The sequence below is a fragment of the Gouania willdenowi genome, chromosome 10 (genome assembly GCF_900634775.1).
Source record: "Gouania willdenowi chromosome 10, fGouWil2.1, whole genome shotgun sequence".
NCBI classification, from domain to species: Eukaryota; Metazoa; Chordata; class Actinopteri; order Blenniiformes; family Gobiesocidae; genus Gouania; species Gouania willdenowi.
The window spans coordinates 9,593,896-9,717,948 of NC_041053.1; the positions used below are offsets into that span (position 1 = coordinate 9,593,896).

The 124,053-nt window shown below is 39.2% G+C and overlaps 4 protein-coding genes across 5 annotated transcripts; 3 read left to right on the forward strand and 1 right to left on the reverse strand.

Moving 5' to 3' along the window:
- Positions 1-30,121: 30,121 nt before the first annotated feature.
- Positions 30,122-76,269, forward strand: dnd1 (DND microRNA-mediated repression inhibitor 1). Its single transcript, XM_028459765.1, has 5 exons — positions 30,122-30,244; positions 40,120-40,225; positions 45,836-46,161; positions 54,922-55,057; positions 75,763-76,269. Exons 1-5 carry the CDS (start codon positions 30,221-30,223, stop codon positions 76,248-76,250), a joined length of 1,080 nt encoding a protein of 359 aa, XP_028315566.1. The 5' UTR covers positions 30,122-30,220; the 3' UTR covers positions 76,251-76,269.
- A 3,627-nt stretch (positions 76,270-79,896) lies between these two features.
- hars (histidyl-tRNA synthetase) lies at positions 79,897-88,624 on the reverse strand. 2 transcript variants are annotated; one of them, XM_028460371.1, is made up of 14 exons: positions 88,421-88,559; positions 87,155-87,385; positions 87,000-87,089; positions 84,121-84,240; positions 83,952-84,047; positions 82,810-82,935; positions 82,628-82,735; positions 82,448-82,546; positions 81,898-81,991; positions 81,463-81,590; positions 81,121-81,390; positions 80,593-80,709; positions 80,380-80,526; positions 79,897-80,292 (listed from the first exon to the last, which is right to left on the reverse strand). In XM_028460371.1, exons 2-14 carry the CDS (start codon positions 87,257-87,259, stop codon positions 80,227-80,229), a joined length of 1,566 nt encoding a protein of 521 aa, XP_028316172.1. In that variant the 5' UTR covers positions 87,260-87,385; positions 88,421-88,559; the 3' UTR covers positions 79,897-80,226. The 2 variants fall into 2 exon arrangements, with proteins under 2 accessions (XP_028316172.1, XP_028316173.1); XM_028460372.1 differs by lacking the exon at positions 87,155-87,385 and having other exon boundaries at positions 88,421-88,624.
- A 1,767-nt stretch (positions 88,625-90,391) lies between these two features.
- Positions 90,392-91,920, forward strand: LOC114470695 (zonadhesin-like). The gene is made up of 2 exons (XM_028459040.1): positions 90,392-90,687; positions 91,088-91,920. Exon 2 carries the CDS (start codon positions 91,171-91,173, stop codon positions 91,918-91,920), a length of 750 nt encoding a protein of 249 aa, XP_028314841.1. The 5' UTR covers positions 90,392-90,687; positions 91,088-91,170.
- A 3,540-nt stretch (positions 91,921-95,460) lies between these two features.
- LOC114471666 (mucin-12) lies at positions 95,461-121,358 on the forward strand. Its single transcript, XM_028460546.1, has 4 exons — positions 95,461-96,035; positions 112,873-113,068; positions 116,171-116,350; positions 118,843-121,358. Exons 1-4 carry the CDS (start codon positions 95,790-95,792, stop codon positions 121,269-121,271), a joined length of 3,051 nt encoding a protein of 1,016 aa, XP_028316347.1. The 5' UTR covers positions 95,461-95,789; the 3' UTR covers positions 121,272-121,358.
- Positions 121,359-124,053: the final 2,695 nt, after the last annotated feature.

A 124,053-nucleotide genomic window follows, 5' to 3' on the forward strand; every position in this document is an offset into this window, starting at 1 on the left:
TATTTTCAAATCCAAAACTTGACAGGTATGTGCCATATGTATGATACACTTGTAGCGTATCTTCTCTCAGTGCATGTTTACTGTGGAAGGGCTCACAGACACGGTGGAGCTACCGTGTTTTAACCTTTATTCATGGCAATGAAACATTTTCAATATTGAATCTTGATGGACGATTTAGTGAAACATTGACACAAATTGATTCATGTGAAAGGTTTTTATTGCATTGTAAGTGCAACAGCAAAGTTTAGTTTGACCTTAGAGCTCCTCAACTTAGTGTTGTACTCAAGACCACACTATCTGAGACCAAGACTTGCTCAAGATCAGAATGCATCGAGACCAAGACAAGACCAAGACTTTTGGGAGTCGAGACTGAAACCATAAAAAACATTTTAAAAACCATGACCAGGTTGAACAGTTTAGTGTTGTGTTCAAGACCACACTATCTGAGAGCAAGACTTGCCCGAGACCAGAATGCACCGACAAGACAAGACCAAGACTTCCAGGAGCCGAGACCGAGTCATTTTTTTTTTAATTTAAAAAATATATAAATAAATAAACTTATGACAAGGTTTGACAGTTAAATAACATTCTCTCTTTAATTTTAGTTTCTTTTAAATACATTTGACGGAGAAAAAAGGTGCCTGCAAAAAATTTACTAAAATATTAAAACTACTACTGCTACTGATAAATTCACAATTATTCTACATATTTGAAAACAAGATTTTTATGTCAGCTGAATGTACAGCAAGTGTTTAAAAGTATTTCTGCCAAGAAATAACATGGTGAAACTAAATAAAACAAACTCAAACCCTGGAACAGTCATGTGACAAATCAATCAACAGTTCTTGTTGAGAAAGATTATTATATTCTGGATACAATTATAGTACAATTATAAAATAGTTATATTGTGAACCTATTTATGTTGTAGGGAAATTATTTGTAGGGAATACAAATATGTAATTGGAGTCTAAAGCCACAAAAAACACCACTTTAAAAAGAAAATAGACCAATATAAGACCTCTTTACAATTATTTGAGTCATTCTGCGCTTGCGCAACTTGCGGCGATGACGCGTTGGTTACGACATAATTCAAGAGGGAGGTGGGCCGGACTACAGCAGAAGAGTGGATGGACAGAGGCATAAACATGCAGACTTTCACACGGACACACATGTACTTCTTAAACACACACGGACGTCAGTAAACAGAACAGGCTTCACCGGGCGGCTGGCACTAGGACCCAGAGGCAGAGTAAGTGTGTCCCTGTACTGCATTCACAGGCTGTAATATCATCAGTTTATCATTTTACCAGTTGTTAGAGCTACTGTCTTTACCAGGGAGAAAATATTTATTTATGGTAATTGTTTTCTGGAGTTTTACTGGGATTTTTACCTGTGATTAGTTCATATCTCTCTTCTGCTCCGCGGTCCAAACTGAAACCGTAGCCACACACACACACACACACACACACATTAGGGAAGGTTGAGGTCATTATATGGGGTGGATTAAAGAATGAATGAAGGATTGTTTTATCCTGTTCTTCTCCTTGTTATTATCACAATGTTTAAAAACAGCAGGAATTAATGCTGGTCTCGAACGGTCTTGAGGGAAAATCCAGAATCCGGGAAGCCCGAGTCCGAGAGTCAAAATGCTTCCGAGACAAGACCGAGATCTTTAAAATTTGGTCTCGAGACCAAGACCGGTCTCGACTACTACAACACTAGAACAGTTTAAGAGAATTCTTTCCTGATTGTAGTTTTCTTTTTAATACATTTGACCAACAAAAACAAGGAGTCTGCAACATTTTCAAAGCACAACATAAAAAATATCAAACCCTTACAATTTTTTGCACTAAATTATGACAAATAAATACATCATTGTATGTATTTAAAAGTCATTGATAAGTCCAGAATTGTTTTAAATATCTGAAAATCTTATGTTTATTTGTCAAGTGAAGGAGGCCTAAAGTAAATTTTCTAAGGGATTTGTGAATAGAAAAAATAATAATTGCAAGTTTCTGACACATAAGACACGAGACCAATGACTACATGAATTATTCAGGAACAGTTTCAAGTGCTTTTCCTTATGATCACATTCATGAAGCGGAAGAACAGCAGATCAGAGATCAGTGTTAGTCTCGACTGGTCGCGATGGAAAATTCTGAGTCCAGCCAGGGACTGGGACCAAGACTCTTCAAATCTTACCTATTAGATATAGAAGTTGTATTGACTACTCCATGATTAAATTCTTAGACATCCGTAAAGACTGCTTAGTTTGATGTTAGTCTATCCTTTAACTGATGATTGAATGAATGAATATTACTTAGTGAGATACTCAGAACAGAGATTTATCTCAGTCTGCTGTCAGGGCAGCTCAATGACCCGACAGCAGTTTTCCCGTAAGCCAATGTAACGTCATCACCTGCTGGTATTTCCTCCTTCTTCACTATTTTTCCAACCCTGACATTCCCAATCCTAATTTCTTTATTCCTGATCTCATCTCTTACTGCATTGAATCAGCACCACCCCATGCTGTCCCCCCAGAACAGTCCTTGTTAACATGAGCTATTAAAAGAGATGATAGATGAACGACACATCACGACATAAAAAAAGAAGTGAACACACCACTGTATTGGCTGCATTCCAATAATTTTTCAATTCTTGAAGATAGGCCACACCCTATTGGCTCATAAGGGTGCCCTTCAAACGACTCGACCAGTCAGAACGGGCAGGTAGGCGGGCTGCTACACAGCAAATCCAGCATGCCCAAATTAACACTGTCAGATTTGATTTCAGCACTTTTAAAGTGTCTATATGGGTCCACACCAGAGAGTGTTAATTTAACTCTTTTTGGAGAGTTGGTACCTTAACTCTAATTAAGTGTCAAATACTAAATCTGTCTGGAGTTAATAATTTAACACTCAGTAACACTAACTCAGTGTTAGAGTCTAAATATTAACTCTCCAAGAGTTTTTTTCTTTTAACTACATGAGTTATTTGTAAATAATACTAAAAAAGGTATACATTTAGTTTTTAACTTTTAGAAATTCCTTGGGAAATAAACATTTAAAGGAGACATATCATGCATTTAAGTCCTTCCTTTTCACATATAAATCATACAGTTGTGGTCTATATAAAGTGGAACTGCAATGCTTGGGTCTGAATTCCTCATTATTATAGCTCCACCCCTTTTCTACCCCTTTTCTGATGTGCTTCTGAGAGCAACTCGTTTTGGTGCGGTCTCTTTAAATGCAAATGAGACACTTCATACCCCGCCCCCTCTCCAGGTTGCAGAGGTGACACTCGGTTCAACTCCACCTTGTTCTGCAATTTTTGTAGTTTGATAGAAGAGATACGATTATTTAGCGGCGTAGAAAATGTTTATTCACACGTTATTTACAAAATGTCAACAACAGAAGACTTGTCCATCCAGCCTTACATGTTCGAGCCAGAGTCTGACCCGGCAGAGCGAGATGAAAATGAAGATGATGAACCTGCAGATGTAAACGCCCTGAAAAAGGGGTATTTGAGTCATAAAGTATCAGACACGATGTGTTCCTCAGTTCAGTCTGTGTATTGACTGGTCACAACACATTAACACATATAAGTGACTACAGGCTGATAAACAAATACAAAACCCACAGCAAAGATGTACACTCCAACACCGCACCACGCACAACTGTGCACCTGCAATGTGCTGGCAAAGCTATTAGCTTACCTCGTGGTCGTACATTTAACTTTAAACTTCACAGAAAGATTATGTTTTCAGCTCTAACAACTTCTGAAACGACTATTCATCTTAATCTAACACCCAGGACAAGACACACAACACTCTTATTCCAGTTCATACCTGAAAAAGGGGTATTTGAGTCATAAAGAATCAGACACGATGCGTTCCTCAGTTCAGTCTGTGTATTTACTGAAGAGGAAGCGGAAGCGCCTTGTTGTGCATTACTCAGTTTGATTGCTCCCCCTGCTGGTGTCTCCTGCTTACTGCCTCAACGTCTTACAATAGTTTTCACATAAACTGCCTAAAAACACAACTTCACACGTCTGTAACTGACTGTAGATATTGTAACAGGTTAAATTTCTTAAACCATTTCTAACCATCACACAAAACCCTAACAAGTGAGCTAACACAAGCGGCGAGCTAATGCTAGCACCAAGCTAACGTCACCAAATGCATTTTAATACAGTCTTTTTGGAGACAAAAACGGCAAAATGAAATGACTAATGAAAACTTTAGACTTTAATTAAACCACGTAGGCCACATCATCAAGGATCTAAAACGAGCACACAGCGCTAACATATGAAAACGGTGCAACTGCTAATGCTAACAAAACAATGACAGGGACGTCTTATCATCACACTTTTTAGCGTTATTTACAGCTTACCGAAGTGCTCTGTTCATCGTCTCCAAAGATAGAAGGAATTGAACTCTCAATCAGACGAAGTCTTTTGGTAAATCCTTCTTTATACTGGCGGAGGTTGTTGAAGCAGACGTCCTTGAAGTGCTTCACACACACAAAAATGACCTTACCCACAGATGTGGGTACATCTGTGGGTAAGGAGTTTTATTTTCCGTGAAAAATAAAACTCAACCAGGCACTTTGAAAAGGTTCTGATGCTGGGAGACGGTGTCATGAAGCGTGTGGGTTACTACATCCAGCAACTGAACATTTTGACTTGTCCTCTCGTAACTTCGGCATCCTTGAGCTTGGACTACAAAATAAAAGCGAGAAATAAAAATGGCGGATTGCTCGAAGTGTTGGGCCTGGAGTCGATGTCCTAATTTGGCAGTTCCACTGCAAATACTGTGACGTTATTGTTCAAAAAACGTAACAGAGAATAGAAAAATCCAAACAGATTGAATATGACCAAATTTCATAAACTATTAAAACCACCAATTCAAGTTGTTCACTCATAGGTAATTAGTCTATACCAATTTAAATTGCACATAAATACAAACCCTCTTTAAGAAACAGGAGGAAATGGAAGCATTCATCACTTTGTTTAACTTTAATGTTTGTCTGCACTCGCCCATATTCCACCTTTGCATCTCCTGCGTGGAGATTAAAAAAGAGAATCATTATGAACCAGAAGTTGTGTAAGCCCAAGCATTTTACAAGAAGACAGTTGGAGATACTATTGTCCATCTTTAAAGACAATTTTATACTCAAAAGTAAGTAAGTAAATAACATTTATTTATATAGTGCTTTTTGCAGATAAAAATCACAAAGTGCTTTACAATAACAGAGAACAGAACTTGTATGTTAACATTGTGCTCTCTTAATCAACGCACACAGACAATAGTTAGTGCCGAAATAAATACAAAACCTCGACCTTTTTTATTTTGACCTAAACCGTGTGCACAAAGATCTGAAGAGATCTAAATGTTAACGTAGAACCCAATCAGAACATCTGTCTTCAAGTCGTGGCATAACTGTATGTCAACTTTTCACGATCTGAAAATTGCTTTAGGTGTACAGTAGTCCCTCGCTGTTTCACAGATTTTTTACAGTGCAATTTTGGATGCATTTTTTTACAGTGTATGAATGCGCATTGTGTTCTGCATCCTGATTGGCTAATGCTGCATTCACCCACCAGCAACACATCCAACTCGCTTCACTGTCTGCTGTAGTGAAGAGCTGTGCTCCTTTTTCTCCTCTCATAAACCACCAGTGAAAAAAGCCGGTGTGATTAGCGGCTAATGCTATGCTAGCTCAGTGCTACAGAGAGAACTTTTACCTGCTACTTCCACCTCCTCTCTGATTCTCCTCCACACCTAATCCTTCCATGTCCGGTCCTGGTTATAAAGGCCGTGTCACACAGCTCCATGTGGTCACACACAGCTTCTACTCCATGGTTGAATGGGTGAACAGACCAGTGTCCAACAAAGACTCTGAATTCAGCATCAATGTCTGATCACTAGCAGTGTGACTCTGAAGTGCCGTATGTTTGAAAACAGGTTTATGTTTTAAAATCTAGATGTTTTGAACTTTGAGAGTGTTTAACTAAGAGAGAAATGTGGTTTTACAGCCTTAAAACATGTATACAAATAGTAAAAAATAAAGCTGACTACTTCACGGATTTTGCCTGTTGCGTGTTATTTTAGAACGTAACCCCCGCGATAAACAAGACTACTGTATTTAAGTTAGCCAAATATTTGAATGTTCACCTGCACGGTTTTTTAAAACTATAGTTTTGCCCGCAAACAATGAACTTCAGCATGCTAAACCAGATTTATATGCCATAACACCGAGCAATGTGGCTAATGCCTATCACACAGGTTGGACTCAGCCCAAAATAAAAATGACAAATAAAAACATCTCAGATTAAAATGACTTACCAAGCGTGGAAAACACCTCAGTCATGTGGAAAGCAAATTGTTCTGAATGGTCGCTTTGGTGAGAGCCTGTGATGCAGGGGGCGGAGTCAGTGAATTCACTCTTTTAGTGTTATAGCCACTGTGGGAGTTTAGAGTTAATAAATCAAGAGTATTGTTTCCATTGTAACACCTCCAGATTTGATATAGAAACACTCGATTTTAACTACTAATATTATACACCCCATAGTTACATAAAAATAATGTGACTCTATGAGAGTACATTTAACTCTGCTTTTGTACAAAGTCTACCAACACCAAAAATTTAACACTTTTGAATTTGCTGTGTACTGTTATGAGAGGTTTCTGTGTATTTCCGTGTATTCTGATCAGTCTCAACAGATGAGTTTCCATCTCCACATGAAATTACACCCTCACTGCCCCGCCTCTATATCAGTCCATTTACAGTTTTTATGGTCACTTTTTACTGAAACCAGACTGATACAGTACTCCCTCTGCTCCCCGTGCACCATCGCCTCAGCAGCAATCACGTCGATCAGACTCTGAGTCAGAGCATGGACACGATCGCTTCTGAACAAACGTAACGTGGTTATTTGGCAACTTTTTGCTTTTTATCATTACCTGGCTGATTTTTACTTTATCCGGAGTGTTTGGGGGGGTAAATAGCTACTTAATAGCTATGAAGAGGTTTAGCACTCTTCTTCTCTACCGCAGAAAGGCTGCAGCAGTCACATATTTTTTCGGGTCAAAGACTTTAGCACAACACCGCCAGCCACTGGGACACGGGACATGCTATAGAAGCTAAGTACCCAGGAACACTGCTGCTTCGCCTACCGTGAGTCTACGGTAACTGTTAAGCCCCGAGGCTTTGTTTAGCTTGTTTTTACGATAGCTTTGGCTTCCTTCACCAAAGTGAAGTTGTGCCAAAATCTGTGACACGAAAAAATATGTGATCGCTGCAGTTTCTCGGGGGAGTAAATGTTCGCCAAGAAGCCACATTGGTTGGAATTGTCGCCACCTCCGGTCACAGATTTTTCAAATTAAAACAAGTTTAAATAAGACGCAGAATAGAAAATAACTGAGCTGGCGCATATTGTCACTTTGTGCACTAAACTCTGTATCTGTAACAGCAAAACACATATGATCAAAAAACTAATTTTAGAGAAAAAAAAATGTATCTGGGTTTGCCAGAAATTTGTGACATAAAAAAGGGGTCACGACCTGAAAAAGGTTGGGACCCTCTGGGATATGCACTTTATTATGTTGATTCTGTTTTTTATGCAGGCGATGTTTTTTTTTTATGAATGTATCCATGCCTCTCATTCAGGGAGTGATGGTTTGTTTTGGAAGTAATTAATTGCAATTGAAGTTACTCACTACTTGAGTAGTTTTTTTTTTTTTTTACCCTTACTCATGTACTTATTTTTACAAATACTTTTACTTCTACTTGAGTGGTTATATTATTAAGTAACAGTACTTTTACTTGAGTACCATTATTGTTTACTCTACCCACCACTGTTCAAGTCACATGATCATTCGTTACCAAGTCTTCTGTTATTGATGGAGTCACATGGAAATCTTTCCAAGCAGCGATTTCTACCTTGAATGTTAGTTATAGGTTAAACAGCTTTATTTATTCTATACCATAAAGAAGTATGCATACTTTTATAAGAATATACTTCAAATAAAGGATTATTATTGGTCACTTCATGATGAAACCTTGATGTTCTCCTGTTTCTGTCTTGGTCACAGCAGCAGTACTTTAAAATGTTCTTCAAAATCATTTCAAAGTTCTATGAAATCCACATTACAACCATAGGAGCAGACTATACCTGGTCAGGTAAAGAAGGTTTCACCAACTCAACTTTTACAAGGATGAAGCATTGAACATCTAAAGGTGATCCAGGAACCTGTATGCACGCCCGTGTGAAGACTGGACCGATCTCTGGGTTACAGGCAGCTGTTGACGAGCAGCCATGACTCTGGTTGTGTGTATCAGAGAGGAATGGGATTGAAAAGTGATGGAGAGTGACAGGAGACAGATTGAGCCACTCGCTGCTCGCCCCCAGGTGATGCCGGAGAAGATAGATCACCCCCGCTGATGTTAGGGTGGAGGAGGAGGACACAGCTGTGTGAGCGTGTACAAACATGTGTGTGTGTGTGTGTGTGTGTGTGTGTGTGTGTGTGTGTGTGTGTGTGTGTGTGTGTGTGTGTGTGTGTGTGTGTGTGTGTGTGTGTGTGTGTGTGTGTGTGTGTGTGTGAGCATGAGAAGGAGTGAACTGTACAAGCACACAAACTTTCTAGGTGTGTTCATGTTGCAGTGTGTATGTTTATGAAGAGTGTGTGTGTGTGTGTGTGTGTGTCAGGCGAGGCCCTGCGGCTCAGAATCTGCCATTTCTAAGCAGCTGACACTACTTAGCAACAGACTGACAGATTTTCACAAACTAATTTGACTCTGAAGAAGAAACGCTCATGAAACTTTTCCACAATCAGCCTTCATCCGCGTCTCCTTTTTCCTCAACCTGAATATTTTTTGTAAATGTGTCAAATCACACTCAGCAAGCGCTACAAGAAATGTTTGGTGCCAAATCAAACCAAACCACATCATGACATGGCTCCAGTCAATCAATCAAAAAAGTAGAAATTGAATGAATGTTTACCATGTTTTTCCTTCCTGAAACCGAGCAGACAGGTGGTCTCGTGACCTGACATATGCCCGAAAGAAAACACTGGGCAAATGACGCATAGAATTTCTACGCCCTGAGAGGCATATGTGTAGGACAGGGGTCCCCAACCCCAGTCCTCGAGGGCCAGATTCCTGAGACTTTTAGATGTGTCCCTGCTCCAACACACCTGAATCATGAATAATGAATGGCTCGTTATTATGCTTCTGCAGAGCTTGATGACAACACATTGGTTTCAACCAGGTTTGTTGGAGCAGGAACACATCTAAAAGTCTCAGGAGTCCGGCCCTCAAGGACTGGAGTTGGGGTCCCCTGGTGTAGGATGTCTATGCATTGCACAGTGGACAAGCGTCGTCATTCTATGATTTCGAGTGAGACTGGGTTGCTACATAGTATGTAATTAAGTATGTAGACATTGTCTTTTAGCAGCACTGAGGACATTGAGGCAGGAGAACAGACTGTTTTTCAGCCTGTTTGTCCTTGCTGTGATGATTGTGATGGCAGTGTATCAAACAGGCTGTAAGGACATGTTGCAACACATCCCTGAACGTGTTTTGAACCTTTCTGATGTAGCAAGATCTTTGCAGGTCTTTTATTGGCGACCCTCTGGAGGTCCTTGTTCTGCTTACTGAGCAGCTGCCGTTCACACACGGATGGAAAGTACGAGGACATCGATATCAACACATGAGGAAATGAGTGAGAGTACAAGGTGTTGAAATGTTTACTGCTTAATATTGAATGAAACAAGCTAATAACTCAACTTCGTAGTGTTATTGTTTCAATATCATTATTATTGTATTTTAACATTATACAAATATCAAATTATTTAAAAGTAATTGTAATAGTGTAAACATTTAAATCCTAGTTTACTTTCCCAAAATCAGAGAAAAAGCAATCCTTGAACATTTTGTTATTTTCCTCAATCATTACACCTTTATTGTAGATTAAACCAGTGGTTCTCAAACTTTTTAGCCTGTGACCCCCAAAATAAAAGTTCCAGAGACAAGGGACCCCCACTGTACCCGAAGGTGGTTGAACACAGACATGAACAATGACGAACAGTCATGTGGAGACAGACAATAAAGTGGTAAAAAGGGGTTCAAAGTGTCAATATTGGAACAATTAGTTTAAACTGGTAAACAATGGACATGAAAAATCGTGAATGTGGTTAAATTGGCAAAAATGAACATGAAATAATGTGAAAAGAAGTTAAAAGTGACAATAATGGGTGAACATATTGTTTTATATTATAGGTGGGAAAAGTGGTGGAAAGAGTTTATAAGTGCCGACAATGTCTGAAAAGTGGGAAAAAGGTGCAGAGAAGTGAAAGGAATGGGAGTGATGGAGCAAAAATGTGATAAAAGGAGCAAAAATATGTGAAGAAAAAGTGATAAAAATAGGTTAAAATATGGCAAGTTTGGTGTAGTTGCACAAAAAGGGTAAAATATGCAAAAATGGGCACAAATTGTTCAAAAAATATTCTTAGTTTCATGAAAATGTCTGGTGACCCCTCAGTGTCTCACAACTCCAAATGGGGTCCTGAGCCCAAGGTTGTGAACCAGTTCTATTAAATTCTAATTTAATAATATATAGAATGTTATAGGAATGTTATATGTTACATAATGTTTTATTAATACAAATGATTCAAAAACAGAGTTTGGGAATATCTGTGTATCATATCTACTCTTCCTTTCCTTTTAAAGATTAATTATTAATATTAAGCAAAAAACATTAATTAGTCCTCGTTTTACTGCTCACGTCTTTCATTTTTCTTTCTTTCTTTGTAGTTTTTGGTTGTGAAGCTCAGTTTCCTGTTTAATCTTTTAAAGATGTCGGAAAGGTTTCCAGAGACATTTTTATATTGAGACATGAGATAAACATCCTCAGAGGAGCTCCAAAGTAAAGCTGTTTGTTTCACTTTGCAATGATTTAGCAGAGTAGGTGTGTTGGCAAAAACCTGGGAATGTTCTGAGAAAAATACACCCCGCAGAGCCATAATCAGATCTTAGAAATGGTTTAACTGGGATTTTGTAAAATTGTCAAAGACAGAAAGAAATAAAAAGTAGAATCAAAACAAAAGCTCTGAAAACACAGACTCTTAAAAGTAGCTACAGTTTTGTCAGAAATAGTTAAACATGAGGAATGAGTGTTCGATCAGGACAAATACTGTACAATATAAACATGTTCATGTTACATAATTGATGATTTTCAAAGTAAAATAAAATGAACTCAATGACAGTCCTTGTAAAGCATTGTTTCTATAATTAATTTCAAAGGATGATGATGATGGATCAACATGCCCTGAAGGCTGCTTTCCTTGCACTGTTCAATAAACATATGCTGTATGTTAACTTATAGAGAACGGAGTCTCTGAATCAGACACTATTTCATGCCGTCCCCAAAAGTAATTACCAAAATACACCAAATGACTTCAAAAATCATACAAAACTCCAAATAAAAAAAAAACAAAATGAAAGTACAATTCATAAAAAGTAATTTGGGCTGGGACTTTATAGCATTAATTGCGAGTAATTAATTAAAGAAAAATAACGCACAAAAAAAGAAATCGCTGTAAACACTTTTTTTTTTGCACTCCAAACAGTGCGGAACCTTTCTCATTTCACGAGTTCCCGGTGTACCCATAATAGTGATGCACAGGCCACAACACAAGAAACAGGAGAACCAGAGGAGAAGTCATTGCTGTGCTTCAAGGGCGTACACTTTAGTTTAAATAAAAACACTGGATGGAAAACTAAAGCCCAGTTGCGTGGAAATTGTTTGAGAAAAAGTTTGCGGATCACCGGAACTCTTCTAGCCTCAGCTAGATCGCTCTCTCTGCTTATGCTTCTCCTTGTACTGTAGCTCATGGAAGAGCGAGGGGGAGCTCCCTTTGCCTCTGGCTTTACACGCAGCTGCTGGAATTGCAGAGAGGTCCCAGAACAGAAACTTACCGCCAAATCTAAACTGTACGCTAATAATGTGACCAAAGTGATCCTGACTGAAATTGAGCATTGCGTTAGTTTATGCAGGCACAGAACTCAAGCTAGCCAGCCCAATCAGGTGACAGTCGCCATCTGTTAATTCAGTTAATCCTCCAGCCGATCATGTTCCATGCTTCCTATTGGTTAGAGTTAGTCACGGCGCTTTATTTAAACCACAGCAGCACACCTACTTCTGCATGCTTTGTCTGCAAACACCTCGCAACCCTCCCTCACCCCAGCGCCTCCTCTTCTGTCTAATTAAACAGTGTCTTCTGTTGGCATCTAACATTTGTGCTGCTGTTACGGGGTCCTGCTGACCGCTCTCTCTGCTCATGCCTCTCCATGTAGCTCATGAAAGAGCGAGGGATAGTTCCCTTCACTTCCGGTCTCAGAATAGCAGAGACGTCCCAGAAGAGAGCCTTGTTGCCAAATCTAAACTGCATGCTAATAAACAATTTGACTTAAGTGATTCTTACTGTGAGGGCACGGTGTCTTAGTGGTTAGCATGTCTGCCTCACAGCTAGAAGGTTCAAGCCCTGGGGTGGACAATTAGATCCTTTCGGTGTGGAGTTTGCATGTTCTCCCTGTGCTGCGTGGGTTTTCTCCGGGTACTCTGGTTTCCTCTCACAATCCCAAAAACATGACTGTTAGGTTGGCAGGTTAAAGTGTGGTGTAGTTGCAGAAAAGGAATAAAAATTGCCTCAGTCTCTCCCTCCCAGTGTCTCGTGACCACAAATGGGGCCCTGAACCCAAAGTTTAGAACCTCTTATCTAAAGATATGCTGGTGAGAGTTCCTGCTTGTTCTCCCTACATGGAAAAGTTGGTGAAATGGGATTTTAAAAACCACAGAAATTGGTTAAAAGTTGCATATTAGAGTGGGCAAAAACAGACAAAATAAAAGGGATATAATAAAGTAAAAAGGAACCAAAAAGTCAATATTGGAACAATAGGGGCAAATAATGTGTATGACAAATCGTAAATGTGCATGGTTAAATTGGCAAAAACAAGCATGAAATAAGGTGAAAAGAAGTTAAAAGTGACACAAATGGGTCAACATATGTGACATTAGGTAAGAAGAATGGTGGAAAGGGTTTATAAATGAAAAAAATTTAAATAAAAATGTGCAGAAATCACATTGAATAATAATAATACATTTTATTTGTATTGCACTTTACATTAAATAAATCTCAAAGTGCTGCAAAGAAAGCTTAAGACCTACAATGAACATAACTAGTAAAACAGTTTAAAACCAAAAACAATGAGGCATAAAAAAAGGCTACGGAAAGGCCTTTGTAAAAAGGTGAGTCTTTAGGCTACGTTTAAAAGAATCCACAGTCTGTGGCGCTCTCAGATGGTCAGGGAAAGCATTCCACAGACTGGGAGCAGTCGAGCAGAAGGCTCGATCACCCATGCTGTGCAGCTTGGTTCTGGGGATCTTCAGAAGGAGAGCTTTGCCGGAACGGAAGGTGCGTGAGGAGGTCTGGGGGATAAGAAGTTCCTTTAGGTAGGTTGGGGCATTTTCGTGTACACACTGGTGGGTGAGGAGGAAGATCTTATATTCAATCCTTTGTTCCAGAGGCAGCCAGTGCTGTGATTTTGGATGGGGGCAATATGATCATATTTGCGCACCCCCATCAGGATCCTAGCAGCACTGTTCTGGATGTATTGGAGCTTGTGAATGATCTTGCTAGGAATCCCGATGAGGAGAGCATTACAATAGGCTAGCCTGGAGGAGACAAAGGCATGTACCAGTTTTTCAGCGTCGGGCAGAGAGAGTGTGGGGCGGAGTTTAGCGAGGTTCCTCAGGTGGTAGAAGTTTTTGCACATCTGCTTGATGTGTGTGTGTCAAACATCATGTGAGAATCCAATCTCACACCCAAGTTGGTGACTACTGCGGAGAGTGGAATTTCCTGACCAGCAAAGGTAATAGGTTATGGTGGATGTTTGAACCTGATGTGGAGTGCCGACCAGCATGGCTTTGGTTTTGGAACTATTGAGTTGTAGGAAGTTGAGATTGAGACAGGTTGTCAGTGTGGCTGGTGATGAAGATGATGAAAGAGCTGTAGGGGGTGACGGCTCCACCCTGATGTAGAGCTGCGTGTCATCGGCATAGCAATGGAAAGACACGCCATGCCTGCTGATTACAAGGCCAAGGGGGAGCATGTATAAGGTGAATAAAAGTGCGCCAAGGACAGATCCCTGGGGACACCACAGGTGGCCGGCTGGGTTGAGGATTTAGCACCACCAAGGGAGACACACTCCCGTCCGTCCAGCCAGATAGGACTGTAACCAACTCAGGGCCAAGTTGCGAAGACCAACGGTGGATTGCAGACGATCCAGTAGGATGGCATGATTCACTGTGTGAAACGCTGCTGATAGGTCAAGGAGGACAAGAAGGGATGAACATCCAACATCCGCTACTATCAGCAGGTCGTTGGTGACCCTTACTAGGGCTGTCTTGGTGCTGTGAGCTGTCCGAAACCCAGACTGAAACTTCTCCAAAATGTGAGTCCTGAAGCCAAGAGACGCCGCTCCAGGACACGACCGGCCAGCTTCATTTCCCTTGGCTCACTGGTGAACCAGGGGGCAGAGCGTGAAAACGTCACCGTCCTTGTCTTCACAGGGGCATTTACATCCAGGAGGCCGCTCAGAGCAAAAATATGGCAAGAAAAAGAGATGAAAATAGGTTAAAATTTGGCACGTTGGTGTAGTTGCAGAACAATTGTAAAAATAAGCAAAAATTAACTCCAATTGTTGAGAAAATAATCTTAGTTTCCTGAAAGCATCTGGTGACCCCATCAAGGTCCAGAACCCATGTAGTAGGAAACATGTTGGTGGTTTAAATGGACTTTAAGGGAAGAGATTAAAAGTTTCATCCTCAGGTGTGTTGTTAGTCATCAGGGCTGAGTAAAGGAAACACACTGATCTGAAGTCCAAACACAATGTTCCAAGGATGCACCATCCACTCATCAAGCAGCTAACACTCAGTCAGCCACAAGGTCAATGCGCACAATGGTCTTTGTGTATCTGTGTGTGTGCGTGTGTGTGTGTTTAGGGCAATAAAAAAGTGTTTATGTGAACCTGTGATGGAGTAACTTAGCAACAACCTGAAAAGAAACGGGTATATAAATCCCTGCATTAGCTCCACAGGGACCGTCACACGGTCAATAGAGTGGCCCGAGACCTTGATGCAGATCAGATTGTCCTGAAAGCAGCTCCAGTCGCTTATCTGCTGCTGTATGGAGATAGTAACAGTAATTCACTTAGAGAACAGATACCTCAGATAGACTCGTCTGCTGGGAACACCTGGACCAAGAAAAACTCTGTTTCCTACGTCGTGGCCTCGCTGCTTCCTGCCCTGTCCCTCTGCTCTATCGCTCCATCTGAGTCACACACACACACACACATCGCTGTAACTCTTTGATATACTCACAGTGAGCAAAGCAGATGCATTCTGCAGTCGAGGCTTTATCCTTAAAAAAAGAAAAAGAAAAAAAAAAAATCCATAAAGTCATCAGTGTTTTTGTTGTTTTTCATTTCTGAAGCTGCTGCTTCAGCGAGCCACACACACACACACACACACACACACACACACACACACACACCTTTGGTTCTACACTGGTAAATGTACTTTATTTTTCAGTAAATAAATGCACTTTGTTATAATACTTAAGCAGTTTTTTTTGATGATTTGTACTTTGCTTAAGTTTTTTTTCTTGAACCATATCAAGACACGCTCAGATAAATATGTAGTGGTGAAGTGTATGAGGGACTCAGTCATCATCACAGAGCTGCTTCAGACAGAGGCCAAAGTAATGGATTACAAGTACTCATGTTACTGTAACTGAGTTGCACTTTATTCTGCCTTTACTAGTGTGTGTGAACTAGCTTTACAGATAGCAAACAGTCTCCAATAAAGGACCAGGAAGCTGCTTGCTGTTTTGGCGTGTTTTACTGGAAAGACTGTAAAACTGTAACGTACAGAAACAAAGAGAATGCCTATTACAATCTTAATAGGCAAATATACATTGCAACATCAAATAAGTAGCTTAGAATGAACTAAAACCCTTGAAAAAAGATAGCAATAACAAGCGATTAGCACAATGCTATTGGTATTAGCGAGTATTTTCTTACAAAGTACGACTAACGTTGGTAGCTAATAGAAGCTAACATTACCATCATTCAAATACTTACAGATATTTTTGTAGAGCCAAAATAGGATGTTACAGGCTTTTTTTGCTTTAGTGACAACTCTAACATCTGAACATTGTTTCCTTGTATAAAACAACAACAAAAAAAACAAAAAAAAACACTGAGACTGGGCTTTTGAAGGCAAAATTATTATTATTTAGCTATCTGGGTCAGAGTTGAATGGATTTCTTATTTGTATTTTGGCGTTCCTCCAAGTTTCTCTCCCATCAGTCTGCACACAAGCAAATTCCTCTTTCTCCCGGACATGCAGAGTGTCATTGCGTTCCTCATTTTTTTTTTTATCATTTTATCTCACCATCGCCACACTATCCATGAGTTCCACACATGCTCTGGTTGAGTGTGCGCTGCTGTGCGCTGCTGGGAACGTCAACTCTTGTACATAGCACTAGTGTTGTGTTCAAGACCGCACTATCCGAGACCAAGACTTGCCCAAGACCAGAATGCACCGAGACCAAGACAAGACCAAGACTTTCGGGAGCCGAGACCGAGTCAAGACCAAGACTGAGACAAGCCGAGACCAAGACCAAGACCAAGACCATAAACATTTTTTTTTCAATTTAAAAAAATATATAAATAAATAAAATTATGGCAAGGTTCAACAGTTAAATAACATTCTCTCTTTAATTTTAGTTTATTTTAAATACATTTGACAGACAAAAAAGGTGCATGCAAAAAATTAACTAAAATATTAAAACTACTACTGCTACTGATAAATTCACAATTATTCTACATATTTGAAAACAAGATTTTTATGTCAGCTGAATGTACAGCAAGTGTTTAAAAGCATTTCTGCCAAGAAATAATGATTCTTGATTCTGATTCTTTCAGTTGTGCAGGTCAACAGGTCACAGAGTTCACAAGATAATTTTTTAGTTTGAAAAAACCTTTACACAGGTTATTTTTATTAATTCACTTAGTTGATATAGTTTAATTTGGTTACTGTAATATAACTAGGATATTCAATTAACAAAGGTTTCCAACTGTAACTGTAAAAGTGAAACTTTCTGAAATAAAACTACAAACAAGTTGTCATCAGTGTAAAAAACAAAGAGCTACAGGTAGATGTGAAACTAAATAAAACAAACTCAACCCCTGGAACAGTCATGTAACAAATTAATCAATAGTTCTTGTTGAGAATTATTATTATTATTCTGGAAACAGAAACTATAAAAATTAATTATATTGTGAACCTGTTTATATTGTGGGGAACATATTGTATACATACATGTAATTGGAGTCTAAAGACACAAAAAAAACACCACTTTAAAAGATAATAGACTAATATAAGACCTCTTTACAGTTATTTGACTCATTCTGTGATGCGCGGCGATGACGCGCTGGTGACGACATAATCCAAGATGGCGGCGGCCCGGACTACAGCCGATATTATGTAATAAAGCCTTAAAAGACATGGATATAATGAAAAGAGTGGATGGACAGATGCATAAACATGCAGACTTTCACACGGACACACACGGACTTATTAAACACACACGGAGTTATTAAACACACACGGACTTACTAAACACACACGGACTTATTAAACACACACAGACCTCAGTAAACACGGTAAACGGAACAGGCTTCACCGTCTGGCTGGCACTAGGACCCAGAAGCAGAGTAAGTACGTCCTCTATCCAGCATTCACAGGCTGTAATATCATCAGTTTATCATTTTACCAGTTATTAGAGCTACTGTCTTTACCAGGGAGATAATATTAATTACTGGTGATTGTTTTCTGGAGTTTTACTGGGATTTTTACCGGTGATTAGTTCATTTCTCCCTTGCGCTCCGCGGTCCAAACTGACACCGTAGCCACACATGTATGAGTGTCACACACGTCACTCAGTCACATTAAGGAAGGTTGTGGTCATTATACGGGGTGGATTAAATAATGAATAAAGGATTGTTTTATCCCGTTATTCTCCGTGTTATTATCACATTATAAAAAAGGTTAAAAATAGCAGGAATTAGTGCTGGTCTCGAACGGTCTTGACGGAAAATCCCGAGTCCGGGCAGCCCGAGTCCAAGACAAGACCGAGTCAAAATGCTTCAGAGACCGAGACAAGACCAAGACCTTTAAAATTTGGTCTCGAGACCGGTCTCGGTAGCGCTGCTACTTCCTAAACTTTAGTGCATGTGTTAACGTTAAAAATCTCAAAGAATTCTGTTTTCTGAAAATTGAATCACAGTACTTTTTTTAACCAGCAGAGGGCGCTATATATTTATCATTCTCTTGTTCAAATGCTGAGGCGGCGGGCGGAATCTACTACTACTTTTTTTCTGGCTGCCTTCTACTCTTAAACATATTCATAAATGATTCCTTACCCCTTTAGCACCGAAAGAATATCTGTAATATTACCTGAATATCTGTAAAAGTCACGTTTTTCTATTAGCTCTGTCTGCTAGCATAGCATATCTTCTTCACTGCTAGATTAGCTGCATGCCAACCGACCACTGGGTTACCAATGCCCTCTGCTGGTCCAAACAAATATCTGATGTAAATCAGTGCAATTACTGTTTTGTTTTTTTTTTAAGTCCAATTGTTAAGGCACAAAATACATTTTCAGTTGCACTTTTTAAAAGAAAAAGAACTATTATGCAGTTTTGCATTGTTTACTATAGAACCAGAATTTAAATTAATAGGCTTCTTCATTTGTATTTTTCCTTTATTTATTTCATTCAAGATTTATTTTTAGTTAAATTGCATTGTTTTGAATAGTTTATCAAGGCATTCTTTTGACAATGAAAATTAAAAGGAAAATAGTACAGTATTTTCTAGTTTTTTTCCCAAAAAAAAAATAGGAATATTTTTCAATCATCATTTGTCTACAGTCCCATTTTGTAAAATAAATCGTGAGAGAATTGTATCGTTGCAATAATTTGTAAATGTGTTGTGGTATTTGTAGACGTATTTTCCACTTCTCAGCCATCGTACTGATCAATTCTTCTACAGCCGTACCTTTACAGCACTTTTCATAAACAGCTCCACTTGTACTTATGGTTTCAATAATCAACTTATAGAGTTACTAAAGAATGAGTTCATTCAAAAAATTATTAGAATTTAAAAGGTTAATTCAAGGAGTATGACACTTTCATTGGCCCCAGTAAGTTGGGGAAGTGTACAGCATCTATAAAGACAGTGACAGCCGCTTGACGTTGCATCATTTAAATTGATTTTTAATGTAACGTAGTCGCCAGAGTCGTCTGGATGTCCAAAAAAGATGTGATAAAAAAGATGTCAGTCTAGATAGGAACCCATGTACCTATGCTCCCAAGTGCGCTTCCTGGACTCGCACTTCCTTAACATGCTGTATTCATTGACATCTCCCACTTTACATTTGGGATACTCAGAGTTTCCCTCATTAGAACCTGAACATACTCAGAGTTTGAACATAACCAGCTTTCTGGAATACCCCTCATGGCAACTTTTAATTTGTAATTCAGCAGTGGATCAAATACAAGTAGGGTTTTAATAGGGATGAAACGGTAGGAAAATTTCACACCACGGTTATAGTTAGGGTTGGGCATCTTTTGGATTTTGCCGATTCTGATTCCAATTCCGATTCTCAATTTCGATTCCTGTTCTAAACAATTCTCAATTCCAATTCTTTGAGTTGTGCAGGTCAACAGGTCACAGATTTCACAGGATATTTTTTTAATTTGAAAAAGCCTTTAAACAGGTAATTTTTTATTAATTCACTTAGTTGATATAGTTTATTTTGGTTGCTGTAATGTAACTAGGATATTCAATTACAAAGGTCCCCAACTGTAACTGTAAAAGTGAAACTTGCTGAAATAAAACTAGAAACAAGTTGTCAGCAGTGTAAAAAACAAAGAGCTACAGCCCAGGTAGATGTGAAACTAAATAAAACAACAGTCATGTGACAAATCAATCAACAGTTCTTGTTGAGAAAGATTATTATTATTTTGGATACAGTGGAAACAGAAACAATGCAAATAGTCTAAAGCCACAAAAAAAACACCACTTTAAAAAGAAAATAGACTAATATAAGACCTCTTTACAGTTATTTGGGTCATTCTGCGACTTGCGACGATGACGCGGTGGTGACGACATAATCCAACATGGCGGCGGCCCGGACTACAGCCGACACTCTTTAATAAGAGCCTTAAAAGACATGTATATAATGAAAAGAGTGGATGGACAGAAGCATAAACATGCAGACTTTTACACGGACACACACTGACTTATTAAACACACACGGACCTCAGTAAACGGAACAGGCTTCATCAACTGGCAGGCACTAGGACCCGAAGCCAGAGTAAATGCGTCCCCGTAGTTTATCATTTTACCTGTTGTTAGAGCTACTACCTTTACCAGGGAGCCAATTATTATTCATGGTGATTGTTTTCCAGAGTTTTACTGGGATTTTTACTGGTGATTAGTTCCTATCTCTCTTGTGCTCCGTGGTCCAAACTAAAGCTGTGTGTTATTGTTGAGCTGCTGATTCAAAACGACAATCAAAATAAAGGTGAAAACAGTTCTCATGTGTGGTCTTCTGTGTTATAGTCATAAACATGCAGACTTTCACACGGACACACACGGACTTATTAAACACTCACAGACCTGTAAACGGAACAGGCTGCATCGACTGGCAGGCACTAGGACCCGGAGGCAGAGTAAGTGCGTCCCCGTACTGCATTCACAGGCTGTAATATCACCAAGTTTATCATTTTACCTGTTGTTAGAGCTACTGTCTTTACCAGGGAGCAAATATTTATTCCTGGTGATTGTTCACCTTTTTAGAGGTGATTCGCTCCTATCTCCCTCACGGACCAAACTGAAATCGTAGCCTACACGCACACACCAGAGACACACACACGCACACACCAGAGACACACACACACACACACCAGAGACACACACACACACACCAGAGACACACACGCACACACCAGAGACACACGCACACGCCAGAGAGACACACAAGTCGCGTTCTGAACGCATTTTATACAAACCCCGTGGAAACAAACAGAGCAAGCAGCAGAAATAAACTAGTGTGGGCATTTAAGAATTGAAAAAAAGAATCAAAATGCAAACATTTTCGTAACGGTTCTGGAACCAGACATTAGGAACCGGTTCCTATTTGGAACCAGTTCTCGGTGCCCAACCCTAGTTATAGTGACCAAAATAATCACGGTTATCGGTATACCGTGGTATTGTTAAAATGTCTTCAAAATTTTGAAAAAACACTGATAAATTGAAATAATTTCACCAAAAAATCTTAACAATAACAACCTGAACAAAACACTGCAACTTTAACATTAAGATAAACATTAAATACAGTAAATAAAAAAGGCTTTATCAAAACTGTGCAACATTAATAGTCACAGCAAAAATGTATGTGAAGGTGTAATTTCACATTAAGTAAACTTGAATACGTTTATACCACTACTACATTTATTTTTTTATGAAATACAGCAAGAAAGTGTCACAGATACTCAGTGAAGTCGCTGACGGTAAGAAAAGAAAAGTGTCTGTGTGCGTGTGTGTGCGTGTGTGTGTGTGTGTGTGTAGGGGAGAAACACTGTGAGGACTTTCATTCAATCCTCTTTTGAAAGTGGAAAAATGCCTCCCTCTGCCATGTCTTCTTCACAACATAAGAAGCGCACGTTGCACGCTGCGCATGCGTAGGGAGACTGATAAACTATCTTACGAGTTTTCCACAACATGGTTATCGACCGCAGCGGTTACCATGGTAATTAAAACATAAACGGTAACCTTCACCCACGGAAATTTTACCGTGGTTTATCGTGATCCCGATAACCGTTACATCCCTAGGTTCTTATAATGTCATAGACTGGGGTTGAGAAGCTTTTTGCAGAATAAACATATTTCAGCTGCTTGTACTCGTGATCTTTTTGAGTTCTTTTAGTCATTGCTCAAATCTCACGATTAAAGGAGAGAACAGCAATATGCGTGTATATTTCAATTCCTAATAGGAATGAAAAAGCTTCCTGTACTGTACACACGTGGTGTATTAAACATTATAGTTCTGTGGCCATCTGGGGGCATTCAGTCAGTTTCCCTCTCCTGATGATGATCTTCTTGTCTACACACTTATTCATTAACCTCTGATCTTCCTCAGTAAACAGTTTAGAGTAGATGCTGATGAAACACACACACGCACGCACACACGCGCGCACGCACACACGCTCTACTCAGTCACACACACACACACACACACACACACACACACACACACAATCAGAATCAATCTACACATTCCCATCACTAACAGGAAGGAGCAGCGACAGGCCGCTCTCTAGTGCTCCCGTGGGCCATCCTGTCGCTCTATCTCCACTATCTCCTCCCTTTGCTTCAAGGCCACAGGATGATCTCCTCCTCCTCTTTAGAGCCACTCATTCCCTCACTCTGTGGGAAATATCTCCTGGAAGTGCCGATGGAAAACAGAAACGTGTAGAATCCAAACCACAGCGTATTCCACAGAGCGAGAGTGAATTTCATTGGATCCAACAAACGCGCTTTGGGTTTTCATGGGTTTGTGTTTCCTGTTGGAAAATGTTTCAACAGATGTTTGCCTTTCAGGGAAACGTTTTATGCCAGGCTGTTAAAATGTAATGTGAGGAAATATAGAATTCATTTGGTTTTGCTTTGCAGTGACTGACCTTGAACATTTGGTGACCTTGATTAAAGCTATGAGCTCATTGGCCAGAGGTGGTGACAATGATTCTTTAGGCATGTCTATATCAAGTAGAGGAAGTTTTGAAGACATGTATGAAAAAACGTGAAAAAGAGATCATCACTGCTTTCCCTACATGAAAGACATTTCAAAATAATACATTTTGAATAGAATAATATTACATTTTTAAGTCAACAACTGAAATTCAACAGCGTCACATTTCATTTTGTGCTTCCAGCCACTCAGCTCTCCTGCATTCTCCATATTTAACACTTAACATGCATAAAATCTTTGTTTAATACAGCGCTAGCAACCACATCTGTATGGAGGACCAACTCTGTCATAGTTGGAAATAAATAAATACCTCCAGATATATGGCATAAATAATAATAATAATAATAATAATAATAATAATAATAATAATAATAATAATAATAATAATAATAATAATAATAGAAAATAAATAAATTAATAATACAAATACCTACAGATATATGTAATGAATGAATAAATAAAGGATAAAATACCTACAGATATGTCATTAATTAAAAAAAAGATAAATACTTACATATATATGTCATTAATAAATAAATAAATAAATAAATAGATAAATATTTACATATATATGTCATTAATAAATAAATAGATAAATACTTACAGATATATGTCATTGATAAATAAATAAATAAATAAATAAATAAATAAATAAATAAATACAGATATATGTCATTAATAAATAAATAAATACCTATGGATATATGTCATTAATAAATACATAAATAAATAAATTGCACAATACCTAAATATATTTGCTCTAAATGTATTCATTAAATTTATAAGAGTAGTCTGGCCAAAGTGTCCAGGACGGTGGTAGGAAAATGACAGCAGAAATCTTTTGTTTACAGTGTTTTTTAAAAGCAACGCGTGTTTACAAAATCACATCCAAAGCACCATCGTCTTGGTAAATGTTTGTAGCAGCATGGTCTCCATGTCTCTCCTCTCTTCACCCAAACTCTCCTAACTTTTATGGTGTATGCTACAAATCTAGATTCTCTCTCAACGTGCTAACTTCCGGGATTTAATCATTGTGTACTGTCCATCGAAGCTTGCTAACATTTTACAGAGCTAAATCACCATGGTAACTTAGGCTGAATGACTAACCTGGTCGGGACCAGGTTTTGTTCTGACTAGAATCTTAGTGAGTGTTAAAGCCACACCTCCTTGTAGAATGACTTGCCCATTGTTAGAAGATCCTGGTAGGTGCAGATTTGACAGCTGCGTTTAAGAAAAAAAGATTATTAATGGATGAATGCAATCTTTTATTTACCGATACCACCCTTTAGGAAAGATATAGATTTATATCTGGACTGATCAACAGTCAGCTGATGAAGCCTGTGTCTCCATATTCGCGGACTTGTGAAATCATTTGTTTATTCAGTAATTAATTCATTAATTCATTCATACGCTATAGTGAGGCTGACAGCATCATCAGGAACATACTACAGTGAAACAATGTGCTCTCATCCCAGTGTGTGTGATAGAGGTCTACCTGAATAGAAACAAGTGTGTGCTGTGATAAAGTTTAACTGCAGAGCGCTGTCATAAATAATCTCACACTATTATGCATTAACATTGTCAGCAGATTCCTGTCTCGGTTCTTTCATTCCTGCCTTTTCTATAACAACAGTATTGTTTTTGTTTATGGATTTTTATTATTCATAATTTTAACCTTAAACAACACCTAACCTGGTCGGAACCAGGTTATGAAGTGGATCAGATCTGAGTGAGTAACTGATCCCTCCTGATGTGCGTTGCACTAAGGCAAGGCAAGGCAAGGCAAATTTATTTATATAGCGCATTTCATACTCAAGGCAACCCAATGTGCTTTACATGATAAAACATTCAATTGTTTAAAATCAATAAGAACATTTAAAATCATCATTAAAATCATCAGTAAAATCAATTAAAATCATCAGTAAAATCAATTAAAATCATCAGTAAAATCATCAACAAACACATGACATCAACATGACCAAAAATCTCTCTCTCAATCATATGCAGTAGAGAAAAAAAGTGCCTTTAACTTTGATTTAAAAATGTTCACATTGGATGCTGACTTCAGCTCTGCTGGCAGTTTGTTCCACTTCTTTGCAGCATAACAACTAAAAGCAGCATCACCATGTTTACTGTGAGCTCTGGGCTCACTATCTGACCTGTGTCCATAGATCTGAGAGACTAACACTGTTGCTCTTTGCTGTCATCATGGTTTTCATTTGATTATATTTGTTCAAGATCATAAGCTGTTCCTCCATTGTAAAAAAGGTCACTCTGCCAGGTTTCTTTATCGCAGTGATTGGTCAGGCGCTGCAATCTCCACCCCTTTTATGGGAGCACGCACGTAGCAGGCTGAAATTACTTGGATTAAATTAGCGTGTTGTTATCGGCCATCATAGGACAGCTTTTCTCCGACAGAGAATGTTTGGTTAGGTGAAGCCCATTAATGGAGATAGTCAAGACTAAATAAAGATGTTTTAATAAATTGTATGTTGCTTTAAATGACTATACTTTGATGTAAACTATAACTAAATGCTGAACCAAACCCGGGATAGTAAGTGTTTGCAATGTTATAAAAGCAAAAGCCATAGCTAAATTAATTAATATGCAAAACGATAGATGACAATAATAAGTGACGATGTGGTGAATCCACTAATCTACTTTAACACAAATTTCTTTATTTAAACATATTTAAGATTTGACACATTGCATTGTGGGATGTAGAGTCCTTTAGATGGATGCAAAGAAAAAGAAGAAGAAGCCACAGTTCAGTCAGTATCACTTTAATCAAATCTTTATTTAGCATGCATTTTACATTTGGCGGTAAGGCTTTGTCCTGGGACCTCTCTGCCTTTCCAGTAGCTGTGTGAAAAGCCCTGAAGCAAAGGGAGCTGCCATTCATTTTTCCATGAGCTACATGGACAGGCATAAGCAGAGAGAGCGGTCAGCAGGACCCCCTGGAACAGAAGCACAGATGTTTAAATGGAAACAAGACAGGGTATAATTAGACAGAAAAGGAGGACCTGGGGTGGGGGTGGGGGTGGGTTGCGAGGCATTTGCAGACAAAGCGTGCGGAGGTAGGATTGTTGCCGTGGTTTAAATGCAGCAATGAGACAACTCTAACCAATGGGAAGCATAGAACATGGTCAGCTGGATGAATAAGTGATTCGGGGATGGGTGCTGTCAGTTGTTAACAGCTACTGACAGATGAAGGGGCTGGACTAGCTTGACTTCCTGACTAACGCAACGCTCTATTTTTCAGTGAAATTTAACGTTTCTTTTTTGTGTTTTGAAAAACATTGAGATCAATAATTTGTAGACAATTCTTCCATTGTTGCTACCTGTTTGTTTCTTTCACACAAACATCGTCCATCGCCTTATGGCCCCGCTCTTTTATCAGATTTTACCACCGAACAGAGCCAATAGACAGTACAGAAAGGGAATGTACAGGTGTTTTCACACATTGTTTAGCTGCAATCAGGGTTGGGGTCAATCACATAATTGATAATTATTTACAATTATAGCATATTTATAATTGTATTTGCGATGGGAAAAAATCTGTTGCCATTGAAATTATAATTGAATTGTAATTGAATTCAGACAATCAACTTTGTAATTGTAATTGGTATGGAAATTCTATAAAAGCTGACAATTATAATTTAAATAAAAGTTAGTAAAATTGTAATTGAACATTTAGTAATTCAGAACATAATTGTAACTGACTTTTAGGGGGATAAAAATAATTGTAATTTATTTATAATTTAAAAAAAATGCAGGTCAACGTAATCCTAATTTAATAGTAATTGAAGATGGATAATTGAAAATGTAATTGTAATTGACCCCAACCCTGGTTGCGAAAGTAACTTTTGTTGATGAAAGGAGTTTATTCTGCTTTTAATAAGGTTGTGTTTACCTTGTTTTGCTGTGTTTGGTTCAGATTCCTCCTAAAGTTGAAAACAAATGTTAGGTTTTTTTAACATTAGCTGATAATTGTGCATCACAATGACCAGGTAACGTGTGTCCACCCCTAAACTTCATGTTTGTTTCTAAGTGTTCTTTGTTTCTCATGTCAACCATCATCTGAACATGTGATGAGGACGTTTCCTGGTTTTTGGAGCAGAATTGTGTCGACTGAGAGATTTCTGAGCTGATCCCACACTGACACCATGTGGTGTCATCTGTAAACTATACAGAACTTTAACTTCACTGCCTCCATAGAGCAACGTTGATATCACATTATCATCATGAAAGCAGGTGAAAGAGTGATTTTTGAAAGGGTTCAAGAATGAAAACAACCAAATATTCCCACATTTGAGAAATAGATGTGGATCATTTCTGTCTGTGGGTGTTTTAATATTGATTTGATCAGAATATAAAATCAAACCATTATAAGATGACTGAGGATTTCCTTAAAACAAGGTGACAGTGACCATGTATCCAATAATACCAACTATCGTGGTAGTTTCCAAACTTTACCCAAATGTGTCAAACTGAAGGCACAGGTGCCAAATCCAGCCCTTAGAGCATCCAATGTGGCCCCCAGGAGTAACAGTGCCTGAAAAAATAATCATTATTGTGGAAGTTTATAAAAATAATCCAGTTGTATTTATCTTGCCATCAAAAGTCACACATTTTTATGAAACTTCATAAGACTCACACCTTTATTACGCTCATGTCACATGACAGCAGTTATTTCTGACATCAGATTCATTTAAGAACTCTCAATATTTCTAAATTACAAAAAAAATTTTAAAAAATTGGTCACAAAATCATAATATATGTCATTAATTGCCTGTGTATTTGTCTTACATGCTTTACTATAATTTATACGGGGAAATGCAAACTAAGGCACATTCATGTTGGACATGCTCTACTTTCCTGCCTAAAATCTGCTGCCCTGCACTTCAGATGCAAAATGTGATGTTTTTTTTAGTGTTACTTGTGTTTTTGTTAAGTTTATGACGTAGTTTTTTGTCCTTTTGTGTATATTCTGGTCATCCTGTATGTTTTTGGGAGTAATTGTGTTTTGTTGTCATTTTTGTGTGGTTCTTGGAGTCATTTTCTGTATTTTTTCCATCATTTTGTACACATTTACTTTGGGGGCCACATACAATTAGACCAAATGTGGCTTCGGGGCCTTCAGTGTCCTATATGTTTGCTTTAACCATCTATATCCTAGGTTCCCAAAGGGGGTAAGGGTAACCCCAAGAGTACGCAAATTGTCATAGGGGTACGAGAATAAAAACAATGACAACATTGGAAACTAGAATATAAATAGAGCGGTTAATGCTAATGCTAGGCTAATGCTAATGCTAGGTTAATGCTTATGCTAGGCTAATGCTTTTGCTATGCTAATGCTTTTGCTATGCTAATGCTAGGTTAAATCTAATGCTCGGTTAAATCTAATACTAGGTTAAAGTGAATGCTAGGTTAAAGCTAATTCTAGGTCAGTGTTAATGCTAGGATAATGATAATGCTAAGCTAATTCTATTGCTATGTTAATGCTAGGTTAATGTTATTGCTTTTGCAAGGTTAATGCTTGATGAATGCTATTGCTATTGCTAGGCTAATGATAATGCTGTGTTAAAACTAATACTAGGTTAATATTAATGCTAGGCTAATAATAATGTTAGGTTATTGCTATGCTATGCTGTGCTATGCTATGCTATGCTATGCTATGCTATGCTATTGCTAGGTTATTGCTAGTGTTAGGCTAATGCTTGATAATGCTAATACAAATGATAAGCTAATGCAGGCAAGCACCTTCATCCTCACTTGCACTTTCTTCAGGAAATGCAAATATTGTAGTTATTATTATATTATTCCTCAACAGGATAGGTAAAATTCAGTTTATGGCTACATTGTATATGGCAATACATTATTATGTTATGTAAGTGTGCAGGAGTAGGGGCTACATGGCTTCAGGTTAAATGTCTGAAGGGGTACGAGACTGTAAAATGTTTGGGAACCACACTGCTCTACATGATATGTTGTTTAGGAGTCGGAATGATACTCGTGTAGGCCCTGTTTATGCTCTGTTGCCCTCAAATAATGACTTTTTTGGGTCCAGACATACAATAATAGTTTGAAATATACATCGATTAGCAAAATATTACCTGTAATAATTATATGATTTATTATGAACTAATGAGTCGACTTCTGGGTCACGACCCATTATTCTAATCCAAATAATCAAAGGAAAGAATAGTGCTTTTATTATCCATCGTGTGATATATAATCAGAGGGCATTTCACTGAACAAACATATTGTGTTCTTATTGTGAAGGTTTGCAAATTTCTGTTGAAGCACAATAAGTTACAGTATTTACTCATATGAATGAGTAAATACTTTTTCAATATAAAAAAATGCACAGATGCAAATAGATATTTGATTTATTGATGTCATCTTTTTTGTATTTGAACATATTATGGGTAGGATGTTTGTGTCTTTATTATTCAGTCCCTGAAAAATATAACAGCAATAGCAAAAAATAAAAAATATCAAATCAAAACAAACTTCACTTCAATAAAAATAATAATAATAATAAAAATAAACCGTATTATTTAGAAAAATAGTGTTCAAAGGCATTTTTTAAATATTGAAATACACATGAAGTATTTTTTATTTGATTGAAAATATGTTTGTTTTTTTTAAATTGATGTAATCTTTTTTTTTTGTATTTGGAATATATTATGGGAAGGATGTTTGTGTATTTATTATTAAATCCTCAAAAATATAAATGCAATAAAAAACGACTTTTTTCATCATCATCATCATCATCATCATCATCAAAAAAAAAAAACTTCACTCCATTAAATTTTAAAAAAATTAATAAATAAAAAAAAAATCTTTTCAATTAAATAATAACTTACTAAACTAAATAAATGAATAATTGAATTAACCGCTATAATTGGAGAAATAAAGTGTTCAAATGTTTTTATTGTGCTACTTTTTAATTTCGTTTTTATTGAATAATAGACGCAAAATACCTGCTTACATTACAACCACGGTCTCTCTTTGTGATTTTAAGTAAAAATAATAAAATTATATATTTAAATGTATTTTGTAAAGTTTCCCTGTGAGACATTCTAAATTACAGCCAGCATTTTTACTTGTGCTCTTTTTTTTTTAAAAAAAAAAAAAAAAAAAAAAAAAAAAAAGAGAGAGAAGAGAGCAGTGAAACTTTGTTCCGACGTGTGTGAGCGCACGTGCCCGTGCGGTAGTGGCAGAGGTGGCGCGCGCTGGGACGGACGCACCGACGGAGGAGGATTTCAGGCCCAGATGGAGAACAACAAGCAATGCTCGGTATTTACTGTTTGTTTGTTTTCTGTAATGTTATAGTTGTTGTTTGTAAGCTAACTGCGGTCCACGCGCGCTCCCTTGTGCGTGCACCGAGCCCACCTGACGCTCGTTAACTTCCAATCATCGTCCGTTTCTTCACTAAATGTGATTTTAAAACCGTGACAAGTCAGTGGAAGGAAAGGAAAACACTTTAGTAATGACCCTGGTGGAGTTAATACTTTAATAAATGAGAAAACCTGTGTGTGTGTGTGTGTGTGTGTGTGTGTGTGTGTGTGTGTGTGTGTTCTATAAGTTTTTTGTTGTTGCTTAATTTGGTCTAAAATCCATAATCACCATGGAGCATATTAGTTGGAGATTCTTACCAGGGGTGTGCAGAAGAAAACATAGAATTACTGATGAACTTTTTTCACCTCCAATACTGATATCTATGTTTGATGCACTGAAATAAGCCTTTTCACACTCTGGAACTGTGCAGGTGTGACCTGGGGGGGAGCAGCTCAGCAGCAGTAGGGTGCAAGGGCAGTCCTCTCGCTTCCACACAGGTGACCCCTGGTGAACGAAACACCGGGTCTCCAGCGGGCGAAATTCAGACTCTACCGATGCACATATTCGGAGGGGAATTGGGCCAGCTGTGGGGGGCGTTTTGGATGGACTACAAAACAGCCTTAGTGGGGGTTGCGGTACATTTTCACCAACCAATCAGAAAGGGTTCAGCATATAGGTCATGTAAAATATGACCCTAACCCAAACCCTATTGCAATCACTTTCAAAATGTAATACATTACATATTAGTAGTTACTGTCATTTAAAAGTAAATAGTTACATTACAATATTACTGTCTCTGAATTGTAATGCAATACACTACTTTTGAGTTACTTTCACCAAAATAACCACAGAAGTATGACTAGCATTCTAAAATGCTAAAATATAGTTTGTTGCAGCTGAATAAATATCCAGTGGAGAGTGATGTGGTATAGCATAATGACTAACAACTTATTATATTAGGCACAGTGAAAGCTCATGGCGCAATACAATAAGTAACAATGACCGTCAGAATCACAAAAGCAGACAAAGTTAAAGTCCGGTAAGTTATGATAAAGATATCGTAAATATTTAAAGTCTAGGGCAGGGGTCTGCAACCTGCGGCTCTGGAGCCTCATGTGGCTCTTTGAGTCCTTTGCCATGGCTCCATATAGCTTTAAAAAAATACTGAAATAAAGAGTTATTTTCTTACAGAGGCTATGAATGATTAATGACAAATAAAATCATGATATAACAATTTGTTAACTTAAAAATAAATCACGTTGTGCACCTTCCTACTTCATCTCCTGCAACATCTACAGACCATCAACTTTCCTGCACCTGTGGTTAACCTTAAGTTTTAAATCTCTGGTAAGATAACTAAACCAACAAAAACACTATTCTGGAAGAAAACAGAGATTTTAATTGTGTGAGAACAGATTCTTTTAACTACCAATGTGCCGGTTAAATATGCATGTTTTATGTGTGGCAAGAAATTAGCAATTAGCATGTGTTGACCTCATGATCATGCATTAATACATTAAATACATTAACATAAAAAATGTTATTTATATAAATTGTGTTCATGTAAACTGAAATGCGTAAGAATTTGAAGATGCAAGACACGGTTTTGTTATTTTTTTATGTCAATTCATTTTATTTTATTTTAAACTGCTTTTAAGTTGCCATTTACTTGATCAATATAAATCAAATCAAATTAAATAAAACATTATTCTATATAATTTTAACTGTATAGAATTTAATACACTGTAATTGTATACATTGAGGCGGTATTTTTCCGGCTCCAGGAGGACTTTATTCGGGGTGAGATGAGGTTAAATGGCTCCTTTGAGAAGAAAGGTTGCAGACCCCTGGTCTAGGCCTATTCATATGAAACACATAGAGCTAGAAACAACTGTAACGCAACCTTATAGCCATATGACATGACAAGAAGTACAATCTTTTTAGTCCGGCCGAAGTGTCCAGGACGTTGGTAGGAAAATAACAGCAGAAATCTTTTGTTTACAGTGTTTTTTAAAAGCAACACGTGTTTATAAAATCACATCCAAAGCACGATCATCTTGGTATATGGCAGGCATGTGTTTGTAGCAGCACGGCCTCCATGTCTCTCCTTTCTTCACCCAACCTCTCCTAGTTTTAGGGTGTATGCTATGAATCTAGATTCTCTCTCAACATGCTAACTTCCAGGATTTAATCATTGTGTACTGTCCTTCGACGCTTGCTAACATTTTACGGAGCAAAATCACCATGGTAACTTAGGCTGAATGACTAACCTGGTCGGGACCAGGATTTGTTCTGACTACGATCTTAGCGAGTGTTAAAGCCACACCTCCTGACCAATCAGTTCCCTTGTAAAATGACTTGCCCATTGTTAGAAGATCCTGGTTGGTGCAGATTTGACAGCTGCGTTTAGGAAAGAAAGATTATTAATGGATTAATGCAATTTTTTATTTACTGATGACATCCTTTAGGAAAGATATAGATTTATATCTGGACTGAACTACAGTCAGCTGATGAAGCCTGTGTCTCCGTATTCGCAGACTTGTGAAGTCATTTATTTTTTCAGTAATTCATTAATTATATAATTCATTCATTCATTCATACGTTATAGTCAGGCTGACAGCATCATCAGATACATACTACAGTGAAACAATGTGCTCTCATCCCAGTGTGTGTGATAGATAGAGGTCTACCTGAATAGAAACAAGTGTGTGCTGTGATAAAGTTTAACTGCAGAGCGCTGTCTGTTTATCATCCAATGGATTAATATCATAAACAATCTCACACTTTTACACATTAACAGTGTCAGCAGCTTCCTGTCTGGGTTCTTTCATTCCTATCTTTTCTATAACAACAGTTGTTTTTGGTCTGAATTACGGATTTTAATTGTTCATAATTTTAACCTTAAACAACACCTAACCTGGTCAGAACCAGGTTATAAAATGGATCAGATCTGAGTGAGTATAAAAGCGTCGCCTCCTAACTGATCCCTCCTGATGCGCGTTGCACTAACACTGTTGCTCTTTGCTGTCATCATGGTTTTGATTTGATTATATTTGTTCAAGATCATAATCTGTTCCTCCTAGGGATGTAACGATTCACTCAACTCCCGATACGATTCGATTCACGATACTGGGTTCACGATACGATTCTCTCACGATTTATTTTACAAAATGGGAATGTATATAAATGACTGAAAAATATTCCTTAATTTTTTTTGGGAAAACACTATACTATTTTTTATTGTCAAAAGAATCCCTTGATAAACTATTCAAAATAATGCAATTTAACTAAAAATAAATCTTGAATGAAATAAATAAAGGAATAATACAAATGAAGAAGAAGCTTTTTTATTTATTTATTATTTATTTATTTATTCAATTCATTTCCGATATGGTTGCAATCACAGAAATTCTTTTTTTGCATGCCGGAAAGGGCGACGGAAAAAAGCATTTTGCTTATCTAGATCCATCCCCTGATTTGAACACAGATAATTTTTACATCAATCGTTTCTTCCCTGGAAGCTTATTATTTAAATTCTGGTTCTATAGTAAACAATACAAAACTACATAATAGTTCTTTTCTTTTTAAAAGTGCAACTGAAAAGGTATTTTGTGCCTTAACAATTGGACTTAAAAAAAACAAAAAAAAAACAGTAATTTTACTGTATTTAGGTCAGATATTTGTTTGAACCAGCAGAGGGCGCTGGTAACCCAGTGGTCGGTTGGCATGCAGATATTTTGCAGTGAAGAAGAGATGCTATGCTAGCAGACAGAGCTAATAGAAAAACGTGACTTTTACAGATATTCTTTCGGTGCTAAAGGGGTAAGGAATCATTTATGAATATGTTTAAGAGTAGAAGATGGCCAGAAAGAAAGTATTAGCAGATTTCGCTCGCCGCCAAAACTTCTGGGTAGCGCCCTCTGCTGATTAAAAAAAGTACTGAGATTCAATTTTCACAGCATCGATGTGAATTGTTATACCGATGAATCGATTTTTATCTGCCTTACGATTAATCGTTACATCCCCAGTTCCTCTATTGTAAAAAAGGTCACTCTGCCAGGTTTCTTTAACGTAGTGATTGGTCAGACGCTGCAATCTCCACCCCTTTTATGGGAGCACGCACATAGCAGGCTGAAATGACTTGGATTAAATTAGCGTGCTGTTATCGGCCATCGTAGGACAGCTTCTCTCTGCTTTTTTTTCTCTTGCCGCGCCTTCATCTCTCTCTGTGAACTTGGTGTTAGCGTGGCACCTGTCCAGGTGTTTCTTCAAATTACTAGTGCGGTTTTTCACATCTCAGGTTAAAACGCATTGTAACACGCGTTACTGAGATTTGTAACGGGTATAATATTACCAAAATGTTATTAGTAATGCATGACATTACTGCCTTACAACAAAAAGTAATACATTACTGTAATTGCATTACTTTTGTAACGCGTTACTCCCAACACAGAATACAATGTTATTTTGAAATACCGATCAAGACCAGACGTTAAGTTACAATTCAGAAGCGAATAAGAATGAGGGGGTGTTTCTGCCTTTGAATGGGGTGTACCCGCTTACAAACCAAAACGCCCCTTTTTGCTGCTGGTCAGGTGATATTGCTTATCTCAGCAATTTTATAAAACAGATGTTAGAAACAGTATCAAAGTGACAGACCTCCTCTGCTTCCCCACTCCTTCTCCCAAGCTTTTAACTTATGATTGTTATGTATTTTTTGTATTTACCTTTTTTGTGGTTGATTTCTTTTTTTGACTTGTGCAGTTGTTTTTTAACAAATGTAAAATGTCTTTGAGTTTCTAAAAAGTGCTTATAAATAAGATGTATTATTATTATTGATGAGATGAGCAAGATTTCCGAGTGTGAAAAGGACAGTATCAGTTCTCACTTTGAAAAGGTAAATTTACGAGGAACACCATTCACTAACCAGGTCCATGATTATTTTTATTAAGCTATTATTTTAATTCAATTTACAAATTTGAAGGAAGTGCACAAGCGACCGTGGCTCAAGTGGTAGAGGGTCGTCTTCTGATCGAGAGGTTGGGGGTTCGATCCCAGTACCTGACTGTGTCGAAGTGTCCTTGGGCAAGACACTGAACCCTAAGTTGCTCCCAGTGGTCGACTAGCACCTTGCATGGCAGTCCTGTCCCACTGGTGTGTGAATGTGAGAGTGATTGGGTGAATGAGCTGATGTGTAAAGCGCTTTGAGACTGCTTCAGTGTGGTGATAAAGCGCTATATAAATCAAGTCCATTTACCATTTACAAGATGGACACTAAACAGGTCAATTAGTGAAACAGCGCTGATCAGCTGATTGGTCACTGTGAAAAGCAGGAAAAGCCTGAATTTTTAGCTTGTGTGCAGCGTTAGCTTTAGCAGCGTTAGCTTTAGCAGGGTTAGCTTTAGCAGCGTTAGCTTTAGCAGCTAACTTTGTCTGTCTGCCTTGGAGACTGATACAATTTTTCTGGAGCTGAAATTGAGGGAAAAAACAATAGCTTCACTAGCCTTGGAAAATAGTAAGCATACATCAGCTCTTTAAAATGGTTTAGTTTAATTTAAAATGTAAAATTGTATTTAAAAAAAGTGTAGCTGGTGCGTTGAGCTTTAGCATCACACTGTGTGGCACTAACGCTCATCCAGCCAGTGTTCTGTTAAACGTAAGAGTGACACGGAGGAAACAGATCTCTGTTGTGAAACTCAGAGCTTTGACATCTTTTATCTTCTCTAATCTGTGTGGAAAAATATTTTTGACTCACCATCTTGTAATTTTTTTTTACATTTAAAACTCACGTCAGCAGGAAGGCTGCTTGAGAATAAATGTACGGCTACATGCTATTGCAGTGACTCTACTTGCTTTTCTTGTTTTTCTGTATAATATCATGAATCGTGAATTTAAAAAAAATTTTAATTTAAAAAAAATATATATATATATATATATATATATAAATGGCCTGCATTTGAAATATTTTCATTGTAAAAAACAATGAATTAAATAATTAAATGCATTTTCAATGTGAACGGCAGATTAGATGTACATTTCCTCTTCTTTATTGTGTAGGTCGTGTATTTCAATGTGTTTCAAACAAAATCAATGTACGAGTGCGCCATCGAATGTGTAAAGCCATGGTTTTTATTGTATTGTTTCACAGTTATAATGTACATTCTTTCATTTTCACTGTGTTTTCTCTTAAACGGCCTCTTATATTTACACATGCCTTAACACACATACACACAAAATAATTTCTCAACCCCGTTCACACCACTCTTGTATGTGTATCCCAACACATGAAGACCATTTGTATGGTTTTCAGCTTTTTTATTGCAATGCATTTTACAAGGTAAGAATAAGTGTCCTCCATTGAAATGTAATAAAGCTCTGCTGACCCTGGTGTTTTGGGGGTCACCTAAAACCTGATTTCCCTGTATTTTAAAGGTAGATGCTTAGATTAATTAGCTATTTTTAGTTTTGTTTTTATGTCAGGATAACAGTATATCCAAAATTCGTGGTTATAATGGGAGTCAATTTTATACTTCCTGTTCTAATACATCTTGCAATAAAAGTGATCATGGAATTATGAACATGACAATAAAAGAAAACTCCTGTCCAAAGTTAATACTCTAGGCTTTAAACTGAATGAGATATTGAGAGTTTAAAACACTGAATAAGCAGAAAGTACACGTTCGGTACCTCATGGGTTTATGTTGTAAATTCATGATAAAATCAGGTCAGCTGCCGCTTTATTTTTGCTGCAGTACTATAAATTAACTGCTTTGCGCAGTTTCGCTTACCATTTAAATTGTTAAGTAGAATTGAGCAACAGAAGAAGACAACAGTCACATGACTCCAGCGCCCAAAAAATAACTTGTTTTAAAAAGAACAACAAATGAATTCATATATATTTTGTCCAGTCATTGTGTTTTATGGCACTTAAAATCTTTGTATATTATGTACATTATATTCAGAAAACTCTCCAATAACACAGGATAAAGTCCAGACATTTGTCACTAGTCTCTATTGAGAAAAGAGCCCACAGTTAAAAAAAAAAAAAAAAAAAAGTTCAACAGGTAAGGGACAATAGGTTTTGAAACAGGGAGGTGAGGTGGTTATTTCTATATAAGTCATGATTCTATATACTGCAGCTTTAACTCTCACTCACTGAATAGTAATAATAAATGATGTGGTTTTACCAGGGCGGCCCGTACCATAATTTTTGCTTATTTTTACCTTTTTTCTGCAGCTACACAACTTGCCATTTTTAACCTACTTTCATCACTTTCTCCTACTATATTTTTTGTTCCTTTTATTGCATTTTTGTTACAATACTAACTTTCACTTCACCATAATGAATTAAATGTGTTTTCTGCACATTTTTTCCACTTTTAAGACATTTTCAGCACTTATAAACCCTCTCCACCCATTTTCCACTTAATTTCACATTATGTTAACCCATTATTGTCACTCTTAACCTCTTTTCACCATATTTAATGCTGTTTTTTTGTTTTCTGACTAAACCATATTTACACTTAATGCCAATTATTTGCCACCTTAAACACATTTTTCCAATATTGACACTTGAAACTTTTTTTTACCACTTTTTCTGTCCACTTTTGGCCACTCTAATTTGCAAACTGTAACCAATTTTTGTGGTTTTTATAATCTCCATTTCACCAATTTTTCGACAATTTTTAGTCACTTTCAAGCCATTTTTACTTATTCAAACAAGATTTTCCATCTTTAAGATGACTATAATAATAGTAAACTTCCTGGATAACAGTGGATGTTATTCAAATGAATAAATAAATGTGGTTATCACTAGGGCTGTAGTCAACCAAGGAAATGGTTGGTCGACCAAGACCATGGCACAGGTAGTGATTAGTCGACCAAAAAAAAAAAAAGGTGCTGCAACTGTCAGTGCACTGTCCTCTGATCGGAGCAGAGGGACAGAATTAAGACACACTTCAACATTCACTGTTGTATTAATATTTTTTTCTTCACAAGAACGTGGATTATCCTTATATTTGATACGTAGATGGATTATGAAAATAGAGCCATCTCTGACGAGCACTTGTTTTCCTGTGCGCTGATATGATGATGACATTAACAGTTGTTTGTTAAGTGTTAATAAAAGCAGGCTTACCACTAAAACAAACAGAAATATGTCATTTGTATGAGGAAAAAATAGGTTTTTATTGTAGGTTTCGGGTAGGGCACGGATATAAATCCCTAATGTCTGTTAGACCCGACGGTTTCAGTTTCGAGTTCGGGCCAAAGCTTGAATAAGGTTCATACCATAAATGATCTGTGTTTGCACCAAAACCAAAACAAAATATTTGTCTCTCTTTTTCTTTTTCCTTGTCCTCCTCCACGTACTCATTCATTCTCCAGCTCTGCTGCACAAAAACTCTGAGACAAATGCGACAATGCCCACGTGGGTCAGATTGGAGCCACAAACCATTCACATTGGAGTCTGACATAGGTCACATGGTCATGTGAACGGATGAACAAAAAAAAAATCAGAAATGAGCATTAAGGCTGCTTTGGAGAAGATGCGCTCTGTGGACATGGATGGTAGGGATGCAGAGGAGTCGCTTCACAGCCCTAAGGAGCCTGGGGTATCTGCCCAGATTTAGTTTCCATTCACCAGTGGCCCTGTAGAGTCACACTTGCTTCGGTCTTGAATGTAATTCTTGATTTTGTCGAAACTGGATCCTCTTTGCACAGCAGGATGAGTATGATGAGAGTCAGGTTGATGCTGCCGTCTGCTAAACATGTGGACTGAGCACATGCAGCATTGCCTCATATACTTAATTGACAGTGGCGAGAGTTAACAGGAAAAAAGCCCGTCTACTTACAAAATATATTAGTAGACTACATTATTGAAATTGTACAAATGTCACCCATTGTAATTTTATTTTTTTGCAAATAATGAACAACATTCAATGCTGAAATTGAAAGTCAAAGTCCCTGCATATTTAATAAGTCTGGTCGACCAAAGAAAATCTTGGTTGACCATGAGGGCATCGACCAATTAGTCGACTAAACGACCAAAGTTGGCAGCCCTAGTTATCACAGATTCATAGAACAATAGAACATCATTTTACTGACTTTATAGATGGACCTCAAAAATCTCTCCCCTTAATTCCCCCTTATAGATGACCCTGTCTCCACATGACTATTCTTCAATGTTCATGTCTGTGTTCAACCACTTTCAGGTACAGTGGGGGTCCCTGGTCTCTGGCACCTTTATTTTGGGGGTCGTGGGCTGAAAACTAAGGTTGAGAACCACAGACCAAGATGACATTCACACCGCATGTTCTGCATATCGGGAGGGGCAGCACTGGGTTTTACTGTAGTTCAATCAATCAATCTTTAATTTGTATAGCGCCAAGTCATAACCAATGGTATCTCAAGACACTTTACAGTAGAGCAGTCTTAAGGACGGACTCTTCATTTTATGGATACACACATATGCATACATACGTATATACACATACATATGTATCCCACACCCAACATGAATTCATCATGGCGGCAAGGAAAACCTTCTGTTAAGCAGCAGGAACCTTGAGTGGATCCAATTCCTATGATGAACAGCCATCCACGTTATGCTGTGTTGGGTGTGTGCAGAGGAAAGGGTGGAGACAGAGTTGTTGAGACTCTGTAACTCCACACTGAGGATCCCACGGACCTGCAAGACAAAAGCCAGAAGGAGTACAGGAGCAAACACACAAGGGAAGAAGCAGACATAGAGGGAGTGTTAGAGAGAGGAGAGAGTTCCCATCATGTGTTTGTGATAATGACGATCTTTATGCTTCCTGTTGCCGTTCCTTTAGGGGCTGAACCTGGAGCGGGTGAGAGCATTGGAAACGTGGCTGGAACAAACCAACACAAGGCTGGTGCAGGTGAACGGACAGAGGAAGTATGGAGGTCCACCAGCAGGTAAACAACGCTCCACCACTCCTCCAACACGCTTCATATGCTGAAAACCAATGAATGATTAGTTAGAACAGATCAGAAAAACAAACCAAAGGAAACATTGAGTAAATGAGTCTGGACCTGAGTGGGATTAAAGACGTTTACCTATCACTGTGCTAATGTTAGCCATGGAATAGACTTGCTGGATTCCATTACATTTTTATGCACTTTGCAGTGAATAAAACACGGTCCTTCCCGGTTCTTATTAAATATAAAGATTTATTTAAAAAAACATGTCAACTAGAGCCCAAACCCTTCAGGATTTTTGGGGGCCGATATTGTGGAGTTGAAAAGGCTGATGAATAAATTGGCGCATGTATGAAAGAACAACATTTATATATACAGAGTATACTGTACATGAACGCAAATCCGTATAATATTCAAAAGATAATTGAAGACAAAGAAGCAGAACACCAGTAGATTTAAGTTAAGGAACTAGAATTAGTAACAGTCAAGTTTCCAACGTTAGATAGATCAGTATCAACAGCAAATAGGCTAAATATTTAGCAGTCCCTCAGTCACCTGCTTTACAGGAAGAATCTCATTGAAAATGTGTGACATGGACCCAAAACATTATTTGTGAAACCTTTAAGCACCTCCAACCTGTGACTAATGCTCACGATTTGTACGGAGATGCTTCTTCTATGATATGTCAGTAGCTAAACTGATCACCAGTTCAGCTGATACACCAACAGAGTACCAAAGCCTTTTCACATTTTAATGCAATCATAATAATCTGAACCAACACATTAAAAACACACTTCATATGAAGAAGCTCTGCATTCACTTTCAGTCACAGGATACTACCATCACTAGTCGATCCGTAACACGTCGCACAAGATTCCTGGTGGAATTGGACAAGATTTTCTTCTGTCTGTCAAACTTTCTAACATTCACTCTCGCGTAGGGATGTAAGGATTTATCCTAAATCGGCAAAAAATTTATGCAAATAAGAGGGGATTAAAAGGGATACAGCTCAATATGTGCTTCAATATAGAGCTGCAACAATCAATTCTTTTCTTAATAGATTAATCTAAGGCTGCGACTATTAGCCGACATAATTGATAACGTTGACTACAATTTTACAGCATCGACCAGTCGTTTAATCTTGTAAACAAGGATAAAAACCAGCACGCTGCCACTTCCTGGTGCAGGTCCTTACATGAACTGCGGGGGGCAGTATCTCTCCCACCTGACTGTTTAAATGCTGGAAATTCATTTCAGCGAAGATAAAACAGCGAAACAAGTGAGATGTAAACTATGTGAGGTACAACTGGCTATTCATGGTAGCACTACAGTGATGCACAGTAAGAAAACATTCAACTCTGACCCAGATAGCGAAAAAAATAATAATTTTGCCATCTAAAGCCTGTTCTCTGTGTTGTTTTTGTTGTTTCATTTAAAGGAACCAATGTTGAGGTGTCCCTAAAGCAGAAAAAAATTGCTTCAAAGTCACTGACAGGTTTTTTCTCAGCTTTTTGTCAGAAACTGGCCTTTTGTGTGAAACTTGCCTCTATTCAACAGCTGATTACGAAAGAACAAAACAAGATAGAAACAAAATATTCTGTTTGTCTTTAAAAAATCTGTCAAAATTCTCTAAAATGGCTGACAGTGAGGTCGGTAGTGTTCTGAAAATGGCTGGCAGTGAATGAGGTAAATGTGTCCTTGAGGGCAGAATGTGTGTTGAGGATGATCTCAGTCACCACAGCTTCTTAAACAAGAAGGAGCTGTCTTGTCTGTAACTAGTGCAAAACTCTGCAGCGAAATTCCTGACCCATACAGATAGGAGAACTCACATATCCCCTATTCTAAAAGAACTCCATTGGCTGCCAGTAGGGATGTAACGATTAATCGTAAGGTAGTTAAAAATTGATTCATAGGTATCACGGTTGATATCGATTTTCTGAAATATGAATCGCAGTACCTTTTTTAAACAGCAGATCCTTCTCTTGTCCAAATGCTGAGGCGGCGGGCGGAATCTGCTACTACTATTTTTGTGGCCGCCTTCTACTCTTAAATATGTTCATAAATGATTCCTTACCCCTTTAGCACCGAAAGAATATCTGTAATATTACGTGAATATCTGTAAAAGTCACGTTTTTCTATTAGCTCTATCTGCTAGCATAGCATCTCTTCTTCACTGCAATTGTTAAGGCACAAAATACATTTTCAGTTGCACTTTTAAAAAAAAAAAAAGAACTATTACGCAGTTTTGTATTGTTTATTATTGAACCAGAGTTTAAATGAATAGGCTTCTTCTTAATTTGTATTATTCCTTTATTTTATTGCGTTCAAGATTTATTTTTAGTTAAATTGCATTGTTTTTAATAGTTTATAAAGGGATTCTTTTGACAATGAAAAATAAAAGGAAAATAGTACAGCATTTTCTTGTTTTTTTCCCCCCAAAAAAAATAAAGGAATATTTTTCAATCATTTGTCTACAGTCCCATTTTGTATAATAAATCATGAGAGAATCGTATCGTGAACCCAGTATCATGAATCGAATCGTATCGGGAGTTGAGTGAATCGTTGCATCCCCAGCTGCCAGTGTCTTATAGGATCAATTTAAAAATTCTGGTTCTAGCTTTCAGAGCCTTGCAGGGTCAGGCTCCTTCCTACATCAGTGATCTGATCCAGCCTTACACCCCTGCTCAGGCTCTGAGGTTTGTGGATCAAAGTCTGCTGATGGTTCCTTGCACTCGTTTCCGGACCAGAGGAGATCCCAGGCTTTGGAACAATCTTAATTTCTCTCTGCGTTTGATTGTCTCTAGTTGGCTTTGACCCATTTATTTGTTCAAGCTTTTAACTAGCTATTTTTGGGCTGCTATGATTTCATGTTGTTTTGGCCTTTCATAATGTGTGTACCTTTTTTATTCTAACCTGTGTATTTGGTGTACTTTTTGATTTTAAGCTGTGTTGTGAAGCACTTTGGGGCTTTTTTGTCTGTGAAAGGTGTGAAATGTTACTACTTACTCTCTGTGGTTACATGTCTGTGTTATCATGAAGTACGGGTCTGCAATATGACAATCTGTAGTTCACATTTTAACCCTTGCGGTGCCGTGTCTGCGTCATATGTCTGTCGTCCATACACAGAACATCCAATGGTTTTTTCTCTGCCAAATCACACCATTTGCTAGTCAGCATGTCAGCATTACAGGCATTAATTAAGATTAGTTCAGCGCTTAAACAGGGCAGAAGTACGGACACAGAGTTAGCTGTGCTGCTTCCTCCGTGTTAGCGACTGTCTGTCAGAGGCTCAGTGCAGATGTCTGTCTGTCTGTCTGTTAAACTCTATCAGTTCTGAGTGTTGAAGCACTGAAATATGTTTGAGAAAACACTGCATGTGTTTCTCTTCTATAACTAACTCTCTGTCGCTGCGCTGTAGCAGAGATCTGCTGCTGAAGGTAACGGGGCTGTTTACACATTTTTAAAGAGACAGTGTCCTGAATGTGATTTACTTTAAAAACTACTTTCAACAACTCAGAGCTGCCCTGAAACAAGCAACACTACATAATTTAATCACATTTCAGCCTTAATGAAGGAAAAAGTCAAAAGTGACACAAAATGTTATTGTGCTGCTAGTGAATATTGGTCCATATCACTTAGACCTTTATGTAACCAAAGCAGTAGCGTTTTATCTTGTAGAGGATAAGATTGTCTAAACTCTGTGAAATTAGGCATTCAAACACTGCTTAAAGTAAGATTTTATTAATATGAGTGTGTTACCTCAATAACAAATACAAATCACGAGACTGATATGCTGCATTGTTATGTAGCAAGTGTTGCTAATGCTACACTACTTTAGTTAAACAAAGTAAAAAGACTGGGACTAAAATAACATGTCAGCCTTTTTGTTTGATGTTAATTGTACTTGGAACCAGTTTGATGAAGTGCTTACATACAATTTAAAAAAAAAAAAATTGATAATTACTTTGTCCTAAATGATAGTTTATTCCTTTTTTCTATTTGGGGCTATGATTTTAAGTAAGTGAATTGGTTTGTTGTTGTTTATTGGTAAATAACTTTAAAGTAGTCTAAATGATTTGAATGACAAAAATCGTGATAAAATTGTGATCGTGATTTCACAAAGAAAAAATCGTGATATATTTTTCCCCATATTGCCCACCCCTATCATGAAGCCTGTCATTGTTTGTTGTTTTCTAATGAAATGAGAAATATAGTACAGTATAGAATTAGTATGTGTTATAGCACAATTTATAACAACTCAATAATTAACTTGTTTATATACAGTATTAGGTTAAGGCAAGTTAGTAGCCCCAAGGAGCAAAACACACATACATTGACACATAAACTACAAGTACCTTAAAAATCAAACAAATTTGAGTCGATGTGATAAGTTAATTTAACCCCCGTCTAAATGCAATTAATCCAACCTCACTCTATTACAGACCAGGCTTTATCTTTAAACTATTGCCACCAGTGTGTACAATTTTTTTATGAAGCACATTTAAGTCCTGCTTAAGCTGTACACATAAATACACACAAACGCATGCACACATGCAAGTCACACACTTGTGTGCACACATAAACAAGCGCGCACACACACAAACACGTAGTCAAACATTCGTGTGTGTACACGCTTAGCATCAGGCTAGCTACCAGAGGGGCTAACGTTACGTTTCCTCTCTTCCAAACAGAACAAATGTAGGATGTTGTAGTGATTTACCTGCTGTTGAGCTCCGTTATTCTCAAACGTGTGGGACTAGCATGTTTGAGAACTTCCGCCAAACTTTCTCAGCTTCCGCTCTGCATCAAACTTGCTCTCTGTTGACTCGCTCGGCAGGGGAAAGGTTTTTTTAAAAAGGAAAACGTTATTGACAAAGCTCTACAGGTGAAGCAAACTGCTGCGCGTCACAGTCAGTGACACATAATCGCACGACGCAACGAATCAATGATGAAATTTGTTGCAAACACTTTTAATCATCAATTTTATCGATTTGTTGTTGCAGCCTTACTTCAATATTTAAACAATAGTGGGTGTTGACTGTTTTAGTGACGCTTGTTCAAACCTTAATCGGACCAAAAAAGAAGACCCAAGCCCGACTGAGCACGACTCGAACTTGTCTGACCCGAATGAAGCCGATGTCTCTTTAAGCCTGAATCCATTTCAACCAGACACTGTTCACATCCGTGCGCAAATCGAAACACATCACCTGATTTACTGCGCAACGTCCGAACCCGGCCCGAGCCCGTGGTGTAATCATCAAAAATAAGAACGAACCGTGCCTGGCCCGTTGAAACCCGACTGGCCAGGTCGGGTTCGGGCAAACTCTATTAGTTTGAAGTCAGGCTTTCTGAAGACTGAAAATGAAAAAGGTGAGGAGATAATAGTAAGGACAAAGGCTGTATGCAAATATTGCAAAAAAAAAATACAAAGACACGCACACACACAGACACACACACGTGCACAGTGATTCCTTAAGAAAAATAAGTAAAATCCAAGTCAGGAACATATAAATGCATTTACTGGATTTAGGATTTGAAAACTTTTGTTAATCTTTATTTTATATGATTTTTAAAAACATGCTTTTTTGGTGAACTTTTTGCTTACAGCATGGAAAGGCCCTGCCCCCGGGGCCCACTGTGAGGTGTTCATCAGTCAGATCCCTCGGGAAACTTACGAGGACGTCCTGATCCCTCTCTTCAGCTCTGTGGGTCCTCTGTGGGAGTTCAGGCTCATGATGAACTTCAGCGGGCAGAACCGCGGCTTCGCTTACGCTAAGTACGGCTCGGCCACCGTAGCAGGAGAAGCTATCCGCATGTTGCACGGCTACATGTTGGAGACCAGCAGCCCTCTGTGTGTGCGGCGCAGCACTGAGAAGAGACACCTCACCATCGGAAACCTGCCCACATCCACCACCTCAGACCAGCTGCTGCAGGTAGCACTGAACCTGTTTGTTAGCTATTAGCTATTAGCGCTAAATAATAAACCTGTTTGACTGTTAGCGCTAAATAATAAACCAGTTAGTGCTAAATAATAAACCTGTTTGACTGTTAGCGCTAAATAATAAACCAGTTAGTGCTAAATAATAAACCTGTTTGACTGTTAGCGCTAAATAATAAACCAGTTAGTGCTAAATAATAAACCTGTTTGACTGTAAGCGCTAAATAATAAACCTGTTTGACTGTTAGTGCTAAATAATAAACCAGTTAGTGCTAAATAATAAACCTGTTTGACTGTTTGCGCTAAATAATAAACCTGTTTGACTGTTAGTGCTAAATAATAAACCAGTTAGTGCTAAATAATAAACCTGTTTGACAGTTAGTGCTAAATAATTAACCTGTTTGACTGTTGGCGCTAAATAATCAACCTGTTACCGCTAAATATTAAACCTGATTGAGTGTTAGCTGTTAGCACTAAATAATGAACCTGTTAGCGCTAAATAATAAACCTGTTTGACTGTTAGTACTAAATAATAAACCTGTTTGACTGTTAGCGCTAAATAATAAACCAGTTAGCGCTAAATAATAAACCTGTTTGACTGTTAGTACTAAATAATAAACCTGTTTGACTGTTCGTGCTAAATAATAAACCTGTTACCCCTAAATATTAAACCTGATACCGCTAAATAATAAACCCGATTGAGTGTTAGCTGTTAGCACTAAATAATAAACCTGATTGAGTGTTAGCACTAAATAATAAACCTGATTGAGTGTTAGCTGTTAGCACTAAATAATAAACCTGATTGAGCGTTAGCTGTTAGCACTAAATAATAAACCTGTTTGAGTGTTAGCACTAAATAATAAACCTGATTGAGTGTTAGCTGTTAGCACTAAATAATAAACCTGTTAGCGCTAAATAATAAACCTGTTTGACTGTTAGTACTAAATAATAAACCTGTTTGACTGTTAGCGCTAACTGGCGCTATTTTTCAATCTGTTTAGATTTTTCGATTCTCTATTACGTTTTTTGAACATTAACGTCAGCGGAACTGCCAAATTAGGACATCGACTCCAGGCCCAACACTTCGAGCAATCCGCCATTTTTATTTCTCGCTTTTATTTTGTAGTCCAAGCTCCAGGATGCAGAAGTTACGAGAGGATAAGTCAAAATGTTGGGTTGTTGGATGTAGTAACCCACACGCTTCATTACACCGTCTCCCAGCATCAGAACCTTTTCAAAGTGCCTGGTTGAGTTTTATTTTTCACGCAAATGTACCCACATCTGTGGGTAAGGTCATTTTTGTGTGCGCGCAGCACTTCAAGGATGACTGCTTCAGCAACCTCCACCAGTATAAAGAAGGATTTACCGAAAGACTTTGTCTGATTGAGGGTTCAATTCCTTCTATCTTTGGAGACGACGAACAGAGCACTTCGGTAAGCTGTAAATAAGGCTAAAAAGTGTGATAAGACGTCCCTGTCATTGTTTTGTTAGCATTAGCAGTTGCACCGTCTTCATATGTTAGCGCTGTGTGCTCGTTTTAGATCCTTGATGATATGGCCTACGTGATTTAATTTAAGTCTAAAGTTTTCATTTGTCATTTAATTTTGCCGTTTTTGTCTCAAAAAAGACTGTATTAAAATGCATTTCGTGACGTTAGCTTGGCGCTAGCGTGAGCTCGGTGCTTGTGTTAGCTCACTTGTTAGGGTTCTGCAGGTTCATCATCTTCATTTTCATCTCGCTCCACTGGGTCAGACTCTGGCTCGAACATGTAAGGCTGGATGGACAAGTATTCCGTTGTTGACATTTTGTAAATAACCTCTGAATAAAAAGTTTATGCAGCTCTACATAGCCGTATCTCTTCTGTCAAACTACAAAAATGGCCGAGCAGGGTGGAGTTGAACCGACATTTGCATTTAAAGAGACCGCACCAAAACGAGTTGTTCTTAGAAGCACATCAGAAAAGGGGTAGAAAAGGGGTCTGGGGAGCTATAATAATGAGGAATTCAGACCCAAGCAGTGCAGTTCCGCTTTATATAGACCACAACTGTATGATTTATATCTAAAAAGGAAGGATTTAAAACCATGATATGTCCCTTTAAACCTGCTGCTTTTCTCACAGAGCACAGCAGCGCTACATGAGAAACGGACAGAGCTTCACAGACATGGTAAAGTTAAGCGGGCACTGGTCGGCTCCGATTTAGGAGTCAGGGATGATTTGCGTAGTTTTTGGCAGGTTAGACGGTGTTTACGTGGTGTTTGAAGTAGCCAGGATGAGAGGTGGAAGGACATTTCCGCAAAAGAAAAACGTCCTTTTCCTCACGGTGACTGCGTTAAACCTGATTCTGTCCATTTCCGCGTTCAACAGTAGATTCCGTTTTCATAGTTTGATTCCGAGATTCTCTTAACGTGGATTTTGTAGGGCCCTAGTGTAGTTGTTAGCGCACTCAAGAAACTCGCTGCTGCTCATACAAGCGTGTGTCCTGTAACCATCTCTGATTGGCCAGCAGCCCAGGAAGGCAATTGTGATTGGTGAACATACAGTGGTACGGAAAGTATTCAGACCCCTTTAAAATTTTTACTTTTTGTTTCATTGCCGCTATTTGCTCAAATCAAAAAACTTAATTTTATTTCTCATTAATTTACCAATTTTCAGTAATGACTTTTGAAACTGTAATGTATTGTTTCTGTTCTGAAGTCTCCTTCAGTGTTGGGCAAGTTACTTTAAATTAGTAACTTAGTCACAGTTACAAGTTAGTTCTTTCAAAAGTAACTCAGTTACTTTGTTACTCATTCAAGAAAACGAGTTACGAGTGAAAGTAACTATTTTTTTTTACTCTAAATTCTCTTAATAATGTGTTGGCTCCCTAACTGGATAACCAGGGAGGCTGGCAGTCCTCTGGCTTGCTTACATGCAAGTCTTATCCTACCACAAGCGCATTGCATCACCTAGCGACCTGAACGTGCAATGGCAGTGTAGTCGTGTTAGTGCAAGTGAATAATGAGACGAATTAAATTAAATTAAAAATGATAATGTATGTTTTCCTCTCATTTGTTTTATCCTACTGTTTTAATTTATTTCTATTGTTTCCAACCCTCTACAAATGCACACTCATTATTTTACTGTTGTGGCATAGTGCTCGATAAAACAACTGTAAAATTTTATCATTGTACCCAGTATAACTACGATGAAGCAGTGGATCAACAAAACACAACATGCAGTATGTTGAAACTTTTGATAGGCATATTTATTGTAGCCATTGAAACGGATAGAAAGTATACTTTTGGCAGTGCAAACATTAAAGTCTGCCTCAGACCATTTAGCTGTAGGAATCAATAATGCGCATCAGCGAAAAACCCAGAGCTACAGGACAAAGCAGCACATAAAAAGTGCTGCCGATCATAAGGTGTACTAACATGCAGCTGAAATCATACCTGCTCCGGTGATCAGCGAGCGACACAAGATAGGAAACCGGGAAGCTGACAGCACAATGAGGAAATGACACCCAATGTTCCCGTTTTATACTGCCCGCCCAACAAGCAGAGATGGCAAAAGTACCAGATTCCTTACTTGAGTAGAAGTAAAACACCTATGTAAAAAAACGACTTGAGTAAAAGTCAAAAGTACTAATCCAAATATCTACTCAAGTAAAAGCAAAAAGTACTCAAAAGTACTTTTGAAAGTAAAAAGTATTTCTGTTGCATGATTCACTGGCTACAAAGCTATTAAACACAGGATAATTGAAAAAAAAAAAGAAAAACCTACAGATAACATCTGACTTCATAAAATGAAAAAGAAAGAACCCCACAAGTTTTACTCTAACATTACTGCTGTTAACAGTACTGGTTACCCTTTTTAATCATTTTAACAGTAGCAGCACCTACCTAAAATAATTAACTCAGACAATGTTTGTATCCATAAGAACATGGACATGAATAGCAATAATGTCTGCGCTGTAAAATGTTAGGTACTCAAATGAGCACTAACACACTTGGATGTGGTGCTCATTTTAATATTTCCAGTGCTCATGAGCATTTCATGTCCTTCTCTGACGTCACCTGGCTTGTTACTAATAGTGCTGTGCAGCCCTAATAGCGTTATTTGTTTAGCTTAGTAGCGGTGTGCACCACTGAGAGATGTTTCATTAGATTACAATAATTTACGTATAAAGATGATACTTCTATTCTACTATTTTTTTCTTTTTACAGCAGCAGGTTGTAGTGATTGTACTTCCACGCTGTAAACACCAGTTTTAAATCAACAGACTGCTCCAGGCTCCACATTGTTGCTTCTTGTCCTCTCACTGTCAGCACAGGCTTAGTAACAACGTTCACTTACCTAAACTCTGTCACTGATTGGCTTATTATGGAATTTCACTCTACCTTTAGCCAATTATCATTACTTGTATGTCCATGTAAGCCCTCCCCCTTCCCTTATTTTCAGCTTCTGTCTTATCCTGGCTGAGTGAGCGGCTGGCTCAAAACAGTTGATGCGCATTGGTGCAATTTGTGCCAAAACATTAAAAGAAATTATAGGCTGATAGGCTGTATATACAAAGTAACACGTAAGGAGTAGAAATTACTAATATTTATGTTGAAAATGTAACTGATTAAAAGTAAAAAGTCAACAGAGAAATAAATGCTTCTGAAAGTACAAAGTACCTGAAAAATCTACTTAAGTAATGAAGTATTTGTGCTTCGTCACTTGCCATCTCTGCCAACAAGGAGACCAATCAGAGGGGATTGGCCTGCAGACACCGTAGTGCTGCTACACTGAGTTGTGCACGTGAAGAAATGATTAAAAAGCCTTTTCAAATCGCAGTAATGATAAACACGTTACTGATTTTGACAAAGTAATTAGTTACAGTACCGTTACCGCAAAAGTAACATAGTTACTGTAAAGCGTTAACGCGTTAGTTAAGAACGCGTTAGTTAAAAACATGTTACTTGAGAACGCGTTACTTAATAAAGCAGTAGTCCCAACACTGGTCTTCTTAACATCATCACCACACCAATGACAACGTCATAATCAGAGACGTGCTTCTCAACTTTAAAGAGGATAAAATATTTTCATAAGAATATTATGGCATAAGATGGCCTCAATGCTCTGGCTATGCTCTCAATAGAAAACTAAAAAAAAAACAGTCATTGAGAAATGATCCATTCAAAAAGACAGAGAGCAAATAACTAATGTCCATCTCTCCACTCACTCGTCATATTTGAAACACGAACATCACTCACTCACTCATTCACACTGATCACGTGTATAGATTCAGCTGATCATACCCTTTGAGTGCTGTTGATTATTGTATTTGATACCTTTCATTTCTAAAGCATGCATGGAGCATTATACAATTGAAAATGGTTTACATTGAGGCAAAAAAGTATCTCGTCAGCCACCAATTGTGCATGTACTCCCACTTAAAAAGATGAGAGGCCTGTAATTTTCATCATCAGTATACCTCAACTATGAGAGACAAAATGAGAAAAAAAAATCCAGATTGTAGGATTTTTAATGAATTAATTGGTAAATCTCTCAGTAAAATAAGTATTTGATCACCTACAAACAAGCAAGATTTCTGGCTCTCACGGACCTGTAACTTCTTTAAGAGGCTCCTCTGTCCTCCACTCGTTACCTGTATTAATGGCACTTGTTTGAACTCATTATCAGTATAAAAGTATAAAACCAAAGAGCTGTCAAAGGACACCAGAAACAAAATTGTAGACCTGCACCAGGCTGGGAAGACTGCTATAGGTAAGCAGCTTGGTGTGAAGAAATCAACTGTGGGAGCAATTATTAAAAAATGGAAGACATACAAGACCACTGATAATCTCCCTCAATCTGGGGCTCCACGCAAGATCTCACCCCGTGGGGTCAAAACGATAACAAGAACGGTGAGCAAAAATCCCAGAACCACTCAGGGGGACCTCGTGAATAACCTGCAGAGAGCTGGGACCAAAGTAACAAAAGGCTACCATCAGTAACACACTACACCACCAGGGACTCAAATCCTGCAGTGCTAAACGTATCCCCCTGCTTAAGCCAGTACATGTTCGGGCCCGTCTGAAATTTGCTAGAGAGCATTTGGATCCAGAAGAGGATTGGGCGAATGTCATGTGGGTAGATAAAACCAAAATAGAACTTTTTGGTAAAAACTCAACTCGACGTGTTTGGAGGAGAAAAAATGCTGAGTTGCATCCAAAGGACACCATACCTACTGTAAAGCATGGGGGTGGTAACATCATGCCTGGGGGCTGTTTCTCTGCAAAGGGACCAGGACGACTGATCCGTGTAAAGGAAAAAATGAATGGGGCCATGTGTCGTGATATTTTGAGTGAAAACCTTCTTCCATCAGCAAGGGCATTGAAGATGAAATGTGGCTGGGTCTTTCAGCATGACAATGATCCCAAACACCGCACAGGCAACGAAGGAGTGGCTTTGTAAGAAGCATTTCAAGGTCCTGGAGTGGCCGAGCCAGTCTCCAGATCTCAACCCCATAGAAAATCTTTGGAGGGAGTTGAAAGTCTGTGTTGTCCAGTGACAGCCCCAAAACATCACTGCTCTAGAGGAGATCTGTACGGTGGCTGGGAAGTGTCAGGTGAATGCATTTACAGAAACGAACACAAATGCAAACAGGTCACACTTCCGTTGTGGCCATTTTGCATTCGTGTTGTGACCTTTTTGCATTTGTGTTCATTTCTTTAAATGCATTCACCTGACACTTCCCGGCCACCGTAGATCTGCATGGAGGAATGGGCCAAAATACCAGCAACAATGTGTGGAAAACTTGTGAAGACTTACAGAAAACCTTTGACCTCTGTCATTGTGAACAAAGCTTACATTACAAAGTATTGAGATGAACTTTTGTTATTGACCAGATACTTATTTTCCACCATAATTTGCAAATAAATTCATTAAAAATTCTGCATTTTCTTTCTCATTTTGTCTCTCATAGTTGAGGTATACCTGTGATGAAAATTGCAGGCCTCTCATCTTTTTAAGTGGGAGTACTTGCACAATTGGTGGCTGACTAGATACTTTTTTGCCCCAATGTAAACCATTTTCAATTGTATAATGCTCCATGCATGCTTTAGAAATGAAAGGTATCAAATACAATAATCAACAACACTCAAAGGGTATGATCAGCTGAATCTATACACGTGATCAGTGTGAATGAGTGAGTGATGTTCGTGTTTCAAATATGACGAGTGAGTGGAGAGATGGACATTAGTTTTTAAGTGGAAGAACTTGCACAATTGGTGGCTGACTAAATATTTTTTTGCCCCACTGTACTTATCTGTGGAACTGGTGATTTTGAGAAGAAGGTTAAATCAATACTGTTAAATTATAGTTGACGTTTGACTGTTGATTTGAATTCTTATATTGGAGAAATGTATCGTCACATGATCAGCCCCAACTTTGGGTTATTTTATTACTCGCAAATACTGAAATTCCTTTACCTGAGGTCATTGTAGCTTGCCTCTGTGTCTTATAATAATTTGTTTATTACTAGGGATGTAACAATTCACTCAACTCCCGATACGATTCGATTCACGATACTGGATTCACGATACGATTCTCTCACGATTTATTTTACAAAATGGGACTGTAGTCAAATGATGACTGAAAAATATTGGGAAAAAACTAGAAAATACTGTATTATTTTCCTTTTATTTTTCATTGTCAAAAGAATTCCTTGATAAACTATTCAAAACAATGCAATTTAACTAAAAATAAATCTTGAATGAAATAAATCAAAGGAATAATACAAATGAAGAAGTATGTTAATTTCAATTCTGGTTCTATAGTAAACAATGAAAAACTGCATAATAGTTCTTTTTCTTTTTAAAAGTGCAACTGAAAATGTATTTTGTGCCTTAACAATTGGACTTAAAAAAAAAAAACAGTCATTACACTGATTTACGTCAGATATTTGTTTGGTAACCCAGTGGTCGGTTGGCATGTAGAAATTCTTGCAGTGAAGAAGAGATGCTATGCGCTAGCAGGCAGAGCTAATAGAAAAACGTGACTTTTACAGATATTCACGTAATATTACAGATATTCTTTCGGCGATATAGGGGTAAGGAATCATTTATGAATATGTTTAAGAGTAGGAGGTGGCCAGAAAGAAAGAAGTAGCAGATTCCGCCCGCCACGTACACTGCTGGACAAGAGAAGGGATAAATATATAGCCCTCTGCTGTTTAAAAAAAGTACTGCGCTTCAATTTCCAAAGTATCGATGTCAATCGTGATACCTATTAATCGATTTTTAACTGCCTTACGATTAATCGTTACATCCCTATTTATTAGTTTTACATTAGTAACATAAAAAATATATAAAAATCATTGCATCAGAAAAAAACATTTTGAAAACATATTAATCATGAACACATTTCTCATGTTCTACATTTTTTATTTTTTACCTTCAAAATACAATAATATATATCCATTGTCTTGTTGAAATGACATGGAATGACCCAGATATTCTAGTTGGCTGTTAAGTTGGTTACAAACCAGTGTGACTAATGATGTAAAACTCCTTGAAACCAAATATATTCTGACACAACTGACAAAATGCACAGCTAAACAATAATCGGGACGCATGGGTTGGTTCTTTTTTTAAATATTTAGTTCACAAACAAAAGTGTTGACAGTTTAAAGACCAAAGTAAAGATTTTGGACAGTAATCTCAGCAGGTGTTGTGTTTATCTTTTATACACAGTGAGGTGATGATCTTTGACCTTCCGTCTCCCCAGGTGTTGCACACTCTGGCGGAGGGAGTTGAGAGGGTGGTCTTTCGTCCTCCTGAGCCTGGAACAAAGGGCCTGTCTGCCATTGTGGCCTTTTCCTCCCACTACACTGCCTCCATGGCCAAGAAAGTTTTGGTGGAAGGTAGGAGAGCTTCTTCTGATCACTCTCAAGTCCAGGGACCTAAGTAGAACTTTTAAATCTGACTACACTGAGTTATCAAATAATGTCCAAATATTCATTATATGGACCAAAGTATTTACTTGTCTCTTCTCACACACAGAAACTTCACTACCTTTGCAGCTATGACATACGGAGCCCCAGACATGACTTGGTAAAAAAAAAAAAAAAAAAAAATTTGGGGCCACGAAATGCTAATTAATAATATTAATATTGTTCCCGATAGTTAGCGTTACTTGTTGCTGTAGCAACGGCAGATGCAGTCAAAGAGGAGCATTTGCTGAGCTGCCCTCGTTGATTCTGTGCTGCGAGTGTGTGTGTAGCTCTGTGTGTACAGATGTGTCACTTGTATAAAACACCAGACTTTTTGATGAAAAGTGAACTCACCACAGCTGTTGGAAACAGGAAGTTATGCGTTTTTGAATGTTCATTTGTACATTTGTTCGTATTTTATAATTTACAATCTGTTCTATAATTTCATAGAACAATGAACACGTGTACAATATGTCTCGTTTAAAAAAAAAAAAAGAAGAAATACTTTAAGTTGCCTCAACAGGGTACCGATCCTATGTGATTGAGAAAAAAATTAAGTAATAAGTTTATAGACCTTTAACACAACGTACATATTTTGGAAATACGCAATTGTTGTGGAAACCTACTTCCTGTTGCGGTCAGGGCAATGGGTAAACAAGCAACGAGCAAGTGTTCTTGTAGCGTACCGGGCTGTTCTTGTAATACCCAAAAGCAGCCTTATCTATCTTTCCACCCTTCCTTGTTAACGGTGAAGCTAGACGAAAATGGGTTCAGGCTATTTGGTGCTGGTGGCTGGTGACGTGCTGACGTGGTGACATATCGATCATTTCCTGTTTACGCTCTACCGCTGCTTGCAGCGCTCTACTATTGTGTTCTGCTAACTCTAATCAAACTTGTTGTCATTGATATTTTAGCCTTGAAAACACTTGTTTTAATTTTTTACCGTACAGTTAAACGTATGAAGGTTAAGTAAAAAGCAATCTTGCCTCTTATAGGCAGTGTAATCTCCTTTAAACTTCCTTTTGTCCTTAGCTTAGCTTAGCTTAAATTTAGCACCTATGGCTTCTCTCTCCTCCCCTCCGCTCTCCTGCCCGGTGTGTCAGATGTTTAGTTACTCCTCGTCCTCCTTTAGGGACAATGGTAGTTGCATAAAGTGTAGCGTACTGTAAGATATGGAGGCGAGGATCAACAATCTGGAGAAGCGGTTCCGCACCCCCGATACCAAAACCGAAGCTAGCAAGCAGGACCTAGCCGGTGCGGACCGTGCTAGCTCTAGCTTAGCCTCCCCCCCGGCCAGCAATGATTGGGTTACTGTCCGTGGTAAGCATAGTCGAAGGTCAAAAAGCCGCTCGGGACACCACCATGTTCACGTCTCAAACAGGTTCTCCCCCCTCCGTGAGGACAACACACTCACCGGGGAACAAACTCTGATAATTGGCGACTCCATAGTGAGAAACGTGAAGCTAGCGATGTCAGCGGGCATCGTGAGGTGCATCCCAGGGTCCAGAGCGGGCGACATAGAATCAAATCTAAAGTTGCTGGTAAAGAGTGTCGTGGTTTTCCCAGGTGGAGATGTGAACGATGAAAAAGATGTAGTGTGGAAAAAAGGGATCGTAGAAACTGGCTTGCATAATAACACAAAGTTTATTAACACAAGCAGAATCAAAAGAACAGGGCTGAGGCAGAAGCCCTGTGAGAGCAGTTGGGGTCAGATTTACTCTGAAGAATCTTAGCCAAGAAAGGCCTATATGACTTGAGACCAACGGGAGGAGTCTAAGGCTTTAGCCTTAGAACAAAGAAAGAAAGCCACAAACTTTCACACCTCAACAAATGGAGGAAGTACCAACCTGGGAACAAGAAACTTTCAGGGTTCACAAATTAATCAACATCCAACAGTCGAGTTACAGAGATAACGGCGGGGGTCACAAATAAAGCCATCTGTTGACATCTTATACTCAGCTTGAAGTGAAGAGGTATATTGCATAGAATGAATAACACTTGTAGTTGACAATGGGTGATATGAATGAGAACATTCTGTTGGTTCTTGAATTATCTGAAGAGTGGCATTGAACAAACTATATTTGCAATCTAGATTTCTGCAAGAACCATTCCAATAATCCTTCATTTGTGACTTTTCAAACAAATACATATTCTTTGATCTCATTTTGAGGGGGAAACAAACAGCTGGTATTCTTCCAACATCCTGAGTCACCTTTGGGGGTGATAAAATCCCCTGGGCTCCGCATGGGTTCGGAGCCCAGAGTTTGAAAACTTAGCAAGTAAACATTGATTGATTGTTTAATGTAACAAAGAGGTGAGAACAGGAACGAACCTGTTCTTTGATCCTACTGTTCCTTTGCTTGGCCAGGAAGGGGAAAGTGTCCCCCCTTGGTCCACATTTACACTTCACAGAGAGAGACAACCTTCTGTCTCCCATGCTGAGGCTAGTATAGTATTTCAGCCAAAGTTTAATTTAGATGATTTAATTTCCTACACATGTGAAACAGTCAATACACCTCATTCCCCCCTTTTCGAGGCACCAAGTCTCGAAAAAACAAAGATAACAAAGCATGTTATAAATAGTCTTAAAGGTTATGACAACCCCTTATCATGTTTAGCCTTAATCATACTGTAAAATTTCCAAATGTGAAAAGGATCCTTTCAAATATCATCTTCTGCCAATTTTAATAAATCTCTAACCAATCAAAAAATGAGAAAACTAGTATTATGTAATTAATGCCTTATTTTATCTTATATTTATCAGTCTTTAACTCCAAGTCTATAGACTTACTTAACTGTAATTTAGTTGATTTGTTTTTACTCGAAAAGAAAAACATAAATATCTAAATGTCTACGTGCATCTACATAAAGTACACACATTGAGAACCTCAGAAACAAACAAAAGGTTGCCCACTGTGAGGTCTGGTCGACCCATCGCACCTCACAGTAAGCCTTTCCTTGCCTAAGCCCCACTGGCCCTTCAAATAAAAACCGGAAAAAAAATCACAATACCTGAGGTCCCAACATAAGCACTTTAAACTATCTAGCTAAATCTAAAATGTGTATTCGTTAAAATACCTAGTCTAAAGTAGAAATCATTAATGAGGTAGAATACATTGTAATAAACATATTCCAATACAATAAACATCACAAACATGTAGGACACATATGAAAACATTGGACAATTGTTGTTGTTGATATTCCTTTGGCAGCATCAACTTATCGTTCAGTATCACAGTTCATGACGGCTTCTTTGGGGGAATTGCCATCCATGTCTTTGTCCTTCAGTGTCCATAACTGGAGTGTCCATGTTTGAGGTGTCCATGTTCATATAGGCAGGTAGAATCATCTAGCCCCATCACTCCCACACTTGTTCTGGAAGGTAAAAAACATCTGACCAGTATCTTGCACAAACATTAAACACCACATGATAGCTAAATTCTAATTTTTCTTTGTTGTTTTTATTTTTTATTTTTTCCCTATCTTTTGTGATTAATGTTTAACACTCAATGCCTAATTAATGCATTATTAATACGTGATTCCATTTTCCCTTTCCGTTCCCCCCTTTAACCAAGAAACCACTTGGTTAAAATATCGTTCAGGGAATGGTGTAATCAATCAAAATGGATAAGTCTCCACTATCTCATCAACCACTACTGTCACCTCCTCATCTGTATCATAGCTTTAGGAGAGGTCAGTACCAATGTACAACAACAGAAAATCACACAAAGTGATAAAATAGCAGCTCCCAGAACCTACAATATCTTCATAATATTCAAGAATATACAAAAACTGTCATTCCACTAGCGAAGAACAACTGTAGTGATGTGAACTTTTGCATGTGAACAGGCGATCAGCTATTTCCACCAAATTATCAGAATTGTGTTTGCTTTGTAAGAATCCACAGCCATGTCACCAATCGTGATTGGCAATATGCCAGCAAAGGTTCAGGTATTAATCGGAAATTGAATTCCACGTGCTTGGAGTTGGAATTTTCACTAAACCGGACCCTTTATCCCAGTAATTTCTCTAACGGAGTGAGTTATTTGCCAATACCACATATTTCTGCTTATCCATGTATCTAAAATTTGCAACACTGAGGCATCAAATCCCAGGTTTTCAACTTTTTCCGCTTTCTTATGGCGCGAAAATCCTGAGACATTTTTTTCTGGTGTCAAATCTCCGTCCGAATACTCATCTGGTGATGTATTCACAGTATCTGTCTCACCGCAGTCGTTATCAGTCTCCTCATCTAATGGTTCTTAAAAACTGTCCTCAATATTATTCAACCTAATGTTCAATCGTTCAATAGCCTGTTGAGTTGTATTTATAGACTATAATGAATTGGGATGTAATGTCTGGTATTGTTATTGTACCTTCAGGCTCTATAGGCACTGAAGAAGTTGCCATTGTTATTTGTTGTGGAACTCATTTCCACAGCTGCACTTGTATGATTATCAGAAATTATAGAATTAGCTGTTGTCATCACTGTTATTGTAACATTCTTATCTATCACTGTTGTATTTGTAGAAACTATATTTGATGCAATAATACCACTAGCTATAGTCCTAGCTAGAATAGTGGACATTTTTTCTGTTCTACCGTCATTATTGATCTAACTAATTGCTATTGACCTTTTTTCTTTGGAATTCACTTAAACGACATATCACTAATGCTAGTGGAAGTACCTCAACCCCATTAAAACCTGTGTGCTAACAGATTTCAACAATGCAGTTTTTTAGCACAACATTCATTTATTCACACCTTGGCTTTGTGGGTGATAGACAGCTCCTAAACGTTGTTTGATTCCTAATTTTCTTCCTAAAATTAACCTTACTGTTTTATCCACAAATTCTTTCCTGTTGTCTGAAGATATGCGATCGGGTAAACCCCATCTACTTCTAATTTCGCGACACAAAAACTTAGCAACAGACTGAGCATCTTTACGTTTGCTTGGACATGTTTCAGACCATTGTGAAAATCTATTCACAACTGGTTTTATCATGTCAACATAATCTATAACCAAAACCCCACACACTTTTGCAATTTTTCTCCTAACTTCTCCCTTTGCCACATGGGCTAACCCATGGGCTTCCTGAATCATTAGGCCCAGTAGGTCTGAAGGCACTACCATCAGTCCTTCCTGATTTCTTAACATGTCCTGTTTGTGAGCTGCACACTTAGCTATAGCTATTTCTTTTGGTTTTATCATTGCATGCAATAATTTCAATACCTGTGTATGATGTTGGATCTGAGAACCATCTGTTTTCTTAAACCCGCAATTTTCCACACAATCATGTGGTTCCCCATCTTCTGGAGTTGGCAAATTTTCAGCCGAATTTACCGTAGCGCATCTCACTAAGGTAATATCTTCCTGCTCTAAAAGTCTGTGATATCAATAAATGACATCATTTCCCTAACTGTTCTAGGTTTTAGTGCTGTATATAACTTTCAGAGATGTTTCTATGTACATGAGTTATCATCTGACCTAGACAAACTACTAATCGTTAATGTTTATCTTCATAGCTGCTCCTTGTGGTGACGAAGTCAGCTCAACATGTTTGGGTTGATTACTCAATCATTGTTCTGGATTTGCTTGGTCTGTGTTCTTGAAATATTTGAGTGTGCAATGATGTGGATACTCTGGTAGCTTTGCGTTAGGCATGTTTCCCACGATGGACTCTTCCCACATAGTAGCTGATTGTAGCGGTTCTGGATCTGGATCTCCAATCCAGTATACTGACGAGGTCTCTGATTTTTGTAGCAGAGCTTGATTGGGTTTTGTGAGAGGAATCAGCTGTTTCATGTCCTCATACCCCTATTGTCCTGCTAGTTGTCCAGACATGGGAAGCTGTATAGCGTCCTTTGGCCGAATACAGGTGAAAGCAGCTTCACAATCAGTCATAACTTCCAATGGTTGAGTGTTTATTTTTCACCTCTATTGTTGATTCTTGCTTCGGCCCTGACTCTACCAGCTGGCACCTTTAGAAACCAGGTACCGGGCCCCTGAATGGGTTTACCGGTCCCCTGATTTGCTGCTGTTGACCTCTGTAGCCTCCTCTGAAGCTATTCCTGAAACCTCCTCTGAAGTTTCCTCTGAAGCTTCCTCTTCCAAAGTTTGCTTGGCCTCTTCCTCTTCCCATTTGTGGTTGATCACACGATGGCTGTTGGAAAGAGGCAATGGGAACCTCAGGTGGCTGTTGCTGAAACTGTTGTTGTAGTTGTGGTTGCACTTGAGTCGGTTGTGGCTGACTCTGCATGACAAATGCTTGGTTCCCTTCTTTCTTCTTATCATCGATCAACTGTATTTGGGTGAGTTTTCGGAGAGTATCTTGATCTTGTTCCTTTTTCCGATACACTTCCACCTGATGTGCGATGTGATCTGTATATACGCCTTTGGTCAGGCTTCCAAGACCAAACACTTCAGCCAATTTGCTCCTCACTGTCAGGGGTAGTCCTTTCTGGATTTTGGCTCTTAAAATTGATTTCTCCATCTGGTTCAATTCGGGATCATTTCCTGTGACGTTTCTCCACATTTGATGAGCTCTCGACACATATGCTCTCGGGTTCTCTTGGTGGCTAAGTGGCTCAATGAAGATGTTGTCAGGATGCACATTTGTTGGAAAAAATCCTCTCAAGGTTCTCCACATCCGTCCTCGACTTGCAGCAAACCGTTCTTGATCATTGACAGACGTCTCCACATATCTCTTTAGGCCTGCTGTTTGCAGAATCTCTTTCATTGCTGGAACTCCAATAAGGCTGGCCAAAAGTCTCTTAATATCTCCCATCGCTGGCTGTGTTCCCACCAGAACCTCTTCCAGCTTTGAGATCCAGGGGTGTGCACCATCTTGAAGCGTCGGTAATTTTCCGAGTATGTCAGACATGTCAGTATTCTGCCAAGGCTTGTACTCCAGATTTTGTCCAGATTTTGTGATTAGTATCACAGGGCACATTTTGTTGTCTTTCTTTTCTGTTTTTGGACGTAGTGCATATTTCCAGGTGTCTGACTTTTGAGACTTTTTCTTCTCTTTGTTGCGTAAACTCCACTGGAGAAAATTTTCTCCTTCCACTTCCTCTTCACTTTCATCTTCTTCACTTTTGTCTTCACTTTCATGTCTTTCACTTTCATCTTCACTCTCATTTTCACTCGTGTTGTCTTTCTCTGACATTAATTGCTTTGTTGATTGATCTCCTCTTCTTTCTGCTTTTGCCAATATTCGTAAACGTACTTCTCTTTCATATGGTGGTGGCTTCTTTGCTGATGTTGCCTGAGAGAAAGATACGTTGGTTTTCTTTGTCAACTTGCTCGTGGTCTTCTCCTTTTTCTTAATGTCTTGTGTGCTTTGCATCTTTTTGTCATTTGCCAGTTTAGATAAACTTTGCCCTACGATCTCAAAGAGTTGCAGTATGCCTAATTCAATTTGTCTTTTTTCTTCACTTCGTTTCTTTCCCTTTTTTCCTCTGACTTGCTCTATAAGTAGACACTAGGACTTGTAAGGTGTTAACTACATCTGGATTAAAAGTACCCTCAACTGACCATGGCTGTGTAATGTAAGGACTCGTCATTATAAAGAACTTCTCTTAATTTTTCCTTTACTATAAATCTAATGTCGAACGAAAAATTGTGTGCTATACGAAATCTATGGTCACTGAACTTTGCCAACTGCAGAAGAAGTGATGTGAGAATAAATCCACCCGAATCGTAATGATATAATTGATCAAACCTTAAATCATCTCCAAAACTGGAATGATATCAATATCCCCAATCAAAGTAAAGTTAAGCACAGATACTGAAATTATTATTCACCATATTCACTTGATAGTTTAAACAGATTAGCTAACTTGCAGATAACTAATCAAATTAATAATACTAAATTGTCAAAGCCAATCAATCAATGAGTTATTGTTAATCAATGATGTTCAATAAAGTAAACAAATTCAATATTCAGTCCACTGCCAAGTCCTTTCATGTATCATAGATACCACTGTGAAGCCATATATAAGTGAATAAATTGTGTTATTATTGTTTGTGTGAGGTAATGTGTTGCTATAAATGTGTAAAAAATAAACCAAAACAAATGTTCTATTTGAGTAATATCATGAATAAACGCACCAGTTTCTCTCGACTGGAATTCAGGTATCGTGTCACCCACAAAGTCAAAACCACCAGGTGTGTTTCAGTATCTTAGGAGTTGTGATTCAGGCACTCATCTTCTCAACTCCTTATGTAAAAAATAAAAATAAATATTCAGTTTCATAACAAGTCATCACCATTTTTAAAGCTGTAAATCCAAAACTAAAAAATGAAACCTTTAAAAAATTCTGTAAATCTTACTCATATTTCAAGCTTATGGAACAATTATAATTATGATTAATTATAATGTATAAATATTAAAGAATAAACTGTATTTAAACGAATGAGTAATTTCTATATAAGTGTTAACTTCATGACACCAGCAGAAAGCAACAATGTTCCACTAAAGCATGCAGTTTCCCATATGTACCGCTAGAGGCAGTATTTAACTTTAAAGTAAAAATTGTGCAGTTCACCATCTCTTTAGCTAGATGGCGCCACAACTGATCATCCTCCCCCCTTTGGGCGGACCACAGTCCGTCCACTCCATGACGTAACTTGTAGCTCCGCCTCTCAAAAACAAACAAACGTCCAGTAGCAACGTTAACAACGAAGAGTTAACATCACGGGAACTCAAACAGACGCCAAAAACAACGGGGAAACAAATCGACACAACACATTCACTTTATACCGGAGTGAACTTACAACGAAATTACAACACTAACCAGGACAGCTCAACAAAAAGACACAGTTATTGTAAACATCCACGTCAGAACACGAATAACAAAGTCTCAATAACCAAAACTCACGAACCCGGCGTCCCAGGCCGTATATTTTAATGCATAGTGACACACAGCTAGCAGGCACAAAATACGAGACAGTTAAAACAAAAACAAAACAACATGACATGTTCACAATTATCTTACGTTAACAAATATTCTAATGGTCACATTCAAGCACTTAACCAAGATTCCTGCCCGCCGGAAAATACGGACCAGTTCTTATCACCAAATACACAGTTTACCACTTCGTTCACAACACCCGCAACTTTCTCAGCGGAACCAAATAAACCTAAACAGCTTACACATAAACACACATGACAAACAGAGGCACAAATCACAGAATCACAACAAACGCACAAAAAGAAAGACGCGATCGGTCCGAGACAGTTCACACCGGACGCTGCAGCGGAACGCCGTGAACAAGTCCGAAACCGTAAATACACGTCAGTGGAATAAGGAAATGACAGCGGATAAAACAGATCCATAAACACATAAAACACCCCTGAAAAATAACATAATTCAGCAAACAATGCCATCGAACGGCAAAGCAAATAATCGATCACATAATTGAGAAAAACCACACGTTAATCCAACCAGATTGCTATTTAATAATCAAAAGCAGCACCAAACATTATCATTATCATTGTTATTATTGTTATCATTATTATATTTAAATCAGGCTTTTGTCCGGAACGTATTTTACCATAACCAGATGAATACTGATATTGTATGTAATTTAATTCATCCTTATGAATCAATCCAGTAATATAATGCTGTAACACCAACAGCAACATTGAATTAAAGAATGCATGTAACGGCGGCTGATGCCGGCTTCATGTATCAGACAATGCTAAAAGTGTAAAATCTAAATTAAAACCCAGACGTCGGCATGCAGCACAACGCTATTTATTTATTAAGAACTTTAAACCAGAGCGTCAATCGTGGCAACAGTCAGAATCCAAACACACACACACAGCTCCGTCAAACACTAAATAGTAACTTCACCAATAAGTCACAAGTTATATTAAAATCAGTTATAACAGCTATTTCACTACCATTCATTCAACGCATGACAGGGAGAGAACACACACACACGCATTCCCACACACAGACACACCCCCCTGCAGCGTGCAGGAGGAACACAAGGGCAGCCACAGCGGACCGCAGATCAACATAGGGCAAGCGGCCCCAAACAAGGTCGACATCAAAACCAACCTTAAACAGAGCTAAATCATTATTTTTTAATTAAGATATGTTTAACATTATGTTGAAAATATATTCTAGATAATAATCGATCTCAAAAAGCACCAAAGTCTAACAAAAGTCCCCATAATTTATAGGGCTCATATTTCTTAACCAAATCTATCTTATGTAACATTAGGGCTTATATCCAATTACCCTCTTTTGCATTAAATCATATACAATTCAAAACACAACTTACATTTATAAACATGACATACAAATGAACATTAAATTCACACACAAACAGAAAACAGAAAAAACAAATACAATTGACCAGCAGTTATATTCGTTAATTCCTATTGACACACAAAACATCAAAACAGCGCTTTATTCCATAGTGGCTCATTCATTTTCCACCATATTGAGTAAATTCCTGAATCTTTACTCAAAAATAATCATCTTAACTCAACTCATGAATTCATACCATAGTCAAGTCATTTTCATTTTTCTCTCATTTCAACTCAACTCATGAATTCATTCCATAGTCAAGTCATTTTCATTTCCTTTATTTCAACTCAACTCAACTTCATGAATTCATCACATAGTCAAGTTATTCTCATTTCTCTCTCATTACCTTTATTTCAAAATTTAACTTTACCAAATTAAGTGTTAATCCCCTATAGCATATCTCATGATTAAGTGACAAAACCTGCGACAGAGACTTACAGAATGTAGGAAAAATGGGCCCTTATTCCCAATTCTTGCATGGATATTAAGTCCCAAAACCATAAAATAGCCATTACATCCCTACCATTCCAAACAAAACTATCCTAGCAATTTAGTTCTCTTTTTCTCTTGTTATTGTTGTCATTACCGATAATCCAAAGTCTGTCTCAAGTTAACAACATAATTTAGGCGAAACCCTTTCCACACCTCATCGTTACAAACATCACACAATGCACAAGTTCTTTTAAACTGTACAATATCCATGTTAACACAGTGACCCCAAACACCCATCTCATACTCACCAAGGATGTTGGATGAACTCAGGGACACCATGGCACGGAAGAACAATTGTAGCAGCCGCTGCCCGACAACGCCAAATTTGTCGTGGTTTTCCCAGGTGGAGATGTGAACGATGAAAAAGATGTAGTGTGGAAAAAAGGGATCGTAGAAACTGGCTTGCATAATAACACAAAGTTTATTAACACAAGCAGAATCAAAAGAACAGGGCTGAGGCAGAAGCCCTGTGAGAGCAGTTGGGGTCAGATTTACTCTGAAGAATCTTAGCCAAGAAAGGCCTATATGACTTGAGACCAACGGGAGGAGTCTAAGGCTTTAGCCTTAGAACAAAGAAAGAAAGCCACAAACTTTCACACCTCAACAAATGGAGGAAGTACCAACCTGGGAACAAGAAACTTTCAGGGTTCACAAATTAATCAACATCCAACAGTCGAGTTACAGAGATAACGGCGGGGGTCACAAATAAAGCCATCTGTTGACATCTTATACTCAGCTTGAAGTGAAGAGGTATATTGCATAGAATGAATAACACTTGTAGTTGACAATGGGTGATATGAATGAGAACATTCTGTTGGTTCTTGAATTATCTGAAGAGTGGCATTGAACAAACTATATTTGCAATCTAGATTTCTGCAAGAACCATTCCAATAATCCTTCATTTGTGACTTTTCAAACAAATACATATTCTTTGATCTCATTTTGAGGGGGAAACAAACAGCTGGTATTCTTCCAACATCCTGAGTCACCTTTGGGGGTGATAAAATCCCCTGGGCTCCGCATGGGTTCGGAGCCCAGAGTTTGAAAACTTAGCAAGTAAACATTGATTGATTGTTTAATGTAACAAAGAGGTGAGAACAGGAACGAACCTGTTCTTTGATCCTACTGTTCCTTTGCTTGGCCAGGAAGGGGAAAGTGTCCCCCCTTGGTCCACATTTACACTTCACAGAGAGAGACAACCTTCTGTCTCCCATGCTGAGGCTAGTATAGTATTTCAGCCAAAGTTTAATTTAGATGATTTAATTTCCTACACATGTGAAACAGTCAATACACCTCAAGAGTAACCGTAAGTTTGATAGGATAGTCTTCCATGTCAGCACTAATGACTCCCGACGTTGTCAGTCGGAAGCAACCAAAGTGAACATTGAATCAGTTTGTGCTTATGCTAAAACAATGTCGGACTCCGTGATTTTCTCTGGTCCCTAACCAAATCTGACCAGTGATGACATGTATAGCCGCATGTCATCATTTAACCGCTGGCTATTGAGGTGGTCTCGAGAAAACAAGGTGGGCTTCATTGATAATTGGAGATCCTTCTGGGGAAAACCGAACCTGATAGGAAGAGATGGAATCCACCCTACTTTGGAGGGAGCATCTCTACTATCAGAAAACATGGCACAGTCACTGTTATGACATCTCATGAATGAGACCATGTTACAGAGGTGGAGTCCTCCACGCCCCTCTGCGCTTGCCTTAGGACAGTTTCCCTCCCATTGCTATTATGATAGCTGTGTTCATCGCCATGACAACTGTTGTGATGGTGATGAATATTATTTTATGGAGACGGTGTCTGTCCCCCGACCCAAATTTCACAATGATTTTAACATAAAATCAAATAAAAGAGCTATCAATTATAAAAATCTGAAAAAAATTAAAATCTCAAATCTAGAAACACCAAAACATAAAACCATTAGATGTGCTCTATTAAATATTAGATCACTGAGATCCAAATCTCTACTAGTAAATGACCTTATCTCAGAAAATAACTTTGATTTATTCTGTTTAACTGAAACATGGCTATATCAAGATGAATATGTTAGTTTAAATGAAGCCACTCCTCCCAGTCATTTAAATACTCATATGCCACGAGAAATAGGCCGTGGAGGTGGTGTAGCAGCTATTTATCATTCCTCTCTCCTAATCTATCCTAAACCAAAGGCCAGTTACACTTCCTTTGAAAGCCTGGTTCTAAATTTATCTCATACCGAATCAAAAACCTGCCAGCCAGTCTTATTTGCGATAATTTACCATCCTCCAGGCCCTTATTCTGAATTTCTATCAGAATTCTCTGAGTTTATATCAAACTTAGTCCTCAGTTCTGATAAAATACTGATAGTAGGAGATTTTAATATCTATGTTGACAAAGATAGTGATAGCCTGAGCTCAGCCTTTATGTCCCTAATAGACTCAGTTGGCTTTTTTCAAACTATTAATGAAGCTACTCATCGTTTAAATCATACTCTTGATCTTGTTCTAACATATGGCCTTGATATTAATGAACTAAAAGTCTACCCTGAAAATCCTCTGCTATCAGATCACTTTTTAATATCTTTTAACATTATCCTAGAGGATCTCGCACTGTGCAATAAAATAGTTACGAGTAGAAATCTGTCCAATAGTGCTGTGGCTAAATTTAAATAGGCCATTCCTGCTGCCTTAAACTCAGTGCACCATCCAATAAATAACTATGATATTAATTATAACCCCTCTCAACTGGATCTGCTTGTCGATAGCTCTGCTAGTCTACTAAAATCCACCTTGGACTCAATTGCCCCATTGAGGGAAAAAACTATTAAATGTCAGAGGAAAGCTCCGTGGTTTAGCTCTGAAACTCGCACACTCAAACAAACAACCCGTAAATTAGAGAGAATGTGGCGCTCCAATAAAACAGAGGAGTCACGAATACTCTGGCAAGAAAGCCACAGTAAATACATGACAGCCTTACGACATAGTCGATCTACATACTATTCCTCACTAATTGAAGAAAATAAAAATAATCCGAGGTACCTTTTCAGCACTGTAGCCAGGCTAACACAAAGTCAGAGCTCTATTGAGCCCATAATTCCTCTATCCCTCAGCTGTGAGGACTTTATGACATTTTTTAACGATAAAATTCATAAGATTAGAGATAAAATTAGCCACATCCTGCCTTCACCTGGGCCTGCTGTACCATTAAATGTAAATAGCCCTAACCTAAACTGTTTCACACATATAGGACTTCAGGAACTTAACTCTATTATTTCATCCTCCAAACCATCGACCTGCCTTTCAGATCCGATCCCAACTAAGCTGTTTAAAGAAGTTGTTCCCCTGGTCTGCTCATCTTTGTTGGAGACAATAAATATATCCCTATCAATAGGCTACGTGCCACAGTCCTTTAAAGTAGCTGTAATCAAACCCCTTCTCAAAAAACCTACTCTTGATTCCAGCACTTCAGCAAACTACAGGCCTATATCTAATCTTCCTTTTATTTCAAAGATTCTTGAGAAAGTTGTGGCGGCTCAGCTCTGTGACTTCCTTTAAAACAACAGCCTGTTTGAGGACTTCCAGTCAGGTTTTAGAGCTCAACACAGCACAGAGACTGCTTTAGTTAAAGTAACTAATGATCTACTCTGGGCTTCAGATGAAGGACGACTCTCAGTGCTGGTTTTATTAGATCTTAGTGCAGCTTTTGACACTATAGATCACTATATTCTACTAGAGAGATTAGAGGAATTACTTGGAATCACAGGGACTGCCCTAAACTGGTTTAAGTCCTACGTATCTGATAGGTACCAGTTTGTACACGTGAATAATAGGTCTTCTGTGTACACTAAAGTAAGGTACAGGGTTCCTCAGGGCTCTGTGCTAGGTCCAATCCTCTTCTGTATCTATATGATCCCCCTTGGTAATGTTATGAGAAAATACTCTGTTAACTTTCACTGCTATGCTGATGATACCCAACTGTATGTATCAATGAAGCCAGGTGAGACAAATCAGCTATCTAAACTTGAGGCCTGTCTAAAGGACATTAGGGCCTGGATGGACCAAAATTTTCTTCTTCTTAACTCAGACAAGACTGAGGTCATTGTACTGGGCCCACGACACCTTAGAGAAACCTATGCTAGCCTAACTGCCCTAGATGGCATTACTCTGGCACGAAGCACAACTGTTAGAAACCTTGGGGTTCTATTTGATCAGGATTTATCCTTCAACTCTCACATAAAACAAACTTCAAGAACTGCCTTCTTTCATCTCCGTAACATTGCTAAAATCAGATCTATCCTGTCTCAGGGTGACGCCAAAAAACTAGTCCATGCTTTTGTTACCTCTCGACTGGATTATTGTAATTCTCTTTTAGCAGGCTGCCCGAGCAAGTCGCTTAAGACACTTCAGCTGGTTCAAAATGCTGCAGCACGTGTACTGACTAAAACTAGGAGAAGAGATCACATTACTCCTGTATTAGCCTCTCTGCATTGGCTTCCCATAAAATATAGAATAGAATTCAAGATTCTTCTTCTCACTTATAAAGCCCTAAATGGACAGGCACCAGTCTATCCCAAGGAGCTTGTAGTGCCATACAATCCCCCCACAACACTACGCTCTCAAAATGCTGGACTACTCGTTGTTCCATTTGTCTCTAAAAGTAGTATAGGAGGAAGAGCTTTCAGTTATCAGGCCCCACTTCTCTGGAACCATCTACCAACCACGGTTCGGGGGGCAGACACCCTCTCTACCTTTAAGGTTAGGCTCAAAACATTCCTCTTTGGTAAAGGTTTTAGTTAGGAACCAGCTCATAGTTAAGATGCAATAGGCATAGACTGCCGGTGGGGGGGGTCTGGCATGCTCGGTTGGAGAGAGGTTGGAGAGGGCGTTAAGAGAGAGGTCATTTAGGTTAGAGAGGGACCGGAGAGGGTCCCATTCCTCTCAAACACTCCCTCTATGTCTGCTTCTTCCCTTGTGTGTTTGCTCCTGTACTCCTTCTGGCTTTTGTCTTGCAGGTCCGTGGGATCCTTAGTGTGGAGTTACAGAGTCTCAACAACTCTGTCTCCACCCTTTCCTCTGCACACACCCAACACAGCATAACGTGGATGGCTGTTCATCATAGGAATGGGATCCACACAAGGTTCCTGCTGCTTAACAGAAGGTTTTCCTTGCCGCCATGATGAATTCATGTTGGGTGTGGGATACATATGTATGTGCATATACGTATATATGCATATGTGTGTATCCATAAAATGAAGAGTCCGTCCTTAAGACTGCTCTACTGTAAAGTGTCTTGAGATACCATCGGTTATGATTTGGCGCTATACAAATAAAAGATTGATTGATTGATTGATTGATTGATATTTGGCGGGATGAAGGACCAACGTTTACAATTAAAAAGGGGAGTACTTATATCTGCAGCAGACACTTCACACCAGAAGACTACGTCTTGGGATCACGGTTCATCGCTTAAAACCAGAGTCTATCCCTATGTTTTTTTCCAGCTATCAAGCTCAGTCAGGTTCTGGATCTCATTGCAGTAAACTTCTGCCCTCCTCGGGTCCTTGGCAAATCTGCGCTCTATGCTACGAAGACAGAGTAGCACGGCTTCCTTTGTCCCTTGAATCAGTGTAACATTAACTTGCCTAAGCAAGGGGGTAGCATATTGCTGTACTCATCAACCTTGACTCTGGTGGTGGATGTTTGGAGAATGGCCATCTCTTTCTGATCCTGCTTGGAATGGGTGACTGCCTTCGCGCTACTGTAAGGGTGTGTGTCAACTGGCCAGAGGTGCTCAACATTCACGAATAGCTTTATAGCAGGAGAAACAGTGGAGATGTGGAAACATTGTGAGGTTGATGTAGGCTGGACTAGGCTTTTAGGACCCTGGAGTGACCAACCTAGTCGGGTACAGACACCAATAGGACCACCTGGTGGACCTGCACAGACTGGCTGAATGGGGACTACTAGGTGTGGCGTATCTGAACCTATCAGGAGCAGTGGGTGAATGTGGTCAATTGGCTGTTGGGGCAGGCCTCTGAGGTGCCTGTACCTTTTCTGTAGTGCAGCCACTGGATAGGAGTGTTCGGCAAGGTTCAGACCTTCAGCAGTGAAGGCCTGGTTGATCCAGTACTTCTCTGGGAAGGCATGCACATTGAAGAAAGGTCAAAGTAGACAGAACTGCCCTGGAGCTTTCCAACATTCTGATGGATTGTCTGTAGGTAGAGAGTCTCTGGTCGTCTACGAAGGTTTAGTTACTGCTTGAGGGAAAACTAACCTTCTTTCCGAGCAATCATCTATGACAGCATAGGTCTCCACTGCTCTGTCACCATTTCCGTGGAATTACTTTGACAACCTTTAACATCACTTGTTGTGATTGGTTGGGTCGATCGAGGTAGACCCTTGCAGTTGGTGTGTTATCATATTGACGTTGGTATGGGTCTGCTGGATTGAGTCATGCAGAATGGTGAGGTGCAGTTCTTTTCACGTTTTGCAGGGGCGCATCAAATTACAGTCTCATGCAGCACGATTTAAACCACACTAGAAGCCCTATTTTCCATCTTTGATCCATTTCACTGGTGAGCAGCTTCTTGAAGTTCTCACTTAAGAAGTGGTCTTTTTTCTCACAGTAAGGACAATATGGCTTGGATTTGAATATGGCTTTCAAATGAGCAGTTTCTGATACACTAGGGGGCTCTCCAGCATTAAAAAAGATAGTCGTGGTCTTCTTATAGTGGGGAACACGGTCCTTAATGACTGGCTTAGGTGCCTTGTGCTGGTCGAGTGCTGCAGCTCGACTGGAGAGATGCTTGGCTTGTGACTTCATCTGAAGCTAGGCTGCCAGGTCTGGCAGGGTGCAAGTCATTTCGGACCCTGTTCAAAGGATCCCACGGTTCAGTCAATATTCGATAAAACTGTTTCTGAAGGATGGGAGCATTTTGCTCAAAAGGCAATCCATGTAGGATCCACACCTCAACTCAAAACCATTTGGTCCTTCAAGTGTCCCAAGCATGCCCACAATAAACTAGATGGAAAGGGCAAATGAGTCAAAAGCCTGAGTCACCAAACTTGATTGCAGGCAAGTTGATTATGGCACCTAACTCTGCCTGGATGAGCTGCCGTGTTTGGCCGTACTTATCTTGCATTGCCTGTAATGCAGTAGTGTAGGGTTGTGTGTCATATATATATGCCTTAGCTACAGTGGGTACGGAAAATATTCAGACCCCTTTAAATTTTTCACTCTTAGTTTCATTGCAGCCATTTGCTAAAATCAAAAAAGTTCTTTTATTTCTCATTAATGTACACTCCGCACCCCATCTTGACAGAAAAAAAAAAACAAATGTAGAATTTTTTGCAAATTTATTAAAGAAAAACTGAAATATCACATGGTCATAAGTATTCAGACCCACATATTTAATTCACATGCTGTACATTTCTTCTGATCCTTCTTGAGATGGTTCTGCTCCTTCATTGGAGCGTTTACCTGTGTTTAATTAAACTGATTGGACTTAATTAGAAAAGGCACATACCTATCTGTATAAGACCTTACAGCTCACAGTGCATGTTCGAGCAAATGAGAATCATGAGGTTTAGGGACCGCCCAAAGAGCTCAGAGACAAAATTGTGGCAGGGCACAGATCTGGCCTAGGTTACAAAAGAATTTCTGCTGCACTCAAGGTTCCTAAGAGCACAGTGGCCTCCATAAACCTTAAATGGAAGAAGTTTGGGATGACCAGAACTCTTCCTCGACCTGGCCGTCAAGCCAAACTGAGCAATCGTGGGAGAAGAACCTTGGTGAGAGAGGTAAAGAAGAACCAGGACTAGCATGCGCAGAACAACCATAATTAATTTAAAGTGAAATTAAGTGTTTACAAAATTGAGGAATTATTCCATTCGGAATTAAAATCAGAATAAATCAGCCACCTAATTTGTATTTAAGTTTAATTCCAAATGGGCTATTTTAATTTGGGATTCAAGGTCTTTTTAAATCTTTTTTTAAAGAGGATTTAACTTTTATTCTGAATTAAAATGGAATCAAAGCTCTCATGTACAGTGAAGAAAATAAGTATTTGAACACCTTGCTATTTTGCAAGTTCTCCCACTTAGAAATCATGGAGGGGTCTGGAATTTTCATGGAAGGTGCATGTCCACTGTATGAGAGATAGCCTAAAAAGAAAAATCCAGAAATCACAATCTATGATTTTTTAACAATTTATTCATGTGATACAGCTGAAAATAAGTATTTGAACACCAACGTTAATATTTGGTAGAGTAGCCTGTGTTTGCAATTACAGAGGTCAAATGTTTCCTGTAGTTCTTCACCAGGTTTGCACAGACTGCAGGAGGGATTTTGGCCCACTCCTCCACACAGATCTTCTCTAGATCAGTCAGCTTTCTGGGCTGTCGCTGAGTAACACGGACTTTCAGCTCCCTCCAAAGATTTTCAATTGGATTTAGGTCTGGAGACTGGCTAGGCCACTCCAGAACCTTGATATGCTTCTTACGAAGCCACTCCTTGGTTTTCCTGGCTGTGTGCTTTGGGTCATTGTCATGTTGGAAGATCCAGCCACGACTCATCTTCAATGATCTGACTGAGGGAAGGAGGTTTTTGGCCAATATCTCACAATACATGGCTGCAGTCATCCTCTCCTTAATACAGTACAGTCGTCCTGTCCCATGAGCAGAAAAACACCCCCAAAGCATGATGCTACCATCCCCATGCTTCACAGTAGGGATGGTGTTCTTAGGATGGTACGCATCATTCTTCTTCCTCCAAACACGCACAGTGGAATTATGACCAAAAAGGTCAATCTTGGTTTCATCTGACCACAAAACTTTCTCCCATGACTCCTCTGGATCATCCAAATGGTCATTGGCAAACTTAAGACGGGCCTTAACATGTGCTGGTTTAAGCAGGGGAACCTTCCGTGCCATGCATGATTTCAAACCATGACGTCTTAGTGTATTACCAACAGTGACCATGGAAACAGTGGTCCCAGCTCTTTTCAGGTCATTGACCATGTCCTGATGTGTAGTCCTGGGCTGATTCCTCACCTTTCTTAGCATCATTGAGACCCCATGAGGTGATATCTTGCATGGGGCTCCACTCCGATTGAGATTGTCCGTCATGTTTAGCTTTTTCCATTTTCTAATGATTGCTCCAACAGTGGACCTTTTTTCACCAAGCTGCTTTGCAATTTCTCCGTAGCCCTTTCCAGCCTTGTGGAGTTGTACAATTTTGTCTCTGGTGTCTTTGGACAGCTCTTTGCTCTTAGCCATGCTGACTGTTTGGGTCTTACTGATTGTATGGGGTGGACAGGTGTCTTTATGCAGCTAACGACCTCACACAGGTGCATCTGATTCAGGATAATACAGTGGAGTGGAGGAGGACTTTTAAAGGCGGACTAACAGGTCTTTGAGGGTCAGAATTCTAGCTGATAGACAGGTGTTCAAATACTTATTTTCAGCTGTATCACACGAATACATTGTTAAAAAATCATAGATTGTGATTTCTGGATTTTTCTTTTTAGGTTATCTCTCATTCAGTGGACATGCACCTTCTATGAAAATTCCAGACCCCTCCATGATTTCTAAGTGGGAGAACTTGCAAAATAGCAGGGTGTTCAAATACTTATTTTCTTCACTGTAAATGTAGCCACTGTGACGGTCTGTTTGTGTTGTGAGGCCTTGGTTAGGGTGGTTTGTTATGAGAATGCTGAGGAAGTACAGAGAAGGTGAGAGTGAGCTGTGTGACATGATGAGGTGTGTCAGTCAGTAGAACAGGAGCCTGTAGGTCGTTTTATTCTCCTGAGGGGCTTTGTTTTTGATTACAGACTTTCAGAAACGCTTTTCATTGACCATCACCATCGGCTGGCAGTCAATGGAGCGTCACAGTTCTAATGGGTCCAAGGCTCCGCCCAAATATGTGCCTTCGGTCCCCACCCCTCTGCAGCACAGTCCCAGCTCTAAGCCAGCCACTGCCCTCCACCCGTTCACTCCTCAGGTCTTCTGTAGGGCTGTAGGAGGACCTGCTGTCCACTCCTCCCTCCAGAGGCATCAGCTGTTCACTTCCAATCCAGTGAAGCTCCTTCGCAGGGTGTGTAAGGAGGCGGGGGTGGGCCGCCCCCGCTATGAGATGCTCTTCAGCCACACCGGGCCGAACGGATTCCTCCATTTTACCTACACAGTGCTGATCTCTGGGATCAGCAGCCCCTTCGCAGGCCAGGTCATGATCCTACCTGGACCAAACGTGGGCGCCGTCCTGGAGGAGGCCCAGAGGGTGGCCGCTCAGCAGGTGCTTCACAAAGTGCACAACTATTAGCAGCTGACACCTGCCGACTGCACCGTTCCTGTTCCTGAAAACAGCGTTTGTACTTCTGCATGGTTTTATAATTAGAGTAGCATCAGGTTTGTCTGGTTTGATCTTGCATGTTTTTTTTTTTAATGCATGTGTTGTATTGTTCTGTTTTACTGTTCCCTCGTTTGACTAAATGAGATTTATAACCACACCATGATTGGACTGTTTTTTCCACACAGTTTTAGGCAGGAGTTTTAAAGGGATCTTTCGCTGTTTTTACAAATGTGGCCTAACACTTTTGAAATGTCCTTATTAGAATATCTATGCCTAACAAAACACATTTTTTGCACCATATTCATTTTATTATTTTTTTTAACACGGGACTACTTTACGATTTTCAAGTCTGTGCGCCGCCATGTTGAAATGGCATTGATGATGCAAATCGCCCCTTCAGTCCATTGAGTTCTATAGGAGTGAAGCATTCAGGATCATTTAGCAGCTTTTTCAGTGCTGCTTTAGGTTGCTCTAAAAATCAGTAAAAGTTAAAAAAGTCATTGTAAACCTCTTGTTTACCAAAATTTGATAAACAAAATCAGTGAGCCGAAAAAATCTGTGACCACAGGGGGCAACAGTTCCAACTCTGCTGTTTTGTAGGTGGCATGAAGCGGAGAAGAGCAGCTCCGGATGCATGTAAATACAGGCAACCAGGATCGGACTACTGCTCAGAGCAAGCTATATAGGTGATGGTGTCATGGCAAGAACTGAGCTCAGAGCAGCAGTTTGAGACTACCTCACAGGTTAAACAAACACTGCAATATAATGTAGAATATATATTATACATTGTCATATATCCATAGCCACAGAGTAGCACCATGGAGCAGTTCCATTTTTTAGTATCCGCTGTACCGCCTCGTATCACCTTCGGCATAATCTGATGTGTTTGTGACCCAACGGTTGGGCTAAAAAAATGATTGTCATCTTGAATGGACTATTCTTGTGGTCATAGGAGGTGAGCAGGAGAAGAAAGTGACTTAGCAGCTTAACACTCCGTTGAGTGTTTGAAACAGCTGACTGACTCCGCTGCTGCTGATGTGATAAACACACACCCTGAAGCAGCGCTGAGTTGGACTCAATTACAATAGCCCCTTAAATATTCATGTGTTTTACTGTAATGTGCAGTTTTTTGGCTGAAATCAAAAGCAAGAGTGTGTGGATAACAAAAGAAAATCACTATGGTGATCACTGATCTCCCTCACAAGAGTGAGGCATGAAGTCTGTGCCTATAGACACGCCTACTCATGAATATGCATGAAGGCGGATCGTCTTTAACCAGGTCATGTGACCTGGAGAATGCCTGGAGAACATATCACTTTACGGCAGTCACGTGACCACAGGTTCGGATATATTCATTGGGCTAAAGCTTTTGCTAGTATTTTTCTGCCTGTTTGACTCCTGGTCATGGCCAAGGCAAGCAAAAAGTTTAAAACTGCTGCCGAGACCCGGCCCCCTCCGCCGACCCGCCTTCCGCCCAGTGCAAGATACTGCCCCTCGCATGCCTGGTCACTCTTACCCTGTCCGCGCCGACCCCATCCGCGCCAACCCCCGGTGGGGCCGACGATGGCGGCGAGGCCAGGGAGTTGGGAGACAGCGCCACCGACGCAGGGAGGAGAGCCGGGCGCCAGGCCTCTGGCGGCGGGGAGAGGAGGAGGAGGGTGGTGGCGGCTGCTTTTCCAGCCGCGGCGCGAGCTTAGCCCCGCTCTGCACCCCAGCCCTTAGAACTAATCCTTATCCCGAAGTTACAGTTCAACTACTGTCTGCATACACAATCAAAAGACAAGGGAGGCTGGCCTGACTGACTGTTGATTTTTGCGATAGTGCTGTGGTGCTTGTGGCCACTAGGGGTGCTTGATGTGAAAGTTACAGGTCTAGCACCCCTAGTGGTCAAAAGTTACACAGTGTGCCTTTAAATGATCATATTGGATATTATTATTAAAATTATCAGCGTATTTAAACCCATTAACATTAAGAAAAGAAAAAAAAAAACTATTTATGGAATGATAAAAATATTGAATATAGACATACACATGATGGTGTACTGTAAATATATTGTAAATCAATGCAGGTATTGACAACAAATTATCGAAAATCCCAGTTATGTCACTCGGGAACTATTTGAGTCTACATGAACCATGTGACGGTCAAGCATTTTGAACTTCCGTTGTTGTAACACTCTCTGGGCAGGTCGTTTTCCAAGAGAGTTGATTAGTCAGGAGGCGGGGCTTTAATACTCGTTCAGATCCTAGCCAGAACAAAAACTACTCCTGACCAGGTTGGCTCCAGCCTAAGTTACCAAGGTGATTGAACCATACCTGCCAAGTTTTGGATTTGAAAATATTTGACATTTTCTGGTGCCCGCATCGATCGATCCCACCACCCCAACCAAGCTCCAGTGTCCCTTATATTTTAACATAGGTGTACAGGAAATCTAAAATACCCACTTGTCAACCACTTACTAAATATAATTATGTGATTATAATCTGGTAGGTTGACCTTTATTAACATTGAAATGCTTTGAACATTCCTACTAGGGCTGGGTGATATGGACCAAAAGTCATATCTCAATATATTTTCTCAAAATTGTGATTTACAATATAAAACTTTAGAATTTTATTTCAAATGAAGTCTGACCAGAAAGACAATTATGGGTTAAATTTGCTGATGCAAAATGCTACACAGGCACATTTATTAACAACCAGCTGCACAATACGTTCCACTTTTGGCTTTTTCCCCTGTAAGGGACAGCATATGTGAGTGAGTAAGGGACAGCATATGTGAGTGAGTTCTGCTTGTTATGGGGGAAGGTCTGGGTTAGAACACACTCATTAATCCATCTGAGCTTTACATGTTGTTCTGAGAAGTAAAAGCAGTGACTGCTAAAACAAGTATTTTGATGCAAAATAAGCTATAATATATATATATACAGTATATATATATCGATATTGTAGTTTTCTATATCGCCAAGATAGAAAATATATATATCGGTATGTCACCCAGCTCTAATTTCTACGTTATAAACAGCCTAAATAAACAAATAGGTATATGAAGCACGTGTTTATTTAATAAAGTTACAGTTCATATACAAGTCAACACATGGAATATTTACTGTTAATTTCACATTGCTTGTCTTTAAGTTAGACATTAACAATGTATTTTCTTTTAATTTCTCATGCTCACTCATGTGGTTCTCTGGTATTCACTATAACTTATTAAACATTTGTTACAGACTTTACATTCTTTAACACTTTTTAAAGCAGTGTATATCTGTGGAGCTTGTGATTGGCTGATTTTTCATGGTGACTTACGTGGTTCATTCCGCTGTGGGAGACGTTAAAATCTGTTACTAATCTTACAGAACGTCTAAATGTGTCCCATCCTGCTGCTCTTTAGGAAGATAAACTCTCTGTCACATTTTAATATCTAAACATTGTGATCTGTGATAAAAAGCTTAAGAAAACAAAGAAGGAAATTAAGTCAGCTCCATGTGAAACTTGCCGACGTAAATTCTTTTTGCACTTTAGCTCCATGTTACATTTTGTTCTTGGTCTACATCTAATGCAGTATAATCAATTTAATTTATGCTTCCTTGGAATGAGATTTAAATTTCCTCCTGTTTTTTTTTTTTTTTGGGGGGGGGGGGGGGGGGGGCACCACACACTTTGAGAAACACTGGTTTAACTGAAGAATTGTAAGAAGCTGAAAGAAAAAATGTATTTTTAGACTGAGCAGAGAAACATCATGTTTAATGCACAGTGTGTGTGTCATATCGATTCATGTAAAGAACAAGTAAACTTTTCCTTTCTTGGTCCAGAGCTCAAACGTTTCTCTGAACACACACACACACACGCAGAGTAACAGATGATGTTGATCTTCTGGACCCGATCCAGACCTCGTCCCGAGTAACGTTCCAGTCCCAGTGGACCTCGGTGTGTCCATCAGCTCTTCACTGCTCCTCCTGCTGTGTTCTGCTCCTGATCTCATGAATCAGATCCAGCCTGGACACGTCAACCTGTGTGGGGTGGGGTGGGGTGGGCAGCAGGACTGGGTCAGTCTACCAGTTTCTACAATAAAACCTCAAACACAATAACCATCAGACCTCTTCTCTGGTGGCCACCACGCGCAGCTTCACCACCCCGTCCTTTAGCTCCTGCTCTCCCAGTATGGCCACCAGGGGGATTCCAGACTCCTCACAGTGCTGCAGCTGACTCAGCAGTTTGGGGTTCTTCTTGTACATGAGCTCAGCCTGGACACACAAGCACACTTTAATCCCACCTGCTAGGTAGAGCGAGTCTCTGCGTGTTGACATCACCTTAATGCCGGCGTTCCACAGCTCTGTGACCAGTTTGAGTCGTTCCTCCAGAAGGTTCTTCTGAGCAGAAGCCACCATGACCTGAACCTCTGTGGTCCGGATCTTCTCTGCAGAGGCCTAACACACGCAGTTGCACACTTAAACTAAAATAATAACAGTGCGTCTACTTTGTGACATCATAACATAGCCAACGTTAAAACTAGAGCTGGGTCTCATTGGCCGAATTCCTGAATTGATTTGATTTCGATGAATAAGGTTTTGAATCGTTAAATGTTACAGCGTTGTTAACGTCAAGATAATGCCAAAGTCAAAACGCTGCCAAGGTAAAAATGTTGCTAATGTTAAAATGTGTTAAAACATTGCTAACGTTACGAACATCAAAACGTTGCTAATGTTAAAACTTTGCTAATATCAAAACGTTGCTAACAAGGAAATGCTGGTAACGTTAAACCGTTGCTAAAGTTTTATTAATGTCAAAAAATAGCTAACGTTAGCCTAAGCGCTGCATGCACCACAGAGGTACGTTACCTCAGCTTTCTGCTCCATGATGGAGAAGATCCTCTCGATGCCGATGCTGACGCCCACACATGGCACCTTCCTGCCCTTGGGGTCGAACATGCCCACCAGGCCGTCATAGCGCCCTCCCCCTGCAACGCTGCCCACGCTCACGCTCTCCCCAGCCGCATTGTTCTGGCCCTCTGGGGGGACGGCAACCACCCCTGCTTGAGTCAGCACCGCCTCATAAATGATCCCGGTGTAGTAGTCCAGGCCTCGGGCCAGGCTCAGGTCAAACACCACCTGCAGGTCAAAGGTCACAGGTGAAGAGCAACGCCCCCCCCCGGTGGATGGAGGGAGTCAAACATGTCTCACCTTATCGGTCACCCGGAGGATCTGCAGGTAACTGAAGAGCTGCTTGATGTCTTGCAGCCCCGCATTCGCCTGCTTATTCCCACAAAGTCTCTGATCCTGTAGGAGGCTCTCGGCCAGGTCCATCCCCCCTGAAACACACACAGACATGGTTCTGTTAGGCCATGTCCACATGTAGCTACAAAAAAAAAAAAATTAATCCACACAAAACCGCATAAATGTGTTATTGGGCCAAAAACCACCCCATGGCACCCCCGAAAACACACTGGCCCCACGGAGGACAGCGGTACCCCCCACTCCCCAGGCACAGTGCGGCACCAGCCACATCCCCATTCGTGTCAATTACAGGCCAAACCACAGAAAAATATATTTGTTTTAGCAGACACCCGGCTACATGTGGACGGGGTCTTAGTCACACTCACACACACACAGCCTTACCCTGCATGGCAACGTACACCCCGATCTGATCAGCCACGTCCTCCGACAGCCCCTTCTCACCCACCATCTCCTTCTTCACCTCCTCCCACGACATCTGAAGCACAGACACAAGCTGTGAGGGGGGGAGGGGTTATCTTATCAGAAGATCCTGTTCTGAGGTTTGTTCATAGTGAAGTTGTCCTGATAATTTATTACGATGATTGTAAATAAACATTTGTTCAATATTAATAACCAAAACTTCTCGTGTGTTTGAGGAAAGTTGATGACAACTTTTTAACGTTAGAAACATCAAAACATTGCTAACGCCAACATTACTAATGTTAAAACTTTGCTCTCATCCAAACGTTGCCAACGTTAAGATTTCACAAGTTACAAGGCTTCAAAATAAACTTCAATGAAAACACATTCGAAGCACAATTATACTTTGTCAAAATATTAAAAACATCGCTTTTACTTTGTGAAAAACTGTAATATACTGTAAACAGAGCTAGAGATTAAGCTGACCAATGTCCAGAGTTAACGTGAATAGAAAAACAGGAAGTCTCCGTGCCTTGTCTAGTTTATCCACCGTTGAGCAGATGGTGCGAAACTTGTCGTCTGGAACGCCACAAACTGCAAACATCCCGTCCAGGATGCGTCTGTCATTGACCTGGAAATAAAAGGAGGACGGGGTCAGGCGGCGCCTCCTAGTGTTCCTCTGCAGAGTTTGTCTTCTGGGTTGGAGACCAACCTTGATGCGGAAGTCGCCCAGTTCCAGCTCACTCAGAATCTCGTGGACGATCTTCAGGCACTCTGCGTCTGGAATCATGGCGTCATACTGCCCTGCGATGTCAAAGTCCTTCAACACACACACACACACACACAACATTCAGCAGGCTCTCAGTGGGTGTGGCCTCCGACAGAGACACTTACACACTGATAGAACTCTCTGTAGCGGCCGCGGGTCATGGCTGGGTTGTCGCGGCGATACACTTTAGCGATGTGGTAGCGTTTGATGTTGGTTATCTTGCTCATGGCCAAGTAGCGAGCAAAGGGAACCTGAAAACCAAAAAGTCAAGGACCACAGCGTCCCTTGTCTTCCTCCTGCTAAGCCCAGCCTCTTTTCTCCCAAAAGACATACCCATAACAAATAATGTTTTTTAAAGCTTTTACATGACCTACATGGCTAAAAAAAAAAAATCAGACTGAAGTAGGACCCGTAGTGGATACAGTTAAGACAAGTGTGTAACTGTAATATCACTCAAATTGATTCAAACCATTATTAGTCTTATTTTTGACCACTAGATGGTGCATTTTTGGCTTGAAATAAACACATTTTATCCTAGTTTCTGCTATGCTATGCGTAATGCTATTTTTTGAACCACTCTTTGATGCTGTTACGCATGGATCTAATTGAGTAATGCTTTAACCAATCAGAATGCTTGACACAGCGTTGTAAATTTCAGAACCTGTGGAAATTGGTGATATCAGACACTATGGGCGTAGGCTTTAGCCCTGGCCAATCAGAGATGGATAAAGGAGGGACCTTCCAATTTACACTCAAGCGCTGTGCAATCATTGGACGGATTTGTTGACTGAAAAATGCCTGGATGTCTGTAATGGCCGTATCTGACGTATCCAGATATGGATTTATGTACATTGGAGCAACTTTTGATAAGAAATAAAGGTAAGAATCAATTTGTCATCATTGCTGATTTTGTGGCGTTTTTAAAAGATAACATACCTAACCTGTATATCAGTAGATTCAGCTTGGCCTGTAGTTTCACAGTTTTGCAATAGAGCTCTGTGTTTATTATGTGAAGCATAGGACTGAAAAAAACTACGTTTGTCAAGTTGTTAATTTTTCCCTCTCAACATAATGGCCTGGTTTGTGTGCTGTGGTCTTTGGTTCTGACTTTGGGTTGGCTACAGTTTTAGCTTCTAGTTTTAACTTTAGTTTGCTAGGATTACAGAGAGAATGATTTCATTCATTCTTTACAACATTTAGACCTGTGAGAGTCACAGAGGCTGGAGGGTCTGGTTGGGTAGTAGAGGTGTCGCCGCCTGAAGGATACGGTGAGGTCGTATCTGAGCGACAGCAGTTCTCCTCCCTGGTCTTTGAGGTCGTAGATGAGTTTGGAGTCTTCTCCATACTTTCCTGTCAATGTTTCCTGCACACACACACACACACACACAGCTATAGGTATGGAGCATGTGCTACGTTGACATGCAGAGCTAACACACCTTCAGCTCAAAGACGGGCGTATCGATGGTCTCTGCTCCGTGGCGCTTGAAGCAGCTGATGATGGTGTTGAACACTTTCTCCCTGATGGCCATCTGCTTGGGGCTGTAGTCCCTCGTTCCCTGACACACAAACGTTTCCACCCGTGAACACAGAGGAGCAGGAGAAGCACTGAAGGAACTGAGAGTCATAGCACCTCAGATTCTCTGTGATCGCAAAAAAACGAATGGGAAAAAAAAGTACCAACATGGTACCCGTGGGTACTTTTTTTTCCATTCGTACCCGTGGGTACCATGTTGGTGACCATGGTACAGAATATACCATGGCCAGGGAGAGTGTGAGTGTTGGTGCCATAGCCTGTAATAGAGAGCATATCCTTCCAGAGGCCCCTAGTGTTACATCTGTCCTTCAACTCTGTGTTTTTGTTGTCATTTTTGTGTGTTGATGGTATTATTTAAATTATTCTCTCCTAGTGTGTGTTTTTAGTGTTGTTTGGTTGTTTTGTATCTCGTTATGTATGTTTCTCTGTTATTTTTGTGTATTTTGTAGTAATCTTGTGTATTTTTCTCTCATTTAATGTCTTTGTTTTTGCTTTGTGTGGCTGGTAATAATAAGTATTTTTCTCTCTTAGTCTGTCTGTTTTTGGTGTCATTATGTGTATTTGGTTTTTGTCTGTTTTTCCTATTATTCAGTTGATTTTTCTCTTATTTTGTGTGTGTTTGTTGTCTTTTTGTGAGTTGCTGGTAATATTCAGTCTGATTATAATTTTTTTAAACTAAAAATAAACATTATATAACCCCATATTTTGAATGCTTTCATTTATTAATTTTCCTCAAGTACCCCCTGTAGTGCCATCGCGTACCCCTGTTTGGGAACTACTGGACAAAAGTAGTGGTTCCCAAACTTACCACAGTCCCGTACCCCTTCAGACATTTAACCTGAAGCCATGTATCTCCTACTCCTGCACACTTAAAAACATAATAATGTAATGTCACATACAATGTAGCTAGTGATGTAACGATTAATCGTAAGGCAGTTAAAAATCGATTCATAGGTATCACGGTTAATATCGATTTTCTGAAAATTGAATCGCAGTACTTTTTTTAACCAGCAGAGGGCGCTATCCACAAGTGTAGGCGGCGGGCGGAGTCTGCTAATACTTTGTTCCTGGCCGCCTTCTACTCTTAAATATGTTAATAAATGATTCATTACCCCTTTAGCACCGAAAGAATATCTGTAATATTACTTGAATATCTGTAAAAGTCACGTTTTTCTATTAGCTCTGTCTGCTAGCATAGCTTCTCTTCTTCACTGCAAGATATCTGCATGCCAACCGACCACTGGGTTACCACCGCCCTCTGCTGGTCCAAACAATTATGACTTAAATCAGTACAATCACGTTTTTTTTTTTTTTTTTCAAAGTCCAAATGTTAAGGCACAAAATACATTTTCAGTTGCACTTTTAAAAGAAAAAGAACTATTATGTAGTTTTGCATTGTTTATTATAGAACCAGAATTTAAATTAATAGGCTTCATTTTCATTTGTATTATTCCTTTTTATTTCATTCAAGATTTATTTTTAGTTAAATTGCATTGTTTTGAATAGTTTATCAAGGAATTCTTTTGACAATGAAAAATAAAAGGAAAATAATACAGTATTTTCTAGTTTTTTTCCCAAAAAAAAAATTTGTCTACAGTCCCATTTTGTAAAATAAATCGTGAGAGAATCGTATCGTGAACCCAGTATCGCGAATCGAATCGTATCGTATCGGGAGTTGAGTGAATCGTTACATCCCTAAATGTAGCCCTAGAGTGAAATTTGTCTTTTAATTATATCTTTCCTGTCGCGGAATAATATATAGTTATATTAAAAAAAAGAATAATAACCTGCAAGTGCTCCATAAAACATTTTATTTAGAACTGTCATTTGATTTATGAAATTAATCAGTCAACTGGCATTTTCAGCAATAAAGCAGTCTCTTATATTTTGGAAAAATAAATCAACCAAACATGAGTTGATTGATCATAAATCAGTAAAACAACATATTCATCACCCTGAAACTGTGAAATACAACTCAATACAACTTTAATGAGAAGGATGATGATGAGAGGATGAACAGAACTCTGCAATGTTTGTATGAATTTCAGAAAGTCTGAGTCTTAAATCATTCTGCACAAAGTCTTGTTCAATACTTTTTTACGTTTTTATATTTGTCAAAGCTAAAATTCCACTTTCACAAACGTACGAGGTATCAAAAAGCATTAAGCACGTTTTGCAAGTGCAAAGCAATGTAGCTAATCAGATTTTTGCTTTTTAGTGGTTTTTCTGTCACCACTAGAGTTCAGTCTGACAGAGGCTAATGTGTTATTTGTAGCAATGCATGGAGGCTCCTGTCTGCTGCTCTATTTATATTATAGATTATAATGTCCTCTCACACTGTTTCTACATTTTTTCCCTGTACCTACTATGACAATTTGCGTACACCTGGGGGTACCCCACTTTGGGAACCTAGGTATGAGAGCACGTGTCAAACTCGAGGCCCGGGGGCCAAATCGGCCCTTTCATTATATGTATGCTTCCCCTGTTTAATTATAGCTTTCAGCTCTATTTGTGCAGCTTTAATTTTATCTTTGTCACTGCTGGTGAAAGCCCTATTCTTTTCATTCAAATTACAGTCCCTATAATCGTAATCGAATCAAATCGTGAGGTGCGTAAAGATTCCCACCCCTAATCTGAAGCAAATAACATAACAGTAGTTTAACCCTATTGAATCTGTTTGGTATTATTTCAGGAAGTTTAAAAACCAGTAAAGTATCTAAACAGGGAAAGACGATGAAATGAAATCAGAGTCTCTGATGCAACAGTGAATTAAAAACTCACCTTTGGTGTTTTAAGGACAAACTGTTTTTTTCCATCATCTCCTCCGAGCTGAGCCTTCAGCTGCAGCAGTTTGGCCACTTCTTCATCAATCTGACACAAACCAGAGAGGAGATCAGATCAAACACACACACGCACGCACGCACACACACACACACCTGAGCCACAGTGATCCCAGTCAAAGAGTGCAGAGGTCGGACACGCAGCACAGCCCAGCAGCCCGTCCAACCAGAACAAACACGGACGCCAAACATGGTCAGCATGGTTGGTCCAACACAAAGATTAATCCACACAGGTCCAGGTCCACAGAACCAAAGTCAGTTATTCAAAGCCCCAGGAGATCCAGGTGAGGCGGGAAGAACAGGAGAAAAGTGGTAAGAACCCTGTCACTAGGAGGAGGCGGCGACGCATCACCATCACCACCATCATCATCATCACATGGAGGACAGAACACGAGATGTAGCAAGTCAATGAGAGCAACACACACACGTAGTAAAACAGGGTGTGTGCTAGGCCTGGGCAATATATTGAGATTCAAGATGTATCGAGTTTTCTATTTTGGTGATATAGAAAATTACAATATCACTGATAAGAATATTTTATTTTATGGCGTATTTTGTATTAAAATACTCATTTTAAGAGTCGCTATTTTCTCTACTTCTCAGAACAGCATAAAAAGCAGTTAGATGATCACTGAGTACGTCCTAACTCAGACCTTGATCAAAGGAAGCCACAGAACTACACTCACACGTGCTGTCCCTCACAGGAGAAAAAGACAAAAGTGGGACATATTGTGCAGCTGTTAGTTTCACCAGCACATTAAACACTAAATGGTCTTTCTGGTGAGACTTTATTGACTTATTGAAATTTCAAGATTTATATTATATATCGCCATTAAGAGAAAAAATATTGAGATATGAATTTTGGTCGATATATCGCCCAGCTCTAGTGTGCAGAGTCACATTTACTTTCTATTTAGTCACATCTGTCTCACATGTGACCAACATGGTGATGTCGCGGATCTTCAAAGGTTAGTTAAATGCTATTTTAGACTAATGTAGGACAGAATGTCAGAATTAGTGTTTGAGTCAAACATACTGATAATAATAATAATGTAATGATTGTGATGATTTATTGCTTCTAACAGCCTGTGGACATTTAGCTCCAATGATTGCATCAGCTCCCTTTACACACTGTAACAGGTAGCATTAGCATTAGCTGTGTGTCTATAATCAATGAGCATATGGAGATGTTGTGCCTGTCAGTGTTAGCGTTAACATCAGCTGACAGACGTTAATAACATTAACAAAGTGACAGCTGTGTGTGTGAGAGTGACTAAAGGAGGATCGGTAGAACGGAACTAAAGTGTGTCTGTAGCTGGTGTTTGACGGACACAGCTAAAGAGCGCACACACACACACTGACCTGCTCTTTGGAGGCCTTTTCCGTCTTCAACCTTCTCACTACTTCTCCCTGGCTCTTAATAGCTTCTTGGATGAGCGCTTTGTCCTCCATGGCCACGTTTGTCTGACTGCGGACGTAGAAACGGCTTCACTCCACCACCGTTACCGAGCAGCAGCAGTGAGTGAGTGAGTCAGGCTGCTGCTTTCAGCCAGTGATGGAGCTCTACCGCCACCTTCTGGTCAGGAGTGTAAAATACACTTTGTATTTCTGGTGTCATACTGAGCTCATATCGTACTGAGATTGTATTAATTTATTTTTGTTTTCTAAGTGAATGGACACGTGTTTTATATGTTTATTGGATTATGTTTGGGTTATAATTTAAGTACGGAGGTAAAGTCAGACCATGACGCCGTCAGACGAGACGCATCGGAGGCGTATTGCTGCCCTCCACAGGTCCTGTGTTTCCCACATGCAGTCCATACCTATGTGCTGTTTACCCTGTGCTATGCTTTGTGCTACGGAAGCTTATTGCATTCACTTGAATAAAAAAAGTTTCTTTTTATCAGAAAAGTTTCAGTTTTTATGAGTAAAATTTCTGTTTTCACGAGTAAAATAAATCCTGTTTTTATGAGTAAACATTCTGTTTTCACGAGTAAAATAAATCCTGTTTTTATGAGTAAACGTTCTGTTTTCACGAGTAAAATAAATCCTGTTTTTATGAGTAAACGTTCTGTTTTCACGAGTAAAATAAATCCTGTTTTTATGAGTAAACGTTCTGTTTTCACGAGTAAAATAAATCCTGTTTTTATGAGTAAACGTTCTGTTTTCACGAGTAAAATAAATCCTGTTTTTATGAGTAAACGTTCTGTTTTCACGAGTAAAATAAATCCTGTTTTTATGAGTAAACGTTCTGTTTTGATGACAGCCTCCTACTACAGTATGATCACAGCTTGATGTTGAGCACTGCGCCATGCCTCAATTATTCAATTTATTCAGCTTTTATTTTACCTTAGGCTTACAGCATTGGGAAATCTTACTGTCATTGAGTACTTTAGATGGTATAATCGTCAGTTTGTCAACTTTAAGAAGACATCTCAGATCAATGCGTTTGTTCAGGTGTAAAGAGAAGTCTAAGCTGCTGAACGTTGCTGTTTCTCCAAGATCAACTAAACCAGTACGGTTTCAAGGTCTGAGTTTCCCTCTGTACTGAGATTATAACCCTAACCTAATCCAATAAACAAATAAAACATGTGTCCGTTCACTTTGAAAACAGAAATAAACAAAAATTAATTCATTTTTTTAGCAAAAATTTATTTTTCAGTAGTGCGCTCCATGGATACAAAATGATGCATCTGAAATGCATTAATTTCAAGCTGGATATGTAAAATAAGATTTATTTCACTTGTGAAAACAGAAACTTTACTCATAAAAACAGAAACTTTGTTATTCAAGTGAATGCAATAAGCTTCCGTACTGTGCCTTTAGTTTTTAACTATGACCGTTTTTTAGTCACAGATTGAGACTGGACACTCAGCACTCCTCCATGTAATAACTCCTCTACTTCTTCCCAACCTAAACTCTTAAATCCCAGGAATCCTCTCGTGAGGCTCACTCAGCACTAACAGGTCAGCAAACCGGAACACACCTACATAGCTTCTTCTTCTTCTTCCCCACCCCACACACTCACACACACACACACACACACACACACACACACACACACAGTTCTTTCATCTTCTCATAGAGCTCACAGTGTTCACTCGTGTTCCAATATAAGCAGTTCTTTAGCATCTTTTCTCCATTGATCACTATTTCTTTGACTTTTCCTTGACTCATTTAGTTTTGTTCATTATTATCTGTATATTTCTGTCTCTGAGTGTATTTTTCTGAGCATCGATGGAGCTTTTTCAAGAAGGCACCTATCGTCCCACTGGGGTGCTGTTCGACACTCCTGTTTATAGACAGATTTTTCAGAACTGTTGGCATATGCCCTCTTACAAAGTTCATGTAGCTATGGTGGCTGAGCTCCTGAGGTTACAGAAGGAGAACCAACTTCTGTCTGAGGTGACTCCTGAAGACATGGCTCGACACCTCCATGTAATGAGCAAACGCAGTCTAAGGGTGCAGCTGCTGGACTTTCAGCTGCAGGAGTACGATGATGATGATGATGAGGTTAGGATGCTTCTCAGCATGGCGAGGGAGGTCAACGACAGCATGAGGATGAGGGATATTCAGCTGGATGCTCAAAGGCTGATCAGCGCTCCAGAGCTCATGCCTCCAAACTTTATGTGAGTTACATACAGAGGTGTAAAAAGTACTGATATATCCTACTCAATTACAAGTACAAATGCATTTAATTGTTGTCTGGTCAATTTATTTTTTATAGTTTCACAATGTCCATTAATCATTTTAAATTAAAAACAATAATATTTTTCTCAGTAATAATTGGGTTTAAAAATGCAATGAATGACTTTACTTCTTTAAAAATTGTACTTATGTACATGTAAAATTACTGATTTAGAAATATACTCAAAAAAGCACAAGTACCCATAAAATCAACTCAATTACAGTAACATTATTACTTGTAATCCAATACTTTCACCTCAGGTTATAATTGACAGACATTTACACTTTAAACACCTGCTGCTTTAGGCTGTTTTAAGCTAACTTTATGATTTCATTTCATAGATCAGCAAAGATGATGAAAGAGGCAAAGGCCATTGGGGAGGCGCTCACTGAGAGGCATCAGCAAACCTCCTGCTCTGAATATCATGGTTTTGGACGTGGTTCCAAAGGTGCTGCAGGGCTTGTGGGTGCCTAAACCAAGGTTGTTCCTCACCATGCCTTCCATGAAGCTGGATAAGATGGCAGTTGGAGTCACCAAAGGGGTAGAAGATGGTGTTCTAGCTGCCCTAGGCTCCACCACACATGAAGTCAACATGTCCCACTCAACCAGGGATGAGATGATCACCTCCATCATAAAAACACTTTATGAAGCCTACCCTGAAGACATCTGGAGGAAGATGCTGAACTCATTTTCCCCACAGTTGCTGCACCACGTTGTTGAAGTTACAGCTGAACAGATCACGACTTTGTTTCGGCCTCGTGGGAACCAAGAAGATACCATGTCCCTCCCCGAGGAGCCCACAAACTTCCTTGAGGAGCTCACATCTCTCCCTGAGGAGCCCACATCACTCCCCGAGGAGCCCACGTCTCTCCCCGAGGAGCCTACGTCTCTCCCCGAGGAGCCCACGTCTCTCCCCGAGGAGCCCAAGTCTCTCCCCGAGGAGTCCACGTCTCTCCCCGAGGAGCCCACGTCTCTCCCCGAGGAGCCCACGTCTCTCCTTAAGGGGCCCACGTGTCTCCCTGAGGAGCCCACGTCTCTCCCCGAGGAGCCCACGTCCCTCTCTGAGCAGTCAGCAGTGAAGGTGGAGGAATCTTGTGAGAAGAAAAAGAGTCGGATGAACCGATTCATCAGGTGGATGCAGAAGAGGCTCTTCACCAGCATCCATCCTCAGTGATAAAAACTGTTTTTCCTACAAATATTTTAACATTAGTTGAAAAATACGGAAACGTTAATGACTTTATGTTACAACCTGATACAATCACCTTGTAACAATGTACCATTTTTTGTGAAATAATAAAAAAAAATTAATGTGCAAAACAATACAGATAGTGATTTGTTGATTTAAAACACACATGAATAATAACCAATAAGAGATTAACAAAGATTAATGCTTGATAATGATAATATAGACAAAGTAAAATGGATTATAAATGAGCTCAAAAATATGAATTATTACTGGATCATTAAAAATAATAATGCTACCTACTTAATTCTTAATTACAATGGTAACTGAAGAGAAAAAAAGGGAAGTAGTGAACTGCATGAAGATAAGAAATGAAAGACAATAAAAATAACCAAAGGAGAGTTCACTCAGACACCCAAACCTCCTCAAACCTCCAAATCTCCTCTTTGTCAGATATTGTAAGTTATCTGGATCAGTGATCCTGGTACCAGGATCATTCACACATTAATGGCTTGGAACAAATCTATATCCCACTAACTATCATACAGTAGGTCACAATCAGGGCTTTAAATTAACTTTTTTAGATCACCAGCCAACATGGCTAGTAGATTTTTAAAGTTATAAACCAACCAGATTTTCCACCAGCCAAATTTATTTGGCTGGTAGAAAATTTTGTTTTTCACTCTTTAATTTCTAACTTTCAGTGAAAATCACATAATATTTGTGTAGTTGTGGGGAAATGTAATGAAAAATGAACATGATGCAGGGAAGATGTCAGTCGAAATGTATAATATAGCTTTTATATTAACATGAAACAAAACTATTTATTACACAACACAGTCTGGGTCCAAGAGATTCTTCATCAGTTTCTTTCCCAGGTTTAAAAACGTGTAGGAACATATATTATATAAGCATTTACACCCATTATGATGTGAGTGAGTACATCTACAAAAATAAATAAACAAAACAAAAATGACAGGATTCTCTATGATTTCAGAGGATTTACCAGCTTTTTAACATCTGATCTGAATGATGTCATGATCCAGATGTGCAGCAGTCCTGTTACTGAGTCAGGTTTGTTGGACAGCAGGACAGCAGCCCTCAAGGACAAACCTCTGACTCAAAGGATCAAGAACCTACATTAAATGACAGATACAGGTACATGTTCATATAAGAAAGCAAAAAGATGACACAGCCAATGGTACCAGAGAACACTATTTAATAATGAACTGCAGTTTTAGGATGATGATGTTTAATATAGAGCTGGGCAATACAGTATGGGCCAAAATGTATATCTTAATATTTTTTCCCTGAATGACTATATACAATACAGATTTTATTTTAACTCAATAAAAGTGATAAGTAAAGTAAAATATTTATTAACAAGCTGCTGTACAATATGTGCCACTTTTGTCTTTTTCTCCTCTAAGGGACAGCACGTGTGAGTGAGTTCTGTAGTGATGCATGTTTAGGGGAAGGTCTGGGTTAGAACACACTCAGAAATTCATCTAATTGAGCTTTTCATGCTGGTCTAAGAAGGAGCAAAAGCAGCGACTCATAAAACAAGTATTTTGATATAAAATAAGCTATATAATAAGGGGCGATATTATAATTTTTTATATTTCCAAAATAGAAAACTCAATATATCTTATACTTGATATACATGTATTGCCCAGGTCTAGTTTAATATAGGGCTAGGCTAAATAGACCAAAGCTCATATCTTGATATTTTTTCTCAAAATGGCGATATACGATATGAATCTCAATATTTCTTCTTTTTTCTTTTTTAAAGAAAAAAGAAGTAAAGGTGGGAAAAAATCTCAATATTTTTAACTCAATCAATAGTCTGACCAGAAAGACAAATCTGGGTTAAATTTGATGATCCGAACCCTCCACAGGCACATTTATTAACAAACAGCAGCACAATATGGTTTATTCTTCTATAAAGGACAGCACGAGTGAGTGAGTTGTGGAGCGTGACTTGTTTAGGGGAAGGTCTGAGTTAGAACCATAGACTGTAAAAAGAATGGACGGGACAAGCTCCCCGGTGAAGTGAAGCTTTTATTTTTAGAGCTCCCCCTGCTGACTGGCTGCAGTATAGGTCATAAGATAACAGATGCACAAAATATGTCACTTCTGCCCTTTTCTCCTCTAAGGGACAGCACGTGTGAGTGAGTTCTGTAGTGATTCTTGTTTAGGGGAAGGTCTGGGTGAGGACATACTCAGTAATCCATCTGACAGCTTTTCATGCTGTTCTGAGCAGTAGCGAAATCAGTGACTCCTAAAACAAGTATTTTAATACAAAATATACTGTGAAATAGAAATATATATCAATATAAGCAGTATTGTAATTTTCTATATCACCAAAATGAAAAACTCAACATATCTTTAATCTCTATACATTGCCCAGGTCTCGTTCAATATACTAATTTGATTTAGCAATGCTGGGCCGACTCTGAGGAAAAAGAAACATTTATTATCCAGTAATAATGTGATGTCATATTGACCCAAAGAGAAATAGTATCTGTCTCTGTGCCACTGTATGATCAATGGCCCCATGGATGGCCTCTTAATTAAATATTAATATTAAACATCTGTAACTACATCTGCTGACCTACTGCCCTGGCTGTCTGCTCTTTATTTCCTGCTTACAAGCAATCTTCTGCCCATATTTATGCTATTTTATTGAATTTTCTTTAATTAATTAATTTTTTTTTTTTTTGTCAATGGTTTGTTGTATGGCAGATTTGCATTGTTTTGTCTTGATATTTAAAATTAATAACAATGTGTAGACCACGGGTCACCAACCTTTCTGAAACTGTAGCTATTTCATAGGTACTGTATAGTCCGAAGGGCTACCAGTTAGAAAAGAACTTCTAAAAAAACTAAATGTCCATGGTTTCACTTTAATGAAAGGATAAGATAATAAGATAGGAAATATTCAAGTTTCAACATGCAACACATTATTTCACCTACTTTTTGCAATTGTTTCATTTTCAATACATTTCATAGAAAATGTTCATCTTCCTTTTTTACTAGCTACTAACAAACAAATTTTAACTAATTGTATATAATTTTAACATTTCATAAAATGTTGTCACATTTAAAAAAGAATGTGTCTATTTGTACGGTTGCCGTACAGACAACCCCCGGTGCCATTGGTACTTTTACTGAAGTACACGTACATAGCTTCTTGGGGAAAGTAAATCAGATTTTAGATGGAGCTCAGAGCTCCTGAGGGCCCCTCACATGGTCCATGCGTGCTACCTGGTGCCCGCGGGCACCATGTTGGTGACCCCTGGTTTGCAATTAAAAATTCAAAATAAACTTCATTTATTTCTATTTATTTATGGGGAGGGGGTGTATACATAGAATCACAGCTATACGCGGTCATATTGTAGTGGAGGTCAGGGTCTACAGCTGGTAATACGGTAACTGGACCCTGAGGAGGACACAGAGGACATGTGGACGGCGTCCTTTGGAGAAACGTGTCCGACCAATCAGAGAGCAGCCCGGGTGCAGAGGCTCCTCCCCTTGCCGCCTCTGCCACATGGACCCACAGCAGCTCGAGCTCTGCATTGTCTGAGGACCATGTCACCCGGAACCCGAACCAGGACTGCAGTCCGTCCCCGTCCTTCGGTCAGGGGGCTTTGTAATGGTTTATAATGGTTTATAATGGCAGCCTTCCATTGTAGACTGGGTTGGCTCTTTGCAACGCTGCGATAAATCAAACCTCTGCAATGTTAAATCCTGCTTTACCTGGACCTGGATCTGGACCTTAGACCGTCCATCCTTTATTATCACTGGACATAACGGAGCGGAGGTCAGCGGTGTGTCCTGGTTCTCAGTCCCCGGGGAGGATGGCCACCCGCCGCGGTTGCACGGTGAACTCGCTGTGGTCCGGTACCGAGCGCGTCCGCATCGGGGAGCGCCTCAAAGCGACGCTGGCCGGGCTGCTGGAGCTGGAGGTTCTCCGCTATAAGCACCTGGACCTGGTGGACGGGGCTCTGCAGGACCGAGCTGATACCCGGGAAGAGAGTAGGAACCACCCGGAGAGCTGCGGCTCAGACCCCGGACATGGCTCTGCGACATCCCGCGGGCAACAGGTCAGTGAGTCCGTTATTCAATATGGATGTAGGTCTGGTGATGGTCTATCTGCGCCTCCTTGGGTCTGATCGGATCGGATCTGATCTGAATACCTAATGATAGAGACGGTCTCTGATGTTCTTGGGCTCAGGGAATCATCGTTATTCACACTCTAGAATCAAGATCCAGGTGCTAAATTACTGCTTTGTGTCTGAAGATCATCTTAAGGTCTCTTTCAATCTCAATTTGTATCCAAATCACCTCCATTAAAAGTTGTGCTCCATCACTGTCCGCAGCACAGTGTCCAAACCAAAGCTGGGCGATATGGACCACAACTCGTATCTCGATATTTTTTCTCCAAATGGTGATATACGATATAAATCTCCATGTCTTTAACTCAATAAAGTCTCACCAGATAAACTATTCTGGGTAAATGTCCTGATGCAAAGTGCCACACAGACACATTTATTATTAAACAACTGCACAAAATATGTAACTTTTGCCCTTTTCTCCTCTAAGGGACAGCACGTGTGAGTGAGTTCTGTAGCGATGCTTGTTTAGTGGAAGGTCTTGGTGAGGACACACTCAGTAATCCATCTGACTGAGGTTTCCATGCTGTTCTGAGAAGGTATATATATATCAAATAATATATCAACATAGGCGATATTGTAATTTTCTATATCTCCAAAATAGAAAACTCAATATATCTTGAATCTTGATATATTGCCCAGCTCTAGTGCAAACCCACCCAGAGAAAGTCAGGCTCACTGAAGATGAACCTTCTTTCTTAAAGTGCCCTAATTCTCATGCTTGTCCTGAAATGGATCCACTGGTGTTTAAAAGCTGGGGAATGTGTTGACATGTAATCCAGTAGGACAATGTGAGGAGGTCCCATCCTGAGGGCCTGGACTCCAACCCATCATGCATCAGTTCATTTCAACCTGTGACATTATATGCATATATGTATGCACTGTATATGTAGTTAAAGGTGGTTGAACACAGACATGATCATTGAAGAACAGTCATGTGTAGACAGGTCCATCTATAAGGGGGAATAAAGGGGAGAGATTTTTGGGGTCCATCCATAAAGTCAGTAAAATGAAGTTCTATTGTTCTATGAATCTGTGATAAACACATTTATTTATTTATCTGAATAATATCCACTGTTATCCAGAATGTTTATTATTATTTGGGCCATTGTATATAGTCATCTTAAAGATGTAAATCGTTGTTTTAATCAGGAATAAAATGGGGACAAAAAATGGTGGAAAAAGTGGTGAAAAAATTGGTTTGAAGTTGCAAATTAGCGTGGCCACAATGGACATTAAAAGTGGTAAAAAGGGTTGAAAGTGTCATTATTGGCTTAATAGAGGCAGGGAAGGGGGTTTGGGGTAATGTCATTTAAAATGAATCAGTTTAAACTGGCAAATAACGGTCATGACAAATAGATAATGTGGTTAAATGAGCAAAATAAGCATAAAATGTGGTGAAAAGAGGTTAACAGTGACAATAATGAGTCAAGATATGTGACATTGGGTGGATAAGTAGTGGAAATCGTTTAGAAGTGCTGAAAATGTCTTGAAAGTACAAAAAATGTGCAGAAAAGGCATTGAAATTTGATGGAAAAAAAGAAAAAATGGTCTCAAATTGTTCAGAAATGATTCTGAGTTTCTGGTGACCTCCTCCAGTGCCAAATACGGAGCAGTTTGATCTCAAGAGGGCCACAGGTTTTATACGGAAAAAAACAAGTACTTTCAACATCACAGTGCCCTGGTTTACACTTCTATGTATACATAAAACACAAAATATGCAAGAAACTGCCAATAACCAAGCAAAAAGTGACACATATCAGTCCATACAGGATCTACACTTGACATTCCCTAGATTTTGTGACCAATTTCTGTTTAATTAAGGGAAATATTATGTAATAATTTGAGGAAAATGAAAGGATTTTGTGACAATTTTTAAGTTGTATTTCCCAACAGTTTAACATTAAAAAATGACTGCAAACATGCAATATAAGCATGGGGAAAACTGTGAGCACCTGCAAATATTGTTGAGCAGGGTTTAGACAACTTTAATATTACAGGATAGCAGCAGAACTCAGATGAGATCAACACATACAGCAAGCGCTGAAAGTAATTCAACTTTACTGACCAACAGCAAGGACAAATATCATGTGTCATGCAAACAATACCCTTGTGAAACGCACACCCACAGCCTTTGACCTCTAAAGTGTGGAGCACACCATCAAACCTGTGAGCGGTGAAACGTGCTTCTACAGCTAAGCCACATGTGTCAAACTCAAGGCCCAGGGGCCAAATCCGGCCCTTTAGACCATCCAATTCAGCCCACAGGAGAAAACAATAATTATTGTGTAAAATACCAAAAAATTCAGTAGTAGATATCTCAGCCCTTCTAAATACACTAATTCAATGAAACTCCACAATATTAGGAGGATGGTAATTTTCCCATGCCATACTGCAGTCATTTTAAATCTGAAATTGCTTGTTTCCTCAAATAGTTTCATATAATTGCTCCAAAATTACATAAAAATTGGTCACAAAATCGATGAAATTTAAAAGAGTAAATCCTGCAGAGACTGATATTTGTCACTTATTGTCGGCGCCTTACAAACTTTATGTATCATTTATATGTGGAAGTGCAAACTTGTATAAATCGTTGGAACTGCTTCTTTTCCTGCCTTAAATCTGTGGCCACTTAAGACCAAACTACTTTGTATATGTGGCCCAAGAACTAAAGTGAGTTTGACACACGTGATCTAAACTATGGTTGAATTTCCTTCACTGCTGACAGTTCACACTCACCATGATAACACTCAGAAATAGAGCTGGTTATCAGCTGTAGACCTTGTGTGTCATCATTTTAGTTAACAACAAAGTGTGACAGAAAACTAAATCACCATCAGCTGCTGCACAATAGGGGTGTGTATTGCCTGGCATCTGCCGATACGATTTGTGTTCCGATACATAGGTCACGATACGATACGATACGATGCTAGATATATCCTGATATTAAAGTATAAGGTGTTTATTGCAATTTTCCTTTTAATATATGACTTAAGAAACAACTAATCTGTAACTGTGTACACCTTCATGAGAACATTATGTATGAAATATATTTCATTGGCATGTTTTACACTCAAAACATTGGCTTTAACATGCCATCTGCCAATAACTTAAAATAAAATAACATACAATCTGCCTGTGGCTTTTAAACCAACTTTGGCTTCAGTGCAACTTAACTGAGGTCTATGCTTAGAACAGGGGTCTGCAACCTGAGGCTCTGGGGCCTAATGTGGCTCTTTGACTCTTTTGCAATGGCTCTCTATAGCTTTAAAAAAAAATAACTATTGAAATAAAGAGTTTTCTTTTACAGAGGCTATTAATGATTAATGACAAATAAAATCAAGATATAACAATTTGTTAACCTAAAATAAATCACGTTGTGCAATGACTCAGCATCTTTCTACTTCACCTCCTGCAACATCTACAGATTATCAACTTTCCTGTGGTTAACCTTAAGTTTTAAATCCCTGGTAAGATAATTAAACCAACAAAAACACTATTCTGGAAGAAAATATAGATTTTAATTGTGTGGGAACAGATTAATTTAACCACCAATGTACAGGTTAAATATGTATGTTTTATATGTGGCAAGAAATGAGCAATTAGCATGTGTTGATCACATGATCATGTGTATCAAATTCAAGTTACTTTTTGTAGCCTTTCAAATACATTAACTAAAAAATATTCTTTATATAACATTGTGTTCATGTAAACTGAGATGTGTAAGAATTTGAAGATGAAGATACTGTTTTATTTATTGTTGTCAATTTATTTTATTTTATTTTAAACTGTTTTTAAGTTGCCATTTACATGATCAATATAAATCAAATCAAATTAAATCAAACATTTTTCTATATAATTTTACCTGTATATAATTTAATACACTGTATTGTCTTCATTGAGAAGGTATTTTTTGGCTCCAGGAGGACTTTAATCCAGGTGAGATGAGGTTAAATGGTTCCTTGTAGAGTAAAGGTTACAGAATCCTGACCTAGAACAGCAAATAACAGTTAGTTCTTTCTTTTTAGATTTGATTGAAAAAACACAAGCTGGTCAACATGCCAGGTTTCAGAGCAGTGCAGTTACAATGTCTCCTGCAGTGGAAAAGACTTTTCTGGGTAAATAAAGGTAAAAAATATGGATGCTTTTTCCGAGAATACGTAATATCGGGATATATCGCCGAATCGACTTTTTTCAACATCCCTACTGCACAATGCATAGTGTATGAGGATGAAAAATCAGGCGTTTTGTCTGATGGTTCACAGCATCACAAAGAAAGTGCATCACTGTGTATGATGGTCGTAATCAATCCCATTCAGAGACACGAGCACTCAGAGCACAAACCTCAGCTAGTGATTAGCATAGTTCCATGATAATTCACACAGTAACACTTTACTGGAAGTTTTATACATAAGGCTGACATTATTATGACATGACACCTGTCACTAGCATGAATAAGGTGTCATGAAGGCTGTCATTAAGTTTTGTTTGCTAAATTATGACACCTTAGGTAGGGTTAGGGGTTAGGGTAACGAAGGGTTAAGATAATAAACGACACTTAATAACAGCCTTCATGACACCTTATTCATGCTAGTGACAGGTGTCATGTCATAAAAATGTCAGCCTTTATGTATAAAACTCCAAGTAAAACGTTCCCATTCACACTTTAAAGCTTATAGGAAATTTCTATCCCCATTAATGATGATACAGTAGGTCCAAATGGGCACATTCATTTTTTTATCTCCAAAAAATCACAATGAAATGCGCAATCTGGATCTGATCTGGATGAAACTTGGTGGAGCAGTTGAGAAACCATCCTCACGTAACTGTGTCAAATTTCATAAACCAATCCAGAATCAGTATATTGATCGGGATCACTCCAAAAAGGAGTCTTCCATGATGTAAAGCTCTAATGTCAAACTCATGGCCTGGGAGCCAAATCCGGCCATTTGGAACATCCAATTCGGCCCGCAGGAGAAAGCAAAAACGTACAGAAAAAAACTTAAATCATTGTGTAAATGAAACTCAACAATATTTCCAGATGCTCACAGTTTCACCAGTGCTTATATCAAATGACTGCAGTTTTTTTTTCATGTTAAACAGTTGGAATAAAGTTAAAGTTCTAACAAAGTTCTTACATTTTCCTCAAATTATTACATAATTAGTGTTTTTATGTTTGTTTGTATGGTTTATATGGAACCCAAGTCAGAAATAAAGGTATAAAAAATGATATATTTTGTTGATTAAAAAGAAACTGGTCACAAAATCTAGGAAATTTAAAGTGAACACCCTTTAGTGGCTGATATTTATCACTTATTGCTTGGATATTGTTACTTGCTTATACATTTTGTATTTTATATATATGTAGAAGTGCAAACTAGGGCACAGTAATGGTGAAATTCCTCATTTCCAGCATAAAATCTGTGGCCCACTTGAGATCAAACTGCTCCGTTGTTGGCCCCTGAACTAAAATGCGTTTGACGCCCCTGGTATAAGGTTTATTTTTGGTTGAACTTTGGTCAAAATCCGTGAAATACGTTTGACGTAATCCTGACAAATAAACAAACGCTGGTGAAAACTAAAAATATTATCTCCGTCTTTTGATCATCTGGGGGTCGTGCTGCGTTCAGGGTCTGTTGCTGTGTGGAGTTTGTCAGTGAAATATGAAACAGGCCCTCTGTGTGTGGAGTGCAGTTATTTTGAGAAAGTACCAAACGCCTCATCATGTCTGTTGTGTGAATGTGTTCCTGCAGCATATTAATGCACTCTGCATTTGAACCCGGCTGTAGCTATGGCGACCTCTGCTCAACCGTGCGTTCATTGGATTAAATACTGTGAAATGCAAACATACTGAGTGGAAATACCTGGAATAACCAGTGGAAATAATACATAACAAAGCCCATTTTTATCATACTGCTGCATGGACTGTGCAGTGTGGTCCAGTGTGAAAATGTGCTGCTATCCTCATCCTCACCACCCACCTACTGTATCAACTGCTCTGTGCTTCCTCCTGTGGTGCTGTGAGGTCCTGTGGAGAGCTTTTCTGATTCTCACCTCTGAAGGGACCTGGCATTGCAGCAGAGCAGCCTGGCACAGGGTCTCCTGCCCTCAGCAGGACCAACACATCTACCACTAATGGAAACAAGTCACTGCTTGTAGTGTGTGGCTAGATCTACTTCCAACGCCGAACAGGGAGGAGAATGTTAATGAAAAACCTCCCACACAACGTCCTCATAATATCCACCTTTCCAGTGATTCAAGCCTCTGCTTCTATAAATGTAAATATTCTGCATGGATGTGATGACTCACAGCAGGATGCACTTTACTTGAACTCAATGGTTTTTTTTTTTTTTCTGAATTAAATTGGAAATATGATTCATTCATCCAGTCGTGAGTTGGGAAGGAAAGGGATGCGACTGCTCTGTGGCGTCATGTGACAGCATTGGTGTGGCAAGACAAGAATTTTGAAGATCACAAAAACAAAACTACTTTTGTTATGTTCGTGGAAAGAAGAAACATATTAAGTCCCATGATTAAGTATCAGCAGTGTACGGACTGTCTGTTAAAAAGACTACATAGTTATATATACTGTACATTAATAGATATTGCCAACCCGTAGTACCTATTTTCCACTGGTTGGGTGAGTATAAGCCTATTTACAGCAGAGCAGTGCCACAAAGAGGCAGATAAACAGTGCATTACCCGTGAGATTTACAACTAACAAACAACTGCTTAAACATCTTCACTCATGAACGCATCACAGCCAAAAAACTGTACATTAAAGTAAAACATGTACGCCGCGTGCCAGCAGTGCAACACTTCAAACGCTTAGGAAGCTACTAAGCCACTTTCTTGTCTTCATCTCATCTAGTGATGACAGGAATAGTCCATTCAAGGTGATAGTCCACTGTTTTGTCCAACCGCTGCGTCGCATTGTGCCACAAAGACAGCAGATCTCAAAGGCGAGACGAGGAAAAGTTCCCAGCGCGTGACGGGAAAAATCCAACTTCCCCGTTTGGAGCTGACTTTGTGGAATAACAAGGGAGGGAGGAAACAGAACTTTTTAAACTTTGGCTCTCTGAATGAGGCTAAAGGGATGTATATTACTGTAGCAAAGCCATTATAAAGTGATTTTTTTTATAATACTGCCCCTTTAAATGCAATGTTTCATCTTTTCACCAATTATCTACAGCCTTATTCTGCTTCCCCAGTGGCAGCCAATCACAGACACACAAATGCACAGATACAGTATATATTAGTAGATGCACTTGAATGGAAAAGCCACCTTCTTAACCGAGAACAGTGTTTCTCAAATGGAGGTACGTGTACCCCTAGGGGCACTACAGGGAGTGTAAAATTAACAAATAAATTGATAGTCTTGGTTCCACCCCATGTGTGAGATGACTGTAAATTATAAAAACTATAAAAATAAATTTATTCAGGAGACATTAAATCAGCCTTTTCAACCTTAGGGTTGGGACCCCGTGTGGGAGTTTAAATGGGGTGAATTTTTTTTAATTATTATTCTTGTTAAAACAACCCACAATCCACCAGATTCTAATCACGTAACTGTATTTAGTAAGTGGTTGACAAGTGGGTATTTTAGATTTCTTCTACACTTGTCTTAAAATAAAATAGTTATACTGGAGCTTGGTTGGGCGGGTGGGACGGATCGTAGTGGGCGCCAGAAAATTTCCCTTATTTTCAAATCCAAAACTTGACAGGTATGCCCAGAACCAAAATGGTGTCTTCTTTTCAAATCCATCATGAAAACTTTTTGCTTCAGCACTATCTTTGCATTCTTCTACGGGATTCCCAATCCCACAATGCCATGCTGGAAACTTTTCTTAAGTTCACTTAAGATTATATGGGATTGCCGCCTGCAGCTTTAAGAGTTTTTGTTATGTGATCCATCCAACTCTAACTACCCACTGCAGAAATTAGGCTAATTCATCTCTCTGTTTTTTTCTACTGCCCATAGGAATGTGCGATATTTTATCGTTTATAAATTATCGTCAAAAATATTCTCACCAGTAAGAATATGTCATCCCACGATATAAAGGATAAATTTCTATGTCTGAAATCAGCGAGGGTCACGGGCCATTTGTCTCTCAATTTAACCAAGAATGCCCTTAAAAACGTTGTTCCACAGGACAAAACTGCCTCTGTTTGTTATCAACTTATTATTCTCTGGAGCATAATGCTGTTTGCGGCAGCGAAGCCTCCGCGGTGTGCACCACCGCTCCCGCCCCCAGCTTTCTCACACCTACAGACGGCGGTGCTAGCTACCGAGCTGCGATACATCATCATGGACCGCTACTTGGTTAAAACCAGATAACCATCCAACAAAGTGAACCAATCCAAGTTCCTCCGTCAGATCCACCCAAAGTTCCACAAACACAAGCAGCAACGATTATGAACTGGAAACTCAACTAAAGCTAACTATGCTAAGCTAGCACACCGACACACTGACTAAGCTAAGAGCTAATGCTAACCACTCCATATAAGGAATAGACAACGTAAAAAGAACACGTCTTACTGTCATAAAGCCACCGATTTGTTTATGGTCAGATTTAACACTTGTATGGAAGAATAAAAGCTAAACATGTCACACATTATGTGAAATAAATATTAGCATAAATACTAATGTCACTACATCCGTCCTGACTTGTGAAATGCAATATTTTTTAATAATATTTCACGTGTTCACAGACAAAGCTGGTCCCATTAAACTAATGTAACTATTGAGATTATTACACCTAAATATACTGAATGATTAAATCATCAGCTTGATCTAGTTTAATTATAGGAAATCAGTTATTTATTAACCATAACTTTATGTAACTCCTAAGATAAATGAAACAAGATTCAGCATCAGTAAAAACACTGATGGACACTGATTGCTTTTCATTTTAAGTGAGGAAATTAATGAATTACATACATTAACACTAATAGAGTGATCTACATACACTGATATATTCCATAAAATATCAGCTCATGAGCTCTTTGAGTCAGCAGTTATTGTAGCCTTTTTAAATGTGTCTAGTGTTGAAATGTATTTGTGTTTGTAAATCAGTGTACGAAGTTAAATCCCACACTTTGTGAGGTCATGTAAACTTCACAGGAATTTGACCTTTAGAACATCATAACATTCTCATTATCTCAGTTATCTGTTTTAGTACTCAAGACCAGTCTTGGTCTTGAGACATCTTGAAGGGCTTGGTCTTGTCCCGCACTCAAGAGCATCTTTACTCGGTCTTGTCTCGCATCTCAGACTGGCTAGAATCTGAATTTTCTGTCAACAAGACCAGTCGAGACCAGCACTGATCTTCTATTCTTCAACTTCATCAATGTGAAAACAAGGAGAAGCACCTGGAACTATTCCTGATTAATTAACATTGTATTTTGATTTAAAACTTTTAGCGTTAGCTCAACAACTGTTCTGACTGCCTCAAATGTTTTTATGTGCCTATGTGTCAGACAGCTGCAAAAACTCAGACATCAGTCCACTTAATTCAGGCCTCATTCACCTGACAAATAAAGACCTTATTTTTAGATATTTAGAATAATTCTGGATGTATTAGTGGCTTTAGAATACATACAAGAATGTATTGTTTTGCAAAAAGTAGTTGAACAAATTTGTCAAGATTTGAGATTTTTGTATGCTGTGCATTGAAAGAGCTGCAGACACTTTGGCTTTGTTCGAAATGTCATACTAACATACTACTAATATGAAGTCAAAATGAGTATGTAGTGTGTTCACATTATGAAAAGAGTGAGTACACGAGAAATACCCGGATGTATACCTTATCAGGACATTTTTAAGTATGCACAGTGGACACACTAGTCATACTCATCCGCCCCATGATGCATTGCGAGCAGAATATAAGCTAAATGGCAAACATTCCCTTTTCAAAACAAAAGCATCTCTTCTTGTCTTCCATTAGTTTTTTAACACTTTTGTAAATAGGGCTCTTGTTTTGAAGTTAACTGGAAGTTTTGTCAGTAGCACAATGGAGGGTCTCCAAAAATCTCTGAAATGCCGGAATTAAACGTGTTTCCGCATGTTTTATGGCTCAAATGACCACATGTTGTTATTCTACTTGGTCACTTTCTTACTTAAAATTATTTTAGATTTTTTAAAGGTGGAGAATCAACAGAGATATTTAGCCTCAGTGTGCTTCAGGTTTTTGCTGTTGTAGGTTTGGAATGCATCTTGGGAAACTTGGAAGTATACTTCAGTGGGAACTTGCACCATCGGTCATCGTCCTAATCATACTAATAGTATATAGTTGACAGTATATACTCATTAAGATTGTAGTGTATAGTACATGTATGTCATTTCAAACGTTTGTCAAACGTATTTTAAAAAAACTAAAATTAAAGACAATTCTAACTGCTTGTCATTTTATGGTTTTGGTCTTGTCTTGGTCTTGATTCCAAAAGGTCTTGGTCTTGCTTGGTCTCGGTGTATTCTGGTCTTGGTCTACAACCCTAGTGTTTGCTACAGCAGCAACTCTTTTGTCCTAAAACATGAGCAGTTGTTCTCTAGGCTGTTGCTGAGCAGAGTACTGCTGTTTGATCTGGTTTGTAGAGTCCAGGCTGCAAGCTGCACCAAAAAGAAGGAAAGCTTCTTGAAAACAAGTGACCTTTCCACATATTTGAAACAAAGAGGTCTGTTACAAAGCTAACTGGGCTGAATGCAGCCTGTTGTGAAATTAGCTTCTAGTGTTGGGCAGCATCGTCTTACACAGGAAGTCATTACCTGGACTTGTGGAGAGATGGCTTTGTCTCCCTGCGTTTTTTTTTTTTTTTTTTTTTTTTTTGCCTCTGAATCGCTCAGCGCACAGAAAAACACAGTGATATTAATACTTTTAGGATGTCCAGGATGAAGATACAAAGTGTGGGTGGACCAATAGTTCATTATTAATGGATGAAACAATAAATACTTCTTCTCACCCAACCACTCGTTTGACCGCCTCCTCATAGCAACAGCTGCAATCCATCTCACAGATGACACAATGCACCTTTTAAGAGGATGTCTGCAGCTTGATCATAATGGAGTTATTATCCAATTCACCCCTATATTTTGCACACATTGCTCCAGAGGGGGCTGCACTCACCCCTCACATGAAGGAGGGATATCATGTTACAGAGCTGTGAGCAGACCTCCACCCTCCTGTCTATCAGGCCCCTATGATTTGATCATGCACTGGTCACTGTGTAACATTACACCCTGTTATGTGCAATGCATTTTGCTGTTGAGGAGCTGATGTTTTTTCTGCTCTTTACACTTTTCAGTAATTTAAAGTAAGGCTGTGCAGTTAATCCAAATTTGATTATGATTTTCATTATTACACTCAACGATAACAAAAATAACATAATCAAGAAAAAATTATTTATATATATATCAGAGGTGTCCCGATCAGATATTGATATTGGATATCGGTCTGGTATGATTCAGAAAATGGATATCGGATTTCATCGGACTGCATCCAAAATTTCCGATATGTATTATATTATATATATTCAATTGTACAATACTGTAGATATTAAGTTGAAGGTTAAAATGTATGTAACCAATTGGTTAATAATCAATGGGTCAGTTTTTCTCATACCTACTGTTGCTGACTATTGTTCTCTCTTTGAGTAACATCACATGATCGAGTCTTTTCTAATATTTCACACGACAAAATAAGTAATAAAAGTATGTATGATTCGTGCTGATAACGTATCGCATCGGATCGATATCGGCCAATACGCAAGGCGGCAATATCCGTATCGGAAGTGAAAAAGTTGTATCGGGACATCCCTTATGTATATATATATTTCTTTTTTTTCAATTATTCATATGTTTTATTTGCTAAATCCCAGCTAAATCAAAGCTCGCCTGCAGGCAAACACAAGGAATGTTGTTGCTTGTCTTGAAACATGGCAGGAGAAACGCAGCAAAAACGCTTGGTAAACAAACACAGCAAGACAAATTCTCTTATATATGGGAACACTTTGGGTTTGATGATAAAGACCTAGAGCAAAGATACGTGCAAGTGGACATACTTGATTTTAGTGTTTGAAGGATTTTATTTATGTTTACATTGTTTTGCACAAAAAATAAATAACTTTTTCTTAATTATGACTAAAATAATTGTGATTATTATTTTTTCTATAATCGAGCAGCCCTACTTTAAACGGTTTTTCTTAGGACGTGAGCATTAGTATTATTCTATACAATTGCAATGTTTGGATTTTAATGAAGTTAGTACAGGTCATATCCATAAATGCAATGGGAATAATTATTTGCACAAAAATTTATTTTGCTGTTTTGGTTTCCGGTTTTTGGCTTTGGTTTTTTTCATTTTTGGTTTTCGGCCAAGTCTTTTCATTTCAGTGCATCTCTAATGTGAATGAAAAGCATGCCAACACTCTACGTTTGTGTGTGTTACATGAATATGTGTTGAATGTGCAGTTCTGTGTGGGAGGAGTAGGAGAGCGAGGACGCGGCTGCTGTTTCCAAAGGACATTCGAGAAGTAGGGAGGGTGGGATTATTTGTGGAGGGTGGTGGTAGTGGGGGGTGGGGTCGATGTCCTGCTAGATGCCCTTCTCTCTCGCCCGGCAACCGTCGCTCCCTCCACTCACCCTCCTCCACCCACTGGGTGACTCACTTACTTATTTCCGTCTCTGTTTTTGGTACTTCTCACTCGTTTTGGGTCACTCACTCAGCAAAGCTGCTCAAAAGCCGTAGATATAAAAAGTCTAACACTCTAAACTCCGAAAAGCTTGAGATCAGAGCCAACACTCCAAATCCTTTCTGTTCCCAGAGTGAAGTTACTCTAGCTGTTCAAACCTGAGAAGCATCGGAGAGACAGTAGCTGGGTTTCCATTACCCATGGAAATACGCAAAATCTAAATTTCGCAATAAAAAGTGATAATGAAAACACCTAACAAACAACAAAATGTTTTTACACTTTCATGAGGAGTAATTTCAGATGTTTTAATATTGAAATATGTTGCAAAAGCGCAATGGAAACACTTTTTCTGCAAATGGGTTAGGGTTAGGGTTAGCGTGCAGACATGCTAAGCTAACAGTGCTTCCGACTCTCCGTAACTTGTAGTTATCTCATGTAGCAGAGGCATGGGCACGAACGCACTTACGAAACATGACCTGGTGGGCGGGGTCTGTCAGTCATATCACAGCAGAAGAGGACAGTGGCTGACTTTATGAAAATAGGTTTCATATGCAAGGAGCGGGAAATCTCAAAATAAGAGAAATCGATCGGTGCAAACAAGTTTTCATTTTTAACGCAACCTGTCTCCTAAATGTTTTAAGAGGCAGGTTTCTATGATTATTATTTCGACCATGTCATTAGATCTCACTCAAAAAATGTTTTCCATTTGTTTAGGAACACGTTTCCATGAGGCACAAAGTTTTGTGAGGGTTTTTTTTTTAGCAGATCTGGATTTTCCCCTCTCTGTCTTTTCCATCCCCCCTTTTCCTTTTCCTTTGCCTTCTGCTGCTCTTTGTTACGTCATCTGTCGTCTTCCATTCTCCCCTGGACCCCCTCCGCAGTGACTCACTACCTGTATTGTTTCCCCAGTAACAAGAGGATTGATCAGCGCCGCTCACAGTGTCCCTGTTGTCTGTGCTCAGGCCTGCTCTCCTGGAGGAATGAAAAGAGGAGGGTTCTTTTCAGCCCCTGACTAATCTTGGAAATGAAGGCACTCTGCTAACTTGACATGTTGTTCTTGTCATGCTTTTTGTGTCGGGGGAGGGTTTGGAGGACACATTGTTGCCCGTTCTGGTAAAAGTGACTAAGAGGGAGTTTTTGACATTCTGTTAGTGTGTGTTTAGTTGATGTGGGACGATTGACAGACTTCACCGTACGATAGACCATAAATTGTAACAATACAATACAATATTTTGTAGGAAGAAAAATGTAGTTGGAAAAATAGCCATGCTTTAATTTGACTTTAACTCTGGGCATATTTACATACTTACTTTAGGTATGACATTTTCAAATCAATAGGAATATAACTATGTGGGGGAAAGGAACAATTTATATATACAGTATATACAATCCCCTCCAAAATTATTGGAACGGCAAGGTCAATTCCTTTGTTTTTGTTGTATACTGAAGACATTTGGGTTTCAGATCAAAACATGAATATGAGACAAAATTTTTATTTCATGGTATTTACATCTACATGTGTTAAACAACTCAGGACAGAGCACGTTCTGTTTGAACCCACCCACTTTTCAAGTGAGCAAAAGTATTGGAACATGTGACTGATGGGTGTTTCTAGTTGTGCAGGTGTTGCCTTTTAGGTTGATTGTTCAAACATTAAATAGTTCTTGTTTTTGGCTTTGACCTGTGAAAACTGCATTTCTGTTAAGCAAACATGAAGACCAGAGAACTGTCTATGTGAGAAAAGCAAACCATTTTGAAGCTGAGAGAAAGGGAAATTCAATCAGAGCTATTGCACAAACAATGGCCATAGCCAATACAACAATTAGGAATGTCCTGAAAAAGAAAGAAACTACTGGTGTACTGAGCAACAGCCATCAAACACGTCAGTCGAGGTTATCAACAGCAGCTGAAGACAGAAACATTGTGAGAGCTGTGAAGAAACACCCAAAGACAACAGTCAGTGACATCACTGCCAACCTCCACAGGGCAGTAGTGAAGGTATCACAATCCACTGATCAAAGAAGAGAGAAGAAGTATTGATGATATAACTTATGATGGTAGCAGCAGAATGAATTCTGAAGTCTACAAAACCATTTTGTCTGGCAATTTACAGAAAAATGCATCCAAACTAATCGGGAGAAGCTTCATCATGCAACAAGACATTGACCACAAAAACACACTGTCAACAGAACAAAGGACTTTATCAGGGGGGAAAAGTGGAAGGGATTAGACTGACCAAGTCAATCACCGGACCTTAACCCAGTAGAGCATTTTACCTCCTGAAGAGGAGACTGAAGGTAGAAACAACAAACAAGAACTTAAAGAGGCTGCAGTAAAGGCCTGGAAAAGCATTTTAGATGAAGAATGCAACAGTCTGCTGAAGTCAATGGGTCACAGGCTTGATGCAGTTATTGGAAGTAAGGGTTATGCCACCAAATAATAAATATTATTTACTTAATACTTAGTTAATTTAATAATGTCTGTTCCAATACTTTTGCTCACTTGAAAAGTGGGTGGGTTCAAACAAAAGGTGCTCTCTGTCCTGAGTTGTTTAACACATCTAGATGTAAATACCATGAAATAAAACTTTTGTCTCATATTCATGTTTTGATCTGAAACCCAAATGTCTTCAGTATACAACAAAAACAAAGGAATTGACCTTGCCGCTCCAATACTTTTGGAGGCGACTATATATATATATATATATATATATATATACTCGCACAAAATAAATATCATAAAATTGAGAGAGGAGAAAAAAACGAATAAAGGGTAGGAAAGTTTCAACCTGGAACCCGACAACCAGGCCAACTGAGGGGGTCATGCCCTAACCCAGCAAACACTGGGCAGGCTGAGGGGATATAGGTTATAGGAAAAAGTGCCGCTCTGAAAATAGAACTCAAAAACAGTGACCACCAGTTTAAAATAAAGACCAAATCATGTCATTGTGACATTCTTTAAAAAAAAAGCCATTTTGTGCAGGAACTTTGCATAACCAGAATATAATTTACTTTATTTTCACTGATGTACAGGTACTTATACAAACTTTGTTTGCTTTAACCCATCCTTATGGAGAAGTGGGTAGCCACTGGTTTTGAACCCACAAACCACACGTGTGCACCTTAAAGGTCCCATATCATTTTTCACCCATCTCCTTTTGTTCTAAGAACTCTAAAAACATAGTATTTGAGGTTTATTTTCCCAAACTCGCCTGTTTTCCAGAGTTTTAGCCTCTGAAAAGTCACTTTCTGAGCAACTCTACACAAAGAGGCTGATTTGCGGCCTACTTATGCATATTCATGAGTGGGCGTGTCTATAGACGAGACACTGACTTCCTCCTCCCCACACAGTGACGTAGGGCCAGAGGACGGCCCACCCTCCTCCCACCCACTCTGTAGCAGAGCTCATGCTACTTTATAAACACGTGACAGAGCGTGGGGGCGGGGCGTTCACTGGTACATACATAGACTGTAGAAAATAAATACATAGCACTGCACGAAGAACGCTGAAATGCTCGTCTTCGTGGGCGTGTCTGTTTACATGTCAATCACGGCAGAGAGCTTCCTGGAGGTGTGGCTTCTCCAGCTCAGTGCTGCGTCAAATTTGTCATCAAAGTGGGAACGCATCATCAAATTGGAGCGAGGTGTTTGGGCTCACCCTGCAGTAAGAAAGGAGCAAATCACCCTCTAACTAACGATTGAGGGAATCAATGAAAAAAACACTTTGTGCATGTGTATGAAGCCCATATAACACTTTGATCATGTTTAAAGCACAGAAAAGTCCATTTAGCGTAACATGGAACCTTTAACATAAGATTGGTCAAATGTCCTGAATGTGATTTGTGATTTTTAATTTGTCTCAGATGTTGAGTTTTCATGTCTTCTTCTACTCTCCCACCATGTGAGAAGCTGTGAGTCCCCTTTTATTTCCTTTTTAGTTTGCTCAGTAGTCATGGGGATCTCTTTGTAGTATATGGCTAACATATTTTACTCAGACATGATAATAAACTCTGTCCTTTCCCCCTACATGTCTCTGTTTGATTTGCCACTGGTCTCTTACACATGCTTCTCTGTGTTTGTAGGATTCCTCTCCCTCAGATGCAGTGGAGGACTACACCAGTAACTCTGGTGATGGAGCTCAACACTTCTCTTCTGGAAAGGGAACAAACTGTCGCTGGTCAACCCTCTCCTGGGACGCTCCCTCTGAGCTACTCACCCCCCCGACCCCTGACCCCACAGCTATGAGCCACATAGATAGTGACTCCAGACCCAGTTCAGGTAAAGACCTGGGTTGGGGTCAATTATGATTGTAATTGTGTAATTGATATATAATTACAATTAAGGCGCAATTGCAGATGCAGAAGGCATCCTCACTATATTTTTTGTTCTGTCATCGCTAACTCCTCCTACAGCGTTTGTCCGATTTTGACAAATAAGCTTTTAAAAAATTCTGAAAGTTCTCACAATTTATGCTTGTACTTTTTAATTTGTAACTTTTACGTTTAACGTTTTCTTTCCCATTTATTTCTATTGAAACTGTAAGCTTTTTCAACTTTTAAGCCCTTCATCCCCAGCTTTTCTATCCATTTCAACCGTAATCAACATGCACACACACACAGTAGAGCTTTAATCAGGCCCAAAAAAGAAGACCCGGCCTGAGAGAACATGGCCCAAACCCGTCTGACCAGAATGAAGCTGATGTCTCATTAAGCCCAAACACGTTTCAACCAGACTCTACATCCGTGCGCACACATGTCGAGGTCCGCTAAGTGGCGGCAGGGGTCCTAGGGGTCCTCAGGTAAAAACGGGTGCATCCAAGCAAATCGCCTATATTAAATAGACGTTGCAGCTGATGTACTGTATGTGTTTCTGGGTTTTGCAGATTAAAAAGAGAGTTAAAACAACCCGTGCACACCTGGATGTCCCTTTGTGTCCAAGTGTGCAACAATTATTACGACGGTACTGATTAAAAAAGGAAAAAACAACAGAAAACCCCCCCTACATTGCTGAAAACTGAACATGGGGATGCAGTCACTCCGTAGGGGATCAAAATTACAACATCGGGGGCCCTATGCTCAACAGCACTGGCGTGAACTCTGCTAATGCTAAGCTAATTGCAAAATTATGTTGCCGTTGTAATCTTAATTGAATTGTAATTGAGTTTAGATAATTGACTTTGTAATTGTAATTGGCATAAAGCTGGGGAACAAGGTAACAGTTCTGTAGCTTACACACTTGTAGTTAGCAATTATTAAAACAAGTTTTCCTACGACCTGTGAGTGAATCTTTACACCCATACAGGTGGTAAGGGTTAGGGGTTTATTTATTTAAATAGTGACATACAAAGAGTAACAATACTGTACTAATGTTTTGTACACAGAAATATAATATTAAATAATAATTGTAATTAAATTGTAATTTAATAGGGATAATTGAAAACGCAATTGTAACTTTAAAATGTAATTGACCCCAACCCTGACCTCTACACACCTGAAACTCTCCACACAGTGTGATAAGAGCTATGAGCTGCTTATTGACCAGCAGTTTGTCACTTGCTGATATAAACGTGTCTCACTGTGAAAGGTTTCCTATTAAACATTAACCACAAACTCTTTTTCACAATCTTTCTGTTCACCTGACGTGGCTGCGACTCAGTTTTTAGTTTTTGCCGTCAACATTTCTGTATTTTTTAAACTCTTATCCAGTCTCCTGTCTTTGTTTTCCACTCCTTCACACCTTGTAACAACAGCACTTTGTTAGGTTTCTTTTTTTTGCCAACGTTTGAAACAAAACATAGTAGTTGACCCTGAGCCTGGGAATACAATTGAATGGCATGTGAACAAGGAGGATTCTCAGTTATTTTTATTACGTTTGGCTATAATCCTCAGTTTTGTAGTGATTGTGTCATTTCCCAGTGCTCATGAATGCACCGCCTACATGACAAACATTGTCTAGTGATGTCGCTATCTTGGAATTTTAATGCAGTTTGAGTTTCTGTAGGCGATGTCTCCTCCATCTTCTAAATCTCCGCTATCTGCACAAAAGACCTTTTGGTGTTACCAGAAACATATCTTAATATCATTGTTGGGGTCAAATTTTAATTATAATTGGTATTTAATTACAATTATGATGAAATTATGATTGTAATTGTAAAAAATCTGTTACTGTTGTAATCATAATTGAATTATCATTGACTTCAGATCATTGTCATTGTATTGCATAATTTCTATAAAAACTGTGATTATTTAACAATTTAATTAAACACAAACCTGTGGAACCATGATACAGTTCTATGCCTTACACATACTGTATGTAGTTAATTATTAAAACATGTTTCAGTTGAACTTTTCCCACTACCTGTCACTTCTCTTCAGGATCCTTTTATTATGTTAAAAAAAATGTATTCGATGGGTCTACTGACAGTAAAAAAGGCTATAGGGCTGAACGATTAATTGCATTTGCGATATCATTAAACGCGATTTTCTAACCGCAAAGGCTGCAATTTATTTATTTATGTATTTAATTGAATTAATTTATTTATTTTTCCTTGTGCTGTCCTGTTAAGTTCAGAGAGTATTTAAGAAGTGCAGTCCACATGTTTACATGTTTAATGAAACGTGAAGTTAGTTAGATATGTGGAAGCCACAGATTTGTTTGCTTTATTGTTGTAATCTGTGCTTTAAAATGTATATTTCATATTAATTAAATTTAAAATAAATCTGAAATTGTTCATTATGAAACAGATTGATTTATTGCTTGTGTTCATTGAAAAATACATGACAAGAAGCCCTTGAGAAAATAATCGCAATCGCAATATTGAGGGAAAAAAAATCGCAATTAAATTATTTTCCAAAATCGTTCAGCCCTAGACGCCTACAAGAACATTAATACCAATATTTTCATAGATTAGAAAGCCTAACAAGGTAACCAAGAGATGAAAAACAAATTGGATGATAGATAATGTTTTTTGTGTATTTTCGCTGATTTAAGACTAGTTATCAAAAGAAATGCTAACAGAAAGCTAACGCAAGAAGAAGGTTAAGTTTTATGGGGTTATATATTTTCGGCTCACTAATTGGGATCAATTGATTTTGAACTTAAATAATTGAGAACATAATTGTAATTGACTTTCAGGGGAGAAATTAAATATTGAAATTTCAATTGTAATCGGAAAAAAATGCCCGTCATTGTAATCATGATTGAGTTGTAATAATTGAAGACGGAATTGAAATTGAAAATTGTAATTGACCACAACCCTGCTTAATATTATTAAAACATTAAATTTGCACCCAAAGAAAAGCCAGTAATTGTTGAATAATTCTCACACTGTTTGTCCGTAGTTTGTAATGCACACTGAATCACTTTGACTTTTCTGCAAAGGGTTCTACTCGGTGAGTGGGAGCTCTCTGTCGGACTCGTCCTACTCCGTGTCCAGTGAGGCAGCTCATGGAGCAGCTCTACCTGTGAGACCTGACACCACATGGTCGTCAGGTGCTTTGCAGCTGCAGCAGCTTTCCATCCATAGCAGTCAGGAGGACAGCGATCCAACAGCTGTTTATGGTGAGCCAACACGCCTACAACAAAGATTCATGCTGGGCTACGTTCACACTGCAGGCAAAGGTCACCCAAAGCTGATCTTTTTGCCCATATGCGACCTGTATCCGATCTGTTAAAGACAGTCTGAACAGCACATTTCGATTTTTTCAAATCCGACCTGGGTCACTTTCATATGTGGTCCTAAATCGTATCCGATTTTTTTCAATGCCACTACAGTCTGGACGGCTGAGGCCCTTTTCTATCCAACTCCTACGTCATCGCCATGCGAATACATCATAATTGTGAATAATATTATAATGATCTCTATTCCATCACTGTTGACTCCAACTCCACATCCAAACCGTACATTGTACAGATGTAGCAGCAAACAGCTAGAGCAAAGGTCTGCAACCCATGGCTCCAGAGCCACGTGTGGGTCTTCCATCCCTCTGCTGTGGCTCCCTGTGGCTTTGTTGGAAATAAAAATCAGGTGTGTGTAGTTATTCATCAAGAGGGATTCAGACTTTAACTTGGAGAGGAATCTATATATCAGTAGGACACGAACACTGTCCATATAACCTAAACCTCACTGAATCACCTATTGGGTATTACCCTGGTCATACCTCATGAAGGAGCTTTGACTACTAGGTGTCGTACAATTTTCAAGAAAAAAAATTCCTTACGGGGTTTGAACTCGTGAATTTTTGCTAAGTGGCCATAAAACCAAAGTTTGGCTTTTTATTTTTAAATACAAGAAGGACTCAAATGGACATTTAGTATTTTATTTAAAGATAACCTTCAACCCAGTCTTTTTTTCGGGGTTCAAAATATTTTTGTTACATTCACCAATGTAACTTTGTTTTCTGTGTAGCAGATTTCATAAATGCAACACACTGTAGTTGGTTTATATACAGCATAAAGGTAAAAAAACAACAACAGCGTTATATGCCATTTTATCTTAATTTTAAATGTCAAAAGGGTTTGTGGCTCCTAACGCTTTCTTTTCTGTTGGAAACGGGTCCAAACAGCTCTTTGATAAAGGTTGCTGACCTCTGGGTTAGAGTGGATTTCTTCTTTTTCACTCTCCTTTTTCACTCTCCTTAAAGTTATGAAGTGCTGAACTACTGTCTCTTTATTTTAGGGATGCTACGAATATTTGACCACCGAATATATTCGGTCGAATATTGCACAAACAACATTCAGCCTTCGGTTTTGTGAGTTAAAAGCAAGGCACGAATAGTAACGTGTGATGCAATGATGCAATCAAACAACATGCAGTGATTTTGAGTCAGAAAAGTGTGTGTGCGTTGCTGCAAAACCAGCAGCTTCTCCTCCTTTATGCACATAAACACAGCCAGACTCTCTCCTTTCTGCTTACCACTCTCCGTCGTCCGTCACCGCATAAAAGTTGGAAACCGTCGATTTCCACAACTATTGCTATAACACGAATTCGTAAACATCCCCATCGTTTCCTCCTTACACTACACCGGGTCTCGCTGCAAAGACTGGTGTAGCATTAGCACAGAGTGCTAACAGCTGATGTGTGTAATCAATGGGTCCGTGGCTCCAAGCGGTGACTCCCAACACGATCGGTAGCAGAAAAAGTAGTGCAGTTTGGACGTCCAATAGTTGGCATTTACATATATGGCAATAAAGTATAACATATATTCTATATTAAACCACAGTGTTGTTTTAGCTGTAAGATAGTTGGAGAGGGAGGAGCTCACATTCTAGAAGGTGTGTTAGGTGACGTCACCTACCAACGTGGGCAAAATCCTACTCGCCCGTTTAAAGCGGACTTTTTACAAAATGTGGAATAACAAGGGAGGCAGGAAACAGAACTTTTTACACTTTGTCCCTCTGAATGAGGCTAAAGGGATTTATATCACTGTAGCAAAACCATTATGAAGTGATATTTTTCATCATCCCTCCCCTTTAATGCACTTCAGTTTTTTTTTGGAATGAATGTTTTGTTTTATTTGAAGGTCTAATATAAATTAAAAACTGTTGCGCTTTTTTTGAAAAGCAAAGGCTACTGGAATATTTAAAAATGTCATAATATTCAATAAACATTTACTTTCTTTAAAAAAAACAAATGTATTCTAGGCTATTTATGCACTATTTAAAAAAAAAAGTGAAAAACTTAACCACATTTGATATTTGGTATTCGGTTTTCAACCAAGCATTTATATTTTATTCGGCTTCGGCCTCAAATTTTTAAATTTTGGTGCATCCCTACTATATTTACTTCCGTAAACACAGCACGTGCCTGTGGTCATGGGTCAGCTTAGAAGTCTTCTGCGCATGGGGGTCACTTCAGGGTCGCATTCCGTTCAAACTCCAAACTGATTTAAGACGCATTTAATATGTAATATGAACGATCACACAGAAAAACCAGCAGCTGCTGTGGTTGTTTTGGCTGTGAACTCCAGCCAAGGTCTTTTACAAGGATAAGTATTCATTCGCTGATTATGAGGAGGGATATTTTGTCTAACATTTTTTTGTGTCTCTTCCAGTCTCCAGCCGCCTTGATGCGACAGGTCTGAGCTTTCTCTCCGACCTTTGTGCAGGACTCAGTGATTCTCTGGTTTCTTCCCTCCTTCCTCTTCTTAACCCTTCATCTTCCTCATCTGTGCACCTCCAACCTAAGCTGGACTCACGTTACTGCACTGACCTAGTGTCACGTCGAACCAAAGAGGTGTACTCGTACCCTAGCCCTCTGCATGCTGTGGCCCTTCAGAGCCCCCTCTTCACCTCCCCCAGCCAGGAGCAGCTGTCCTGTGCAAACGCTGATGATGAAGATCCCAATGACACAACACTAGCCCTACCACCTCAGCAGCCGCTCGCTCCGGTCTCCGTCACACAGCTGGAGCAGTACATTTCCCGGCTGGCGCGGCAGTACCACAGCCGGTTAAACTCCTCCACCTCTGACCTCACCTCATGCACCACTCCTGGACCTGTGACAAACAGAGGCTTTTGTACTCCTGGCAAAAGTCACGGCTCTACTCAGTCACTGTCTGCCTTTGAGAGCCGCAGTACGTCCTCCGTCCTGACAGGGGGCAGCATTACACCCAGTAAATCCCTGCTTGGGAACTCAGCCAGAGTAAGCATCAGCACCACTGGAAAAAAGAGCATAAGAAACTCCATCAACCTGGGAAACCTTCCTTCAGCCACTGGGGAGGATTTGAACATAAACCTGCATTTAAACTTCAACTTGAACCTGGCCCCTGGTGTGAACTCCAGCTGTGGGGTGGTAGAAACCCCTAAAAAAGGCACCTGTGGAGCTTTAAGAACCGACTTCAGTTCACCTTCGTCACTTTCCTCAGCTGCTCCCACTCCAGCAGTGAGATCGCGCCCTCGGATTTCAACGTGTCCAAGCAGTCTGAGCCATCGCAGTTCTCTGGAGGTGCCTTTAGGAACCGGAGCCAGTTCTACATTCGGTTCTTCAGCCTTCTGTCAATCGTTGGACTGGAGCACCAGTGCTCCACCTGAGCCTGGACACCCAGTGTTTGCCACAAGCGCTGCATCCGCTCCTGCATCTCAGCGTAGCAGCTTGATTCAAGAGTCCAACACAAGTTCTAAGGTCAGTGAGGACTTCCCCATGGTGGAGGAGATCTCCCGACTCTCTGGCCTGTCTCAGGCTGTTGTTCTGGGACTGATGGAACAAGGGGTGGAGCTGGATATCGACTGCTTTCCAGCAGATTCACGGAATGAGCCGACAAACCAGAGTAAAGCTTACCTGACAGCCCGGCCTGATCATGACTACTCCAAACAGACAGAGCTCAGTCCTCAAAGACCGATGCAGCTCTCTCTGAGTGTCACCCATTCTCCTCAGAGCCAGTCCAGTCTCACTCCTCCACTCTCACACTCCAGCAGTCCTCAGCCCATGCAAAACCCCTCCATCCATCACAAGCAGATCCCTCTCTCTTCTGATCTTCCTTCGTCCACAGCTTCATCGCCTGCATCACGCCCCATGCCCAGGAGTCGATCCCCTCCACACCCCCTCCATCCATCCCCTCTGGGTGCCACCCCTTTGTCAGTTTTCCGACGGGACGCTCCATTCCAGTGCTCCCTACCTCGCTTCATAACCAGAAACTCTCCTGTGGAGCATGGCGGCATCCAGCCCAGAGGAGGGTCACTGCGGCAAGGTGGGGGAGGCAACAAGTGGAACAGGGACGAGGGGGAGGGGCTTTACAAGGGGAAACATGCCTCTCATAAGTTGGTACGGGCAGCTACAGTTAGCAGTTATGCTAAGAGGGAGGACCACTATTCAGCTTGGGGTGATGAGGAGGAAAAGACACCAAGAAAGAGCTCAGGCAAACTCTGGAGAGGTTTTGAGGGACGTCTTTGGGGCAAAGACTCTGAAAATGAAAAGGAGGAGATGGATAGAGCCGAGTACGGCTATGGCTGGAGGAGGAACAGCATTGGAAGCTGGAGGAGAGCAAAGACTTCCTCCAGCAGCAGCGACAAGAAGCCAAAAGCAGAAAACTCACCCATTTTCTCCAGGAAAAGGGGAAAAGACGATGGAGACAGGCGCAGCTCCAGCCTCAGATTGTCTCGTCGAGCTCTGTTCAGGAGCGAGTCCCAGGGCCTGCTGGTCCCTCACACCCACAACGAGGAGCCCACCAGGCGGGCTCACTGGGTCTCCTCCTTTGACGTAGGCCAGGGCAGCATTGCCATCAGTAGGAATGACGGCGTCAAGCTACTGCGAGGAAAAGAAGAGGACAAACGTCTGTCCTCCACTGCCAGCCTCTTTAACCTGTCCCACTCCCAGAGTCTGGAGGGCAGCTGCCAGTCGCTCTCCCCCCTGTCCTCCTGCTCCTTTTCCCCCTCCCCTACTCGACGGATGCCACTCCAGCATTCCAGGTCCCTGAAGGATCTTGGGAAGAGGGTCTTTGGTTCCATGAGGTCTTTGAGTCTCAGACGAAAATCATCCAAAAAGTGACACTTGTAAAAGGCACATTGTTAATGTATTACCCTTCAACTGTGATGCTATCTGTGATATTTGATGTAAAGTTAAGTGCCATTGTTTTGAGTTTATAGTAGGGTTGGGGTCAATTATAATTGTAATTGCATAATTACAATTACAGTGTAATTATATTTGTAATTGTAATTTTTAAAATCTGTTGCTGTCTTAATCGTAATTAATATGTAATTGAGTTCAGATAATTGACTTTGTAAATGTAATTGCCATAAAAATTCTCTAAAAATTGTCAATTATAATTTAACGCAAAACTGGAGAACCATGTTACAGTTCTATGCACAGTTCTACAGATACAGTATGTAGTTAATTATTAAAATACGTTTCATATCAAGCTTTCCCATATTTTACAATAAAAAATAAATAAATAAATAAACAATCTATGGGTATATTGACACAGAAAAGGCTCAGATGCCCAAACCAAAAATAATAAAACCTGTATTTTCATTGATTATGAAGCCTAAAAAGGAAACCAATAGATAGGAAAGAAATTAGATGATAGATAATATTTTTAGTGTATTTTACAGCTGATTTAGGAGCCGTTATCATAAGAGATGCTAACAGAAAGCTAACACAAGAGGAAGGTTAACTTTTATTAGGTTATTTATTTCAGTATATTTAGTAATTGAGGATGTAATTGGAATTGACTTTCTAAGGATAAAATAAGCATTGTAATTGGAAAAAATGCTGGTAACTGTAATCGTAATTGAACTGTAATTGAACATAGGTGATTGACGACGTAATTGTAACTGAATAATGTAATTGACCCCAACCCTGGTTTATAGTTAATTATGAGCTATCAGACACCCTGATGGGTTCTATTACAGTTTTCTCAGTCACAATTCTCGAATCATCCTCAACATTTGCACAATATATGTATTTACTAGTTGATGTTTCAACTGGCCAGTCATTGGTTAATGAAGTTATGTGTCACACATTTCCCTTCGTTAGAGGAAGTTAAGATTCACCCTGGGAGCAAATGACCAAGTCGGGACTGATTCCACTCCAAAAATATGAATACCAATATTTTCATTGATCAGGAAGCCTAACAGAGTAACTAAGAGATGAGAAACAAATTATATTAAATATGATATGTATTAGTGTAATTTACAGCTGATTTAAGACATAAGAGATGCTAACAGGAAGCTAACACAAGAGGAAACTCACGTTTTATTGGCCTTTGTATTTCAGGCTCAGTAATTGGGATGAATTATGATTCAACTCTAGTAATTGAGAATGTAATTGTAATTGACTTTCAGGGGAAAAATTATAATTGTCATTTTAGTAGTAACTTTAAAAAATCCCGGTCACCATAATAGTAATTGTAATTGAACAATTATAATTAAAGACGTTATTGTAATTTAAAAATGTAATTAACCCTAACCCTGGTGAGACTAGTTAATTAATTAATTGAGAATTTTGCAAATTTATAAAAAAGAAATTAAAAAAAAACAGAAAACTAAGAAATCACATTTACAGAAGTATTCACAGGCTTTGCCATGAAGCTCTAAACTGAGCTCAGGGACATCCTTAAATATGAAATTCAAATGATAATTGTCCCCAATCCTAATTCCCTAATGATCAACTTTTTCAAAGAAATGAGAAACTGCTCTTTTGATGTGAACTAGTGACACAATGGATGTGAAAATTCAACAGTTTTGAGAATTCCAAGAAATGAACCAACAGGACTGAGAAAAATGCTAATACAATCATTTTGCTCATCGCACACTTCCATTCCAATTAGGTTCTGTTTATTCCTTAAAAACCACTTGATTTAGTTTCCAACAAACAACAGAAAAAGCTTAGCCGTGTTATCTGAGTGTTGTTAGGTTACAACAAATGTGTAAACACCTTCAGTTGCAGGAAAAAGACGAAAAGTGGAAAATATCCCCAATTTAACATCAATTTACCATTGAACCCTTCAGTAAACATGAGCGTGAGTGTCCACGTGCACTCTCCCTTTTCTGCATGCTGCTTGTTCGGTGATTATAACTTTTGTGAGAATGTAATAATTATAATATTTGGGGTTATTGCCTCTGAAGTACAATCATAGTGGCCTGAGTGTGACCAAAACACAGCAAATACTCTTTAACTTGATCATTTACTCAGGAGTGTCAAATAGATATTGTATGAATAAAATGCTGGTGAACGATTGGAAGTGAATCTGTGGATTCATTTATGACTAATAAAAGAAGCTTATATTCAATGTACACTTGGCTTTGTGTATGTGTTGTTGTTTTTAGGCCTTTAATAGAAGTTAAAGGACCAGTGGCTCAGCTGTCACTGTTTAGAATAACTGTGTAATAAAGGCTTTATTTAGAGCAGTGGTTCTCAACCTTTTCAGCCTGTGACCCCCAAAATAAATGTTTCTGAGCCCAGGGACCCCCACTGTAGCTGAAGGTGGTTGAACACAGACATGAACATTGAAGAACAGTCATGTGGAGACAGGGCCATCTATAAGGGGGAATAAAGGGAGGAGGGTTTTAGGAACCATCTATAATGTCTATGTCTATGAATCTGTGATTACCATAGTAAATAGTCATCTCAAAGATGTAAATGCTTGTTTTTATCAGAAATGAAATGAGTTATAAGTGACCAAAAATCAATGGCGTGCACAGACATTTGGGGGACAGGTGCTCAGTGAAAAATAAGGGCACTTTATGCTGCATGTAGAACTGATGGCTGCCTTATTATAGCAGTGTGAGAATTAAATAATTAAATAAGCATTACAGGCACATGTTGAATG

Bases quoted from the DNA above. Each gene is read 5' to 3' on its own strand.
- dnd1 (XM_028459765.1), top strand. From the start codon at position 30,221: ATGGAGAACAACAAGCAATGCTCG. The intron at 30,245-40,119 runs GTATTTACTGTT...CCGTTCCTTTAG, and splicing joins AGAACAACAAGCAATGCTCG to GGGCTGAACCTGGAGCGGGT. The intron at 55,058-75,762 runs GTAGGAGAGCTT...TTTTGATTACAG, and splicing joins CAAGAAAGTTTTGGTGGAAG to ACTTTCAGAAACGCTTTTCA.
- hars (XM_028460371.1), bottom strand. From the start codon at position 87,259: ATGCTGACCATGTTTGGCGTCCGTGTTTGTTCTGGTTGGACGGGCTGC. The intron at 82,736-82,809 runs GTAAGTGTCTCT...TGTGTGTTGAAG, and splicing joins ACAGAGAGTTCTATCAGTGT to GACTTTGACATCGCAGGGCA. The intron at 81,391-81,462 runs GTGAGACATGTT...TTTGACCTGCAG, and splicing joins TCCTCCGGGTGACCGATAAG to GTGGTGTTTGACCTGAGCCT.
- LOC114470695 (XM_028459040.1), top strand. From the start codon at position 91,171: ATGGTTTTGGACGTGGTTCCAAAGGTGCTGCAGGGCTTGTGGGTGCCT.
- LOC114471666 (XM_028460546.1), top strand. From the start codon at position 95,790: ATGGCCACCCGCCGCGGTTGCACGGTGAACTCGCTGTGGTCCGGTACC. The intron at 96,036-112,872 runs GTCAGTGAGTCC...CTGTGTTTGTAG, and splicing joins CGACATCCCGCGGGCAACAG to GATTCCTCTCCCTCAGATGC. The intron at 113,069-116,170 runs GTAAAGACCTGG...TTTTCTGCAAAG, and splicing joins TGACTCCAGACCCAGTTCAG to GGTTCTACTCGGTGAGTGGG.